Source organism: Eptesicus fuscus, chromosome 16 (genome assembly GCF_027574615.1).
Source record: "Eptesicus fuscus isolate TK198812 chromosome 16, DD_ASM_mEF_20220401, whole genome shotgun sequence".
NCBI classification, from domain to species: Eukaryota; Metazoa; Chordata; class Mammalia; order Chiroptera; family Vespertilionidae; genus Eptesicus; species Eptesicus fuscus.
The window spans coordinates 19,379,491-19,494,098 of NC_072488.1; the positions used below are offsets into that span (position 1 = coordinate 19,379,491).

At 41.1% G+C, this 114,608-nt stretch overlaps 5 protein-coding genes across 11 annotated transcripts; 3 read left to right on the plus strand and 2 right to left on the minus strand.

The window, feature by feature from the left end:
* Positions 1–9,177: 9,177 nt before the first annotated feature.
* On the minus strand, positions 9,178–14,840 carry SRSF7 (serine and arginine rich splicing factor 7). Of its 4 annotated transcripts, none has more exons than XM_028140076.2 (8): positions 14,700–14,839; positions 13,233–13,413; positions 12,795–12,971; positions 11,850–11,924; positions 11,663–11,764; positions 10,874–10,927; positions 10,314–10,349; positions 9,178–9,476 (listed from the first exon to the last, which is right to left on the minus strand). In XM_028140076.2, exons 1-8 carry the CDS (start codon positions 14,725–14,727, stop codon positions 9,422–9,424), a joined length of 708 nt encoding a protein of 235 aa, XP_027995877.1. In that variant the 5' UTR covers positions 14,728–14,839; the 3' UTR covers positions 9,178–9,421. The 4 variants fall into 4 exon arrangements, with proteins under 4 accessions (XP_027995877.1, XP_008160446.1, XP_027995878.1 ...); XM_008162224.3 differs by having other exon boundaries at positions 11,654–11,764; XM_028140077.2 differs by lacking the exon at positions 10,314–10,349 and having other exon boundaries at positions 14,700–14,840.
* Positions 14,841–15,078: 238 nt separating this feature from the next.
* Positions 15,079–22,208, plus strand: LOC103305668 (tetratricopeptide repeat protein 39B-like). Its single transcript, XM_008162471.3, has 2 exons — positions 15,079–15,298; positions 20,087–22,208. Exon 2 carries the CDS (start codon positions 20,244–20,246, stop codon positions 22,011–22,013), a length of 1,770 nt encoding a protein of 589 aa, XP_008160693.1. The 5' UTR covers positions 15,079–15,298; positions 20,087–20,243; the 3' UTR covers positions 22,014–22,208.
* Positions 22,209–29,166: 6,958 nt separating this feature from the next.
* Positions 29,167–33,730, plus strand: GEMIN6 (gem nuclear organelle associated protein 6). 4 transcript variants are annotated; one of them, XM_028140080.2, is made up of 3 exons: positions 29,167–29,439; positions 29,780–29,923; positions 32,783–33,730. In XM_028140080.2, exons 1-3 carry the CDS (start codon positions 29,375–29,377, stop codon positions 33,156–33,158), a joined length of 585 nt encoding a protein of 194 aa, XP_027995881.1. In that variant the 5' UTR covers positions 29,167–29,374; the 3' UTR covers positions 33,159–33,730. The 4 variants fall into 4 exon arrangements, with proteins under 4 accessions (XP_027995881.1, XP_054584400.1, XP_054584402.1 ...); XM_054728425.1 differs by having other exon boundaries at positions 29,382–29,439; positions 29,730–29,923; XM_054728427.1 differs by having other exon boundaries at positions 29,386–29,443.
* Positions 33,731–36,408: 2,678 nt separating this feature from the next.
* DHX57 (DExH-box helicase 57) lies at positions 36,409–83,522 on the minus strand. Its single transcript, XM_054728240.1, has 25 exons — positions 83,490–83,522; positions 81,189–81,394; positions 76,270–76,428; positions 75,077–75,262; positions 73,950–74,788; positions 71,973–72,151; positions 70,112–70,233; positions 68,979–69,174; positions 67,793–67,917; positions 65,472–65,605; positions 64,264–64,318; positions 62,114–62,319; positions 58,139–58,255; positions 55,330–55,426; positions 54,384–54,557; positions 53,562–53,762; positions 51,018–51,294; positions 48,827–48,922; positions 48,656–48,739; positions 46,278–46,412; positions 45,533–45,607; positions 41,709–41,843; positions 40,480–40,680; positions 37,941–38,311; positions 36,409–37,751 (listed from the first exon to the last, which is right to left on the minus strand). Exons 2-24 carry the CDS (start codon positions 81,386–81,388, stop codon positions 38,168–38,170), a joined length of 4,137 nt encoding a protein of 1,378 aa, XP_054584215.1. The 5' UTR covers positions 81,389–81,394; positions 83,490–83,522; the 3' UTR covers positions 36,409–37,751; positions 37,941–38,167.
* On the plus strand, positions 82,103–89,666 carry MORN2 (MORN repeat containing 2). Its single transcript, XM_008162221.3, has 6 exons — positions 82,103–82,161; positions 83,605–83,717; positions 86,016–86,066; positions 86,767–86,873; positions 88,443–88,579; positions 89,435–89,666. The coding sequence occupies exons 1-6, from the start codon at positions 82,103–82,105 to the stop codon at positions 89,535–89,537; spliced, it is 570 nt and encodes a 189-aa protein (XP_008160443.2). The 3' UTR covers positions 89,538–89,666.
* The last annotated feature ends 24,942 nt before the right edge of the window (positions 89,667–114,608 follow it).

Sequence of the window (114,608 nt, forward strand, 5' to 3'; positions counted from 1 at the left end):
ACTGCCATATACACGACCCTCCAGGGCCCTAGGAGTACAAGCCTTCCTTACCACACACCCCTACCCATAAACCACATTAGTGCTTTATTGTTCTGAGTGCTGACCCTTCACAGGTGAGGGAATCATTGAGTCAGCTCAAAGATCTGTGGAATCCTGTTTCAAATTCATAGGACAATAAGTTCTTATCATTAGCTGTGGGATTTTGATTATTCCAATTTCTACTCATTTTGTCTAACAAGAAAAATGTAATATTAAATAATTGTGCAAACACTGCTATAAAGACTAAGATGGCATGATGTAGAGGTTGAACGGTTGTAACTGTTCATTGACCAATGTCAGTCAAACCTGACATTGAAAGTTAGTGTCAATGAATAAATAAATGGATAGTTTGTGAGAAGTAGAACATGAAAAATACAGGACTATCAGAAGACAGGAAGCACAGCATATACCCAGGTCCCATTATCAATCATAACCATTTTAAACAATTGGATCACCAGTTTGCAAGGGGCTATTTGAACAGTTTTGACAGGAATGTAATCCTTTGCCAATCAAGGTATTTATCTTCTCCCTCTAAGTTCCAACTTCTCCAATCCAATTACTCCAATCATAAGTCTCAGGTGCTTTGGGTAGCACTTTAAAATATATTTTTATTGATTTCAGAGAAAAAGGGAGAGGGAGAGATAGAATCATCCATGATGAGAATCATTGATTGGCTGCTTCCTGCATGCTCCCCACTGGGGATCCAGCCTACAACCTGGACATGCCCCCTTGACGGGAATCAAACCCGGGACCCTTCCGTCCATAGGCAGATGCTCTACCCACTGAGCCAAACCAGCTAGGGCTGGGTAGCACTTGAGCTGTAGCCAAGTAAGAGGCTCAGCAAATCCTCACCTCAAAAAAAGCAACTATTATGCTGGGTGGGTGGAAACTGACAGAACAATTTTGCCGCTCTAGAAACTGACCCAAAACACAACCATCTGAGATGTGTTTACGTTTGAAAAACTGAACTTTGGGTAGGAGCCGTGGGAAACTGGTGCTCTTGCCCGGGGCTGCTTCCATTCCCCTTACTTTCCCAGCTCAGTCCTGGGGAGGCTCTGCCAAGGCAGAACAAAACCCGAGAACCAGCAGGTTGCTGTGGTCGAGGAGGAGCTCCCTCACTTTGGAGTGGTGGGTTACACCCATGTCCAAACACTTCATCAGCACAAGGGAAGTAATGACCTCTGCGCTACGGGAGCACGGAGGACCGACGGCTGTTAGCCTGACGTGGCAATCACGACTGCAGCAAGCGCAGTCTGCCTGATCGGGCTGCACATGTGACCAGAAGAGACCAGAGAGGGTCCAAGCTATTCACACACACCCGGCCAACTCTCGGGCTGCATGCGTGTGCAGAGAAAATTAAGAGGGCCTGAGCAAAAAGGAAAAGCCAGGAGGGACTTGAAAACAGCCTAGACACCGAATTCACTCTATCTACTCACAGATCCATCAGGAGAGGGGGGAAATCTGACTGGTTTAGGTGTGTCTGTCCAGTTTAATGGCTGACCACTAACCTAGGTAGACACAGGGCAACCCCCTCGAAAGCTGAGCTTAAAAATAAACACAAGATTTTAAAAAAACGACCAAAATACTAAATAGAGATTATAAAAAGAATCAAGTGAAATCCTGAGGTTGAAACATACAACAAATGAAAAGTTCACGAGAGAGGCTCAGAAGCAGATTCAAGCTGGCAGAAGAAAAAATAAGAACTTGATGATAGATTAATAGAAATTGTTTTCATTTGAAAAGGTGAGAAGAGATCGAAGGAAATGGAAAAGAGCCTCAGACACATGTGGGACTACATCAAGTACATCAGCATATATGTAATGGGAGTCCAAAAAGGAGAGGAGAGAAAGGGACAGAAAATATTTCAAAAAAATAATCTGGGGGGAAAAACCTCCGCAAATTTGATGAAAACCATCAATCTATATATCCAAGATGCTCAACAACCTCCAGAGAAAATTTGAAAGCAACAGAAAAATAACTCATCAGGCCCTAGCCAGTTTGGCTCAGTGGATAGAGCACTGGCCTTCGGGCTGAAGGGTCCCAGGTTTGATTTGGGTCAAGAGCACATGCCTGGGTTGTGGGCTCGATCCCCAGTGGGGGGTGTGGGAGGCAGCCAATCAATGATTCTCTCTTATCATTGATGTTTCTATCTCTCTCTCCCTCTGCCTTCCTCTCTGAAAACAATAAAAATGTATTTTAAAAAATAGAGCACAAGGGAGGAAAGTTCAGAAAAAGAAAATACATTGGAGCAAAATTTCTGTATTTTATTGAAATTTTAATCCAAAATAGACTGATAAATTAAGATGCAGCTAGTAAGGACATAATAAAAATAAAGTAAAAAAAAATCAAAGAGCTAAAATGATACACTAAAAGATATTTATTATAAAAGAAGGCAGTTCAAGGAAGCGAAAAAAAGAAACAGAAAACAAGATGACAACTATAAATCCAACCATATTAAATACCCCCAAAAACATTTTGCTAGACTGAATTAAAAAGCAAGATCTAGTAACTAACTATATACACCTATATTCACCAATAAGCTGAAACGGATGGAAAAGATATACCATACAAGCAGTAATCATCATAGAGTTGGAGTGGCTATTTTAATATCAGACAAAATAGACTTTAAAACAAGAAATATTACTAGTCAGATATTTTATAATGATAAAAGCATCAGCACATCAGATTTAACAGTTGTTAGATATGCACCTAATAGAAGCAATAATTATGACCAGAGGCCATGCTTGGAGTAGCGTTGGTGTTGGGCATAGCCCAATAGTTCTGGTAAATCCTGCTCCAAATATCCTGAACAGAACAGTAACTTTTTTTTACCAGATGACTATTTCTCTGAGCACAGTGACCTCTACTGGTACCAACATAAACTGAAATACAGACTCTGCCTTTTTTCATAGGAAGGTTCCATTCCAGGCTAGGGTTATTTGGTTAGAGAAAGGACCCGAGAAACCTGGAGGACACAGGCATAGAACCCAGCTTTGAATCACATGTGAGGGCTGCTAATGCAGCAGGGGAGGTTTTTGGATCTTAATGCTTAGGCTTCACCCTCAGCAATTTTGGTTTCATTAGGTTTTAAAGCTCCTTGGTTCCTAATATAACTAGGAATGAGAACCACTGCCCTAGAGTAAAAGCTTTCCCCATTATTGTCTCATAACATTCACCAATATTCAAGTGCATAAATGTGTTCAGCTAGAATTTGCTTCCTGGCTTCATGAAGCGCAATGAGTCACAGAGAAACAATCTTCTCAGACTAACAAAAGTATGTCTTGGTAAGGCCCTGCAAACCCTATCAATAATCCTGCAACCGAAGTCTTCAAAGATTATTTTGAAGATTGTAAATAGGTGAAGATACATGTCTAAACCAGGGGTTGGCAAACATCCTATATAATAAAAAGGTAGTATGCAAATTAACCCTCATGCCCTCACAAGATGGCTGCCTATGACCAGGCTGGCAGGGGGGTTAGTGAGGGACGACCAAACAACTGAACAAGCAGGCTGCATGGGGCGACCAGGCCGTGAGGGGGGGCAGTTGGGGATGACCAGGCCAGCAGAGGGGGGCAGCTGGGGGTGACCAGGCTGTGGGGGGGGGGGCAGTTAGGGGTGACCAGGCTGGCGGAGGGGTGCAGTTGGGGACAACCAGGCCAGCAGGAGGGGCAGTTGGGGGCAATTAGGCCAGAGGGGGTGGGCAGTGAGGGGGCAACCAGGCCAGCGGCGGGGGAAACATTTAGGAGTGACCAGACCAGCAAGGAGGGGGCAGTTGGGGGCAAACTGACCAGCAGTGGAGGCAGTTAGGGGCGATCAGGACAGCAGGGGGGTCAGTGAAGGGTGATCAGGCCAGCGGCAGGGGGCTCAGTTAGGGGCAACCAGGCAGGCAAGTGAGTGATTAGGAGCCAGAGGTCCTGGATTGGAGAGGGTGCAGGCTGGGCTGAGGGAACCCCCCCGCCTACATGAATTTCATGCACCAGGCCTCTAGTTTTATATAAAGGGCTAGAGAGTATTTTAAGCTTTGTGAGACTTAAAGTCTATTGTAATTACTCTTGGCATTGTAGCAAAGAGTTATAGACAATAGGTAAATGAATGAGCATGACTGTTCCTATAAAACAGTGGTTCTCAACCTTCCTAATGCCGCAACCCTTTAATACAGTTCCTCATGTTGTGGTGACCCCCAACCATAAAATTATTTTCGTTGCTACTTCATAACTGTAATTTTTATATATATATATATTTTATATTGTATTTTTTATTGATTTTTTACAGAGAGGAAGGGGGAGGGATAGAAAGTTAGAAACACCGATGAGAGAGAAACATCTATCAGCTGCCTCCTGCACACCTCCACCTGGGGATGTGCCCGCAACCAAGGTACATGCCCTTGACCGGAATCAAACCTGGGACCCTTCAGTCTGCAGGCCGAGGCTCTATCCACTGAGCCATACCAGTTAGGGCCATAACTGTAATTTTGCTACTGTTATGAATCGTAATGTAAATATCTGTGTTTTCCGATGGTCTTGGTGACCCTGCTAGCGGGTCTCAACCTGTGGGTCGCAACCCACAGGTTGAGACCCGCTGCTGTAGAGCCTAAGACCATCAGAAAACACAGATATTTACATTACGATTCATTAAGAGTAGCAAAATTACAGTTATGAAGTAGCAATGAAAATAATTTTATGGTTAGGGGTCACCACAACATGAGCAACTGTATTAAAGGGTCGTGGCATTAGAAAGGTTGAGAACCACTGCTATAAAACTTGTGGATGCTGCCATTTGAATTTCCCATAATTCTCATGTCCTGAAGTATTAGTATCCTTTTTTTTTTTTTTTCCAACCACATAAAAATGTCAAGACCATCTTAGCTCATTAGCTGTATGAAAACAGTGTAAGCCAGATCTAGCCTTTGGGCCCTAATTTCCTGAATCCTTGTCTAACAAATAAGCCGGTTCTCTGAAAAAAGGCAGTATTAAAGCATAGCATATTCATTCATAAGCAAGGGAAGCAGTACATTCTTGTTACAGGAGTTCAGGAACTATGGTGATTGCCCTCCTGACCATGACTGAGAAAAACTGGCACATCTGCCTTGACCTCTGCCATATATATTTCCCCTACAGCCAGGTCCTTTTATCCTTGGCAATGAAAGGATTCATTTTCTGGGATCCAGATTTCCTGAAGATATGTTAAAACCCAAAATAAAAACTAACAGTGTGTTGTTGTTTTTTGTATAGGATCACATCCAGCCATCTTCAAGCTTTAGTCACTAAGATTCCCTTTAGTCAGGGAATCTAGAGGTGATATTTGTCTCTCCAGAATTTAAGCTTCATAAGGATACTTTGTTCACTTCTGTATTCCAAGGCTAGCAGTACCTGGCACATTGAAGGGGCACAAAATTTTACTGCATAAATTCTGTAACATCCAGGCAAATAAATAGTATAAAACATTAAAAAAAAAAAAAAAAAGACAAGAGTTCCATTTTACTTATATTTTGTGTTAAAAGAAAAAAGGAAAAAATATGTGTATGGGATCAGGCTACATAATTGGTTAACAATGGTTGCCTTTTGGGAGATAACGGCGTGGCTGAGAGCTAGCATAGGGAACCTTCTCACTGTATACACCTTGAATATATTACCAAGTCTAAAAACGAAAATAGGTTAAGCCAATGGTCTGTAGGAAAAGGAAAAAAAAAAACACCAAGTTTGAGAAGTGGCCTTACATTAACTGACTACTACATTCTAAGTGCTCCAGAATTAACCTTCTATTCATCATCTTTTCCCCACTAGGTCTGGAAAGTTATTAACCAAGTTATTAACAATGGTATAATATACAATGGGTAGGAAGAAGCATTCATTGGTTGTGTATTTTCTTGTTTTTTCCATAACGTGATTTTGTTTTAAAGGAGCAGTAGTGTTTTATTGATTAAAAAGAGCCAAGACTTTAAAACCATAGGTAGGATTAAACTTTTCCTACCTCCTAGCAGGTTAATAGTATTGTTATCAATCACACACGCTGAGCCAAGTTACCAATTTCCTCTTCTGTGAGATGGGGTTAACAGTACTATTTTGTTGCGAGGATTAAGTGACAATGTTCTTTGATATTTTTATTGGAATGGTAACAATAAACCTGTTAAGATGTGGGAAAAAGAACTATCAGGCTTTGAAACTGTCAATCAGTACTTTTTTTTCCTTTATTGAAGACTAGTGACCTGGTGCATGAAATTCATGCATGGGGGTGGGGGGGAATCTCCTCAGCCTGGTCTGCACCCTCTCCAATCTGGGACCCCTCGGTGGATGTCCGACTGCTGGTTTAGGCCCAATCCCACAGGGCCTAAACTGCAGTTGGACATCCCTCTCACAATCTGGGACCGCTGGCTCCTAACCGCTCCCCTGCCGGCCTGATGGACGCCTAACTGCTCCCCTGCTGGCCTGATTGCCCCCAACTGCCCTCCCCTGCTGGCCTGATCACCCCCAAGGCTTTTATTAGTATAGATAATTCTGGACATAACAGCTTTAATACCTAGTCATCTTTCCTTGTCATCAGTTCTCAACACACTCCAAGACCAGCCAGGCCCCTAGTATTTTTTAACTTTGACTTTTGTTTCATGTCTTTCCAATTATGTATACACCTTCCAGGTTACATAGCCCCACCTTCCAAAGGTCTCTAAGCAGCAGTTGCTCACTAAGCCAGATCTAATGAATTCTTTGCTATTATTCTTCATTCATATAACTGCCAACTTATCAGTTTTAGTTTCCTATTCCTACTAGTTTAATGTATCTTGGAAATCAGTGCTCCTTTAGACTTCAAGACATGCTACACAAAGATGACAACCACAATCCTACACCAATCCTACTTAACCAAGTCTCAAATTGATGGCATTTCAAGACCCTCAAATTTATTCTCAGATGGTACACTGCAAGGATAAGACCACACTTTCACTTGATACTTGGCCTAGCTCAAAGCCCACGGGGGAACTACCACTGTGAAGTGCATTACTTACCCCTCTACACATGCGTGAGCAGACTAGATAAGGTACTTTGTGCAAAGCATGTGTTACTACCTAATAATCAAAGCCAGGCTTTAAATTTAGAGCGACTGAGTCTGAATGAGACTTTTCAAGTCAGTCACATAATCTGTTTAGCAGTCCTAACCTCTAAAAGTAGACAAGTGCACTACACCAAAGTGTAACACTTGAAGATGCATTCTAAACACAGGGGTACTGAGTAGTACCCCTGAATAAATTTTGTAACATCCAGGCAAATGTATAGTTGTAGTCAATGGTATGAAAGGTGTTCACCTAGATCCGTGGTCGGCAAACTGCGGCTCGTGAGCCACATGCAGCTCTTTAGCCCCTTGAGTTGGCTCTTCCACAAACTACCACGGCCTGGGCAAGTCTATTTTGAAGAAGTGGCGTTAGAAGAAGTTTAAAACATTTGGCTCTCTTGCCGAAACCAGTTTGGCTCAGTGGATAGAGCCTGCGGACTGAAGGGTCCTGGGTTTGATTCCGGTCCAGGGCATGTACCTCGGTTGCGGGCACATCCCCAGTAGGGGGTGTGCAGGAGGCAGCTGATCGATGTTTTTAACTCTCTATCCCTCTCCCTTCCTCTCTGTAAAAAATCAATAAAATATTTTTTAAAAAAATAAATTTGGCTCTCAAAAGAAACTTCAATCGTTATACTGTTGATATTTGGCTCTGTTGACTAATGAGTTTGGCGACCACCGAGTCCTAGAAAATAGCCATGTTTCCCTTTCCCCTAAGAATGGAACTTTCTGTGCTTGTTTCTTAAAACCACTTTTGCCCCTACCCCTCCTACACTATCTTTTATCCTCATACTAATAAACTTGGACACTGCTAATAATCTGTCCCAAAGCTACAGAAATGATTCCTATTCTTGGCTCAGAACTTCCACTTCCAAAAATTGAGTATGATTATTTGTTTTCTGCACATTTATTTTTGAGTAAATTTATCTTTATATAATACAGAACAATTAAAGCCGACCAAGTGCAACAAATAAGCCTGCCAATTACAGCTTTATACCAACCATAATTCAGCCAGTTTTCAAAATTCCAAAAACAACGTACCCAAACTCCCAACATACTAGTGATCATTCAGACCAAATAATTTGAGGCAGAGCAGTATTTCCACATTGCAATGCTATCCAATAACTTTGTTAAACATAAAGAAATGGACAAGGGCAGATACCTGTGCCACCAGCATTCATCATTGTTTTTGCACTTTTTTTTTTGCACCAAGGCTAGAGAATACCTGGGAAAAGCTTGACCAGGAAACTCAAATAATTGTTACTGTCCTACTCAAGACATTTAGTCTAAATAATCTACTGGCTATAATAGTCTCAGGTCTACCTGATGCTACCAAAAACTACATAAATAAGGTATTGCTAAATATAGGTGAGATTTACAAAACTGTCTCATATGAACATTTCTGATTGACATCCTTAATCACTTTGCACCAGCCTGGCAAAATAAGATAGTTATGTTGGTGGTTGGGAACTGAAAAAAATCTAGCTTAGAATGAACAGATCTCTGCTCAAAATAAGGCAATCCATTTGAAGGGATAGAGAAGGTGTCTGGAAAATTTTGCAAAGCTGGTTTACATGATGTTTTGTCCCAAATTTAGACAATTCCTCAAACATGCAAAAATGCTGTTATAAAATTGTCTCAAGTAACACTGAGAACTTCCTACAATCGAGTTGACATTATCCCGTCAAATAGCCTGAAAACCTGTCACTCTATTTAAAAATAGCTTTCAAAAAATAATCCAGTTCCTCGAGCACTGAGTCCAATTACTTCTTTAATAAGCTCTTGGTTTAGCTGTCACGCTTATAGGCAAATCAGTGGTTTCTCTAGCTTAACAGATCGGTATCATTAGCCTGATAATATATAACTCCAATTAATTCAGGGACTGGTCATGATGCATTCATGCTATTAAGGAGGATTTGAGTTCTTATCTTAACCAAACCTCTATAGGTAAAAGGGAATTTTCCAAGTGTATAAATAACTACAGTTAATGATGTTGAAGACTTCACACCATTAAACTTTGAATGTAGGTCTGTACTTATATGGTTGATATCAAGGTTGACTACTGAAGCTTAAGTATTAATATTGAACACAGATCAAAAATCTAGTTAGAAACATTTTATTTAAATGTGCCAAATAAAAACTCACATTTGCAAACCATAAGATGTTAATACATTCAACAAAAATTTATATTATCTTACTGCTGTGAATTTACAGAGTAATAATCCAGATCCATTTTGATTAGATGGTTGAAATAACCTTCCTAGGTTACATTTTACAAACATCACAAATCCCTTATAATAATGTAAACAAAATAACTTTTCCCTAAAAGGTGAACTTGAGAACTTCAGTCCGCTCTTTCAGGACTTGCACTCCTTCTTGGACTTCCTGATGGGGAACGACTAAAAAGAAAAACATCAGGTTTGGAACCCATTAGTGTCTACTGAGACGTACTCTTTGTACGAACATGTTTCAATAAATTCAAAGGTGGCCAAAAGAACTTAAGTTTCTACAGCAGAGATCTAAAAATCATAAATAGCCCGGCCAGTGTGTTTCAGTGGTTGAGTGGCAACCCATGAACTAGGAGGTCATGTTCCATTCCCTGTTAGGGGGCATGTCCAGGTTGCAGGTATGATCCCCAGTAAGGGGCATGAAGGAGGCAGCTGATCAATGTTTCTCTCTCATTGGTGTTTCTCTCCCTCCCCCTTCCTCTCTCTGAAAAAGATTTATATACAAGTCATTTGTCCCTGTTTAAGATTAGCATCCTTGCTAAAATTGCAAGGTTAAGTTAAAGAGAACTATTTGAATTTTGGGGTTTTTTTTCTTTGTGAGGGTTATTAAATAGCAACTAGACAGATAATAGTTTAGCTTCAAGATTTCAACCTACAAATTTTTCTTCATTTCCTTTTTACCTACTGTCTCCTATGTGTGGGGAAAGCATGTGTCTTAACATGAAATTATACAATTAAGGGTTCACCGGACTAAACACATCTTGATCGTCACTCTAACATTTTATGACTAAATATTTCCAATAAAAGTATACGGTGATAATGAAGCAGGAAAAGCAATACTTTAAGAAACTTAGTATTTAGTATTTTTATATATATTTATATATATATATATAGCACCAATTTTCCAAAGAGCTCAAAATCAAAGCCTGCAAAGTAGGCAGGAAGCAAACAAATCCTGCAGAGGCCACATGTGACAGTTAAAATTTGGCAACAAATTATTTAGCTTACCTTCTTTTTGGAGATGGAGATCTGGACTTTGATCGGCTGTCAAAACATGAGAAATTCTATTAAGAAAAAGTACTAACCAATCCCTTTCTTACAGTCACAATATCATGAAATGAACCCCCAAATTGTCCTGAAATTAAAACGTCAGACTGCAATTAAACTGAAAAAAAAAAATGCCCATCAGCTTTTGCTAACAAAAGCCCATCTTCCAACTAATCATCATAAAATGAACTGCTTTTATGATGATTCATCTGCCTAAAGCTCACCTATCTCAAAATGCTTCCCCATGCACCTATTAGTTCTAACAAGGGCCTGTTAACAGCAAAGTTACAAACTGCTTTCTCACTATACCTTGACATTCCCTTGTCCAGGAAATCATCCAGAAGAGGCCATGTACAAATGAAGTTCTAAAGTGTAGTTCATTGACAAGGTACTGTGTTCCCACTCAACAACACCTAGGCTTAGAGTTAACACTTGAAGCCTCAACAATTCAAAACACTTTGAACTCTTTGGATATTGGTGCCATATAACTACAAGAGTGTTGTTCAACTTTTCACCCTTACCTGCTTCTTGGTCGTGAAATAGACCTGGATCTTGATCTTGACCTTGACCGTGATCTTAAAAAACAAAAATTATACCAATTAGTCCACACTAGTAATTTCCTTAAACACCTTCTGAGCACCTTATTAGGCAGGCTTGGAATAGAGGCTAAAACTGAGCAAGATGCCACTCCTGCCTTATATCAGTCTAATTGTCACATTTTCAACAAGGTCTAATATCAAATAAATAAGGAACTACTATTTTAATTATTTGCTTCTACCATACCCAATGAGCTAGATTGTCAGTTAAGTATCCAAGAGAAAGTATGTAGATGGTTTTCATTTAAGACTGATATGACATCCAACCATCAAATTCATTTGTCTAGAGAGGGGGTCCAGAGCTTTTGCAAATGGACCACAAGTTTTAGAATCTCTGCATTTAAATATTTATAAAACATCTCCCAATGGCATTCCCTACCTAGGAGACTCATCCATCATCTGTAGTATTGTCAACTCCTTATTTTATAGACATTATTCATTTCTATCACCTTTACAGGTCTTCTTCAAAGGGAGTAAAAAGAGGTGAAGTTCTTAGTTTGATTTCTACCTTAATTTCAGTGTCTAAATGTCTGGCTGAACAAGCCATGCTCACCCATATATATGTACACTACTATTTCCCTAAACGACTTTCTAAGGTCTCAAATTCACCCCATCACGCCAAATTATGTCCTTAAGACACTCTACTTTTGTCATTAAGACGTGACAACCCAAATACAAATAAGCGGGGGAAAAAATGGTACATACTGGAAATACCTCGATCCTTTTATAGAACCAGATCTAGATCGTCTGAGTGAAGCGGATCGTGATCTACGAAGAGATACAGATCTTGATCTTCGAGGAGATGCTGATCTCGACCTAAAAATTAAATTAAAGAGGTTTAGGTCCACCTCCAATTAAAGTTTTTTATTGCTTGTTAAAACTTGCATTAAAGATCTCTCACCTCCTGCCCCTGCTCCTGCTCCTTGAGCGAGAATATCGTCTACCTCTGGATCTCGAATGTGATCTAGACCGTGACCTATTTTTCAAGTTGGGAAAATAACAAAATGTTAGATGGCAACTCGTATTTGTAGTTTGTGTCCCTCTGCTGAAATCAAGTCTCAAAACTATTTAAATTTACTATCTCATTTGGAAATAAATTCTGGGCCTATTAGTTGTCCAGTTTTTTTTTTTTTAAACTACCTAAAAAAAGATTTGTTAAAAGCTGAATTACATCTTAGAATTACATAATATAAAACACTGTAATGTGTATTTAAAATAAACCTTGCAAGTCTGCAGGTCGACCCTCTTTGGCCCATGGTCTAGTAGATCTAGACGATCTAGAAGTATCTATAGCCGATCGCTGCATCTAGATGTTTTCTTCAATCTAACGACGATCAAACTGACAGCCAAATGAGCCAGGTGAGGCTTGATTGACGCAAGAAGATTTTTCTAGTTGGAAATGTGGTCAATCTGGTGTTCCTCTTTCTAAACCGGAGGGGGCCCCAATTGTAAGCCAAATTTACTGTTACGGCGATCACCGACTCAAATTTTCTGCCCTTTAAAGAATAAGGTGAAGCTAGGTGTAGATGACTCGAGGGGATCTGGCCTCTTATGCTGATCACCTCAAGGTCTAGGAGGATCTTAATTGTCGGATTTGCAAGGCGCCTCAGCATATCATAAGGCTCGTGACATTCTGAATCAAGGCGACTGACTCAAACGAAGAAACCTGAAAGGTTTTGACCAGGTTGATTATTAATATATTAACATTTGTTTAATTAAACAAAAATTGTAAAAATACACCTGTACAATTAACATTAAAATTTATATAAAAATATTAGTTTCTGCCTTGCTAATAAAAGAATTACTTGATTAACCAGTACACCAACCATTCCTTTAAAATAAATACCTGCTTCTTCTTCGTCGGCTATAGCGATGACAATCATAAGCATAATGTCCCTTTTCACCACACTCATAGCATCTATCATTTGGATCAAAGGGACGTCGGGCAGGTGGTCTATCCAAACGAGATCTCCGAGGCATGCCTGTTGATAGTTCAACCCTCACTCGGGAACCACAAATCACCCTGTAAAACAGAAGCAACAAAATTCTAATGCTAAAAAACACATATATGACCTCGGGATTTAGAACTTTCCATCCCTCTGCTTTCACAGGCATCAGCTATCTTTGTAGCCCTTTGAAGGCCACCTCTACTCCCTTTCTTAAGCAGATAAAATGATTAGCTATTTACATTTTCCTCTGGACTACAGAGCCCAAGCTTAGCACCCACCTCATTACCCAGCCTAGCAGACTATCCAGTAAGTTTCCTAACTGGCATCTTACTTACTTGCCATCCAGGCCTCGAACTGCATCTTCTGCATCTCTAGGATCTTCAAATTCCACAAAGGCGAATCCCGGAGGATTTCTTGCAATCCACACAGTTCTTAAGGGGCCATAATAACTGAAAGCCCTTTCTAACTCTCCTTTGCCAGCACCAGTTCCCAGGTTACCAACATACACCTTGGTTTCTGTTTAAAAATGCAAATAGAAGAACGCACGTTATGCAACATTTGACCCGAGTTTGAATGAATTCTTTGCACATCCTTAAGACTGTGCAAAGCATATTTTGTGCTCTATCAAGAATCGAACGTGGGCCCTACCTGGTTTGGCTCAGTGGATAGAGCGTCGGCCTGTGGACTGAAAGGTCCCGGGTTCGATTCCGGTCAAGGGCACATGCCCGGGTTGCGGGCTCCATCCCCAGTGGGGGACGTGCAGGAGGCAGCCAATCAAGGATTCCCTGTCATCATTGATGTTTCTCTCTCTCTCTCCCTCTCCCTTCCTCTCTGAAATCAACAAAAATGTATTAAAAACTTTAAAAAAATCGAACGTGGTCTTAAAACCAGCAAAGCCGGCAATTTCTGAAGAGCTAGACGTATGACAAAGTTCTTAACGTTCTAATATGGTGGGAAAAACACCTCGAAAACACGGGAACAGATGAGTGTGGCAGGGCATTCCGAGCGCGAGGCGGTCCCGCCCCGGTCCCGCCCCCGAGTCCCGGCAGCCTCGGGGCTGGGAGCGCGCGGACCCGGGCGGCCGGACCCGGGCGGCGGCGGCGGCGGGCGGGCCCCGCCGAGGGCCGGACCTGGAGAGCAGGGCTGCGCCGGCGCCCGTCCTCCGCGGTAACTGCCCCGGGCGCGGGCTCGCCCGGGACTCCAGCTCCCCGCCCCAGTCATACGCCGCGCCCGAAAGAGCTACGGGAGAAGGGAAACCAACCAGCCGGCCGCCAGACGGAAAGAGCGAGTCCCCGTGCCCACTCCGCAGTCCGACCGGCTGCAGGACGACAAAGCGCGGCTCGAGGCTGCCCGTTTTGCTCGGGCTCCAATTCACCCGTGATTTCACGGCTGCGACCAGACTCTCCGCTAAAGTGGCGGGAAAGCGGCAGGGAAATGCGCCACCGTGCACGCTCGTGATTGTGCGCAAAATGGCAGCCGAGGGCGGGGGGGTGGCGTGTGGGGGACGGCCGGCGGCTCGAAGGGCAACAGCGAAGCGGCGGCGGCCGTGCGCCTGACGAGGGCTGGGGCGCGAGACGGAAAGTGCCCCAAGAACTGACAGAGAACTTGACCCAGACCGACACCCGCCCCCCGCGTCTCCCCCTCCACATCCCGCCCCCGCTGCCTCCGGCTTCGTACCGTGTGCGCCCAAGCCGCCATTACGCACGCGGAATAACCGTCTCCCAACCGCCGCGCCAGCCCCAGGGCCTCGCAGTCCTCGCAACACCCACGATAACGTCCCTCCCTGGGCCCTGCCCGCTTACCTCCTCCGTACCGCCCGTAGCGCGACATGACTGGCCCGCGAGCGAGGCTCGTTCGGCTCGCAGTGCCCGGGATACGAGTAACACAAAAAGCTGCACACACCTCGCACGCCAACGGTCCTAGCGGCGCTAAGAGGAAGAGCCTGGGTTCCGGTTTATATATGCGGCGGCTGGGTTCCTTTGCGCATGCGTCATCTCAGCGTTCTGCGCGGCACAAAGGAGCTGGGCGGAAACACCAGAGCAGCGGCGCGGGGGGGGGGCGCGGGGGGAGGAACTGAAGAGCGTAAAGGACCAATCACAAGCGGAGGGATGCGTTTCCATGGGAACGTCAGAATCTCGCCAGTAAACCCTTGGCCTTCCCGGCGGTGTCCCGCCCCATCCTTCCCCCCTTTCCTGTACCCTCCTCATTTCCCCCCTTCCCTTCTCCCTTCCCCCCTCCTATTTCCCCCATTCTAGGGACCCTCAGCGCTAGTGATGTTATTACAGGTGCATTAGACCGGCCTACGAAAGGCTGTCACTGCTGATGTCGCCGCCGTCGCCGCCGTTCTGCTGCGGGACCTGGCCTAGGCTAATGCTCAAATGATCTTTGGGGCTCAGCAGAGGTAATCGGGAGTTTGGCCAGGGCGAGAACTCCTTGAACCCGCTATTCTGAGTAGTGGTCTCTACCTTGTAGGCCTCAAAAGGGATGAAGCCCCTAGGGACATCCCGCCCTGCACCCACCCAAAAAAAAATCCCTTAAGAACCAGCTACCAATTTTCACCAACACGTTCTGACTTCTTGGGGTCTGGGGAACAAAGGAATAGAGTTATCTCTTTTGCGTGTGTGTGTGTGTGTGTGTGTGTGGGGGGGGGTTATAATGAAATTGTGACAAAACCCTAAATCCTTATCTTTTTAGAAAATATTTTTATTGATTTCAGGGAGGAAGGGAAAGAGATAGAAACACCAATGATGGGACTCATTGATTGGTTGCTTCCTGCACGCCCCCTACTGGCGATGGAGCCCTCAACCCTCGCTGGCGCTCTGACGGGAATCCAACGGTGAACCTTCTGGTTCATAGGTCAACACTCAACCACTGAGCCACACTGGTGGGGGCAAAACCCTAAACCCGTAAAGCTGCCAGTTATGTTTGGGCTAGTGGTTTGTGGCAATTCTGAAATTATTTGCATTTGAAACACAATTTATTTGTGCTTCCCCTCTAGTTCTTTTTGTGTTGGGTAACACATCCATTAAAGACTCAGTTCCTAAGGACTTTTTAAAAAATGTTTTTATTGATTTCAGAGAGAGGAAGGGAGAAATAGAAACATCAATGAGAGAGACATCCATGGGCTACCTCCTGCAAGCCCCCTATTGGGGATTGTTCCTGCAACCCAGGCATGGGAATCGAACTGGTGACCTCCTGGTGCATGGGAGGATGCTTAACCAACTGCGCCACACCAGGGCAAGTCTTTCAGTAGCAGCCTCTTGCTGCTTAGCCACTCTATATAGCAAATAAATGGAAACCTTTTCATTTCGTTAGAATCGCTTAAAATCCAGTTTTGATTTTACACATTGCATTTACCAGACACCAACTCTACAAATACAGATTTAACTTTTTTTTTTTTACCATCCACCAAAAAGAGACACTGCACCATAAATACTTGGGATACACAATTTGGAAATGTTCCACATAAAAGAGCAATTCCTTAAGTATTTGTACTTGTTTTTTAATCTGCTATATCTTCACTTGGTGTATATAGATGTTGGATACAGAGTATAGGAGAGAGGCTTAGTTGAATAAGCCTTTATTCAGGTGAATAAAATATGGATTCTCTCCAGGTGATGGCATGAATTTATACATATTTTTTCAGATTTATCAAATTATGGAAAAAATTAGTCTGTCTCAAAGATTCTAGCAAGAAAGTAGAAGTTCTGGTACCAGACACAACAGGCCCATTTCTGCCTCTTGCCACTAAGCCAATAAGCAGAGACAAGGTTGAATTTTTTATGAGTGTTTATTTGAATTGCCAGCAATAGGAGAGAGCAGTGGGCTTGGTACCTGAAAAACTTCTCTAATATCTCCTGCCAGTTGGCTGCTCATATAGGGGTAAGAAAGAAAAGCTAAGTGCAGTGGGGAGGGTATAGCAGGATAAGGGCAGTGGGGAGGGTATAGCAGGATAAGGGCAGTGGGGAGGGTATAGCAGGATAAGGGCAGTGGGGAGGGTATAGCAGGATAAGGGCTGTGGGGTATGTGATCAGTGTATCTGCTTCCAGTATCATAAGAGTCCAATAACAGGGTAGATAATCTTTTTACGAAGTCAAACCAGCTTAGCCCTAGCTGGTTTAGCTCAATGGATAGGGCATCGGCCTGCAGACTGAAGGGTCCCAGGTTCTATTCCGTCAAGGGCACATGCCCAGGGTTACGGGTTCGACCCCCAGTAGGGGGCATGCAGGAGGCAGGTGATCAATGATTCTCTTATCATTGATGTTTCTCTCTCTCTCTCCCTCTCTGAGATAAATAAAAAGAAGATAAATAAAAACATTTTTTTAAAAAAAGAACAAAAACAAAAAACAGCTTAGCCCATTTCCGGAATCGGAGAATAGACAGCATTCCTGAGGCAAACTCCCAGAGGCGGTCAAGCATCTGGACACAGCAACCAGGTCAGGGTCTACTTTCTTTGACCAAGACAGAACAGACTTGATTAATAATATCTATGAGCATTACGGGTGCCCCAGCATTCCCTCTGAGCCCCTATCAGTTCTATGTAGTATGTTATATTTGTTCTCTATTAACCTTATTAATCTTTGTTGTCATCTACTTATCAGGATTCATCTTAAAAGGGTTAAATGATAAAGATATTTTTACATACTCCCAGAAAAATAGAATACAGTATCAGTTTTATAAAGCCTCACTAATTCAACTTCCTCCTATTAAGAATTTATGAAAATTGCTGTTGGACAAAACATAGATAACTTATGGAAAGAGAGTACTTACTAGTCACTGGACATACCACTCTGAATGCCTGAGATCTGGTTTGATCTCAGGAGTTAAGCAGGGTTAGGTCTGGTTAGTGCTTGGATGGAAAAGATAATACTGATTATGTTGTATAGCTCCTAATAGGCCTCAATAAATATTTTTTGGCTCTGAATAAAACGTCTACTGTATAAAAGATCATTTCTAGGCAAATAATAATGCTAACAATATGAAAAGAAGCAATTTTCTAACAGCAAACTGCTTTCAAGCACAAAAGAAGAAAAAGAGGTAAACCCTGACTGGCTTGCCTGCTCCCTCGGAGACAGGCACTTTGATAAGCCAATTACATATTATTTACCTCTATTACAAGAGGGCCTGTTCTAGTCTGGGCTTTGCTAACATAGTTGCCATGAAAAACATAATAGTACTGGCCGGTATGGCTCAGTTGATTGAGAGTCACCCTGTGCACCGAAGGGTCACTGGTTGGATTCCAGGTCAGGGTACATGCCCAGGTTGTAGGCTCCATCCCTGGGGGGGGTGTGGGAGGCAGCTGATCTCTCACATTGAGGTATCTCTCTCTCTCTCTCCCTAAAATCAATTGTATTTTTAAAAATAAATAATAGTACTGTACACTATTTCTGTACACTTTTATACTAAACACTCTTTTTCTAAGAACATGTAACCAACTCTTTTGACTAAATGTCAATCTAAATCAGGGAGGTTTTATTGTAAAGAGTACTTCTATTCCTGCTGATTCTTTTGAAATCGGTTTCACCTACATTTTTGCCTCTAGGATTCTGTGTTCATTAAAATCACATTCCCAGGTTCAATTTGAATGTGAAAGCTACTTAATTCAATTCAACAAATATTCTGATATTTTTAATATGAAATATTAAGTAGCTCTTAACACATTACAGTTGTTAAACATTGATAATATTAGCTTTGGGGGGTTGGGATTTCTTCATCCTTTTATAGCAGTTTTCAAAATTTATCTGCATTTCCTAGATAAGTACTTTCAGGGGAGCATTAAAGAAAAAGTTAATTTTTTATCTTATTTTCTTCTCCATTTTAGTTTCACTTTTAAGTCATTGTCACCATTTTAGCTTGGATGTGAAAACCTTAAAACAGGAAAATATAGTTTAGACCTTTTGCACATGTACTGATTTCAATATAATGAAATAGTCTGTAGTTACAAACACTAGTTTTTTAATATGTATTTATGTATGTGCTGAGTATGGATGTACTGAAGGTCAAGCTATGTTCAGCTACAACTTTCTTCCTTTCTCTCTCTCTCTCTCTCTCTCTCTTCTCTCTCTCTCTTTCTTTCTTTCTTTCTTTCTTTCTTTTTTCCAGCATTTCCTGATTTTCTGTTTCTTCTAGAATGCTGTTAAGAATTCTGGGAAGGAAAAATTATTAGAGGCAAATTTATAATTTTTTTCGTATTGTATAAAGAAATTAACTTCTCATTAGCCAAGTACTGAACCATAATCAGTACTGAAGTGTGGGGTGGGGTGGGGCAACAGTTAAAGAAAGCCAGTGCTTTGTCCAACATCGAAGAGTGAAACTAGGAAGAAGGAAAATGGGATGCAGGAGTGCCCTGCTAATACAAATATCACCCAAGTGGGTGATTTTACAAAAATCAAGGGAATGCCCGATTGCATTCCCTTGTGTTAAGAGCTACTTAATATTTCATATTAAAAAGTGGGAACTTGTAAAACTATCAAGCCTTCAACTAATCATTTATGTTGTTTCTTCTCTGAAGAAAGAATATTCATGAAAGGAACTTGGTCACCTTGGTGTCTTAGCAAGAGGGCTAGCCCGGCCTGCATGGCTCATTGGTTGAGCATCGACCTATGAACCAGGAGGTCACGGTTTGATTCCTGGGGTCATGGCACATGCCTGGGTTGCAGTGTAGGGTGTGCAAGGGGCAGCCAATCAATGATTTTCTCTCATCATTGATGTTTCTATCTCTCCCTCTCCCTCCCTTTCTTTTTTTTTTTTTTCTATAAAATTTCTCTTCTTTTTTTTTTTTTAATATATTTTATTGATTTTTTTACAGAGAGGAAGAGAGAGGGATAGAGAGTTAGAAACATCAATGAGAGCGAAACATCGATCAGCTGCCTCCTGCACACCCCCTACTGGGGATGTGCCCGCAACCAAGGTACATGCCCTTGACCGGAATCGAACCTGGGACCCTTGAGTCTGCAGGCCGATGCTCTATCCACTGAGCCAAACCGGTTTCGGCTCTCCCTCCCTTTCTGAAATCAATTAAAATATATTTTAAAAAATAACTCATCTGTTTACAAAGGATTTACTTCACAATGTTGTTAAAAGACATGTGATTTTTATTTTTAGTACATTTCAAATGATTTGAATTTTTCAGAAATGCATCTTCGAGGTAAATAATATTACCTTTTTTCCCCCCGTTTGTCTGATCTAGATGAGAATATCCTAATGCTACACCTACAGCTCTTAAGTTTGTTTGCCTCCATTATAACACCAACCCGTCAGGTTGTGGAAGAACTGACCCAATCAGGAGAACAGGAGCTACATCACTGCAGCCAAACATTTCCCATCTCTAGAGTGAGGAAGCGAGTATGTCACGTATTCTAAGTAAAAGAGAAAATTATAAGAAAGATGTCATTACATCATTTCCTTTATGGAAGGAAGAAAATGACAAGGAGGACACGTATGAAGACGCCCATGAAATTATCCCTGTGGCAACAACCATGGATCTAGTATCTTCCCTGGAAGAATGCACAACTGGGTTGTATTTGTTTCTAAATAACAGATTCTCAGATGCCATAAATCTCATTTATCCATGGTCAAAAAACAGCATATACCATGCTCTAGTCAATGGTATCCTTATGGTTGTGAAAGCCATCTTGACTTTTGACCCACAGGATATAGACATTGGAATGACGGCTGCGAAAGAAGCGTTGAAAACTTGTAACAGTTTCCGAAGAAAAGGCAGGATGACAAGTTTCTCTCGTCTAGTGAGTAAACAGGGAATAAAGGCGATCAAAGAAGAGGAACTGCATGCCGAAGTCTGCTATGCGGAGTGTCTGATCTTGAAATCTGCGGTGACATTTATACAGGATGACAGTATGCTTGGCTTTCTTAAAAGTGGGATCAACATTGGGTTAAGTTACCAAATATACAAAGACTGTCAACAAATACTAACACAGATACCTACCAACCAAAGCAAAACCTCTAGACACCTGATTGGAGGAGTAAAATTCGGACTTGGAGCATTCAATTTGATATTATCCCTTATGCCACCGAAGACACTTAAGTTACTCAATGTTGTTGGATATCACGGTGATAAACAGGTGGCCTTGACTTTGCTTCACGAGAGTGCCTCCGAATCCCATATAAATAATGTCTTAAGCATTTTGACTCTACTCTTCTATTACAGCTATGTCTGCGTAGCTTTTGGTATTGAAACAAGTCACAGTTATCCCATCGACCATCTCTTCCTAATTTATCTCCAGAAATTTCCAAAGTGTGTCATACTTAAATTTTTTCATGCGCGTTTCAGTATGCTGAAAGGGAAATTTGAGAATGCACAGTTAACATTACAGGAGTGCATTTTTATTCAGAATGAATGGAAGCAACTTGATCACATCTGTTACTGGGAACTCATGTGGTGCCACATCTTTGTGCAGGACTGGAAGGAGGCCTACCGCTATGCTGATCTGCTGCTTCAAGACAGCAAATGGTCCAAGTCAATGTATTCATTCAGTAAAGCCATGCTACTGGCTCTGCTTCCTTCTGGATTTGCTAAATCAGAAAGTAAGGACATGAACTCTCTTTTCTTAAGTGTGGAGAGCCTGAGAATCAGACTTTTAGGCGCTTCTGTGCCAATAGAAAAGTTTGTGGCTGAGAAGGGTCGGCGCTATGGTAGTACTAAAGGCTGGTTTATAGCACAGCCCATTCTGGAATTCACTTATGCCTGGAGTGGTTTCCAAGTCATGAGCAAAAGACTACACCTGATCTCATGCTGGCTTGCAATAATTAACAGAGGAGAAGAACTTTTACGAGAAAAACCCAATAAAGAGTATGGCACAGATGACCTATGTTTGCTAAGTTTACTGAAAGGTCTCTGTCTGAAACACTTGGGCAAATACGTGATGGCCGAGCAGTACTTTAATCGTGTCATTCAAAAGGAGAAATTGTTAAAATATGACCACTATTTGGTGCCGTACACTTACTACGAACTGGGAATTCTATACTACCTGAAGGGAGATTATAGCAGTGCAATGAAAAACCTAGACAACATAAAGAACTACAAAGACTATTCCATGGAAGCCCGATTACAGTTTAAGGCGCATGTAGCTCTTGAACACATAGCTAAAGCAAAGTGATTTAGATACAAAGTGTAGTTTTGTTACTATGAGGGAAGTATCTACAGTCAGCAAGATAATTAACAGGTAGAAAAATAATTTCTTTGTGGAAGAAATCCAAGAAGAGGCAGCTACTAAGAATCTGATGTAACAAGAAATTCCTTTTCCCTCTTTCCTCCTTCATGCCTATAAAATGGAATGTCTTACACTGGCAAATGGAGTGATGTACATTATTGAAAAAGAAAAGGCAAATGATGTACATTATAAAAGACTAGGGGCCCAGTGCACCTTGAAAGGAACGATGGGCCGTGAGGCTGTGGTAGGCACAGGGGCGGGACTTGGCCCATCCTCTGCCCCACCCCCCGCCCGGTCCCTCCTGCTGCAAACCTCAGTCCCCTGCCTGCCAGCAGCCCCACTCCCACCACCACCATTGCTCCCATGAGCTGTCAGCGCCAGCCCCACTTGCACCTGCTGATGGCGAGGAGGGAACGAGTGGAGCCGGCGCCAGCAGCGGGTACAAGCAGCAGCAGCTGCCCCGATCACCCCTTAGGAGCAGGGGGAGGTGAAGAAGCCCTCAGGGGCAATCAGGGCTGGCAGCCGCTGCTCACACCCGCTGATGGCACAAGTGATCGGGACCAACGCTGGGCACCAGCAGCGGGTGCAAGCGGTGGCTCTGGTGCCGGCAGTGGGTTCGAGCAGGGCTGGCACCGGCAGCAGGTGCAGGTGCCGGGTGGGATCACAGCACACGGAAGCAAGGAATTTTCAGTAACCACCAGAGGCTCGCCCCTATGGCAGTGATCAGCACCCCACTTTGGTCTGGTGCCCTCGCTTACCTACTCCACTATCCCACCACAGCCAATGCTTGCCATGTTCCGCACATGCCCCCTGGTGGCCAGCGCATGTCATAGCGACCGGTTGTTTGGTGGTTCTGCTGTTCATTCTATTTGCATATTAGCCTTTTATTATATAGGATACTCTCTTTTTTTAAAGATATATTTTATGGATTTTTTACAGAGAGGAAGGGAGAGGGATAGAGAGTTAGAAACATCGATGAGAGAGAAACACCAATCAGCTGCCTCCTGCATCCCCTCACCCCCCACTGGGGATGTGCCCACAACCAAGGTACATGCCCTTGACCAGAATCAAAACTGGGACCCTTCAGTCTGCAGGCCGACACTCTATTCACTGAGCCAAACCAGCCAGGGCTAGGATACTCTCTTATATTCTTATGAATTTATCAATCATGTTATAGAAAATTTTCAAAAAAACTCAAAAAATATATATATATTTTATCCTCACTTGAGGATATGTTTATTTTAGGGGGAGAGGAAGGGAGAGAGAAACATTGATCAGTTGCCTCCTGTACATGCCCCCACCTAGGTATGTGCCCTGACTGGGAACTGAACCCACACAGGTTGATACTCCAACCAACTGAGCCACCTGGCCAGGTTTCAAAAAATATTTTTTTAACATCTCCTTAGATAACTAGAGGCCTGGTGCATGAATTTGTAGCCCCCGCCCCCCAGGCCTTCACCACCCTATTGTCTATATCCATGGGTTATGCATATATGCACATCAGTTCTTGGTTGATCTCTTCCCATCCACCCACCCATCCACCCCCGCCAGTCCCTAGTTTTTAGACCATTAAGTCTGCCTAAGTGTATCCTCTGTGCAGCCAGCCACCCGTGGAAAAGAAGTTGCTGGGAAAGTTTGCTTTGCCAAAACACCTGAGTAAAACACCTTATCTTAATGCTTTGGGTGTCTAAGCAACCCACTGGGAGCGCATCCTGGGGCTAGTATTTCAGATTTAGAAATGCTTAGGTTGAAACACATGTTCCTCATTAATTAAAAACAACTTTCAGGCACACAATTGTACTTGAGTTATTCATCATTATTTAATTTAGGCCCGGTGCATGAAATTTGCCTGCATTCTCTCCTATCTGGGACCCCTCAAGGAATGTCCGACTGCCCAGTGGGATTGGGCCTAAACGGGCAGTCAGACATCCCTCTCACAATCCAGGACTGCTGGCTCCCAACCACTCACCTGCCTGCCTGCCTGATTGCCCCTAACTGCTTCTGCCTGCCAGGCTGATCACCCCTAACCACTCCCCTGCCAGGCTGATTGACACCAAACTGCTCCCCTGCTGGCCCGATTGCCCCTAACTGCCCTCCCCTGCCAGCCTGTTTGCCCCCAACTGCCCTCCCCTGCAGGCCAGGTCCCCTCCCCCCAACTTCCCTCCCCTGTAGGGCTGGTCCCCCCCAACTGCCCTCCCCTGCTGGCCATCTTGTGTCCACATGGGTGTGACCATCTTTGACCACATGACCACATGAGGGTGGCCATCTTGTGTGTTGGAGTGATGGTCAATTTGCACATTACCTCTTTATTAGATAGGATGATGGGACCATAGAGTGGTTAAGAGGGCAGGCCCTGGTCTGATTGCCTGGATTTGTATCCTAGCAGTGTCACTAACTAGCTGTGTGGCCCTCAGCCTCCTGGGTCTCAGTTTCCTTAGCTGTAAAGTTGGGATAATAATAGTTCCTGTCTCACGGTTTTCTTGTGTTAAGACTGAGTTAATATACATTTATTATCACTAATAAGAATTATAATACATTGTTCTTCAATGAAGAGGATTTAAATTACTTTCTTGGAAAAAGCAAAAGTTCCTTTGTTACCTGCTTTGCCAATCTAAAATTTGATCGGTTCTTTGCTTTTTCTTTTTCCTTTTCATCTTTTGCTTTTTCTGTTCTTATTTTATCTTGGTCACTTATGAAATAAGTAACTCCCTGCCTAAATTATGATTTTGTGTTCTGCCCCAATTTCTAACAATGAATAGAACATTTATTAATTGTTTAAACAAATATCTGTTGAATGCCTACTATATGCAGGCACTGAGCAGAGTACTGAGGACATCAAGATAAAGCATGGTCTCTCTCCTGAGGACCTTACTGGGGAGACAAGTTAGTAAAATATTTTGTTGGGAGTGGGAAACAGTTAAAGCATTTGCTTAAACCGACAGGAGTTTATTCATCCCAAACAAAAGAAACCTGAAATAGGTAGGTCCGGTCTGGTCTGGCTCTTTTTATCTTGTATTTTTCTGCTTGGCACAAGGCCTTCTCTATGCAGGTTTCCTCATGGTGGAAAGAGGTTGCCTCACCTCCAGGCCTTATGTCCAAGCCAGGCAGACTGGAGGAGAAATGGTGAAGGGACAAGAAAGGATCTCTTTTCCTTAGGAGGCTTTGCTTTTTTTTTTTTTTATTTCAGAAGAGACAGCTTTCCTAGGAATGTCCATGTGTATCTCATTGGCCTGAAATAGTTCATGGCCACTTCTCCCTACAAAAGAAACTGAGAATGAGTTTTAGCAGTCAAGCCTCATTAATTAGGAGGTTGTGGGAAAGGACTGTTAAATGAACCCCCCAGAAGTTATTGCCCCAACACATATGTAAATAACCATAGGCTACAAGATAGTATCAGAGGGGCACAGTTGAAAAGGTGACAAGGCAACGATGAGAATAAGGAATCACTTGGAAAAGACTGCAGATCTAACAGGAAATCTTGTGATTGATATTTCCTTGGCGAAATTGCTAGCCACAGCCTAGGTTCTGGCCTTGAACTGGCCCAGGTTTAATATCTGCAGTGTTAAATTTCTTTATAATTTTAGGAACTCAGTAGTGGATACCTTTTTTTTTTTTAAATCCTCACTGAGGACATTTTTCCATTGATTTTTAGAGAGAGTGTAAGAGAGAGGGAAAGAAAAAGGGAAAACATCAAAGTGAGAGAAACACATCAATTGGTTGCCTCCTGCATGGGGCCCCCCTGACCAGGGCCCGGGCCAGGGAGGAGCCTGCAACATGGGTCGGTGCCCTTGACTGGGAATGGAACCTGGGACCCTTTGGTCCGCAGGCTGACACTCTATCCGCTGAGCCAAACTGGCTAGGGCTGGATGTCCTTTTATTATTCCAAGACAATTCCAGGGAAAAATAAAAACGGTTAATCCCCTTTTTAAAAAAAAATCAAAATAAAATTATGTAAAATCTATATTCTTACTACTGAGATTGTTTACCTCATTGAATAAGAGGAAATCAATGAAAAAAGATGGCACTGATTTTTAGCCATAACGATATTATCTGGGCGTATTTGAAGGCAATGTACAAAGTAGCCGTGTCCTAAACTTTCACATGGTACATTTGTTTAGTATATTAGAATTCACAAAGCCTGTTCAAAGCACTGTCATCCTAGGAAAGTCCTACCTTCATTCTACTGACAGGGGAAATAATCTTCCCGCTCTGGGGTTATAAAATCTCCCCTCTGCGCAAGGTTGGGGAGGCCCGATAATGAATTTATTTGGAGATACTGCCTCCTATAAACTGGAATTCCAATTGAAAAGTGGTTCTGGAATCCCCTCCCCCCACACACACACCTAATAATACCACTGCTTTGTTGTGTAGAGAGGCTACATTCTACATAGTTTCATGCTGTATATGCTCTATACTTCCCTATTTTCCCCCACATCCAATTTCTCAGTATCCTTCTAACATACCAATTTCATTATGTCATTGCATCACTCAGATTTTTCACATTCTCTTTGGTTTATTCACTCATAAAATCAGTTCATGTTTTAAGGTTATTAAAATAATGCCTGGCACATATTAGGTGCTATATAACTGATTAAGAAATAAGAATTCAATTCAAACTGGGCACCACCTACTAATACTAGGCAATGCTCTAGAGGTAGGATACATGGTAGTAAACAAAACAAACATGGCCCCTGCCCTTAGAGGGTTTACAGGGCTCACTAAGGACCGTGTGTGTCTTATTCACGAATATTTAGTCATGAAAATTTAGAGCTGAGAGGATATTGGGCCATCTAACCCCACATTTTGCTTATAGATAAGAAATCTAAGACGGCAAATGACTTCCAAAGTCCTAAAGCTGGTATGAGTAGTCAGTGGTGCACAGGAACCAGATTAAACTGCCTCTAAAGAACCCACTGTAGCCCTAGCCGGTTGCTCAGTGGTTAGACCTCTGACTTATCTACCAAAGGGTTGAGGTTCGATTTCCAGTCAAGGACACGTACCTGGGTTGCAGGTTTGATCCCCTGCCTCATGTGGAGGCAACCAATCGATGTGTCTCTCACATTGATGTTTCTCTCTGTCTCTCCCTTTCCCTCTCCCTTCCACTCTCTCTAAAAATCAATGGGAAAAATATCCTCGGGTAAAGATTAACAACAACAACAAACAGACATTTCTAATAGGTTCTACTTGTTGAATAAATGCAAAAGCTAGAACATTAAAAAGTCTTGGGCCAAAATGACTGGGGTTATTTTCTTCTGCCCTTATCTTGCATGAAAAATATGGTAAATTGCCACCCCATTCCCACTTCATTTTTTACCTACTTTTAAGACCACCCAACACTGAATTGAAATTTTTGATAGTTCAGGCCTGGCAGGCCAGGTTTATCTTTGCACCATGATAAAGAACAGTGAACAATAAAGACTATTGACAATTTTTAAACTTATCAAGGCATTTAGGAAACTTTTCTTTAAGAAATATTTCTTTTTTAAATATATATTTTTATTGATTTCAGGAAGGAAGTAAAAGGGAGAGATAGAAACATCAATAATGAGAGAGAATCATTTTCAGCTGCCTCTTGCACAAGCCACACTGGGGATTGAGCAACCTGGGCATATGCTCTGACTGGGAATCGAACCAGTGGTATCTTGGTTCCTGGGTCGAGGCTCAACCGCTGAGCCACACCCGGCTGGGCAAGAAATATTTCTTTTTTTTTTTTTAAGAAATATTTCTTGCTAAAATTAAAATAAATATACTCCAAAATCTAAAATAAGCCATTTTGGTATTGGCAGAGGAAGGGATTAAGTGTGTGTGTGAAGGTTTGAGGGGGAGACAGACCTTAGGAAGGAGATGGAGGGAGAGGGACTGGGAAGAGAAGGAGAATGAGAGAATGAGAGAGAAGGGGCACCAACTGGTATGAGGGACACTTCAGGTGGACCAAGGGGGCAGGGTGGGCTGGAGAAAGGACGTGTACCATCTCATCTCAGTCACTACAGACTACAGAAGAGGGTCCTACTGAGAACTTGGGTTAGGGAGAATTTGCATCAGTGATTTGCATCAGGGATGCTGAGAATGAGCCTTTAGTTAGGAGACTAATGGGATAATGGAAAGAAGGGAAAGAAATTGCTCTGTCTCATCACTTTTAAAGGGGTAACTTAAGCCAAGCTGGTTCATTTTCAATGTTTTCTACACTGTGTGTATTTTTAAAAACATATTCTTATTGATTTCAGAGAGGAAGGGAGAGGGAGAAAGAGATAGAAACATCAATGATGAGAGAGAATAATTGATTAGCTGCCTCCTGCACGCCCCCCTACTGGGGATCCAGTCCACAATCCAGGCATGTGCCCTGATCGGGATCAAACCGTGATCTCCTGGTTCATAAGTCTAGCTCAACGACTGAGACACGTGGCTGGGCTACATAGTGGCTTAATAGTCCTCTAATCCAGCTTTTCTAAGTCTCCTTTAGTGTTCACCTTGTATCATTTTTCAGGAGCCAACTAGGTAGGCGACCAGAAACCTGTGGTTGGAACTAGTCTTTTGCACTTTTCCACTTGTGGGTGGGGGCGTTTATAGCGAGTTTTTGGCCAGGTGGAATTCAACCAAACCCCGTGCTTTTCTTTCCAGCTTCTGCACCTCCTGCAGGACTGGACCCAGGACACATCCCAAAGGAGCAGGCACCTTAATTGCCTTACACAGAGCAAACAAGAAATACCTTGGCTCTGTCGCTTCTGTCCTAGGCACTTTCACCTCACACTTCCAGAGCTTTAGGATTTACCTGGAGGGTCCATGTGCTTTGAATCCATGGCAAAAGTGGAATTCCATTTCTACTATCAACGGGGACCTGGCCCGAGCATTTTCCTCTTTCGCATTTTCTTTTTGAAATGTGCATCGTGGCAGTGGAGAGGGGTGGCCCCAGCGAACAAGAAGGCTTATTATTATTACACAAAAAATATCTCAGCCCCTGCCCACACCCTGCACCCAGCCTCCGGCACTCCGGGGCCGCGGCTCTCAGACCTCTAGGTTTGATGACAGCCAAGGACTACAAAACAGAGAATTCTGGGGGTAGGAAGTGACGACGTGCCGCAAAGCATGCTGGGCCCCGGCGGGCTCCGCTCAGGAAGGGACTCCTTCCTCTTAACGTGGTTGCCGGGTACTGGGCGCTGCCGGCAGTTCCAAGCGGTGTTTTTCTCGTTTTTGGGGATTAAACGTTAAGGACCACCTGGTTTGAGTACCATGCGGCTGCAGGAGAGGCCAAGAAGTCTGAGCTCTGCAGCCTTCGCTGCCGCCGCCTCGTCGATGCCGCCTCCAAACCAATGTTGAGAGGACGTTGGGACCCATCCGGGGCCGGAGAGATCCCGCAGACAGCGCCCAAGAGCGAGTGGGTGCATAGCTGGGTTTTCCTTTTCCGTTTTTGGCTCCGAGTGGTGTGGAGTGAGCGCCTTTGGGGGAAGGAGAGCAGAGTGGAAGGGTTTGAGCACCCACAGACCGGCCTTCGGAGCCCGCGTGGAGGCGGTCTGGACCGGGATGGGGTGGACTAGAAGTGGGCCAGAGGTTACCCCAGACGGGGCCCCGCGGCGGCTTTCAGACCGAATAGTAAATTCTGTATTAACTGTTTTTCTGATATGGAACTTGAGGCAAATGACAGGTTTTCTTTACCTCTAAGATTAGGGATTTGCTGGGGTGGAACGAATATTAACCCGAACTGCTGGTGGTTTTAGATTTAGCCAGATGGCAGCCGCGAATGAATGGACGAAGAGAGGCCCCTTAGAATGGCAAGATTACACTTACAAAGAAGTCAGAGTGACAGCAAGTGAGAAGGACTATAGAGGATGGGTTTTAACCACAGACCCCGTCTCTGCCAAGTGAGTATGGGTCCTGCTTCCCTGAAATCATGACACCCCTTTGTGCTGCCTCTCATACAAACTCAGAGAGCGGACAATGAAAGGCTAATTATTCCCCTGTAAGAATTTTACTGTCGCCCTAACTGGTTTGGCTCAGTGGATAGAGCGTCGGCCTGCGGACTGAAGGGTCCCCAGGTTCGATTCCGGTCAAGGGCATGTACCTTGGTTGTGGGCACATCCCCGGTAGGGGGTGTGCAGGAGGCAGCTGATCGATGTTTCTCTCTCATCAATGTTTCTAACTCTCCATGTTTCTAACTCTCTATCCCTCTCCCTTCCTCTCTGTAAAAAATCAATAAAATATATTTTAAAAAATAGCTGCTTAAAAAAAAAAGAATTTTATTGTCTTTGAATCTAAGTGCAGCTCTACCTATGGTTTACCTTGTCAGACCAACCAAGTTCCTAGAAATGAGACATTTTGAAAAATATACATTTTATTGATTTCAGAGAGGAAGGGAGAGGTATAAAGAGATAGAAACATCAGTGATGAGAGAATCATTAATCATTGCCTCCTGCACGCCCCACACGGGATCGAGCCTGCAACCCCGGCATGTGCCCTGACAGGATCGAACAGCGACCTCCTGGTTCATAGGTGGATGCTCAACCACTGAGCCACGCCAACAGGGCGAGACATTTCTTACTACATTTTATTGTGAAATTTTAAACATAACACAAAATATAAAGAGGATGGTATAACAAACACTAACCTTACACCTCCTTCCATGTATTTTAAAGCCAATTGTAGGCATATAATTTGGTTCATAAATACTTCAATATATCTCTTAATAGATAGGGACTCTTTAATAAACGTAAGCACAATATTATAACACTTAAGAACAGTAATCATAATTTTAATATTAGCTAAATCCTTCTCTGAGTTCAGGTTCACTTGATTGTCTTCAAAGTGTCTTTATATTGGTTTATCAGTTTGGATGATATGTCTCGTAAGTATCTTAATCTATAACTGCAGTTTCTCTTTTTAGTTTTCATATCCCTTATTTGTTGAAGAAAGGGAGTCATTTGATAGAACTGAAAACATTCTGGATTGAGTTTATTGCATTATTAGGATGTAGTTTATTTAATTTTTGCTGATTTGATTTTAGTGAGAGAGGAGGGGAGGAGAGAGAAACGTATTATCAGCTGCCTCCTGCATGCCCCCTACTGGGGATCAAGCCCAAAACCTGGGCATGTGCCCTGACTAGGAATAGAACCTGTGATCTCTGGGTGCATGAGATGATGCTCAACCAACTAAGCCACAAAGGTCAGGCTAAACTAGTTATTTATTTTTTATTTAAAGATTATAGAACTAACACTTTTTTTTTGAGTCAATAGTAGAAACTTAAATTTTCCAGAAAGTTTTCCGTTTTAAGTTCAAAATTATTAGCATAAATTTGTCAATATTTTATAATGCTCTATTCTTTTTTTTTAAATATATTTTATTGATTTTTTACAGAGAGGAAGAGAGAGGGATAGAGAGTTAGAAACATCGATGAGAGAGAAACATCGATCAGCTGCCTCTTGCACACCCCCTACTGGGGATGTGCCCGCAACCAAGGTACATGCCCTTGACCGGAATCAAACCTGGGACCCTTGAGTCCGAAGGCCGACGCTTTATCCACTGAGCCAAACCGGTTTCGGCTATTCTTAATATGATTTATATGTATCTTTAATTTTTTAAAAAAATTTATTGATTGTAGAGAAAGAGAAAGGGAGGAAGAGAGAGAGAAACACCGATTTATTGTTCCACTTATTTATGAATTCATTGATTGCCTGTATGTGCCCTAACCGGAGAGTGAACCCTCAGCCTTGGTGTATCAGGACAACGCTGTAATCAAGTGAGCCACCTGGCCAGGGCCTTCATTTTCTGTTATTAATCTTGCTGAGTTTTGTGAATTTTTTTTCAAAGAACCAATTTTTGGCCGCAGCCGGTTTGGCTTACTGGATAGAACATTGGACTGTGGACTGAAGGGTTCCAGGTTCGATTCCGGTTAAGGGTATGTGCCTTGGTTGCAGGCTTCAACCCCAGTGCAGGAGGCAACCAATCCATGTGTCTCTCTCATTGATGTTTCTCTCTCTCCCTCCCTCCCTCTTCCACTCTCTCTAAAAATCAATGGAAAAATGTCCTCAGGTAAGGGGAAAAAAAGACCCAATTTTTGGCTTTCATCCTCTTACTGACTCTTGTTTTATTATTAATTTTGTGCTTTGATATTTTCTTTGGTCTGCTTTGAAGGGGAGTATTCAGTTTTGTTTTTTTTTTAACTCTAAAAGTTAACTCAGTACCCTTGCTTCTTCTTTTTTTTTTTTTTAGTTTATATTTTACTGATTTTTTACAGAGAGGAAGGGAGAGGGATAGAGAGTTAGAAACATCGATGAGAGACATCGATCAGCTGCCTCCTGCACACCTCCCACTGGGGATGTGCCCGCAACCAAGGTACATGCCCTTGACCGGAATCGAACCTGGGACCTTTCAGTCCGCAGGCTGACGCTCTATCCACTGAGCTAAACCAGTTTCGGCCCCTCGCTTCTTTTTAATATGCATTTAAGGCATTTATAACTCTTTAAGTAATGCTTTCACTGCCTTTCACAATGAGTGCTTCAGGCTGGACAAAAAGTTTACATGTTTAGGACCCTCAGTGAATGCTTACTGAGCAAGTGAAAACATCTGGTGGTGAGAGGAGTAATTTTAAACGGAGAAGAGCATTCCCTATTATTCTAATGACTCGCTGGGGTTGATGCCTCTTATTCCATTGCTTCTTCCAGAGTTTTATGGGCCTTTAGGTTTTTCTTTTGCAAATCTTCTCTGAACTTACTTTTTCTCCAAAGTATTGTCCTCGTGAACTTCCTTGAAAATGGCAGCATGTCTGTGACCGGAATTATGGGACACGCCGTGCAGACTGTTGAAACTGTGAATGAAGGGGACCAAGGGGTAAGAGAGAAGCTGATGCATTTGTTCACATCTGGAGACTGTCAGGCATACAACCTTGAGGATCTGGAAAAGAGAAAGAACAGCCTAAAGAAATGGCTTGAGAAGAACCACATCCCGGTCACTGAACAGGGAGATTCACCAAGGACTCTTTGTGTGGCTGGGGTCCTGACCATAGACCCACCATATGGTCCAGAAAATTGTAGCAGTTCTAATGAGATTATTCTGTCCCGTGTTCAGGATCTTATTCAAGGACATCTTGCAGCTTCCCAATGAGAAGCCAAGAACTATGGGTGCACTGAAATAAGACTATTTTTTCTTCATAAAATGTTTTGAATGTTAAGGCCATCATACTACAGGACTTTAAAGGCACACAGTGTGTGTGTGTGTGTGTGTGTTTTAATTTGTTTTGGTAAAATCAAAGACGTGGATTATGAATGCTAATAAGTGTACTGTTGCAAGGATAACATCACATGCAACAAAATTAGCACAGGGACATTAGGCTTGTAAGTCCTTTCTTCTGATGGAGCTATACCTCCATTTTTATTAGGCAAGAAATGTATTTGGAAAAATGCAACATGTTACATTTAACATAAAATGCATTAAGTCCTTTCACTAACTATGTGTGTCTCTAAATTTTTTTTGGGGTGTGTGTGTGTGTAATAATGAAACTGCTTGAAACTTAAAAGTTTTGACTAGTGGTAAGTATCTTAACACACAAACCATATAACCCTCAAAGCCTTGAAAGTGAGAACAAATTGGTATCTCTGAGGGAAAAGCTAAATATGGCAGGTAGCCTGCAGCTGAATTCAACTCAGTTCCTTCACCCGGGCCCCATTCCTCAGGTTCGGCTTCCCCGAGGGGCGTGCAGGCAGTGCTTCGCCACCCCTGACCTTGGGAGCCAGGCAGCGCCAGGACTAGGTGGGGCTTCGGGCCGAGAAAGGCAGCTCGGGTTATTAGTTTGGGGGTCTTTCCATGGGCATGTCTAGAATGACTGCAGGGTCATATAAGAACTCCAAGGCCCTGACTCCCTAGGACAGGGGTGAACAAAATTTGGGCCCTTGGGACAAATACAGCTTGCTACCTCCATTTGTTAAAAGTTTTTTTGTTTTTTTTTTGTTAAAAGTTTTTAAAAAATATATTTTTATTGATTTCAGAGAGGAAGGGAGAGGGAGAGATAGAAACATCAATGATGAGAGTGACTCATTGATCAGCTGCCTCCTGCAGGCCCCCTACTGGGGATCCAGCCTACAACCCAGGCATGTGCCCTGACCAGGAATTGAACAGTGACCTGGTTCATAGGTTGACACTCAAACCACTGAACCACACTGGCCAGGCAGTACCCTTTTAATTTCAACATATAGTCATTCAGTCTTTTTTTTTTTCATTTCAATAAATCTTTATTATTCAGATTACAATTGTTCCTCTTTTTTTCCCCCCATAGTTCTCCTCCACCCAGTTCCCACCCCACCCTCTGCCCTTACCCGCCCCCCCACTATCCTCATCCATAGGTGTACGATTTTTGTCCAGTCTCTTCCTGCACCCCCCTCTCCCTCCCGCTTGAAAAAGACAGCCACGTACTCAGTTGCCAGCCCTCTCTGTGTGTGCACGCCTCCATACCTCTGCCTTTACTTCCGCAGCTCCTCTGAGTCTCAGTATACTTTTCTATTCCCTTCTAGTTGTAGAATTTCCACTCAGCCAGCCTTCCTGTGGTTCTGGATGATGTCCATTTTGTCTTTTAGTTGTAGTTAAGAAGTTGTGCGAGGCAGCAGTTCAGGTGTTTACCTATGCCGCCATCTTTGTTTTCTCTCCAGTTTTTTTTTTTTTTTTAATCTTTATTGTTGAAAGTATTACATATGTTCCCCTCTCCCCCAAATCAGGCCTTCATCACCCTATTGTCTGGGTTATACATATATGCATACAAATTCTTCGGTTGATCTCTTCCCACCCAGCCACCCTTCCCTTCCTTCCCTCTGAGATTCCGGAGTTGTTCTATGCTTCTGTCTCTGGATTTATTTTGTTCATCAGTTTGTTCACATTAGATTCCACACATCCGGTCTTTTTAGAACCTTCAGAGGCTCTTGCAGGGGGTATATTATGTTCCTGATTGAATTTACTCAAGTACACTTGACTGTTATCCTGTTTTTCCTGTGTCCCTGCTTATCTTTGTATCCTGAGTTCCTAGGGTGACTGGCACATGGCACCTGTTTAAGTTGGTTATAGTGAAACTATTAGCATAAATGTGGGAAGAATTTCTGTGGACCCAATATGGTCTCAAAACTAGACAGGTAGCACACATTAGCTATAAACTGAACTGGCCTCTTGTTAACTAATCAGATTGCATGCTTCAATTAGCCCATCTTAACCAGGCTTACTGTACAAAAGGATGGAATAAAGATTTATGGGCTAGAAATAATGGGGACAGCTGGAGTTTAAATGGGACAGTACACTGAATTTCAGTGTATTTCGGAGACAGAAGGGTGGCATGAACAGAAACGTCTCTAATTGTGCATTGTTTTGTGCTGGGCCTATAATCTGGATTTGTTTCCTCCTCATGCAGCTAGTCCCTTGCTGCCCATTGTACAGCATGGCCCCTGATTTGTAAAGACATCTGTCTCCTAAAGAACGTAACACATCTTTGACATTTAATCTGGTAATCTTACTTATAATGAAGTCCTAAAACAGATTTCCCCAGTTCAAACTATAGAAGGGTTACTAAGCCTAGAAATTATAGTTCCTAATGAGGCTTGATGTTAAATTTAAACATTTTATAGTCATACACCTATAGAACTATATACTCCTTTTTAGCCCTATTTGTGTTTTAGTATATTGGCCAAAGTCTACTAGATTGGACTCTTTTAAGATAACACAAAGATAAGGTAAGGGTGTGTGTGTGTGTGTATTTTAAACATTTTAATGTGGGCCTAAGTGAGAGAACCTGAGTTTCGAAGTGGAAAGTGTTAGCAGTATTAGTGTCACATATGTCATATCTTCAAAAGGCACAATTTAACTTAGTTTCACATTTTCAAAATAAGTGTTTTAAAAATCAAAATTTAATGGTAGGACTTTGTTTTTGTTTTTAGTGGTAGGATATTTTTAAAGATATCTCTATCCATATGTGCATGGCTTTTCTTATTTGTACATAGAATTTTCTCAGATTCTTTTTTGTTGTTATTCTTCACCTGAGGATATTTTCCATTTTGAGAGAGGGAGAGGGAGAGAGAGAGAGGAAGAAAGAGAGGGAAAACACATCAATGTGAGAGAGATACACTGATTGGTTGCCTCCCACATGCGCACCAACTGGGGCCAGGATTGAACCTGCAACCCAGGTATGTGCCCTTGACAGAGAATTGAACGTGCGACCCTCTGGTGCACAGGCCTACGCTCTAACCAGATATGAACTCCAGGAGGAAGACAGCTAATGCTTTGTCAACCTTTGACCACCTCTGTAAGAATGTTTAGCTCTTCTAATTTTCTGAGAACTTCTTAGCTAGACATAGTACAAAACAGTAGTGCAGACTAATTTTGTAGCAAGTATTTTATTAATATGATTCCCTAACTAGAATCCAGTAAAAGTAAAACAAATATTTCAGAAAACATCCACAGAGTTCTTAATAAAATTAACATTACGTGCTGACCATCTTGTTGGGGCTTAGAAATCCAGGCCACAGTGAAATACTCTACTGCATTTTGACCTTCAATCACAAAGGAGTAATCTTATTTCATAGTTCATAATTTTAAGAGTTTTGGGGTGAGGATTTTCTTATTGAAGGTGTCCCAACCTTTCACATCCTGGCACATCTATGAAAGATAGGATTTGTGCATTTGTATGTGGCTGCAAGAAACCAGCCCAAGAATAGCTTCCCAAGGGGAGCAACTTCTCAGCACTTGGAATGGGAAGTTTTGTTGTCAGCTCTCTCCCAGCTGTGTGCTCTGCTTCAAACGTGTTACAAGTCCCCACGGCTCTAGCTAGGGCAGCGTGAGCTCCACTATAGCACCAAGAGTCAAAACGGCTTTAAAAAACTTTTTTAGAGGCTCAGTGCAGTTTTTGCCTTCATTTCTCCTAAGTGTCCAAGCCTAATCATTTCTGTAATCTGAGCCTGGTTTCAATAGCAAGTCAGGGCTTGGATACTATCTGCACTATGCTTACGTGCACTGGTGCTTAAATATACCTCATAACGATCAACTTGGACAGTCTAAGAGGTTTATTTAACCAAAATAAAATCTTAAAAAGGGAACACCCTTCACTGAGGTGGTTTTTCTTGATTAGTTTGAATGTTAGCTATGGTATGTCACTGGTCTAGACAAACATGGGAATATTTTTCCACCCAGTTCTTTGGGATTCTCCTTGGCCACGCTGATAAATGCCCAGGGAAAATATACATGTCTCCTATTTTTTCAAAATGCCAGTGCCCCATTAACCTAAGTGGTGGCTGAAATAAGCAGTCTCATGGAAGGTATTTTTATGGCTGTAAATCTGACACGGGCATGGTAACCTTTTCTCCCTCAACCATGTCAACTTTGCTCTGAGAATACCATTAAAATTCCTTTTGGGGAATGTGAAATGTGGCCATGAGATCCGGGTAGAGTTCAGAAGAGAGTAATTTCTAAATGGAAAACCTACAGGAGAATAGACACCCAGACTGTTCTGCCTTTAAGAATTAGAGTGTTATGGATAAGACCAGCTTGCATTTTAATAACAATTAAGAGCTCATTACGTTTGTTTTTTAAGGCTTACCTTGAATGAGTAAAAATAAAAATCCCTCACAAATCAAGTTTACTCTGTAGCCAATAGCCTAAAATGAAATTTTAATCTTTCTTGCTCACATGATTTTTTTTCTTCTCTGTTCTAACTTCTCTCAGTTGAGCCTGTATGATAGAAATAACAATCAGTATCTCTCCTCATGCCCCTATCTCACCCCAGTAAAAAGCAGGAGAAAAAGAATATGCAGATTAAAACAGAATACACATTCACTTGTGTGTTATCAGGCGCATTTCATTCATTCTAGGACCGTCACAGGGAAAAAGACAGGCGGGCTGGTTTGTAGACTGTCTTACCACGACACTCCAATTGTGCTGGGAGTGCCCACTGCTGTTAGAAATGCTCAGTCTGGACAATTTCCCGAAGGGAATGCGGTGCCTCGGCAGCCTGGGCAGTGCAGGCCCTGGGCTCCTTCGTCAGGGCCAGCCCAGCACAGAGCTTGAGTTCGAGGTAGAGATGCTGCTGCTGTTTCCCAGGTGAACAAGAAGCAGGCGAGTAGCAAGCACTCTCCTAAGACGGGTCTTTATTGTGTGGTGACAAGCTTCACAATGGTGCTGATGATGCGGGACCCTCGAGGACACATGCACAGGTCTATGCTCGGGTTCTTGATCTTATCCTGGAGGAGTTGGTCAAGCTCGCAGCGCAGTTCCTTTACTAATTCAGCCACCTAAAAGGGAGTGCCATGTCAGCAGTGCAGGACCAGCAGGAGAGGGAGATTATCAAAGGAAAAGCCCCAGTTATTATCATTATTCGAGACTCCTGGTATGAATTTAAACTTCACTGGTGGGGTGGGGGTGGAAACTAAACACATTTTCATTCTAAAAGTTCTTGATGCAGCAATAGGAACATTCACTCACTGTGAGCTCTGATATACTAAATGGGCTCCTCTATCACATTTCATTGAAAGAATGGCTTTTACATAGTGTTCTCCACATTAAAGCTTGGCCAACTTTTATAATTTGCTCCAAGAAGAGAAGCCGGAAAACGGAGAATTTTTTAAAAAATCTCTTAGCTTTGGGTTACACTTTATGCTTTTGTGGGGAGAAAAAGCACACTTTTATGTCATTTTGCTTGTGCTGATGTTTCAGTGGCACTGTAGATATCTGCCCAACATCTGCCTTCCCCCTCCCTGTTGTTCGGCAACGTGTAGTATGGATCCTGATCTAAATCAAACAGGCTCATGCCATCCTCACCAAGGTGAATGGCTCAGGTAATCCTGGCCTTAGCGCCCATGACATTCCTTTGGCCACAAGAACTGGTTTAGGAAGAGAAGGTTCAATGGAACTTTTAGGAAAGGATGTGGTCTCCCCTCTGGACAGTATGCTGCATGAGGTCAGGCCTGGTGCCACCGCAGCCATCCTGCTACCCACAGGTCAGCCAGGCTTTATTGCCATTGAGTTGCTGAACTAAATCTCCCCTGCCTGGCCTTTTTTTTTTTTTTTTTAATATATTTTATTGATTTTTTACAGAGAGGAAGGGAGAGGGATAGAGAGTTAGAAACATCGATGAGAGAATCATCGATCAGCTGCCTCCTGCACACACCCCACTGGGGATGTGCCCGCAACCAAGGTACATGCCCTTGACCGGAATTGAACCTGGGACCTTCCAGTCCGCAGGCCGACGCTCTATCCACTGAGCCAAACCGGTTTTGGCATGCCTGGCCTTTTTGACCTGCACTGTCCAATATGGCAGCCAGCAGTCACATGTGGCTAATCTAATGACCACATGAAACGTGGCTGGTCCAAGTGAACTGTCCTGTGAATGTAAAATACACACCAGAGTTCGAAGACTTAGTATGAAAAAAGAATGTAAAAGATCTCAGTAATTTTTTATATTGATTACTAGTGGCCTGGCACACAAAATTCGTGCACATTAAAAGGGAATTATTTAGAGGAAATATTTTAATATTGCTATTTGCCCTTTCTCTATTATAGAAGTGTCAGAGATGAAAGAAAATTAGTAAAATGTATATGAAAATAATATATAAATTGATTAATAAATAAACAATAACAGCCTCACATCCCCTGGCCTTGCCGTGCATGCAGCCTCCTGTTGATGGGTCTTTACAGCGTGAGGATGTCATGACCATTTGCATATTAGCTCTTTATTATATAGGATGTGTTGAAATTAAAATCTCTTAGATGTATTAGGTTACTTAATATATATTAAGAATAATTTTACTTCTCTTTTTTTATTTTTACTTTTTTTAAATGTGGCTACTAGAAAAATTAAAATTACATAATGGCTCACATATTTCTATTGGATTGTGCTGCTTTAGACTTTACAGTTAAATACACCAGTATATCCCCTTTATTTGAGTTGGTGCTTTTGCTTCTGGCAACATAAGATTTCTAACAGATGCAAGTGTTAAACTGAGTTTTTATTCCTTAAACATATGTACTGCCCCTTAAATGTTTTCTGCAGGCTCCACATAGAGCATAACTGAGACCTGAGAATAAAAGAATTCAGATCCAGGACCTGTTTTATTAATGGTAGAGGTAGACTCAGGGTGATTTTTATTTATTTTTGCTCATTTATATTTTCTGAGCACATTATTTGCATATCAATGAGGAAGGTCCAATACCTCACTCAGCTTCCGTCCAGAATCGTCCACACCAGCCCAGCCTGGGCTCCCCCTCATGTGTGCTGCTGGAAGTCTTACTAAGGCTCTGCCCCTGGCGTCACTCCAGCCTCAGCCTTTCTTAGTATCTCACTGCAGACCCATCATTCACTCTTAACCAGCTCTGTTGTCCTTGGTCCCTGAAGGAATGGCCTATACTTCATATTATCAAAGCCCTTCATGGCTTAAGATTCACAGGATGGATCTGTCCTTACCTGATGGGAAGCAGCTGCAAAACGAATCCAACCATCATCCAAGGAGACGACAAACTCTCCCCTTTGAAGCTGCACATTCACTTGGCCTCCTCCGAACAAGACCAGCGGGTACACAGACACCATGCTGCAGTCGCGGATGAACACCCGACTGGTTTTGATCTTCTCGTGGTACAGCAGGTAGGGGCTGTCAAAGTGTCTGACCTGGAGCAGAAAACCTCAGGTGATGACAGCGATGTCACTGGCAACATGAGGGGACCTCCACCCGCCCCATAGATGCAAATACCACCTGTCAGTGACTTACAAAATCATCTCCAGTCTGTACCTTTCCAGACTTGTATGTGCAACTACCTACTTGACATCTCCACTTGGGATCTAATAAGCACATCAAATTTCTTATGTTCAAAAGAAATTCTTGATTTCCCCTCCACGCAGTGTTCGTCATCTAAGTAAATGGCACTCCCCTTCATCCCATTGCTCAAACCCCAAAGAGTCATCCTTGATTGTACTTTTTCCCCTCACTCTATCTACATCATTGCTAAGTCCTGTCAGCTCTATTTTCAAAATACATAATGAACTGACACGTTCTGACCACTTCTATAGCCATCCCCTTGTACGAACCATCATTACCCCATACAGACCACTGCAGTGCTTCCTAAGTACTTGCCCTGCTCCTTTGCACCTTTACAGCTTCTATTCCACACAGCAACCACAGAGATCGTTTAAAAACACAAATCCAGTTAGGGCTCAAAATGCTCCAATGATTTCCCAAAGACAAAATCCCAGATCCTTGCCATGGCTCACAAGGTCCCACATGACCCGACCATTGCCTGCTTGTCCCAATTACCTGCCACCCTCACCCTAGTCATCCCACTGCACGTGCCCTGGCCGCCAGCCTGCACTTCCTGGAACACACCAAACATGCTCCCTCTCATGGTCTTCGCACTTATTTCCTTTGCTGGAATGTTCTCTTTAGATACCTGCATGGCTTGCCCTTCCCTGCCCTTAGGATTTGCTCCATGGTTTGCTCCCCAGAGAGTTCTTCCCTGACCACTCTATGGAAAACAGCCCCTCTCCTATCTCTCAATCTCTCTGACTGATTTCTCTTCATAACATTTGTCACCCAGCTGAGATGATTTTGCTTACCCAGTGATGCTGCTGAACTTAAGAGACTGTTTCCCACCCCACTTGCCATATGTAACTGGGAGTACATATGTATGTGCTATTCTGACCTGATAGTTCACTGATGAAGGGTGAATGTGCACATATCCATCATTCTTGGTGACAAACTTCAGCTCATCTGATTTTGGTTGCATTCTGACAGCTCCAGTACTGGTCTTCTGAAACTTCCCTTCTGGGCTTTTCACCTAAACAATAGGTATTTGTAAAAATAGATATTTAAAATGTACCTTTTCACTACAGGCTGTATTCCTTGGCACAAAACCAGACTTGTTTGAATGCCTTTGCTGTTTCTTCCCTCTCTCACTTAGTTTCCTTCTGAAAGCAATATAAGAATATTTTTTGCTTTTCTGTTCAAACCATCAAAAAGTGTGAATGTGCCAGGTCAGTGTTGCTCAGTGATTGAGCATTGACCTATGAACCAGGAGGTCACGGTTCGATTCCCAGTCAGGGCACATGCTCGGATTACGGGCTCAGTTCCCACTGGGGTTTGTGCAGGAGGTAGCCAATCAATGATTCTCTCTCATCACTGATGTTTCTATCTCTCTCTCCCTCTCTGAAGTATAAAAAAAAAAAAAAAGGTGTGAATGTAGGTACAGTAGCACTGGGTGACTACATCACACAGCAGCCACATGGGGAGAAACTACGTTGATATTTCAGGTCTGTACTAATTATCAGGTGCAGAGATCTGGAATTTACTGACTATCAATCTCAATCCCACATTTCCAAATGAATTCCTTTCAAAACAGCAAGAAAACATTGTATGAACAGAAAAAAAAATCATGAATAAACAGAGTAGTCCATTTGAAAAAGAAATTGAAAAGCTATGTATACATACACATGTATGAATTATATATATATATACATATATATATATAATATAATAATAAAAATAATACATGTTTCCTGTATAAATAACATATTAGGAAAAAAGAAAATAAAGACTTCCTGTAATCATCACATAATTAAGAAATAACTAGCATTATTATTTGATAAATATAATTTTAGTTTGTCTGTTAGATTTATATTATATACTGTATGTAGAAAACTATAAACACAATATAAATACTGATGTACATATGCATTGAAACTAATATAGGATCATTTTCTTTTTTTTTTTTTTAATTTCTTTATTAAGGTGTCACATATTTGTCCTCATCCCCCCATTCCCATCCCCACCTCCCCACGCATGCCCCAACCCCCTGTTGAACTTAACTGTTGGATAGGCTCATATGCATGCACACAAGTCCTTTGGTTGAACTCTCCCCCTCCCCCCACCCTCCCCTATCCTCCCTCTGAGGCCCGATAGTCCCATCGATGCCTCCTTGCTTCTGGTTCTGTTCTTGTTCCTCAGTCTATGTTGTTCATCATTTCCCCTAGATGAGCGAGATCATATGTCACTAGATATATACTTATGAGAACTGAATGTGAGACGAGCAATAATAGTTATGCTGACAGGCAGATGGATCAGTCTGTAGTGAGTTTCTTTCTGGACCAACAGTTCTTTTGAGATCCAATTTCAATGTCCACCAGTTCCTTATCTGTACATGACAGCACTGACCCCTCAGCTCTGGATGGTGGACAAATGGTGGTAACGGAGGTCCGACTCCCTCTGGCCTGGTCTCGGCGAACCCAGGGGCACGGCTTCACCCGGACTAAGGGGCACGTGGCCTCACCTGGATCCAGGGACACAAGGTCTCACCCGGACCCAGGGACGCTTGGCCTCTCCCAGACCCAGGGGCACGTGGCCTCATCCGGGCCTAGGTGTACGAGGCCTCACCCGGATCCAGGGACCCATGGTCTCACCCGGACCCAGGGACGCTTGGCCTCTCCCAGACCCAGGGGCACGTGGCCTCACCCGGGCCTAGGTGCACGAGGCCTCACCCAGATCCAGGGACACATGGTCTCACCCGGACCCAGGGACGCTTGGCCTCTCCCAGCCCCAGGGGCACGTGGCCTCACCCGGGCCTAGGTGCACGAGGCCTCACCCGGATCCAGGGACACATGGTCTCACCCGGACCCAGGGACACTTGGCCTCTCCCAGACCCAGGGGCACGTGGCCTCACCCGGGCGTAGGTGCACGAGGCCTCACCCGGATCCAGGGACACATGGTCTCACCCGGACCCAGGGACGCTTGGCCTCTCCCAGACCCAGGGGCACGTGGCCTCACCCGGGCGTAGGTGCATGAGGCCTCACCCGGATCCAGGGACACATGGTCTCGCCCGGACCCAGGGACGCTTGGCCTCTCCCAGACCCAGGGGCACGTGGCCTCACCCGGGCCTAGGTGTACGAGGCCTGACCCGGATCCAGGGACACATGGTCTCGCCCGGACCCAGGGGTGCGTGGCCTCTCTCAGACCCAGGGGCACGTGGCCTCACCTGGACCTAGGTACACGAGGCCTCACCCAGATCCAGGGACACATGGTCTCACCCGGACCCAGGGACGCTTGGCCTCCCCCAGACCCAGGGGCACAGGATCATTTTCTATAAATATACTTTTTAAACTTAATATATTGAGAACTTTTTCCATGTTTTAAAATAATTTCCTAAAACATAATTCCTTTAAAAAAAAAAAACCCCACATAATTCTTAATGGCAATATAGTACCTCATAATTTAACCAATAAACTCCCCATTATTAGAAGATTAGATTGTTCATTCTAACAGTTTATAATTGCAAACATTTACCTAGATGTATCTTTATGCATATATGCAATTATTTCTTTTTTTTTTTTTTTTTTTAAACACATTCCATTGATCTTCTCACAGAGAGAAAGGGAGAGGGACAGAGAGCCAGAAACATCGATGAGAGAGATACATCGACCAGCTGCCTCCTGCACACCCCCCACCGGGGACGTGCCCGCAACCAAGGCACATGCCCCTGACCGGAATCGAACCCGGGACCCCCCAGTCCGCAGACCGACGCTCCATCCACTGAGCCAAACCGGCTTCGGCTGCAATTATTTCTTAATAAATATGTATCAGTTTTATTCCTACCAAGAGTTTGAGAGTGTTCATTATGGGGGGGGGGGGGCTTATGACAGTAAATTTTGTCACATCATAATTACCCCAAATCCATAGTTTACTTTAGGGTACACTCTTGGTGTTATACATTCTATGGGTTTGGGTAAATGTATAATGACATGTATCCTTCATTATGATATGTAGTAATTTTACTGCCCTAAAATTCACTATGCTCTGTCTATTCATCACCTCCCCAACCCCTGATTTTATTTTTGTCTCCATAGTTTTGTTCCAAATGATTTTTTTAAAAGTAAATTTCAAATGATTTGAAAAACATGCAAGTACTAAGCATAAACAAACCATAAATTAGTGAATGTCAACTGAGAATTTAACAAACAGTTAAGAAAGAAGTGATTCAGCACTCCAACAAACTCAAATTCTAAGGTGACAAGGACTGGATAATGAGAACTCAGGTAAGAGCCCAACAAGGGGTTTCCGGAAGTGGGCTGGCACAGGTGGTCCCTGGCAAACCACTGACTTGTTTGACTTTGTTCTTAATCTAAGGTTAGTCCAGGGAAAAGGCATAAGAAAAAATGTAGTCAAATCAAGTTCCTATCTATCAAAGAAGGATAGTTATTTAGGCACAGGTTGGCCAAGAAAGTGACATACATGTCCATTTTAATTCCTGGAATGTCATGTCAGAAGGATTAAAGAAGCAATCTATTTTATACAATAAATGTTCTTGAACAATGCATCTAAACAGGTTTAAGGAAATGAAGGATTAGAAATGCACACTGAGTTTAAAAGGCTGTGTGTGTATTTGCTGCGTGAGATGATTAACGCTAGGACTTAACTTATATCCTTGGCTGCAAGTGAGACAAGTTGTGGGAGAATCCAGGAAAAGCGTTTTGTTACCTGCACTACATTTGGATACAGAGCAGCACACAGCATTGCTGATATCAGCTTGGGGTTCTCAGCATTTGAATTTGCCTGTGAGAGAAATGCAGCATTAATTTCACAAGTAATGTGGCTACTTTTGTCTGTGCCCTGGAATTTACCATTATATGTCATTTGATTTCTATCTTAAAATAGACAAAAGCATCTAACTTCTATCCCTGTGCTAGAAAAATTGTATTTTCTAAGTGAAAAGTAGATCTATTGGAACACATCCACACAGGACCCACGCCAAGAAGCCCATGGAAACTCCTCCCAGATTTCTGCAAAGCAGCCACAAAGCCCGTGTTCCTAAGGCTCAGGAGAGAGAAAGATTCTGGTTCATGAGATGTTCACACTCTCCAGAAAGTACTAACTTCAGTTGGAACAGAGTGGCATCAGGTTCATCTTGAAGAAGTGTTCCTCCTATAGTGATACAAAAACTATTCTTGGTTGGGAAAAAGGTGGTCTGATTTAAGAAGACATTATTGGAAAGTCGATTCTACCTCTTACGGATTTATCGAGATATCAGTGGAATTTGAAAAACAAAAACCCTTCTGGTTTTATCAGTGTTAGCTGACACTTATTTGTGGAAAGAAGAAAACCAAGATTGCCACAAAACCTCTGCTCATAGGCTTAAGTGAAGGACACCTACATGTGTTCCTGAGTTAAAATACTATTCATGTGCTAATTAAAGAGAAATAAGAGCTAATTATACATTCTTTACCTCTTCTCCTGTGGCTTCCAGGATACCATCTCCTCCCAGGGCCCTTTTCTCAATTTCTCTGGCTCTGAGTCCCTCCTTCACAAAGCCTATATCTGATAACAGTTCAGTAAATTGTCGTTTGAGGCTGGCCATTTCCTGAAAGAAGTGGAAAAAGTGTTTAAGCAGGGACATCAACATATCAAAGGTAAGTGGAGACAGTCACTCATTACTTCAGTGCACAGTAATGAGGCTCATATGGGTTCATCAAACAGGTCATTCCCAAAAAGGCAGTTTACATGCATATTCCAGATGCAAACTGGCAGAGCTAAATAGTTCCAGAGAAATCAATAAGCTACGAAAACCCCAAAGATCATTTATTTACCTCTAGATTACATTTTAAAAACCGTGTTCATTGGGTTTTGGGCAGGTCTGATTTTCCTGGAATCTTTCAGGTCGGCACACAGTGCCGTTAGTTTTGTTTGGGACGCGGCCTCGGTCTTTCCTACCTGCATTCTGCTCAGGTCCTCTCGGTTCTTTCCCTGAGCCTAGAGCGGTTGGTTCTGCACTCACCACTTCCCCTTTCTCTTACCTGGAGGTCTCGCTGGCTCATATCTTTTCCTAGGAATGGGAACATTATTAACTGGTTTAGATTTAGACCCTCCGTTGTGTAGCTGAGCACAAGCATGAGAAAGAAAAAGCCCAAAACTCCTTCTCTTCTGGCTTCTGTTCAAATATAAGCTGCACATCAGACAACAGAAAAGGAGATAAAGACATCCTGGGAACAGAGAGTGAAGCAACACTATCCTATCTCTTGATGACAATGTGTTTTCTAGGAATGTCTCAAGTACATATGGAACATGGCAAAATATAACCCGGAGTTAAATATGCCATAAATAAATACATGGCTTTAATTGACTTCTTGTTAAAGTAAGCTAGAGTTTAGTGAAAAGAGGGAACTCTATTTGATGGACCTCATAGAGCACAGCAAAATCTACATGTATCCTGAAAAAAAAAAAGTAAATTTAGTAAAAAATGTAATTTAAAAGAAATATAATTTTATACTTAAAAAATCTTAATGACCAGAGGAAATATTTATTATTGCATCATACATATAAAAATGTCCTTTAGATTAGTGATTCTAACTCTTGCTGTGTGTTAGAATCACTTGGTCAACAATAGCGACAGTAAACAGATGCTGAGGCCCTACCCCTGGAGATCTGATGAAACTGGCATGGGGTGGAACCTGGGCATTTTTACTTTTTTGTTTTAAGCCTCCTCAGGTGAATCTAATGTGCAGCCATGACTGAAAAATTATTGCTTTCTATGTACTTAGAATACAGCTAGAACCTTCGCTTTCTCAAAATGCCTCACTGGAGTACATCTAAAGGCAGAGGAGAATGAAGGCGAATACTGGATGCATGCATTTATTCAGTGAACCTTTACTGAGCATCAGCTGTGTGCTAAGCATTGTTCTAGGCACTGGGGATAGAGAGTTGGACAAAACAGGTAAGGTCTCTGCTCTGAGGGAGCTTCTGGGATAGAGAGATACAAAAATAATGCAGGTACTGGTTTTGTGTCTTACTCCAGGCCATCTTTTAATATGAAAGTAACGTTCTTCGCCCTTCCAGCCTCAAAACCTTGGAATAAAACATCACCCAAAGATGTGCACCATCAGTATCTGGCTTCTTGTGCCACTTTGGAGGGGGATCTAGAAACACTGTCACAAGAGAGGAAGAGCCCTGCCTGTTACCACACAGAAGGTGATAAACCTGTTTCTTTCCTGTGTACTCATCATTGACATAGTAGCCTCTGATGGGCATGAGGAAAATCTGGTTCAGTATTCATTCTTTGGTTTGAGGGAGAGGATAGAGGTTAAGGATGCTCATACACCACTTTGAGAACCTGCTAAAAGCATGATTCCTTTCTCCCAGAATAAGGCACATATGTATAGGCATATGATTCTGCATACAATTTCAGGCGATATGGATCCAGGTTAAGAATACCTGGTAATATATATATATATATATATATATATATATATATATATATTACATGTAATATTTTAAACAATAAAATTTTTTTTTTTCTAAAAAAGAATACCTGGTAAAATTACTGAAAAAACTGACTTCCAGTAAGCATTAACCTCTGGAGTGCCTATATTTCCCCGTCCTCCCCGTAAGTAAACACACGCTCACTGAAAAAAGGAAAAGGTTTAGCACACGAGGCCGATGTCATGCATAGTTCAGGAGTCTGTCTCACACAGCTGGTGAAGCTGAGCATATTCCAGAAATAACACTTTCAATGTCAAGGCAGGACACACCAGACAAAGTTGCAGCACCCTCTGACACTCTACTATAATAGAAAACGAATGAGAACAAACGGCCACAGAAACGACTCACCTGAAGAACTCTGCCCGACAAGAAGTTCTGTCTGCAGTAATTATAACTTGTTCGCATACCTTCTTTCATACTTAGCTGCCACCCCTAAATGTTGAAGAAAATCAAAATGAACTTTCTCTGTCTTTAGCGCCAGCTCTGGAATAATCCTCAGCTATTAGGTTATATACTTACCTTATATGCTCGTAGAAGGGCCAGATAATCACTGTTTGCGAATGCAAATTCTAACTTTTTCTGGTTAGCTTCCTCTTTTTTATCCCAGGGAGACACCTAAATGAGGAACATCAGATTTGAAGGACACATTTTACTTGTGGTTTCACATGGACTTTCCTACTGCTGAAGCAAGGTGCCTTGGGAAGTGTGTTGTGTGGCACAGAGAGTACTCAGTTTGTGGATGATTATAGGCATTATGGTGATCACGGGCAAGCTACCACTATTTGCCCTTGTAAGTCTGTCTGCCCATCCCAAATAAGCTCTACTAGGTCTTTTAGTTCCTGGTGGCAAGATGCCATCAAAGAGACACTCATTCTGAAAGCTAGATCTGAAATCTAAAATTCTAACTTTTCAAACACCTTCCTTTTTAGGAGGGCCGGTGGGAAAAGGATTATATTTGGGAAATTAACATTATGTTTACAAAACCCAGCAAAGGACAGATGCTGAGTTTAGGCTAAGGATGACATCACTATTTCTAATGAACATCAATATTTCTGTATTCCAATCAAACAAAGCAGCCAGTGAGAGGTTTATTTAGACGATTTGAGACAGAGGTCCTACTCACAACAATACCGGCCCATATGCCCCTGAGTAAGCTATATTACCCACTCAGGTGCTTGGTTTTGTCATTTGTTGTTAAATGAAGGGACTGAACTAAGATCTTTTTTCAGATCTATGTGTTTACAATTTCATGAAGTATAACATTAAAGCTGAATAAAATGGGTATATTAACCTATTCCCCAGTCTCTCTGAGATAAGCCGTGGTGAAAAAGGCCAAGTGACACTCTATCCAACAACAGCAGAATATCCATTCTTAAGTCCACATAAAATACTCTCCAAGATAGACTATATGCTTGGCCATAATTCAAAGCTTAATAACCTTTAAAGGACTGAAATAATACAGAGTATGTTCTCTGACCATAATAGAATGAAATTAGAAATCAATAATGGAAAAAACTGGGAAACTCATAAGTATGTGGAAATTAAAGAACACATGCCTAAATAACCAGAAAAACTAAAATCAGAAATCAGAAAATTTGAGATGGAAACAACCGCAAATGTCAATCAAGTACTGAATGCATAAATAAAATGTGGTATATTCATACAAAGGAATATTATTTGGCCATAAAAAGGATGAAGCATTATACTAAGTGAAGAAGCCTGCCAGAAAAGACCACATATTGTATTATTTCATCAATATGAAATGTCCAGAAGAGGCAAATCTATAGAGACAGAAAGGAGACTGGTGGTTGCCCAGGGCTGAAGTGGATGGGAGGATTAAAGGGAACTGGGGAGTAATAGTTATGGGGTCTCTTTATGCGGTGGTAAAATATTCTAAATCTGACTATGGTGATGATTGCACACAGTACTAAAAACTACTGAGTTGTACACTTTGGATGAATTATCTATAATAATAAAAGCATAATATGCTAATTAGACTAGGACATCCTTCCAAACGACCTTCTGGATAAAGCCACGGCGGTGGGCAGGGGCCGAGGCAGAGGCGGCCGCGAGGGGCCGAGCCCCTTGCACGAATTTTGTGCATTGGACCTCTAGTATTTCAATAAAGCTGTTAAAAAAAAGAAGTGGTCCAATGTATTTACTCCCTGGTAAAATCATGCAGAGGTACCTTTTACTAGTACTTGTTTGTATTTTCTGATTTTCCTATAATGAGCCATATAATAATAAAAAAATTAGATTATTTTAATAAGTTAGATCTCCAGTTCTTAATCTTCATTTGGGGCATGGATTTATTTGAGCATCATATAAAAGTTATAGACATTGTACCCTGAAAAATTCACATACAATGTACAAGAAAATTTTTAGGGGGTTCACATAACCTTGTAGCCCCCATGGTCCCCTTAGAGACCAATGGACTCTATTTTTATTTTATTTTAAGTTCTTAAGTATATTTTTATTGATTTCAGAGAGGAAAGGACAGAGAGAGAGAGAGACAGAAACATCAATGATGAGAAAAAAACATCGATCAGCTGCCTCCTGCATGTCCCCCACTGAGGATAAAGCCTGTAACCTGGGCATGTGCCCCCACTGGGAATTGAACCATGACCTCCTGGTTCATAGGTCGATGCTCAACCACTAAGCCACGCCGGCGGGGCCTGGACTCCAGTTTAGATGAATGTTGTTTACTTACAAATGGAGACTTAAAAGCCAAACTGGCAGCGATGGTGAGAGCAGGATCCAAACAGCGGAAGATAGACCCAAATAGCATCAGTTTGCCAATTCTCACATCCACAGGCAGAGAGGCTAAGTGATACCCAAGGGGGGTCAGTTTTTCATCTGTAGTTAATGCTCCCAAGTCTCGTAATCGTATTTTTGAGGCACGAAGAGAATCGGGGTGTGGTGGTTCAATGAGCCGAGAGAACACCGATTGGAGATTATGAGTGCTAAACATTTCCAAAATTTTAATTCTGGGGAAAAAAAAATAATTTGACAATTTTATTTATGATGGGATCACACCAAGAAATAAGCTTCTTTCTTGAATAAAAATCTATATATAGAAAAGCCTAATATGCAAAGTGTCCCCTTGGGAGTTCGATCGCTTGCTATGACATGCACTGACCACCAGGGGGCAGCATGGAATGAAGGAAGGCCCCGGCAGGCAGCTGGCAGCTGGGGAAGGGAGGCCCTAGCCAGCAGCTGCTAGGGACCCTACCCGTGCACGAATTTCGTGCACTGTGCCTCTAGCAGTTTATAATTTCCTAGATATATGCTTTCATAAACCAGACAATGTTAGTTTAAAATTAAAAAAAAAAAAAAATCTCTTATGTCTCCTCATTCTCCAGCCATAAATTGCAGAAACACGTTCAGATTCTGAAATTTATTGAGATTAAGAAAATTCTCTCTATAAACTTTCAAAATGCTTCTTTCCATAATAGTGGAATCAAATCATGAAATAAAATTGGAATGATCCACTTATTCTCTTTCCCACATCTGAAATTGCATAATATTTGTTTATAAAATCAATCTGCACTGTGTCCTGCCTTTTGACAGCTCTTGAAAAGCTATTGGTTTAAATTATGAATTTAAGCAGTTTTCAGAGGAGAAAAATCTTATATAACACTAGAGGCCCAGTGCATGAAATTCATGCACGAGTAGGTCCCTAGCAGCTGCTGGCCAGGGCCTCCCCTCCCCGGCTGCCGGCTGGGGCCTTCCTTCATTCTGTGCCACCCCCTGATGGTCAGTGCACATCATAGTGAGCGATTGAACTCCTAGTTGGTTGAACGCCCTAGGGGACACTTTGAATATTAGGTTTTTATATATATAGATTTCTTTATTTCACTTATATGCATTTCCTTTTTAACCCTTTGCACTCGCTTGCTTTTTTCTCGATTCCTTTATTCTAATGCTAACCGTGTCGAGTCACACTCGACATCCCAGTGCAAAAGGTTAAGCTGTGAACTGATATTGGTAAACATACAATTTTACATATTTACTAATGGACACATATTTGGGATCTAGCTTTTTTCCACTTAGATCACATAGATGTTTCATTTTAACACATGCATTGATAGTAATCCACTTAAATTTTGATTTAGCAAAAAAAAAAAAGAAAGGAAAAAAAGAATGAACCATGCTGGCTTATATAATATACCTATTTCCCCACTGTTGTATTTGGGTTATTTTTAAATCATATGTGCTACATATATAACATTTCCCCTTCTCTCATCCTCCCTCAAGGGTCAATCAACTTCAAAGCTCTCTCCAATCCCTTCACTGCTCTTCATTTGCATTGTTACTACCTTAATTCAAGGGATCTGCTTGCCCAGTTTCTTAAGACCTAACCATGAACACTTGAGAAAGCAGGGACTGTGTCTTGTATCCTACAGTACCCCTGTGCTTAGCCCACCCCCTGGCAAATGGAAGGCTCTCAAAATAAATTTACTGGATAAAAGAAGAGCTATAACAGCTTTACACAAGTATCTTTTTCCCTTTGCATTACTATTTTATGGGCATACTCCCTCAAAGTGATGAGTGGGTCTAAGGGCATGGACAGTTTTAGAGTTCTTGTATAATGCCAAGCAAATTTTCAGAAAGGTTGAACCATAGATTTCCCAACTGCAATAACATTGAGTTTGATCATTCATTCATTAAATTCCATTTTATGATACTTATTCTTATTTGTTCATCTTGTAAATAATGGAGTTTTCAAGTAGTTTTTGTTCACTTTGCTGTAACTGATAATGAGGTTGTAGATTTTTCCATGTGATGATTTAATATTGGTGGAACCTCTAACTTACTCTCGTTAAGTTAGATTACTTTTCTGACTCACAAAGGTATTCTTAAGGTCTATTATAGGACTATCCTCTCCAATGTAAGAGATCTTTATGTGCAGAAACTTAAAAGGAATGGTATAGGTCAGTGGTCGGCAAACCGTGGCTCGCGAGCCCCATGCGGCTCTTTGGTCCCTTGAATGTTCTAATGCCACTTCTTCAAAATAGACTCGCCCAGGCCGAAAATCGACTTCTGCGCATGGGCCACGAAGTTTCAATCGCACTGTACATGCGCGCCTGCATGTGGTATTTTGTGGAAGAGCCACACTCAAGGGGCCAAAGAGCCGCATGTGGCTCACGAGCCATGGTTTGCTGACCACTGGTATAGGTAACACTGAAGAGCTCTTTCTATGTCCATTCTCAGCAAAGTGTTTCCTACTAAGAAAAGGAAAACATGGATGTACCTTAGACAGAGCTGCTCCAACGGCACTCTTTGTATTTCTGGCAGCTGCTGCTTTAGAAGCTGGTGACTGAAGTGATGGCTAGTGAACAAATGGAAGCAGACCCCAGATGCAACACGACCAGCTCGACCTTTTCTTTGCAGAGCATTGGCTTGAGAGACAAAAGTATCCTCTAGACTTTCCATCCCTTTGCTGGCATCATATCTATAAAGAAAAAGAAAATGTCAGAAAGGGTTATTTTATAAAGACATGGCCAAGACTCGACTCAGCATGGAGAGATTAGATGAACCACCTTCCTTCTGTAGAAGGACACAGTGTCCTCTGTGTTCTGTGATAGTTGAGTCCCTGGCAGGAGATTAGTGCTACTTTAAAGGGTATGGAACGCTACTACATACAATCTATTTAACTCTTCTTTTTTTTAAAAAATTCTTTTTCATCTTTATTTTTGACAAATAAAAATTGTATATATTTAAGGTGTACAATGTGATGTTTTGATATATGTAGACATTGTGAAATGATTCCAATATCAAACTAATTAACACATATCAACTTCCATATCAATGCTTTTTCATTCAAGCACATGTAAAGCATATGAAAAAAGGAGGAAAACTAATTAATTACTTCCAAGATAAAACCTTACACTTTCCATCTCCGTCTGACTTTAAGAATATGATCTGAATATAGCCTCACTCATATATTTATATAGTTTTCATAAAATATTTTTTCAAACACAATCCATGTAGTTTAATAGCATTAACTATTAAGAGCTTTGTCATTCTAATGAGACATCTTTAGCCCCTCCCTTATACTGCCAAAAGAGAATACCTCTTTTCTTTCATTTTCCCAGAATCGATGACATAGACAACATCATCAATGGTTATGGATGTCTCAGCAATGTTGGTGGAAATTATAATCTTAGTTACACCTACAGGAGGTTTTATAAACACAGCTTGCTGCTCTTCACTGGATAAAGATGAATGAAGTGGGTGAACAACACATCTGGAAGGCAATAAAAGCACAGTGAGTGTTCTAGCGTAAAGTGCTGAAATTGGACTACAAGGGGTGGACTTCTATCTAATGATCAGCAGCTTCTCCACCACCACCCACCCTCAGGGCTCAGCTCCTCTGAATGGGAAGGTGCTTTCTGATTCTGACAAAGTATTTACGCATCCTATGAAACTAAAAACCTTGCATCAACTTGGGAAAAACTGGAGTGTAATTCAGTAGTAAATAATCAAGAAGACTAAATAGTTGACATTTTACAAGAGCACATGTTAATTTTTTCCCTACCTTTAAATCCAGAGCAAGAGAGGCAGAGACAGTGACATACACTAAGAAATTTCTTTCTTATATTTCTAGGGAGTTTTCATCTGTCAAGTAGTTGTCTCCTTCGATATGAAGACACACCCAATGTTTCTTTCCACCAGAATAGAAATCACTGAAAATTATTTTTTCTCAAAATGGGATCATTTCTTTGTTGTTACTAACATTGGCTTCTCCCATGCCCCGTATCTAGCAACTGAAATGACATGCAATTTCGCTGAGTCACTATGCTAAGTGAAGAGAAATATTTTTCTTTAATGGCATGGGAGTGACTGATTTTCTGGAACAAACAGGTTTGTCTATTTCCAGCTGGCATAAACAAATGTATTCTTGAGGAGTGACAGCAGAATCTAAAGAAGGTGATGATTGTTAAAAAGACCTTTCTGGTTACTCTTCTTCGCATATAACTGCAATAGATGATTGAGGATACAGAAAGCAATTAACTTACCGATGACTACGTCTGTTGTTGAAAAGAGAATTAGACTGTAGCTGTTCATAAAGCATTTTGATTTCTGCCAATCCCGGTAAAAATACAAGTATAGCACCTGGGTATATAAAGAGAACCAATTGGATAGAGGCAAAAAGGGAAAAATTAACAGATTATAAAGCTACTTTTAATTAAAAAAAAAGTAATAATCTGAGATTTTTCACTTTCCGTTTTCTTTTTAAAGTCCCCAAGAAATTAATAGATAACAAACTTTAAAAATATATTTTCTGACTTAATTACTACAAAATAAATGGGATATTATCTTTCTGCAACAGGAAAAACAAAAGTGTGGGAAAACAGAATGCCTTAACTTATACAAGCATCATTAGCAAAGCTCTTTAAACTTATTTCTTTAGTGCACTGGTCACTGCCATTTCTATAGGAAGATTATCCTTCTAGTATTTTAAGGTAGGAAAACTCTTCTTTCTATTACTAAAAAATATCCATAAACATTTGACTGAAAATGAGACAAGAAAGTATAATTTGCTTACCAGCCTGGTAATCTAAATTGAGACATATGTGGAAATGTAGCCCATTAATTAACCATACCATTTAATGGTTTATGAGCTTAAAAAACAAATCCTCACTCAGGACTATATAGTATTGATTATTTAGAGAGAGGAAGGGAGGGAGGGAGGCAAGGAGGGAAGGAGAAAGAAAGAGCTAGATATTGGTTGCCTCATGTACATGCCCGGACTGAGGACTGAACCCACAACCTAGGTATGTGTCTTGACTGGGAATCCATGCGACGACACCCCAATTAACTGAGCCACACCAGCCAGGGTGGTTTATGGACTTTTAAATTTGACATGAAAGAAAATAAGCAGTGATAACTGATTATATAGTGTATTTCTGTGCCAAGAGCAATCACTCAGTGATAGTTACCTTCTTCCATGCTTTATTTGGAGAGGAAATTAGCACACATCTTCAATCTCACAAATATTTACTGGGTACCTATGTCACCTCTGTGCTAGGTACAATGGGATATAAAACAAAGATCTGTCCATAAGAACTCCTGACCTGTTATTTATTGCAGTTATTCTCCCCACTAAACAAGGAAACTATCCTATATAATAAAAGCATAATATGCTAAGTGTCCAACAGATCGGTAGACCATTCGACCAGTCGCTATGACACGCACCAACCACCAGGGGCCAGACGCTCCGACCAGTAGGTTACCTTGCTGCTGGGGTCTGGCCAATCGGGACTGGGCAAGAAGGCCGGACATGCCCAGGAGCCCTCCCCAGCCAGCTGGCCCCCATCGGGACTGGGTGAGACGGCCCCGATTGCTGGCCAGGCTGAGGGATTCCACCCGTGCACAAATTCGTGCACTGGTCCTCTAGTCTATGTATATAAAAGGCTAATATGCTAAGTGTCCGACTGTCTGACCAGTCACTATGACACACACTGACCACCAGGGGGCAGATACTCAACGCAGGAGCTGCTGAGCTGCAGTGACTTGGCAGTGGCGGTTCTCGGGTGACACACCCGGAGACCAAAGAGGAGGGAGCCCGATTCCTTGCGGGGCCATGTGATTCCACCTTCGGCTGTGGATTATGTTGTTTGCTGGGATACTGTCGGCCCAAATCTGGTTAACTGCACACTTGCATTTGCGTTCCACACCCTGTATGACAGCAACTTTGCAGAATGCCCTCTTGTACTCTGGAACCCCTCGGGGGATGTCGGAGAGCCAGTTTTGGCCCAATCCCCACAGGCCAGGCCGAGGGACCCCACCTGCCAGAGAGTCCCCACTCACTCAGCAGACGCCAGGGAGGGACCGAGGGAGGTTAGCTCCAGGGTGTGTCCGGCCCATCTTGCCCAGCCTACCCCACCAGCCACCTTCTAATTAATTTCCTTTCAATATGCACAAATCCATGCACCGGGTCACTAATATTGTTACAAAAATGAAACTCTGAAGAAGGTTGAAGGTATGTTTCAGGGTTGGTTTTAACACTTCATAGAATACAAAGCATGCTTACAGACATGATTTCAGTTGATCCTCACAACCACCTTAGAGTGACCCTGTAACTTGGCCAGGTCACAGAGTCAGTAAGAGTGGAACATGGACACAAACCTAGGGTTTCTGGTATAAGAACAAATGTTTTTCACATCTCTTTCTCTTTGTGCAGTTAGTTAATCCTTTTTCCTTTTTGAAAAATCTGTTTGGGACCTTGACCCATTCTCTTTCCATTACATACTGCATGCTCCTCCCTACTAAAATACCACACCATTTAAGAGTAGTACGGTAATCTCTATGAATGGAAGAGAATATTTTGTCTATATATTTATGTGTCTTCTGATCTGTTCTGCCCTCATGGCTTGGCCATCTGTTTCAGGGATATCTGTAATATTCACTTTACCCAAGGTTATGGAGTTCCTGAGTAGTAGAGCTGGGATGTTTATCAGACTCTAAAGCTGTTCTCTTAACCCCAGTGCCCTTTGGCCTTGGTGTGCAAAGTCTTCATGAAATTCAAACACTCACTACTAGGCTCCCCTTTAGTCAGGGTCTAAGTGGGTAACAATGGATCATCCAGGCCTTCTTTTCAGTTTTCTTCCTTTGAATTGTTAACATCTTTTTGTTTGGTGAGAACAACAGTGCAGAGCAAAAAAAGTGGGTGAACCTCAAAAGGTAAAAGGTAAAATTTCTCCTTGAAAAGCCTAACCGGGGTGGGGTGAGGGCTCCAGGAAGGGAGGTGGTGCCCATGATCTCAGGAAGTAAGCTCCTTCCCTTTTGCCATCTTACACATAAATGAAGACAAGAAGCAGTTACCTGGGGGGTAGGAGTGCTTTCCATCCACAATCCATTCTAACAAGGCCTCTATTAATTCAAGATTAACCTTTTCAAAATCCATGATGGACATCGTTTTGATGACTGATTTGCTAACCCCTGAAAGAAAGGTAAAAAAAACAGAAGGATAATTATACCTTACTTAAGACAATACGCCTGGGAACTAGGTGAGTGCCTTGATGTGATTTAACAACACAGATGTTAACATTTGTTGTACTAAAATGAATTTTGTTTCTTTCAGTTTCTCAAACATACATGCTTACTCAAAAAACTTTTTGCTTGAACAATGACCCAAAGAGCAAGCTCCTAACCCTGCTGGGAAGGCCCAGATACGCCACTTTTTTTTCTTTTGGTTAATTCTCACCCGAGGATATCTGTCCACTGATTTTAGAGAGTGGAAGGGAAGGGGAAAGGCAGAAATAGAAACACTGATGTGAGAGAGACGATTAGTTGTCTCCTGCACAGGCAGGCCGACGCTCTATCCACTGAGCAAAACGGGCTAGCTCGAGATAGGCCACTTTTTTCCCTCCTTCCTTTCCCTCTTTTATCCATCACACACTTGTTGACAATTTCAGTCCTAGAAATAAAATTCCAAGTCAAATACATTTTAGAAACCTCTTTCAGATTTAACCAAGTCTTGAGTCTGTCCAGGTAACATTAACCCATGGAAATTAATAGACAGAAACCACAACTTTCACCAGCATCTTTACAACAGAGATTCTTAACTTTTTTGGTTCATTTGAGAAAATGATAAAAGTTATGATCAACTCTGAAACATACATGTGATTCCAATGGCTTCACCAATATCTCTGAAGTGTATCCATAGACTTTCAGTTTAAGGGTCTACAATTTCCTTTTAATTTATCTGAGGCCTAATAAAACATACAGGTCTCCAGGTTGTACTATAAGCCCACGGTCTTTGAAAAACAAGTATCGTGGGGAGACTAACTCCCCAAAGACTGCTGCCCTCTTGTCTTGGGTCCTCCTAATGGTCTATCACCCTAAGTACAGCCGAATTGGGACCAAATAACTGCAACTGGTATCGAGGAAGGGAATGCTGGAAAGTTTAAAGAAGCAAAAAAGCAGTTTCTAAACAATGCTTTCCTAGGCTGTTGGTTAAACATGAAAAGGAAGTAAGAAATAGCCTACATAAATAAGGGTGTGGTTGGGTGTGGAAGGCAAAGAAGGAAACATTTCTAATTGTCAAGGTTCCAAACAGATTTTTCAAAAAGGAAAAAGGATTAACTAACTGCACAAAGAGGAAGAGATGTGAAAAACATTTGTTTTTATACTTTGGCACTTTTTACTAATCAATTATATACTTTAAAGGACTGATTTAAAAAAAAACAAACTAGAAAAAGATTTAAAAATTGAGCTCGGGAACATTATTTAACTAGAGGCCCGGTGCATAAAATTCGTGCATGGGGAAGTCCCCTCAGCCCAGCCTGCACCCTCTCCAGTCTGGGACATCCCTCTCATAATCCTGGACCCCTGGCTCCTAATCGCTCACCTGCCTGTCTGCCTGATCGCCCCTAACTGCCCCCCCACACCAGCCTGGTCGCCCCTAACTGCCCCCCACTGCCAGCCAGGTCACCCCCAACTGCTCCCCGCTGCCGGCCAGGTCGCCCTCAACTGCCCCGCCCCCCCCCTGCCAGCCTGGTCGCCCCCAACTGCTCCCCCGCACTGGCCTAGTCGCCCCTCACTGCCCCCCATGCTTACCTGGTCACCTCCAACTGCCCCCCGGCCGGCCTGGTAACCCCAAGCAGCCTGCTGTTCAGTCGTTTGGTCGTCCCTCAGCAACGCCCCCCTGCCGATCTGGTCGCCCCACGCAGCCTCCTGTTCAGTCGTTTGGTCATCCCTTGCTAACCCCCCTGCCGGCCTGGTTGTAAGCAGCCATCTTGTGAGGGCGTGAGGGTCAATTTGCGTATTACCTCTTGATTATATAGGATTTTCTGAAAAGTGAAAGAGCACTGAGATCAACTAGATCAAGTATTTTTTTACAGGGACAGGGAAGCTCAGAGAAACTAAACAACCAGCCCAGCACCCTACAGAAGCTAGTGGCAAAGCTGGGTTTTCTGACCCAAATCTGCCATCCTTCTTTCTTAGAAAGGAATTCTTAGTAGTGCTTTCTGAACTTTGGTAACCTCTGTGTTTGAAATTAGAAAGGCATTGCTTAGATCCAGTAATAACTCTTTCTTTTTCCCTTATTGATTAAGGTATTACATATGTGTCCTTATCCCTCCATTGCCCCCTGCACACCCCCCACTCATGCCCTCACCCCCCTGGTGTCTGTGTCCATTGGTTAGGCTTATATGCATGCAGCATACAAGACCTTTGGTTGATCTCTCCCCCTTACCCTCACCCTCCCCTACTTTTTTTTTTTTAATAAATTTTATTGATTTTCCACAGAGAGGAAGGGAGAGGGATAGAGAGTTAGAAACATCGATGAGAGAGAAACATCAATCAGCTGCCTCCTGCACACCCCCTACTGGGGATGTGCCCGCAGCCAAGGTACATGCCCTTGACCGGAATCGAACCCGGGACCCTTCAGTCTGCAGGCTGACACTCTATCCACCGAGCCAAACCGGTTTCGGCACCCTCCCCTACTTTCCCTCTGAGACTCCAGTTATAACTCTTAAAGAAAATTCTAAAATTTCAAAAGAAAAACCAGCCCGCTGGTGTGGCTCAGTGGTTTACATCACTAACAACAGGACAAATCAACATTGTGTTTCCTGATATGATGTACTGAGAAGGACTCAACATTGTTTCTGTGGTTTTCTAACCAAAAATGCATCACCTAAATTGAATCATGGGGAAATATTAGACAAACCCAAATGGAGGACAGTCGACAAAACTGGCTCAAGCTAAAAGAAAGTGTCAAGTCTGTAAAAGAAAAATAAAAAACATTTTTTCAGATTAAAATAAAAAACAAAAAAAAAAAGCTAAAGGCACATGACAACTAAATACAATATGTAATGCTGTGTTGGATCCTGAACCAGGAAAAAATAACAATAAAGGACACTATTGAGATATTTGGCCAAATTAGAATATGGACTGTGGATTAAATATTAGTATCAGTTAAATGCCTTCATTTTGAGTATGTCCTATGCTTATGTAAGAGAACGTCTTTATTCTTAGGAAATACATACTGAAATACTAGAGGTTAAGCAGCATCATATCTGCAACTTAGTCTCAAAAGGTTCAGGGAAAAAATATGTACATAGAACAATGATAAAACAAATGAAGCAAAATAATAATAATTGATGAAATGGGGTAAAGGATATATGAGTTCATTGTATAGTCTTACAAACTTTAATTTTGAATTTGAAATCATATCAAAATAAAAAATTACAAAATACTCAAGAATTTATATTTTACTACCTCACAATTTTCCTATAATGAACACATTTCTTTTAAAATTAGAAAAAGCCCACTGGTAAGTATAATAATTATAATCTAATATGCATTGCAACTGCTCTTTTTCTAAGTTTAAGGTTGTTCTGATGAATTAAAGACAATGTAACTGTAAAACAAGAGCCCCATCTTTCTCCTTCAGGATCATGGTGCGGGAATAAAACTACAGCTGACCCTTGAACAACATGGGGATTAGGAGGGCCAACCCCCCTGTGCAGTCGAAAATCCATGCAACTGTTGACTCCCCTAGGACTTACCTACTAATAGCCAACTGTTGACCAGAAGCCTACCTGATAACGTAAACAGCTGATAATACATATTTTGTATGTTATATGTATTATATACTGTATTCTCACAATAAAGTAAGTTAGAGGAAAGAAAATGTTATTCAGAAAATCATAATGAAGAGAAAAAATACATTTATCGCATTTATTTAAAAGACATGTATGTAAGTGGCCTCGCATAGTTCACACTGGTGTTTTTCAAGGGCCAACCGTAGCTCTCTTTGGCACAAGTGTCCCATCCCCCCAGGAAGCACGGTACCTTTATAGCGGGCCAGGAGCTGCTTAAAATCCAACTGCTGATCTGGCACTGCATCTCTGACAGAATCCTGATCCTGGAGGTGAAGGGAAAGCCTCAGGTCTTCCTCTACTTCCTCAAAGGCCGTTCTGCTGCGCCTTGCTTTAAGCTTCTCCTTGGACATCTGCTTCATGGAGCGCATATACGGACTCCCATCCGGTAACACGTACCTGAAGGAGAAGACAAAGGAATGTGTCTGTGTATGTGGGTCTGCTGGTGAAGGAAACATTCACCGGTTTCATGCGCTCGTTCAGCAGAATGCTGCTGCTTCTAATTGTTGTGCCATTTTCCCACCAGTCCAGGATTCTGCTGGCTCTGCCCTATTTCTGGTGGGGAACACACTGGAATGCGCTTGGCTCTATTTGAAGATAATTCTGGAGGCAGTGAATTTGAAAAAGTGAGAGAACAATGGCAGGTAAACTAGTTGAAAGATGCTTTGCCCAGAGATTCACATTCAATAGAAGTGGAATAGGGCCCCCAAAACAACAGTTTTTAAGTATGCTTACTGCACACTAAGGTTTGAGAGCCAGTTTTTTGGTTTGAAAATATGGTCCATGAAATAAATAGAGAATTAGGAGGGGGATTTATTAGGAAGGAAAGGAGCAGGGAGAAGGAGAAAAATTCTGAGTGTAAGGTGCCAGACATCAGGGTGTTTTTATTCTGGAGCTCAGGCATTGGGAATAAAGATACTGATCAGGGAGTTCCTGGCATACAGGTGACAACTGGAATCACACAAGTCTAAGAGAGCTGAGGAAGAGTTTAATAGTGAGAAGACACAGTGCCAGGATAAAGCCCTGGGGAATCTTCAGGGTTAAAGAGTAGGAAGAGGATGCAGGGCTTACAAAGGAGAGAAGTCTGTGCCCAATGGACATTACCATTTTCCACCCAGCGCTAACATTATATGGACATCTAAATACTCAAACTATACTGCAACTTCTTGAGGGTAGAACGATGATGATAACAGCTAACATTTACAAAGCACTTGCTATGTACCTACCAGGCACAGTCTAAGCACTTTGCAACTATTAACTCCAAGTATTAATTCATTAATCTTCATTACAACCCTGTGAAGCAGCTACCATTAACACACCCATTTTATATATAATTAAACTGAATTATAGAGAGATTAAGCTACTCACTAATGTTATAGTTAGTAAGTAGAGGGATTTAAATACTGACTGTCTGTATGTTACATTCTCCATACATTTTGGTCCTTCATCATTTTTTAAAAAATATATTCTATTGAATTATTACAAAGAGGAAGGGAGAGGGAGAGAGAGTTAGAAACATTAATGAGAGAAAAACATCGATCAGCTGCCTTCTGCACACCCCCTCCTGGGGATGTGCCCACAACCAAGGTATATGCCCTTGACCGGAATCAAACTTGGGACCCTGGAGTCCGAAGGCGACGCTCTATCCACTGAGCCAAACCGGTTAGGGCAAGTCCTTCATCATTTTTAAAAACAATATTTTTTTAGAGCAGTTTTAGGTTCAGAGCAATATTGAGCAGAAGGCACAGAGATTTCCCATATACCCTGTCTCCCCAAAACATGCACAGCCTCCCCCACTGTTAACATCCCCCACCAGAGTATACATTTGTTACAACTGATGAATCTACATGGACACATCATGATCACCTAAAATCCATAGTCTGCATTAGGGCTCAAGAGTCATTACTCTTAATACACTACCTTCAAATTGCAAATAATTTGTATAATAAATATTTGCTGAAAGAAAGGGAAAAACAAAATCCTCAAATAGAAATATTAGAAGGAAATCTGAACACATTTATTAGTATCTCGATACTCTGAGGTAAAATAATAACTTTGTTTTCAGACTTTCACCAAATCTTTTTTTTTTTTTAAATATATATTTTTATTGATTTCAGAGAGGAAGGGACAGGGAGAGAGAGAGAGAAACATCAACGATGTGAGAGAATCATTGATGGGCTGCCTCCTGCACACCCCCGACTGGGGATCGCACCCGCAACCCAGGCATGTGCCCTTGACCGGAATCAAACCCAGGACCCCTCGGTCCGCAGGCTGACGCTGTATCCACTGAGCCAAACCAGCCAGGGCAGACTTTCACCAAATCTTAATTAATGTCTTCCTTACCTTGTCACAGCAATTGCATCTTCCAGAAAAAACTGATCAACAGGAAAGGTACGACCTTGAAAAACAAAATAGACTATAAAATAGTAAAGCCTCAGAATACCTGTTGAGCTATCCTGAAATAGTTTATATATGCAAAATTCTCTTAAAACAAAGCTTAGCACAATACGGTACTATTTGTTTGTGATCTTAAAAGTACAAAAAAATTTTAAAAAAGTTCTTATTTCTTAATTATTTTTTAAATTTATCTTTATTGTTCAAAGATGTCCCCACCCCCTTGATCCCTCCACCCTGCCCCCAGGCAAAAATAACTTTTGATGATAGAAATTGGAAGGGTTAAGATTCCAGTTTTGTGAAGAAGAAAAAAAGAAGTATATAGGTGAAAAGATGATTATTTGCTAATAAAACCTTTTGCCTTTAAAAAAAAACCCATTTGTTACGCTTTTCCTATCCTCCCCTGCTCCCCCACAGGGGACCTTTACAGATTTAACAACTGTACTCTAGATCAAGCATATAATTTCTCCTTTATTTTTTTAATGATTATAAAGCCAGTGTTTATTTTATTTTTTTAAGTAATTCTTTATTGCTGAAAATATTACATATGTCCCCTTTCTCTCCCATTGGCCCCTGTATATTTTCTTCTTTAAATCTACTGTCAAAATTCTCTATAATTAGAATAAACAGGACTATATTACTCATTAATCAGTGCTTCCCAATTGTTCCTTTGCAATCAACTGCAGAAGGATAGACAGGAGTCTCAGGTGATAAATTAATCCACAATGAAACTATGAAAGCACCAAAAGAAGACACAAGCTACCCAACTTCACTTTCTCTCAGAATGGGCCAAGATCTAGAAATTTAGCAGAACCCAGCAATGAACTAATATGCGCTTCACAGATACAACTTCCTCCTTTCTGACAGAATACCATTATAAATTCACATGTTTAGATTAAACACAATGAAATGCTAGAAACACTAATAACCTGAACTTTTCAAAACAGCACATATAAAATTAAAATCTCCCAGAAAATGAACATAATGTAGCCTCTTTATTAATTTCATTACATGGTTATAATTTTATTTGTTACAAACTAATCACTTCTTCTCTAGAAAGAGGAATAAATACCTATGAAATTATGTCTCAATTTAGCTTTAAAATAATTTCATTTGCTTATTAAAAGAATATATATTTAATGATGTATTTTAGTCACCTGGTATAGTAAGAACTGGGCAGGAACTGAAATATTCTGAAAAGAGCTCAGCATTTAAAGTTGCACTCATCAGAATAACTTGGAGCGTTGGTCTCTGCGACACAATGTCTTTCAAAACTAGCAGCAAGAAGTCACTAGAAGAAATAAAAGAAACACCTGAGGATCAAACAAAGTCAATTAATGAAAATTAATAACTTTTGATATATTTTGAGCAAGGAATGTTTAAGATCTCTGTGAAAACAATTATAACGTTTATACAAAGATGTGTCATGTTCCCAGTTGTGAAGACTTAATATCAAAAAGGTATCAGTCCTAGCGGATTTGCTCAATGTTTAGAGCATCAGCCTCTGGACCGAAGGGTCTCAGGTTCAATTCCTGGTCAAGGGCATGTACCTCAGTTGCAGGTTCGATCCCTAGCCCTGGTTGGGGCGCGTGCAGGAGGCAACCAGTTGATGTGTCCCTCTCATATTGATGTTTTTCTCTCTGTCTCTCCTTCTCCCTTCCACTCTCTAAAAAAAAAAAAAAAAAAGAAAGAAAGAAAAAAAATCAATAGGAAAAATATCCTCTGGTGAGGATTAACAAACAAACAAATAAAAATATATCAATTTCCTGCCAAATAAACTAAATTCAGTGTAGTACCAATTAGAATACCAGTAGGATTTATCATTGCATTTGATAATTCTATTTCTTGATATCTGCATGTACATAAAGAGGCATGCATATACAAAGATGTTCATTATGGCATTCCTTATAGTAGTAAAACAATGGAAACTACCTGAATGTCCACCAACCAAGAAACAGTTAATTATAACAATATCATCTGTTCGGTAGAATAGCCTGTGACAGATAAAAGGAATAAGGTACAGTTCTAGATACTGACATGACAGCATCTATACGGCAGTGTTAGTAAATAAAGCTCAAGTTGTAGAACAGTATTTACTGTAGAACAGCAATATCCTAACTGTTCTCCCTGTTCCAGCCGTTGCCCCTTGAAATCTATTCTCAATACAACAGACCAATAATTCTGTTCAAATGTAAATCCGATTGTGCTACCTTCTGCTCATAACCCTTCAATGCCACTGATGTCCTCACTAACAAGGCCCTACGTGACATGCTCTGTACCCCACCACTCACTTCCTGCTACTTCCCCTCTTATCCGCTACACACCAGCTGCACTGGTTTTCCGCCAGTTTCTGGACTCCACTGAAACCCATCCCACTGAAATCTTTGCAAATGCTGGCCTTGCCCCCATTTGTCACATAGGATTCCTTCTCATACTTTAATTTCAATGTCGTCTCTTCAGACATATGATATCTGGCTATCTTCTTGGTCTGTTCCCAAACACAGCTTCCTGTTTATTCCTTCATAGTACTTATTCCAATTTGTAATTATTTATTTGTTTGTTTGCTTGTTCATTATTTGATTTTCCTACCAGACCATAAGAGATTAAGGAGAGCCACATACATTTGTTCACTGTAATATCTACATGGAAGTCAGGACAGAATGACTGACCTAACGAAGTCCATCAGTTGATGCATGCTTTACATTTGTTATTTCTGCTAAGTACAGTCCTCAGCTCAGCATGACACCAGGAGGGTGTTAAGTTATCGCTTATTACATAACTAGAGGCCCAATGCACGAAATTCGTGCAAGAGTAGGCCTTCCTTTCCCAGGCTGCTGGCACCAGCTTCCCTCTGGCACCCGGGACCTGGGCTTCCCTTGCAGCCCCCAGCTTTGTCTGGAAGATCATCCAGTCTAATTAGCATATTATGCTTTTATTATTATAGATGTCCATGTAACAGGATGATTCTTTTTTTTCCTTTCTAATTTTTAATTGATTTTTTAGAGAAAGAGGAAGGGGGAGAGGGAGAGAGAGAGAGAGAGAGAGAGAGAGAGAGAGAGAGAGAGAGAGAGAGAGAGAGAGAGAAAGAGAGAGAGAGAGATAGAAACATTAACCTGAACATTGGTCAGATGCCTCCTGCACACGCCCTGACTAGGGATCGAGCCCACAACCCGGGCATGTGCCCTGACTGAAAATTGAACTGGCAATCTTTCGGTGCATGGGACAGCGGCCAACCAACTGAGCCATACCGGCCAGGACAACAGGGTGACTCTTTTAGTGATGAACATATGCTCTCCCAGCATTTTTAGTATTATAGACCCTGGGGCCAGAAAAGCAGTTCCTGTTCTATGACTTAGGCCTTCTCTTGACAAGTTACCTTTACTCATGCTGAGAAACTGAATTGGAAGCAGAATAAAATTCTTTCAGCCATGTCTTCATATATTGTGTGTGGGTATTCATTTGGAAAGCCTTTATTTACCTTTCTTCTGTCCTCTCATGGACTTCATCAACAATGATATGGGTGATTCCTTGTAGAGCTGTGTCTCCTTCGAGCCTCCTCAGCAGCACTCCTGTGGTGCAATATAATAGTCTGGTGGCTGAGGACTAGCATGCAAAAGGGCAGAGAAAGCATTCATGAAATTTTTTAAAAAGGAAACACTTTAACTGGCAAAGACATTGTGAATGGATAGAGATGAAAAAATATTGAAAACAATAGCAATTCCATTTAATATGAAAACATACTAAGTGCAGTTTCTTGCTGGTGACAATAAGAACTTTTCTACTTCATATCAAAATTTTAACTTTAGGCTCTGGCTGGTGTGGCTCAGTGGTTAAAAAAAAATCAATGGGAGCCCTAGCCAGTTTGGCTCAGTGGATAGAGTGTCAGCCTGTGGACTAAAGGGGCCTGGGTTCGATTCTGGTCAAGGGCATGTACCTCAGTTGCAGGCTCCTCCCTGGCCTGGGCCCTGGTCAGGGCTTGTGCAGGAGGCAACCAATTGATGTGTTTCTCTCACATCGATATTTCTTCCACTCTAAAAATCAATGGAAAAATATCCTCGGGTGAGGATTAACAACAACAACAAAATAGTTTAAGTTTAGGACTCATAAAAAGCATTCAGAAAATATTAAACATAAAAACAACAGTGAGTGATAAAATAAATTCTGAATTTGTCCATTCCTTATTCAATAAATGGATTAATTCCCTGGTTTGAGAATAAAACAGCACTTACTAGATAATTTCTGCCAATAAAGAATAAAAGGTCTTTGCCCTGCCAGCGTGGCTCAGTGGTTGAGCATTGAGCTATGAACCAGAAGGTCTTAGTTTGATTCCCAATGAGGGTACATGCCTGGGTTTCAGGCTCAATCCCGAGTGTGGGGTGTACAGGAGGCAGCCAATCAATGATTCTCTCTCATCATTGATGTTTCTCTCTCTCTCTCTCCCCCTCCCTTCTTCTCTGAAATCAATAAAGATATATTTTAAAATAACAATAAAACATCTTTATAGAGGAAGTTAAGTATACCCAAATAAGAGTTTTTATACCAAAACATTTCCAAAAGGACTTCTGAAGTATATCCCAAATTTCCCATTAATTTCCAAACACCAAGAATCCTTTATACTTGAAAACTAAATTTCTGTTATCAAGAAATAAGCAGAACATACAAACCTTGACACTCTCCAAGCGGATCTGGTATCCCACGGTCAGACCCACCCTTTCTGCTCGCTCTTTAGCAACACGCTCAGCGACAGAGATGGCAGAGATTCGCCGGGGTTGGGTGCAGATGATGTTAGCCACCTTCTCCGGTGGTCCGTTCAGAGAATCATCCAGTATAAACTGAGGAATCTGTGTGGTTTTCCCACATCTGTACGTCAAAACAAGTAAGTTCTAAAATGAGAGCTTACAAGTGCCAGTTAACCAAAGAAGCAGTCATATGTGAAAATACAGAAAGCTAAGTAGAATAAAAGTAGTTCAGGCTCATCTATCTTCTAAACCTATACTGACTTATTACCTATAACTGATAACTCCTAGAAATTTGCACTCACTAACAGGGCAACCAAAGAATAGTTTAGTATCATGTAAAATTGGGACTACTGAAGAGACATTACTAAGGTCTATAAATGCCTCTAGGACCATGAACTCTACATATGACTCCTAAAGAAACAGGAGTCTTGTCTTAAGATTAGAATACTTTATATTTTTCCCTTTGATGTGTATTGACTTAGCTGCAAGTGAACTGAGGTTAAAAAGATAAGAACTACAAAATACATAGTTACTACTATATCAGTGAGTCTGGGCACAAATGTAATGATTAAATTGAGAACCCTTGAATAGATAAATTATGCCTGTGACTTGTCCCTGCTAAATAGGTTTTGATAACATATAAAGAGTGTGAAAAAGGGAAAATAATGTGCCCTAAGTTGTTCTTAAAAGAACAAATAAAGCTCTAAGGAAAGCAGAATAAATTTAGAAGATAAGTTTTCTGGAGCTATTCTTTACCTTTTAAAATGGGCCTTGTTAAAAGCATTCAGCTAAACCTTTTGCCTTAAAATTATCTCACCGAAGAGGTGTATGATGTCTACAAATTCCTAGATGTATTTCTGAGTTTTATGTTTGTTTTGTGTAATTTGGCTCTGCTGGCTACAGATGCTGTAGTATTAATTCCTATGAAATATTATTTGACAGGAAAGAGAGCAAATAACACCAACTACTGGCTTTTCAAAAATAGAGCTGGCTATGGTAAACAGGGTAATAGTATATTTACAGATGAAAGCTGCATTACAAATAAACTGTATTCTTACCCAGTCATACCACTTATAACAAGTACTTGGTGCTTGCTCAACAATTTAAGAATGGTTTCTCTTTCTTCCCAAGCAGGCAGTGATTGTCTTTCTTGCAGAATTGACTGGAACTGTCTGGAGGTCTAATAAAATAAGATAAGGTATCAGTTGGGTTACTTTGAATCACCTCTCATAAAGCTCTGAATGGGCCCACCCTTTCTGCTCTTTAACAATTTTTCAGAGAAAGAAACTGCAAATTTGTTGGGGTTGGATACTGATGACTTTAGTCAGAAGGCTGCTCAGAGAATCAGCCAGAGTAAGCTGTGGAATCTGTGGTTTTCTCATTGGAATAAACTGAAAGACCTTAGAAGAGAAATAAACCCCCCTTGCTGAGTACTGATCCAATTCTTCCTAGCAGGAGTTTTTACACCAGCACTGTCCAACAGAACTTTATGGTGTGATGGAAATGTTCTCTATTTACGTTGTCTGGTATAGTAACCTTGGGCTACATGTGGCTACTGAACACTTTACTGTGGCCAGTGCTACTGAGGAACTGAATTTTTTATTTTATTTTAGTGAATTTAAATTTAAATAGCCACACATGACTAGAAGCTTCCATACTGGACAGCACAGTTCTACACAATATCAGATTTCTACCAAAATCAGTAATAGTAAGAGTACTGATTAAAGGGTTCTTTTTGGCCAATCATCACATTTATGCAACTCAGCCTGACATCTAATGGCCAATGCTACACGGTACTACACATTAAAACTGGATGTGTTTTTGAATAATGTAAGAAATTTATACCAACATATCATTTTCTGCATATAATTTTATCACATAAACTTATCATTTCTAAACACACTGACCAATTGAACATGCTACTTTTTTGTTTCTATCCTAAGGTGTGATTTTCTACTCATTTTGACATTCTATGGGTATCCTATATAATAAAAGGCTAATATGCAAATTGACCGAACAGCAGGATGACTGGTTGCTATAACACGCACTGACCACCAGGGGGCAGATGCTCAACACAGGAGCTGCCCCCTGGTGGTCAGTGCACTCTCATAGGGGGAGCGCTGCTCAGCCAGAAGCCGGCTCATGGCTGGTGAGTGCAGCAGCAGTGGCGGGAGCCTCTCCCGCCTCTGTGGCAGCACTAAGGATGTTCGACTGCCAGCTTACACCCACTCCTTGCAGAGAGCAGGCCTAAGCTGTCAGTCGGACATCCCCCAAGGGCTCCTGGGCTGCGAGAGGGCACAGGCTGGGCTGAGGGACCCCCCACCCCCGGCAAGTGCATGAATTTTGTGCACCAGGCCTCTAGTCGTACTATATATGGGATAGTTTTATACTGTGTCAAAATCAGAATCACAGAACTTTTGGACTGGAAGGGCCTTTGCACAGCATCTCTAATCCAATCCCCAAATTGGCTAAGCCACTTCCCTTTGTCCCACATCCAACTCTGCCTTCACAGTTCACTGGCAGGTTCTTTTAAAATAATCTTCATGTGAATGGGGTAAAAACAACACAGGTTTTGGAAACAGAATTAGCTTGAACCTCTATGTTGCCACTTACTAGCTATTTGTGTGACTTAGGGCAAGTTATTTATTCTGTGAGCCTTTGAAATGCGTAAAAGTTCCCCCTTACCTGTTTCCTTTTCCTTTTGTAAATCACAGTACAGAATTAATTTTCCTTCCACTCATCAGTTTGTCTGTCATAGTACCAGAGCCACATGATTCTGAGAATACCTGGCATATTGGTGTGTATTTCATTTTCACCAGCCATTGGACTTTCCAAAACTATCTAGATTTTGTGCCCAAGTTTGCTGTGGCATGTAGAAATTGACCACTCAATGCTAGCCATTCTCTCAGAACACCCTACCTGTTTTATTTGGAACTGCTTGCAGATTTTAGCATTTTCAGCATGCACTGATTTTGCCTGCCAGTCATATCTTTTGGAAATCTTTTTCTTAAGGTTCACATAGCTTTCATTCTCCACTACCACTGGTGCAGGGCCTTCATCCTCATCTGTCTCCTCCTCAGGTTCTGATTCTTTTTCAACTTGAAGGGGACAAAAGGAAACATTTTCGATATGGAGCCCTTTTTTTATCAAAGGGGGAACGTCATCGTCTAACAAAGTAACAACAACAAAACCATAAAATAAGAGGAAAAGTTAAAGCTTGAATAAAGCAGGTTCATTCATTTCAATACTACTACTTCTACTGCTAAAGAACTTAAAATGCACCTTCAAACAAACTTTACTCAAGTATAAGTGGCTACTGTTAGAAACAAAATTAAGTTAAAAACAAGAGAAAATCTTGGCATGGCTAAATGTTAATCCAGTAGACTCTTTACATTCAAGGAATTAACTGAAAGTTTAAACTACTGGCAAATGCACCTAAAATTCCGTGACACAAACAACCTATCAAATGATGAATCGATTAAAAAAATGTGGTATGTTCACATAATGGCCTATTATTCAGCAATAAAAGGAATGAAGTACTGATACATGCTACAACATGAATGAACCTTGAAAACATTATGTTAAGTGAAAGAAGCCAGACACAAAAAGCCACATGCTGTATGATTTCATTTCTATGAAGCGCCAAGAATAGGCAAATCCATAGAGAAAGAATATAGGTTCTTGGTCATCAGGGGTTGGGGGAAAAGAGGAGTGACTAATAATAGGTATGGGGTTTCTTTTTTGGGGTGAGGAAAATGTCCTGGAATTAGACTGTTTATGGTTGCACAACTCTGTGAACATATTAAAAACCATTTAATTGTAAACTTCAAACGGGTGAATTTTATGGTATGTAAATTACATCTCAATAAAGCCATAATTTCTAAAAAGTCCACAACCCACAATCTGTCATTTCTTGAGAAATGCATTTGAATCCCAGTGCTAGAAGCTGACATTTGGGAGTGAGTCAAGTGTCGAGTGAGGAAACCCAGACAACTGTTCGGCACCCATAACGCTTCACTGTTCTCTACTTATTGACTCTTGTGAAACAATGAAAACTTATTCCTCTGAAAGAAAGATAGCAACAAATAAGAGATAATTCTTTCATGAACTAGAGGGATTTACGTGTAGTATAAGAATTGTATAGCAAACCTGGATCTGGATAAAGCCAGAAGCCCGTGCAAACATTTCTTTATCTGAGGATTTAGGGATTCATGAAGATAGCCCTACTCCAATGAATTTTGGTGAGCTAGTGCCGTGGTCGGTAAACTGCGGCTCGCGAGCCACATGCGGCTCTTTGGTCCCTTGAGTGTGGCTCTTCCACAAAATACCACGGCTTGGGCGAGTCTATTTTGAAGAAGTGGCGTTAGAAGAAGTTTAAGTTTAAAAAATTTGGCTCTCAAAAGAAATTTCAATCATACTGTTGATATTTGGCTCTGTTGACTAATGAGTTTACCGACCACTGGTCTAGTGTACTAAGATCAAGAGGATAGGAATAGTAGTATAGAAAGAAAACTATCTCTAAAAACTCATTCGAAAGTAATGCCACATAAAGTACCAGAAATAAACAAGTAAAACCAAATGAATTAAATAAAACAGGTTTGCTGGGAAGATGCTATAAGTTTCTTCCCACCCTCAACTGCTAAACTTACAAATCACTTCAAACTTTCAATTCAGGGAGCCTAATCCCAGTGACAAAATTGGGCCTTCCAATTATAGTCAGGCCCTAGTTCAGGGGATTCTCATTCCTTTTTGCCCTTGGCTGAGGAGAATGACTTGCCTAAGATCCCTGGGAGATCTAGACTATCCCTCAGAACCTCTGACTTCTTTAGTTCATCATTCTGAATGCCCTTGCCCCCCACCCCAAAATGCACTCCACATGATTAATGCCTTACATACCTTCTGGAATTCGACTTGAAACAAAAGAATTATTTGGAATCACTGGTTTACGACAGAAAGGATTATTTATTCTGATCCCAGAGGATACTGGCAGCAAGTTCACTGGAGGATCACTGTACTTGTGATGGGTATTTGTTAGTAGATTGACTATTTCTGATTCTTCCTCTAAAAGGGTAATCAAAGAATATACAACAGGTTCTGAAGTTTTTGCAAAAGTCAAGGCCTTGCCATAAAGGAACTCAGAAATATGTAAACGACAAGCCAGAGGTAGATTCTCATTGGTGGAATAAAATGCCACCAGGGGAGCTTCGTAGGGGTATTTGTGGTCTTTAGAAAATCGAATTTCAAGTTCATATAAAAAAGATTCATCTTCATTAGCATTAAGATGAGAATCATCTACACTTCTTTCTACTCTTCCAACAATTTGATTTGGGGGCACTTCATGTTTGAATTTGCATTTTGATCCAAATTTACAGTTTCCTTTGAGGTAAAATTTACAGATATCAAGTGAAGTCTCCTGTATATTTTTGGTACTTTCCTTTTGCTTGGATTTGCGGAATTTACTTGTCAAATACTCCAGTCCTAATCCAATGGTCCAAACTCTGTTCTGTATTCTTTCCACAAATTTTTCTCCACAGATTGACTTGAGAGCAAATGCCTCTTCCTGTCGCGGTTCCACACACTCATCCTCACTCATATGTGCAACTGCCTCAGAGATTTTCATCCTCTCTCCAAATGTCTCGGAGAAACACTGGATGAGTAGATATTCTAGTGATGCCCCCACATCTCCGTCACAAACCCTCAGGGCTGCCTGACAGCGTTCAGTGTTGAAACCATACCTGCCAAGTGTGAAACATGACAAAAAAGGAGTAATAAGAAATCATTTAAATACACTTGTGTGAAATTACAGCTACATCTATGCAGGGTTTGTATTTTGAAAGAGTCCTGATAATACTAATTCCTCCTTAATCTCTCTAACCTAAAAGAGAGAATGTTCGACATATCAGCACTTCTGGAACGCATTCAATAGGAAAACACTCAAAGCGGGGGAGGGTAGTTGGGTTTACGATATGCCTTCTATTTCCCTGAATTCTCTCCCAACTCGTATGAACGTTGAAAGCAATCACCTGGAAAGTTTTTGCACTGCAACTGTTGAGACTGTAAGTTCTGGATTATGAGGCTCCACTGGGCCTGAGCCAGCATAATCCAAAGGATCAGAGTCGGGAACAAGGGAAGCTTCTTGCCCAGCTAACCAGTACTGTGCATCATCACAGTCAGGCTCATCATCTTCCTCCTCCCCAGAGATGCTTCTTCTGGAAAAGGTAACATTTGCATATATTACATATTAATTTCTACTTACTTCAAAGAAAAACTTAGCAAGAGTCTAAGCATTTAATTTAGAAAGCCAAAGGACATAGGATTCTGACCACTATTCAGTCATTGATTTAATCTTTTATTCACCTATTAATTTATATCTTGGCAATTAACATTTATCAGGCATTTATTGAATGCCAGATACTATGTTTATGTACTACCTCTTTTAAAATCTTCCCAATAACCCAACGAGATACTAATAGAATCTCCATTTTCAGATGATCAACTAAAACTTAGAAAGGATTAGTAACTACCAAAGGTTATACAGTTAAGAGCAACTAGAGGCTTTTAACCAAGTCAGTCTAACCCCAGAGCCTGTATTCTTTACTATATGTCTTGGCTATCCTCTCTTTTTTTCTTATCATTCATAAAAATCACCTCTAATTTTTTGCTTTGCTGCATAACCACTTTCCTTAAATCTAAGATAGATATGAGATTTGTAGATAGGATGGAAATTGAGCTGCTCATGACTGACCATTCATTAATTCTGGAAAGTGGAAAAAACTAACTACTGCAATAAAAAAGCCAAATAGTCAAAAGAGTACAAGTTGTTTCTCTTAAGCAGATGGACATGAGTAGTATAAATCTTAAGACTTTATTGGAGCAACTCATTATTTGTTCCTAGAACAATACTTCTACTTGTTCACGACAAGGTTTTATTTGGAAGGTTGTCAATAAGGCAATTATTGAATTCATATTAGCATTGTCCTGGGAGGGAGGGGGGAAGAAATGGCAATCTGTACTAGTGCTCACAGACACTGAAAAACAGATCACTCTAAAACTGTTGCTGAATACTTTTACTCTTGCATTTCTCTTAGTTCACTTTCAACTTACAACAGGATCAGTATTGATACAGTATTCTAAGGACACACAGGATCTTCACTGTATGTGAAAATGCCAATACATCTTCCTTACTATAGTAGTTTATCCAAATAAAATAACTTACTCGGATCCAGCATCCGCATCTTGTTCTTGCAGGTCTCGGAGAAGAGCTTTCACTTTCTCTTGATTCTCAGAAGTCATATGTAGAGTCTGTAAGGGCACTTTGGCTTTGGGCTTCCATTTGGGGCGTGTGTCTCCCTTTCTTGCGTTGCTGTTGCTAGGTCTGCAAAGGACACAATAACAAAATCACACATTTACCTGTAATCAGAATTTTTATACTTCCCTGAGAGTGCCTACATATATGTAACATGAACTAGATTGTCAAGTATCTTACAAAAGATGACATGGAATAGGAAGAGGTTCTGTTTCCTACAATCCTTACTAGACTTCATTAGGCTGGAACTGCTGGAAAAAACACGGATCAGATTCTTAATCATTAAAACTGGTTCACTAACTCAAGAACCCTCTGGAAAAGCAATGCTATCATGAATCCCTCTGCACTGGAGAACTTTTGAAAGAAATATGCTACACAAAGTGTTCATTGTATTCTATGTTAGGTAGCCAATCTGAAAGCAATAAAGAGTTCCATTTAGTTGTCAATACTCATGAGTTAATACTTGGCCTACTTTTGAAATATTTACCTAAATTATCATTATTTCCTGATTATAAAAAAATATATGTTCACTGTAGAAAAGTAAAGAACAACAACAACAAAAAAACAGAGGTTACCCTAATTAACATTATCTTTTTCATATACACCTTTTAAAAATTGTACAGCATATATAATTTTTTATAATTTGCTTTATTTCACTATTAAATTTAAGCTGACATTTCCCTAAAATTAAATATTCTCCTACAAGAAACACCAATCAGAAAGGATATATGCACCCCTATGTTCATAGCAGCACAATTTACAATAGCTAAGATTTGGAAACAGCCTAAGTGCCCATCAGCAGATGAGTGGATTAGAAAACTGGTACATCTACACAATGGAATACTACGCTGCTATAAAAAAGAAGGAATTCTTACCATTTGCAACATCATGGATGGAACTGGAGAACATTATGCTAAGTGAAATAAGCCAGTCAGAGAAAGATAAATATCACATGATCTCACTCATTTGTGGAATATAATGAACAACATAAACTGATGAACAAAAATAGAACCAGAGACATAGAAACATCGAACAGACTGCCCAACCTATGAGGGAAGGGGGGTGGATGGGAGGTGAGGGGGTAAGAGGTCAACCAAAGGACTTGTATGCATGCATATGAGCATAACCAATGGACACAGACAGTAAGGGTGTGAGGGCATGTGCTGGGGGGTGGGAGCGCCCGGGGAGAGGTCAATGGGGGAAAAAGGAGACTCATGTAATACTTTAAACCAGTGGTTGGCAAACTGCGGCTCACGAGCCGCAGTTTGCCGCTCTGTTGACTAATGAGTTTGCTGACCACTGCTTTAAACAATAAAGAATTTAAATTAAAAAAAAAATCTCCTACAACATAATTTTAAATGGTTATTTATAGATATAGATGTACTAGAATTTATTTCACCAATCTTTCATTGTTGGAATTTAGATTTTTTTAAAGGACTCTTTTTAATATTTAAATCGTAAGTTCTAAGGTTTAACTTTATTCACTAAATTTCTTCTCTTTTTTTAGAGGGGTGGGCATGTTTCATTATACATTTTCACAAATCTAGGGAAGTGGAAGAAACGTTCTCTGTATATATTTATTTATTTTTTTAATATATTTTATTGATTTTTTACAGAGAGGAAGAGAGAGGGATAGAGAGTTAGAAACATCGATCAGAGAGAAACATCGATCAGCTGCCTCTTGCACACTCCCTACTGGGGATGTGCCCGCAACCAAGGTACATGCCCTTGACCGGAATCGAACCTGGGACCCTTCAGTCCGCAGGCCGACGCTCTATCCACTGAGCCAAACCGGTTTCGGGTCGTTCTCTGTATTTAAATGCAACATATTACGGAGACTCTGAAAAGAACCACTGGGGAAGCAAAGGAGAAAGTAGAGTTGAATGTGGTTTTAACTACTTAGTTGCAACCTCAGAAAAGAAATGCTACCTCAAATCCATAACTCCCGGTAACATTTTGTTTTGAAAAATTTTAAACCTACAAAGATAAACACCTAGATTCACCAGTTCTTAACACGGCCCCTACAGATATGCACACAGCTCCACTTGGAGAGTACCTCCCAACCGGTCTTCCGAGTTCTAACCCAAGCCCCCTGCAGTCTATTCTCCATATTGACTCAGGGCTACTGAGTGTGACTGCACAGACTGTACACTGTGCAAAGACTCCTGGCAGGCGTGGGAGATGGGTGAGGGAGGAGGGAAAAGCAAGAGTTAAAATCCAGTCCATGCTGTACTCACCAAATCATGCACCCTGAGGCTACAAGTGCCCAAAGAAAGGACACCATTTTCTTTCTTTTCTTTTTTTTTTTTAAATATATCTTACTGATTTTTTACAGAGAGAAGAGAGAGGGATAGACAGTTAGAAACATCGATCAGCTGCCTCCTGCACAACCCCTACTGGGGATGTGCCCGCAACCAAGGTACATGCCCTTGACTGGAATCGAACCCGGGACCTTTCAGTCCGCAGACCGACGCTCTATCCACTGAGCCAAACCGGTTTCGGCAAGGACACCATTTTCTAATTCACATAAAGGCATCTACTGAATAGTAGCAACTCTAATCAGAGTGATTCATGTCACACACCCTTGCCTTAAACCCTGCAATGACTTCCCATCTTACTCAAAGCAAAAGCAAAAGTCCCTATAATGGCCCATAAAGTCCTAAAAAGTGTAGCCTTTCACACCTAACTGCCTATAACTCTCCTTTTTACCCATTCACTCTAGCCACTGGCTTTCCTGCCATTTTCTAAACCTTCCACGCATACTCCTGGCTTAGGGACTTTGTAATTGCTGTTCCCTCTGCCTTGAATGCTCTTCCCTCAGCTAGTATCACAGCTCACTCCTTCACTTCCTTCTTGTCCCTGCTCAAATAACACATTAGAGAAACTTTCTCTGATCACTGTACATAAAATAGCAACTACAGAAAATACCAGCAATCTATTTTGGTATTTTCTATCACCTCTATCCTTCATTTTTCTCCATAGCATGTACCACCTGAAACAGTACATATTTATTTATGCTCTTTATACCTCAAATCTTCTATGAAGACAAGGATAGTATTTTACTCATTGCTGTAATTCTAGTCCCTGAATAGTACCTGGTGCACAGTAGGCACTCAGTCAATATTTGCTGCCTGAATGAACATCTAAGACTGCAAGAACCTGTGATATGTTTTCAAAAAGAATGGCGCTGCACTGAACTCAGAAATTGGGCTCTTAAGTCAGAAGCTAAGGTGAAAATATAGTTTAAATTACTTTGGAAAAGTCCTTAAAATGGTGTCAAGTTTGAGACGGCTAAATTATTTCTCAATATGTCCAAAATGACCATTTGAATACCAGATGAAGTATTTGGTTGTGTTAGGCACTATGTGTGAAAAACATATTTTTTAAATCCTAACATCATATACTCAGCACATCAGAGGCTTAAACTCCAAGAAGCACTTGCAAACTGAGACTGACTGAGGGAAGAGCAGATTCTTCTCCATTTCTTGCTCACTATGGGACTCAGATTCCTTTAGTGGCAAGTTTAAACTACTTAAATGCTGTTTTCCTTTTTTTCCTGAATGCATTTAGCTGAATTCATTTAAGTTAAAAGCATGTATGATACAGTTAAACTCTAGCACTCATCTATATTCCTTCTAATAATATTTAGTTGAGAGTTATTCTCAGAACTATGTATGTATATGTGTGTGTGTGTGTGTGTGTGTGTGTTTGTAGCTTTAAAGAAATCTCCATCTCTAAGAATTCCCATAGAAAGCTCATAGTGCAGTTTGAGAGACAATTACAATTTTACATACATATTGCATAGTATGCAGTAATACATCTTTACTCTCATTAAATATTCATTAGAGTTATCAGACTTTATTCATTATTTAAAAATTGACTATGAGAGAAGCCCATATATCACTGGTTATCAGGTGAAGCACCAGTGAAGATTTGGTCAATCTGGTTGGAAAAGAGATCATTCATCAATTCGAAAGACAGAGTCCAACCAGGTCACATACTGGAACCTTCAAACTATACAACCTAAGACATCCTATATAAGAAAAGGGTAAAATGCAAATTGACCCTAACAGTGGAACAACCAGGAACGACTGGTTGCTATGATGTGCAATGACCACCAGGAGGCAGATGTTCAATGTAGGAGCTGCCCCCTGGTGGTCAGTGCGCTTCCACAAGGGGAGCACCACTCAGCCAGAAGCCGGCTAATGGCTGGCCAGCGCAGCTGTGGTGGCGGGAGCCTCTCCTGCCTCCACAGCAGTGCTAAGGATGTCGGACTAAGGGCTTAGGCCAGCTCCCCACCATTAGTCGGACATCTCCCGAGGGCTCCTGGGCTGCCAGAGGGATGTCTAACTGCCAGCTTAGGCCCGATCCCCCAGAGGAACAGGCCTAAGCCAGCAGGTGGACATCCCCTGAGGGGTCCCAGACTGCGAGAGGGGCAGGCTGGGCTGAGGGACACCCACCGCCCCCCCTGACATGAATTTTCATGCACTGGGCCTCTAGTACTTAAAATAATTTTTATTACTTTCCCCATTTCCAATATTTACTTTCCTTGTAACATTGGTTACAATAATGATATTACACTCAATTCACAGCGTCAAGTGGAAGTTCAAGCTAACTTCACATTTTGAACTTCCAAAAAGAAAAAGCTGTTATTTGCCATCATGCCTTCAGTCTATATTACAAAGAGGGGGACTGCAAAGTTTTAAAATAAGAGGAAGAATTAACTTGAGCAGAATTACTTGGCTTTTCTTCCCCCTTCTCTGAGCAACTGTTGTCCCAGAGAGTAGGAATTGACACTGTTTCCTTATTTGAACATTCAGAGAGCATACCTGGCTGAGGACCTTGATTCACTGAAGATACAAAAGTCATCGCCATCATCCCAAGTCCTACTTGAGGCCTTTCTATTGCCACCACTGCCACCACCACCATGAGATTTACTGGCGTTACTCCTGCCTCCTCTTCCTCCTCTAGAAGACCCTTTCCCGCTTCCTTTGCCTGGCTTGCCTTTTCTTCGTACTGAAGAACTCATTTTCACCTGCAAGAGAAAAGGAACACGGACCTCATGAAACCAGACAATTATAATAATTCTTTGTTTCCAAAGTTACGAATATAGCCTATTTTTTAAAGCAGATCCGGAAACACTGCTTTTATTTTTGTTATTTATTTATTTGAGCTGTTGTTAATCCTCACCTGAGGATATTTTTCCATTGAGGAAAAAGCTGGATAGGACTGACTTACATATTTTGTTTTTGTTTTTTTTTTAAAATATATTTTATTGATTTATTACAGTGAGGAAGAGAGAGGGATAGAAAGCTAGAAACATCGATGAGAGAGAAACATCGACCAGCTGCCTCCTGCACGCCCCCCACTGGGGATGTGCCCGCAACCAAGGTACATGCCCCTGACAGGAATCGAACCCGGGACCCCTCAGTCCGCAGGCCAACGCTCTATCCACTGAGCCAAACCGGCCTCGGCATTTTTTGTTTTTGTTTTAAATATATCTTATTGATTTTTTACAGAGAGGAAGGGAGAGGGATAGAGTGTTAGAAACATCCATCAGCTGCCTCCTGCACACCCCCCACTGGGGATATGCCCGCAACCAAGGTACATGCCCTTGATCGGAATCGAACCTGGGACCCTTTAGCCCAAAGGCCGACGCTCTATCCACTGAGCCAAACGGTTTAGGGCTGACTTATGTTTTAAAACAATTACTTTAGTGCTAGTTGAAGAATAAAATGACTGGATGGTGGTAGTGAGGAGGAGAAACCAGGAGGCCAGTGAGGAAATTACTGCAGTTATTCCGTGGGTGGATGCAGGGAAGCAGGAGCAAAAGAGCCCCACAAGCCCAGAGTCACAGGAGTCCCAAGAGAACGGAGAAATAGAACTCCTCTGTTGAGGGAACTATGTATTCCAAACCTTAGAGCCCAAGCATTGGCCACACCCATTCTGGACAACTATTTCTGTCCCTAGGCATTATTGACAGCAAGCACCTTCCCTCGCCCCCAACTTTAGAGGGCCTACAGCTATCTTCCCTTTGTTGGAGCCCTGGGGAGTGTACAGCTGTAGCTTCCTGGTGAAGCTGTCCAACTGACATGCCTGTAATATCTGGCCTTCCCTTTGCTCCTTTCTATCATTAATAACTAGCTAATTACAATGGTATCAAGAGAACATACAACTGACCAATGAATGCACAAATAAGTGGAACAAATCAGTGTTTCTCTCTCTCTCTCAAATAAATCAATAAACATTAAAAAACATATAAGTAAAGAAGAGTGGCTAGCCACCCAGACCAAGCCACAGCAAGCTTGCCTAAAGAGTGATGCACAACTTGTCTCACACCAACCCCCGAAAGTATTACCTTTACAACTTGACCTGAGATCTGCTCTCAAATTCTACATTTAGACTTGCGGGCTGTATTCAATATGACTTTCTTCAGCCGTTTTCCAGGGAACAGGAATTATGTTGCATAACCCATATAGATAGATTCCACTATTCTATCCCATTTTGCATAGGGCTATTTTAACTATCTTTTTTTCACCATGGACACAGGGGCCTAAGTTTGGCTCCAAGAATATCCTTTGTTTCACACCCAAGTTTGGTTCCCGAGCACAGAATCACTAAGCTGGGCACTCAGCACTGACACACACCACTCCCCTTCCAGGCAAATCTCCGACTGACCCCATATTGCCAGCTCCATGCAGATACCCAGACCTGGTACCTTTCCCCGAGCATGCAACGCCCCCCAAATAGCCATTTGGTTTGAGATGGAGAAGACAGGAAATGAAATCTGACCCTTCCAACCCATCCCTTTACCCTTCCCAGCCCGAATTCAGCTCCCCCGCAGGCGGAGCCAGCTCAGCTGCCCACCCCCACCTGGCCTGGCCCCAGGGCCTGCGATCCTGCCAAACAGCTGGATCCTCAGAACCCGACCGCTTCGGGAGAGGAAGGCGGTAGAAGGGTCTGCACACTGACAACCAGGACGACGCGCAGACCACGCACACGGACACACCCCTTGGCCGCGGAGGGGGAGCCGCAGCCGGCTCGCAGCGCCGCTTCCCGGGCGGCGGTCAGCAGAGAGCGCTCAGGGGGCGAGGAGTCCCGCCGGGTCTCGCCACCCTCGCAGGTCTCACCTGGAGCTGCTCAGCTGCGGCCCAGTTGCAGCGGCACAGCCCTGGCGCCTTCTGATTGGCTCAGACTTGGCCCTCGCACTTTCGCTTCCGGGTGAGAGGTGCTTGGTCGCCCCAGCAACAGAGTCGCACTCTGCGCGCAGCCAGCGCTGGGTTCCCTCTACGCCAAGGAGCTGGCGACTCAGGGGGAATCGCAGAGTCCAGAAAATCTCTCCAGCACCTTTCTGCCAAGTGAGTGGCCCCCTCCCGACGCCCCGAGCGGGGAAGGGCGCCTTAAATTAGAACTCGCCTTGGTCCAGAGCTCAGCCCCTGGTAACCCCGCTACCGGTGTGATACGTTTCCTGAGCTTCCACCCTGGGGGTGGGCGCAGGGCGCGGAGAGCACCTCGCCTGAGAACCGGGAGACGGGGATTCCAGCTCTGATTCGGCGCGGGGTTCGCTGTGGTGCCGACCTCCGGGTTTCAGTTTCCTCTGCGCTGCCAGACGACCTCCGTCTCTTAGGTCCTTCTAGCTCTAACATTCCAAGGTTTCGAATGTGGAACCATTGAAGAGCAATTGAAAACAGTTCGGTTTCTCGTATGATCAAGTTAAATGCTCTGTATTTAAGGATTGCTTTCCAAGTGCCATTCATTCACTGGACATTGAGTTCCTACTAGTAAGTGTAATAACTGAGCTGGACACTAGGGTGAGAAAAGAAATGTGACTAATCCGTGATCCCTGACCTAAACGTCCTGCTATAGTGATGGGGGATGTGGCACAAAAGCGTTGTTTTAATAGGGCCCTGCGTGCTATGGGAGAGCTAGGCCCGGAGTGTTGTGGGGGCTCCTAGAGGAACCTGGGGGTGAGGGGAGGTAAGAAAGGTTTTGCTGTTTTTCTTTGTTCCTCTTTCTGGGGAAATTTTTCAACCTTGTATTCCAGTTCACTAATTTATTTTTCAATTGTATCTTTGCTATTCAGCCCTTCAAAGGAGTTTTATTTAATCAATTATTTATTTTCTAGACTGCTAATTTGTTGTTTTTCATAACCACCAGCTCCTGTCTCAAGGATGTTACAATATTTTAAACTCTTCTACCTATTGTGTTATTAACTTTGTTTCCTCAGAGAGTATGAGCCTCTAGCTTTTCTCAACTGGCACCTAAATTAATTTTTTTTATTATTTTATTTTTTTATATATTTTATTGATTTTTTTACAGAGAGGAAGGGAGAGGGACAGAGAGTTAGAAAAATCGATGAGAGAGAAACATCGATCAGCTGCCTCCAACACTCCCCCTCCCCCCCCACTGGGGATGTGCAACCAAGGTACATGCCCTTGACCCAAATCGAACCTGGGACCCTTCAGTCCGCAGGCCGACGCTATATCCACTGAGCCAAACCAGTTAGGGCTTAATTTTTAAATTAAAAATATCAGTTCTCTTGCCTCACCCATAGAGATTCTGACTTAGTAATATAGGGTAGAGCCTAGGAACTTGCATGATCCATACTTTGAGTAACATTCTAGTAGACTATTGTCCTAGAAGTTTGAGTTTATTTATTTTTAACATATGCTTTCCTAAAAGTTTAATATTTTAGACCACTAAATGTCCCAGTGCTCTGAGGCATAGGTCCACCCCAGCCCTTGGTTTCTTTCTTCCTATTTTACCTGGTCTCCATTCCAATCTCATTCTTTTTGCTCACACCCACACTCACCCATCATTTACTACCTTTATTTTCTTTTTCCTCCTTCTGCCAAGTCAGAGATTCCTTACTTTACCTTACATCTGAGACAATCAATAGGTCATATAGGCAAACCAAGAAAAATAAAAACGTATGTCCGTATAAAAACTTATATGAATGTCCATAGTAGCATTATTTATAGCCGCCAAAACTGGAAATAACCCAGCTGTCCATCAACTGATGAATGATAAACAGAATCTGTTATTTCTGTACATGGACTATTATTCAGCAATAAAAAGAGATGAAATACTAATGCATGCTATAACATGGTTGACCCTTGAAAACATTATGTTAAATAAGTCAATCACAAAGGACTACATATTGTATGATTTCGTACATATATGAAATGTCCACAATACGAAAATCCATAGAGAAAGAAAGTAGATTATTGGTTGCCAGGGGATGGGGGTGGGGTTGGGGGTGGGGTTAGGTGGGAGTGGGGAATTAAGGGAATGGAAAATAGCTGAGAATGGGTAAATGATTCTTTTTGGGGTGATTAAAATATTCTAAAGTTAGATTGTAATAGCTACACAACTCTGAATATTCTAAAAATATTGAATTGTATAAAAGGGTATGTTTTGTGGTATGTAAACTCTATTTTAATAAAGCTGTTAAACAAATAAGTAAAAATAGATCATCTAGACAAAATTATTTCCCCAGGACCCTACACTGGATAATGGAATGTCAAGTTATCATGACATGCTTGTGATCATATGAAGTCAATCTATTTGGTTAGCTCTTAAAGTGCATTTGTTATAGGTCTTATGACATAAAAATATTTAAATTTATGTGACTTTTCCTAAATCTTTTAAAACAGCTGAAGAAGTATATAAGATAAACTTTATATTTCCAAATGGAGACAAGTATGGTAAGCATACATTTCAATTACTTTTTCTATACAGACTAAAATGAAATAGCTTAAGAGTGAAAAAATAAGACTGTCACATTTTATAAAACTACTATTGGAATGTTAACTAAATTTAATAAAATAACGTAGATGAAAAGATTTTAAATCTGAATTCTAATGTTAAGTCTAGGCAGTATGCCTTGGTAACCTATGGGATCCGTTTGTCTTCCTGGTCATTGGGTCTTAATGACTATAAGACCTTGTATGCTCCTTATCTCTGGTCTCATTTGTTTCAGTGCTAGGGAGCCAAAGAGACCCATATGTGCAGTTGTGATTAGGCCTAAAGATAAGTACTTTCTTAAAAAAATTATTTTATTATTTATGTTTGTTTTTGAATATATGTGTATGTGTGTGTGTGTGTGTGTGTGTGTATTTAATACTCACCTGAAGGTATTTTTTCATTGATTTTTAGAGAGAGTAGAAGAGAGAGGGAAAGACAGAGAAATATCAATGTGAGAGAAACATCCATTGGTTGCCTCCTGCACTTGCCCTGGAGCCTGCAACCGAGGTACATGCCCTTGACCAGAATCGAACCCAGGACTCTTCAATCTGCAGGCTGATGCTCTATCCACTGAGCCAAGCTGGCTAGGGCTATAAATACTTTATTACTTAGTCAAACAGGGTTCCCATTTATAATATTCAGTATTTCTCTCTTATTTAGATGGTGATTGTACAAGAACACATTTTGGAATCGTCGAGAGAAATGGAATAGGTATTCATACCACTCCTAATGGGATTGTATACACAGGAAGCTGGAAAGATGACAAGGTATTATTGTTGGTTTGAATACTGACAGTGGATAAGTAAACCTATTAGTTAAGTCAGTGGTCGGCAAACCGTGGCTCACGAGCCACATGCAGCTCACAAGCCGCGGTTTGCCGCTCTGTTGACTAATGAGTTTGCTGACCACTGTCATATACTACCCTTTACCTCTTTGGACACAATATGCCACAATTGCCTAATCCTCACAGCTTCCAACTACATGGTAACATTTAGTCTAGTCCAGTGATTGGCAAACTCATTAGTCAACAGAGTGGCAAACCACGGCGGCTCGCTGACCACTGAGTTAAGTGATTCCAGGCATTTCTCCATTAATCAAAAACACGAGTAGACTACAATAAAAAACCAGATAGTTATCTGTATATATAAAAGGCTAATATGCTAAGTGTCCAACCATTTGACCAGTAGCTATGATGCACACTGACCACCTGGGGGCAGATGCTCAATGCACTGGCATGGAAACATGGAACAGACTGATGAATCTCAGAGGGAAGGGGGCAGGGAGGAGGGTGGGAAGAGATTAACCAAAGATCTTATATGCATACTAGAGGCCCGGTGCACGGATTTGTGCATCGGTGGGGTCGCTTGGCCTGGCCTGCACCCTCTCACAATCCGGGACCACTCAGGGGATGTTGGACTGCCAGTTTTGGCCCGATCCCCGTAGGCCAGGCTGAAGGACCCCACCAGTGCACAAATCTGTGCACTGGGCTGGTTTCAGCCTGATCCCCGCAGGATGGGCCGAGGGACCCCACTGGTACAAAAATCCATGTACTGGGCCTTAGTATTTAATATATATGAATATATGAGTAATATTAAACTTATGCAGAGAGCTAGTTATCATCATCTTTCTCATCTCCTATTCATTGAGTAAACTAAACTCATTACAAAATTTTTTCATTTAATCCTCAAAGCAATCATTAGCACTCCTATTTTACAAATGAGGTAAATCAAGTTCAGGTTTCTTACACCTAATAAGTGATGAAACAAGAATGTGTACCCAGGTCTGCTTGAATATAATTTTTGTTCTTCACAAGTTTTGTACTGTTTCCTAGGTAACTAAACCAGTTGCCCTTTAAGATTTTTGATAACTCAAGGTATCTCAAGGACCCCTATTAACATCATCATGGTGTTCCAACCATGATGTTCAAATGCGCCAGATCAGGAACATTTGACTTGGTGGTGAGGTGGGGGGAGAGAGGGCTTCACAGAAATAAAGGGTAATATAATGATAGATTAAATCAGTGGTTCTCAACCTTTCTAATTCCGCGACCCTTTAATACAGTTCCTCATGTTGTGGTGACCCCCAACCATAAAACTATTTTCGTTGCTACTTCATAACTGTAATTTTGCTACTGTTATGAATCGTAATGTAAATATCTGTGTTTTCCGATGGTCTTAGGCGACCCTGCTAGCAGTTCTCAACCTGGTGATGGAATTAGAAAGGTTGAGAACCACTAGATTAAATAATAAGTGGATGATAGACATATGTGTACATTTTCAAAGTAGTCTAGGGAAACTGAAGGTTAACTACTGAGTTATTTCCTTTGTTACAAACAGATGAATGGTTTTGGAAGACTTGAACATTTTTCAGGAGCAGTATATGAAGGATACTTTAAGGACAATATGTTTCATGGACTGGGGACTTACACATTCCCATCTGGGGCAAAGTACACTGGAAATTTCAATGAAAATAGGTAAGCTTAAAATAAAAAGTCACTATAGTTTTAAAAGATTCTTTTCAGGCATGATTGCTTAAATATTATATTTAGTTAATGTTAAATATTCTTTTATAATATATTTTGTTAAAATGTATTTATAACATATTGAGTAAGAAATGTTGGGCTATTTTTTTAGGAGAAAAAAATCTTATGAGATGCTAAGACCATCATGAGCCTTCAAAAGAAAATCATTCAGCCCAGCCGGTGTGGCTTAGTGGTTGAGCATTGACCTATGAACCAGGAGGTTCGATTCCCAGTCATCGCACATGCCCTGTTTGCGGGCTTGAGCAGTCGATCAATGTTTCTTTCTCATCAATGTTTCCATATCCCTCTCCCTTCTCTCTAAAATCAATAAAACATATTTAAAAAATAAATAAAGGGAGAAAAATCTAACCATGGAATAAAGGTCTGTTTGTTTAAGTGAAATGCATTTTTATCACTCCAAAGAGTCCAAGGAAACACCAACACAGAACACAGCACTCCAAACATAGTTGACAGTAAATGTTTGTTGAATAAATAAATGACCTAATATAAACTTTTCATTTTTTAACTGATTGTTTGGGTTTTTATGTAAACTTAGCATATCCTAAAATCTTGTACACCAAAATTTGTATAATGACAGTATTCATTTGAAATAGTAATATTAATAGTTTGGGGTTTTTTTTGGTAGGATATGAAAAGAGGATGCTGGGTTTTAAATCAAAGTCTCAAAATGGAAAGCTATAATTCTTCAGACATAGTATATAATATGTCACAGTCTAGATAGTCTTAAATCTGGACTGTAAATTATTAGTTTTGATTAATGAACAAACTTATTTTTTACTATTACAGGGTAGAAGGTGAAGGACAATATACTGATATCCAAGGACTAGAATGGTGTGGTACCTTTCATTTCACAGCCGCTCCAGGCCTGAGACTAAAGCTCCACATGTAGATTTTCTGCATTAAAGTTTAATGTGGTAATTGAAGATTTAGTTGTAAGGAAACCAAATCTGTGGAATGAAATAACTTCATACACTATCTCTATATTATAATATTGCCAATAAAGTCATCATTCACTTATGCCTTTTTTATTAACTTTACTTTCATCATCTTATAATTATTACAAATTATGTGATTCAGTTCAGAGTTTTCTCATTTTTTAAAAAAATATATTTTATTGATTTTTACAGAGAAGGAAGGAGAGGGATAGAGAGCTATAAACATCGATGAGAGAGTAACATCGACCAGCTGCCTCCTGCACACCCCCTACTGGGGATGTGCCCGCAACCAATGTACATGCCCTTGACCGGAATCAAACCTGGGACCTTTCAGTCCGCAGGCCGACGCTCTATCCACTGAGCCAAACCGGTTTCGGCAGAGTTTTCTCATTTTAATAAACACAGCAAAACTATCCAAATCTTGGCAAAGTCAACGTCCGATTCTGTGCCTGAATTTTGTCATCTTTAAAAAGTATGTCTGTGTTAAAGGAAATTATTTAGGAAATGAAAAGACAATTCACAGAATGGTAGAAAATATTTGGAAATCACATATCTGGTAAAGGTTTGGTTTCCAGAATGTTAACTCATATAAATATCCTATATTTTAAAAGCATAGTATGCAAATTGTCCCCTCGACTGGAGTTCTTTCAGGAGCTGACCAGGGGGCGGGCCAGCCGGGGGAAGGGAGAGAGGCCCTGGCCAGCAGTGGTGACAGGTAGCCAGGGGAAGGGAGGGAGTACCTGGCCGGCAGCCGGCAGCCAGCAGCTGCTAGCGACCCTACCAGTGCATGAATTTCATGCACTGGGCCTCTAGTCCTATATAATAAAAGGCTAATATGCAAATTGACCAAAAGGTGGAATGACTGGTCACTATGACACACACTAACCACCAGGGGGCAGACGCTCAATGCAGGAGCTGCCCCCTGGTGGTCAGTGTGCTAGCGCTGCTTAGAAGCTCTGAGCCAGGATCATGGCTGGCTAGCACAGCGACAGTGGCGGGAACCTCTCCTGCCTCCATAGCAGCACTAAGGTTGTCCGACTGCTGGCTTAGGCCTGCTCCATGCATGGAGTGAGCCTAAGCCGGCTGTCGGACATTCTCCAAGGGTTCCCGGACTGCGAGAGGGCACAGGCCGGGCTGAGGGATGCCCCCGAGTGCATGAATTTCGTGTACCGGGCCTCTAGTATATAAATAAAAAGACAACCCAATTAAAAATTGGGCAAGGAATTTGAATAGACATTTCTTTAAAGAAAGAAAATAAGTCTAGTAAGCAAATGAAAAGATGCTCAAGATCATTACTTTTTAGAGAAATATAAATTAAACCCACAATAAGATACAACTTCATAATCACTAGGTTGACTATATTTAAAAAAACAGATGATAATAAAAGTTAGCAAGGATGTGGAGAAATTGGAAACCTCAAACATTGCTAGTGGGAATGTAAAATGGTGCAGCTGCTATGGGAAAACAATTTCTCAAGAAGTTAGACATGTAGTTACCATATGAACCAGCAGTTCCTAAGTATGTACCCAATAGAAATGACTTGTACAAGAATATCCATAGCAGCATTATTCATAACAGCCAATACTGGAAACAACCCAAAAGTCCACCAACTGATAAATGGATAAACAAAGATGGTATATCCATAAAATGGAATATTATTCAGCCATAAAAAGGGATGAAGTACTGATACAAGCTACAACATGAATGAACCTTGAAAATACTGTACTATGTGAAAGAATCCGGTCACAAAAGGCCACCTACTGTATGGCTGTTACGTGAAATGTCTAGAGTAGTGGCTGCCAGGGGAGGAAGGAGTTGGGAGGAATGGGGTTTCTTTTTTGGGTGATATAAATGTTCTAGAATTAGTGGTCATAGTTGTGCGACCTTGTGAATACTAAACCATTCAATTCACATTAAAAGGGAAAATTTTGCATATGGTATGTGAATTATAGCTCAATTTTCTAAAAAAGAGATCTTTTTGTCCTCACACATTCTTTACCTTCTACATAAAATTTTTTTCAGTTACCAGAACAGTACATGACAGATACATATTAAAAAAATTACAATAAAGACCTGAGTGTTTTTGCTGAAACTATTATTCTGGAACTGACAAAAAATAGTGCATGCAATAGATAACTTCTGTATCATATTTCTTCATTAAAAATCTTATTAAAATGTCAATTTCTCAATATATTATTGCCAAAATTTTTTTTTAAAATTTTTGTTGTACTATAAATATGTGTTGAATGTATTTTAAGCCCTAGCTGGGTAGCTCAATTGGTTAGCGTATAAGCCCAATACACCAAGGTTGCAGGTTCCATCCCTGGACAGGGCACATATAAGAATCAACCAGTGGCCCTAACCGGTTTGGCTCAGTGGATAGAGCATCGGCCTGTGGACTGAAAGGTCCCAGGTTCGATTCCGGTCAAGGGCATGTACCTGGGTTGCGGCATATCCCCAGTAGGAGATGTGCAGGAGGCAGCTGATCGATGATTCTCTCTCATCGATGTTTCTAACTCTCTATCCCTCTCCCTTTCTCTCTGTAAAAAATCAATAAAATGTATTTAAAAAAAAAAACTTAAAAAAAAAACTTAAAAAAAAAAAAGAATCAACCAGTGAATGAATAAATAAGTAGAACAACAAATTGATCCCTCTCTCTCTCAAATAAATTTTAAAAAATTTAAATGTATTTTCCAATATTGAAATAAAAATGGTAATTTTGTTAGTTTTTATAATAATAGCTTTACATTTAATTTCAAAAGACCCTATATTTAGTGGTATTCAAAGATATAGTTTAAAAATTAGACATTTTTGGATTTGTTGCTTAGCATTAACTGGTATTCTTTTAGAATTAAATATTATTGTACTAGAATTTTTTAACAAGATAAATACTGGATAGGTTAAGATAAGGCAAGAGGATGTCTTTTGGGAGGAGGACATATAATGCAAATTCAAAATTTCTGGAAAATATAAAAATATATCTGCTTTACCGCAAACTAAAATTTCCCAAATATTTTTCTTTGAATTATTTAAAATGGCAAGATACATATTTTTCTTTTAAAATCTTTAACTTCATTGATATATAAATAACTTCTTAATGCTCAAGTTTCCAACTTTCCAAGATACCAAAGTCATCCCTCTTAAACAGTTTTCCTTCTTTAACTCCTTGAAACTAAACACAGTTCAGTTATTTGATTAGCTGATGCTAGAATTTGACCTAGAGCTTATGTAATTAGAAGAGACACTAGTTTTAGCTCATTTAAAAGCCTAGTTAGCATATGACAGTCTCCTTTCTGGGGAAGTCAAGCCTCTCTACTGCTGCTTTTTATAACCTTTAAGTTAATTCAGAATCCAGATAAGCCTTGATCCAAGGATGATATAACCACAGCAAGCACCATGGGGTAAGTGTGCTTTTATGTGCTTTGAGATGGGAAATAGTATAAGACAATAAATTCCATCAATCCTTAGTAATTTCAATTCAAAATATGCTAACATTAAAAAATAAAATTTAAAAATAAATAACTTTTTATTCAAAAGTTATAACAATTTATAAAACATTAATTTTCTTGCTTAGTTGTAAAATTGTCATAATCTGCCTTTGTAGGTTATCAATGAATGATATGTTTGGGGACTGAAGAGTTTTACATCTTTAATGGAAGCTGAGTTAAATTTTGAGAGCAATCTTAAAGAATGACAGGGTTCTTTCTTTTATTGAAAAATAGTTTTTATAATTTTTAAATTTTTATATTTTGTATGTTCTGATTATATTTTTGAAATGTAATTTTATGCCTATTGAATCTAATAAAAATCAGGATTACAAAAATGACAGGGTTCTTGATTTACACTGCAAATAAACCCAACATTTCTTTGGGATTAAGAATAAAAAATGAAAAGATTAGTAATGAAGGGAGGTTGGTTTGTGCCTTTTGTAACACAGAAAGGGACAAAGGAGTTCACTCCTCTATGTACAGAAAAATGTGTACTGATTAATTACACAGAGACATTAGTGAATCTTAATTCTAAACCTTTGCAGGGTCTTAGGAACATGATGAGAAGAATTGGGTTTCACTTGAAAGGTTTCTAAAGTGAGAACAGTATTCCATAATAGTTAGTATTGGAATTTTATGGGTTTTATATGCTAAAGCAATAGTATTCTGAAAATATAGAAATTAATTTTTTATCACCCTTTTGTCTTTGTTAATAGCTCCTTTTAATACAAGATTTTATTGCTGCAAATGACATAGCCATTTCATTGAAGGCACTTCTGTAGGGTTTACCATAAATGAACAGAAATTTATACTAGAGAAATAACTTTGTCATTTTTACTCTAAAATTTCCATGAATTTAATTAACATCTATGTTTTTGTTAATACCCTGGGTTCTGAAAATGCAATTTGAACCAGTCTGAAACCTCAGAAGCTTTTGAAAGGAAGATGATCAAAATACTGTTAACTTTTAATACAAATATAAAGGTTAACAGATAAGTGCCTTGTACAAATTTCATATACCTTTGTTTCTCCCTCTCCCTCCCTTTTTTCTTTAATGCCAGCAGTTCTTAACCTTTTTGGGAGTCAAGTATAATTTTAAGAATCTTTGGATATCAGCCCACCCCCTCTGCAAATCACACAAAATTTCCCATGCAATTTCAGCATATTTACAGATGGTCTGAATCCAACCTATGGACCCCAGTTAAGAACCTTTGATTTTGAGTTTTAGGACTGGAGTATGAATTGCTAAATATTTTTCTTAGTTTCTGTATTTTTATAAAATGTAAAAATGTTTAGGTTAATAATTCCTGATAATTTTCTCTCAGGGATAATGCTGAAGATGCTGATTCTCACACTGATCATCTCTCAGTACACACACACACACACACACACACACACACACACACACACTTTACATGAGAACGAAACACAATTACCAATATCCATAGTTTTGCGATCACATTACTGCTGCTTGTCCCCAATGATTTGATTAATTGTATGTGCTTTCAACAGTGCCAGGAATCACCTTGGGAGTCATGAAGGGAAAAAAAAAAACCCTCATTATTTTATTTGTAAGCTGCTTTCAATGCTCCAAAAAAGGTGAACTAAACCATAAATTGCTAGATATTACACAGGACACTCTTCTAATTGGTAGGTTCACGATTGTTTTGTTGTCTGTTCCTGCCCTTATTGAGAAAAGAGGTTAGTAAGTATTAATACCCACTTAAGGTTTCCTAAAATAATTAGAAAAAGAAAAAGAAAGTGGCAGCTGATCAGATGTTCAAATTTGTATATTTGAGGAAATCTCTAGAATATATCCCCAGAAAATGAGAAAGTAGCTGTTTGGGATTTTTTGGGGAAGGTGCTTGGGGGTACTTATTTCAAAGCTATTTGACAATACAATGCCTTATATGGGTCTATGCCAGCTCTTTTTATTTTTCTTCAGGCTATGTTGGCATGGTTTTAGTGAGCAACGAGAGGCAAACATTAGAAAATTCTTATGCACTCTAGAAAGCCTCCTCTGTCTCTTAAATTTTCACTAGATTACTATCGAGTGTGTAGGTGTGTGGAGTGAGTAGGAATATGAATAAGGGTGGGTAAAGGGATAACTGGAGAAAAGCGGAAGAACCTTACTTGTAAGGTACCCAGATACCTGCTATTTACCATAACACCTGGGCAAAGGATGCACAATGGAAAAGAAGGGATGGATGCATTTCTTTGCTGAGATACGTTTCAATCTTCTTTCCCCATCTAGCAGTTACTCAATGCACTCCTGATTGACATCTTGAGGGGAAAAAAGTTAAGGCTCTGCTAAAATTGTAGAAGTTCATGGTTACAGCATGTTCAGCCTTCTTTTAGTTTCCCAGTTCAAATAACGTAGAAGGATTTAAAAAGTTCTTTAGCAGATATATTCTCCACTTCTGAATCTGAGAATGACAACTCAACTCTTTCCTGGGCAGAGCAGACATGTAACTCATGCAGTGGCCTTTGAAATGTTGATTCTATCTGTGCCTTCCTTTCCTTCCTAATGGTTGTTTCCTTTTTTTATTTTTTTTAATATATTTTATTGATTTTTCACAGAGAGAAAGGGAAAGGGATAGAGAGCTAGAAACATCGATGAGAGAGATACATCGACCAGCTGCCTCCTGCACACCCCCCACCGGAGATGTGCCCGCAACCAATGTACATGCCCTTGACCGGAATCGAACCTGGGACCTTCCAGTCCGCAGGCCGATGTCCACTGAGCCAAACCGGCCTCGGCTGTTTCCTTAATTCAGGTCATGGTTACCGTTTACTTGGATTAAAGGTGCCCTCTCCCTGGCCTCTTTGCGGCTGGTCTTTCTTCTAAAGTGCCACAAGAGGCAGCTTCTTACTGAAGACATGTGATCTAGTTACTCCCTTGCTTAAAAACCGCCCATGACTCCATCTCTCTACTGCAGAGCAGCCTCCGAAGATATTCATGGCCCCAACTTCCCTGTCTAGCCTTACCTCCTAATCTACCCTTGATGCTCCTAGGATCCCTAGATAATGCCTTGTAATTTCCTACCTCTGTTCCTTTGCTGGTCCTCTTTTTATCATATCTACACATTGTTCAAAGCCCAGCTCAAACCCTATCTTCATGAAACGTTCTCTAATCCCCACAACTGAACTCTCTCTTCCTCTGAAAGCTTTAGGCACCTTATACTTTTCTCATTGCACTTGTCACAGTTTATCACACTTGTGTGTCTCATCTTTCCTACCAGATTTCCTACTTGGAGGATCAATGTCATCTTTATAATTGTCCCAGCACCTGACACAGTGCCCTTTACATAGTTATGTGCTTAGTAAATGCTTATTGAACTGAAATGAACTGTTTTTCCTATCATCTACAATGAAAGCTAAAGACTTAATTTTAGCTGAACTTCCTTTTTCTTCCCTGATAGAGTGGCCCCATTTCCCACTATCTGGGAGTTAAAATTCCTATCTGAAGAGGCCAAATGAGTGTAATATCCAAAATATGAGTGATGCAAGGGAGAAAGGGTGGGAACAAGGACTGTAGCGACACATTAGAGCAGTGGTTCTCAACCTTCCTAATGCCGTGACCCATTAATACAGTTCCTCATGTTGTGGTGACCCCCAACCATAAAACTATTTTCGTTGCTACTTCATAACTGTAATTTTGCCACTGTTATGAATCGTAATGTAAATATCTGTGTTTTCCGATGGTCTTAGGCGACTCCTGTGAAAGGGGTCGCGACCCACAGGTTGAGAACCGCTGTCAGGAGTCGCCTAAGACCATCGGAAAACACAGATATTTACATAACGATTCTTAACAGTAGCAAAATTACAGTTATGAAGTAGCAACGAAAATAATTTTATGGTTGGGGGTCACCACAACATGAGGAACTGTATTAAAGGGTCGCGGCATTAGGTTGAGAACCACTGCATTAGAGGCTTCTGAAGAATGAAGAATTTAATAAACAGCACATACATGCTCAAAGGAAGCAAGAGGGAAGCTATAAGAATAAAAAATGCCTCTTGGTTCTAGACAACTTCCTGGAGTGCCAGCCTATAGGGTTGGGATCACCTGTATATAATAGTGGCTTAAATAAGCTAGACATTTATTTCCCTCTTAGATTAAGAAAATAAATAAAAAAGCCAGCCCAGCCCAGAGCTGTTTAAGCAGGTCCTTGTGTGAGGAACGAGGTTCCCACCAGCTTGCTCTTCTGCCATCCTTGTGCATCATGTCCTGATCCACAGAGATGCTAGGACTCCACCTATCTCACTGGCGTTCGGCCAGCAAGAAGGAGAAATGGGGGGAAATATGTACTCTCCCTTTGAAGGAGACTTCCCAGAGGTCGCTCACATTGTTTCTACTCACACCTCATGGGGAGAATCTATTCTGGTGGATACACGTAGCTATGAAGGGGAAGGGGGAATGTTTTGAACTGGGATACTAAAGAAAAGGGGAGAATGGATACTGGATGGCAATTAGCAGTGACTAACAGAACCAAGATCAGGCCTTACACTGCTTCTTGTACTCCTTCAGGACAAAGAACAGCATTATGCACAAAAAAGATTCTCTTAAGAAAAATTATCTGTAAGGGTAAGAGGAAAAAAGAGCAAGTTTAGCTGGGAATAAGCATAGATTTGCTTAGGATAATGGACAGGGACCTTGACAAAAGTGACGTAGGCGATTAAGCCTCTGGTTCCCCTACTATTGTCATTATCAATGGCATTTTATTTTTTATAGACCCTCTAGAGAAATCAGGAAGCCTTCACAAAACCTGGTGTGATGTCTACTGGTGGAGGCAGGCCATGAGGTGAGTGGAAATTGCAAAGAACTTGTTTCTTATAAGAACCCAGACAAACTGAGAGCTTAGTTTAAACCGGTGCACTTGTACTTAGTTTAAACCAGTACTTGTACTTTCTTCTTGAAGTGTAAGCATTATAAATGGCTTTGAAGAATTTTGTAACCCTTCTTCGTTTAAAAACAAATAAGCAAACATATTATGGGATTCCATGATTAGTTAGCAGTCAGGACTAATAGCCACCTTATAAACTAGCTATGTTACCTCAGAGTTTTATTGCATATATGAATGCTTACTCATAGTATCGAGAGAATAACGAACTATGTTTTAACTGAGTTTTATTTTAGATGTTTTTGTGGATTGCAAAAAAATACAAACCTTGTAAAAACAACACAATTTACATTCAATTAATATTTACTGAGTCCCTACTTTATGCTAGGCTTTGTGACTTATCAGCCATGTGGGATAGGTAAGCATTATCCTCATTTTACAGTTGACGAAATGTAGGTTTTTAAAGGTTAAGTAAGGTTCCCAGGATCACAAAAATAAGTAACAAGCTAGGTGTCTCATGCACTTAAGAAAAAAGTCCTATAGTTTAAATCATTATTTTTAAGTTTCAAAACTAAAATGTACACACTGTAAAACAAACAAGCTAAACTAAGACAGAAGAGTATAAGTAAACTTTGAAAGCCCATCCCACCCGTCTCCATCCCTCTTTCCAAGCATAAGCACTGTTAGTAGTTTGGCATGAATTCTTCCGTATCTTTCCTTTTGTCCAATGTGCTCATTACAGTATCACACTTCCTATCTACTTAAAGATTTAATAAATAGAGGAGATTGAATTTACTATGTACTTAATAGTATAAACATCTATCTTTAAAATAATAACTGAATTGTTCATTTAGCTAACATTGGGCATCTAACTATAGAGACTGAAAGAAGAACAAAACTCACTCTATTTTTCCTAGGGATTCATAGGCTAGTGCAGGGTTCTTGATGTTGAGAGAGTGCATATGGACTCATCTGAGAGTATGATGCAAGCTCTGAACCTTCTCCCTAGAAGAAAATGAACCTACATAAAATTTTGCCTATAATTCAGGAACCCTAAGACAATATGGACCCCTGCTCTTGTACAAGTAAGATTGTTAAATTAATAATTTATCATAAATACTAAAATAGAAATGTGAACAAGATACTATAGAAGCAGAGAAAAGCAAGGGTTTTACTGAGACACGTCAAAAAAGACAGGGATGGGTGATACCTGCACAGAATCTTGAAGGACACAAGAAGTTTGACAGCTAGCTTAGGGTAGGGGAAGGATGTCCACTGAGGAACTACATTCATAAAGCCCAGAGGCTAGAAAGGACAGGGATCCACAGAACTTTCTTTGTGGCAGGAGCCTAGTGTGTATGAGAGGACTGAAGACAAGTTTGCAGAACTGAATAGAGGCCAAATCATGAAGGCAGAGGTCTATTGTGTTAGGACAGTGGTCAGCAAACCGCGGCTCATGAGCCACATGCAGTTTGCCGCTCTGTTGACTAATGAGTTTGCCGACCACTGTGTTAGGATGTTTGAACTTTAAGAGTCACTGAAGAATTCTGATCTAGATTTTCATAGGTAGGTAAGAAGTCTAAAATTAATGCAAGACTAACTAAATGATAATGGACATGATACTATGGATGATAGAATAAGAAATAGAACAAAGATAAGACCACTTAATTCAGATTTGTTGGAGAATCATTGATAAAATATGCTAAAAAGATAAGTTGCTAAAAATCAGATGGAATCTATTATAAGGTCACTGCTTTTACAAAGGAGATTGGGAGAATAAAGCTCTGAAACTGTCTTTGTAAGATAAAACTCAAAAATTCAGGTGCATACCCGTCACCCCATGCAGTGTCCCATGCACAATCAGGCCAGTGTCAGTCACTTGGGGTGTATCACTCACTTCTGATCTGCACACCCCATGCCCTCTGCTGTCCTCCAGTAACTCCTGATGGATTGTGTGGTTTCCCAGTGACTATTCTACCTGCAAAGAGTAGGAAGGAGTACGAGGGGGAAATGGGCCAGGTTCTCAATATTTCTACACTGAGCAGGTATTACTTTTATAATTATTTGTGTAAATGAGGTTTTAAAATAATGTAGTTTAAAGGAAGGCATACAAATAATGTCATAGCTGGTTCATTTTTATTTGGCCATACTTAACCTAATATACCTAACTAAAAATCCAGTATTAGTCTCACCCACTTCTTGGCAGTGGCTTCACAACTGAGGCAAGACTATAAAGTCTCAAGGATATTTTACTTGATAATATTTATTATTCATTTAAAAATTGAACGTATCAGGTACTATAAAGGCTTTGAAGACTGAACTTGTACATACAGTGTATATGCAATTTTGTGTGATGTATCATAAAAAAATGAATACAAAGGAGCATTTGGTCTTTGCCAAAGGGTAGTAGTGCTCCAGGTTTCTCAGTCTATATGTTTAGATAGTGAATTTTTATTAAAACAAAATTTAAAATTTAGGGGCAACAGCATTACTTTTTCCTGTTTGCCTTTTCTAGCTCATTAAAAAATGTTAATTAATATGAATAAATAAAGTTCTGTGTTGTCTTCTTTATTCTCCAAATGTATTGAAGCATAACTGACATATGAAGTTGTAAGATATTTAAAGCATGCAATGTGATGATTTGATATACATTGTGAAAGGACCCTCCCCCATCAAATTAATTAACATAACACATCCATCACCTCACATATTTACTTTTATTTTTGAGGGGTGAGAACACTTAAGTTCTACTTAAGAGAGTAGAACTTTCAATTCCAATTATACAATGTAGTCTTATCAACTATAGTCACTATGTTATACATTAGATCCTCAGATCTTAGTCATCTTACAACTAAAAGTTGTACCCTTTTACTATATAGCCTCTCCCTATTGTTTTCTTTAAGGAAATAAATCATTAACCTAAACAATCTTTGGAATTTGATTAAATTAAACTCAAACTTGTGTGTCCACTGCAAAACGTTCTCCAAGTTTTCATGCCTATAATTCCCAGGAGGGAGAGATACCAATGTGTGTGGTTGAGAATGTAGTAGGAAAGGGATGACTAATGATGACTTGGAGGATAGGAAAGGCTTCATAGAGAAGGAGGTGCCTGAACTGAGCCTTGAAGGGTGAGAAATATTTCATTAGGCAAGGAAAGACATCTGAGGCACAGAGGATGGGAGGAACAAATGTAGAGAGGCAAGTGTTTGATGAGATGCATGAACTGTGATCACCTACTTGTCTATACGACATATCCTAGCTATTATAGAGTTTTATTTGGGATACTGTAAAACAGGGAAACAAATTAAGTAATTTCAGCTAGTCCAGCCATTAGCTGTAAGAAAATCATATCACCTAATTTAGAATTTCTAGGTCTTTGGATAAACTACTTACACTGGGAGAATGCTGTTGTTTTACTGGTAAGAGAACATTGCTGACCACGGTCAATGGTGCATAGGCCGTGGACTATTCTTCTGAGGTTATAGATTTGCAGGGTTTGTCTATGATTCCCAACTCCCGGAGTCTTTGTTCACTGGGAGGTAGTGAGAAATTAAAATAATTCTGAAGACTGGGTTTTACTCTCTTCTCCTTTTTAGCAGTTCTGAAGTGCCAAAGGCAGATCCAAATTGGATTCATCTGAACTGTGAAAAAAAATTCTCCCAGGAGAGACAGCAGTAACCTGGTTTCCCCTCTCACCTACAAAAGGCTATGGTGACTAATGATCTATTTCACAGGATACTCCTAACTCAGCCTCATGATTCTGATCTTGTGAGTCCTGCAACTGCCTGTGCTGCAGCAGGAGAAACTCTTCCTGAGGACTAGTTAAGGTTTTACCATGTTGCTGTACCCTCTCTGCAAATTGGGGTCACCCTAGGGGTGCAGGGAGCTTTTTCTGGAGCTCAGGGCTTTTCTCCTTCACAAGTCTCTCGGGAGCCTCTCTTGCCTTTCACTGTCTTCCCTCTTCCACTGAGCGCTGACCTAGTGAAAAGACAGTGACAGGCACGTTTTGGGGAAATAGGTATTTACCTTGTATTGGGGCAACACTGCACGGAGTGTCTCGAGAGGCTCTTACCTTCCACTCAGTTGAATCCAGGGAGAGAACCTAACTGAAAGGCTGAAATTAAAGCAAGTCAAACCAGAATAAGAAGAGATATTGAGCACTTCTCCCTGACCAGACCTATAGCTCACAAAGCATTCAGACTCACAAATCAGGTTCTGACACATTTAGGTATGCACATCAATGCAACAAGTCGGAAGAGCCTCTGGAAGTAATATGGTATGAAACTTTTGATATGTTTTGATGTCTAAAATGAAGAATTGTTAAATTAAAAACAATTATCTCTAGACATTGGATTGTGTGTGTGTTTTTTAAATATATTTTTTATTTATTTTAGGGAGGAAGGGAGAGGGAGAGACGGAAGCATCAATGATGAGAGAGAACCATTGATTTGCTGCCTCCTTCATGCCCCCTACATCGAGCCTGCAACCTGGGCATGTGCCCTTGACCAGAATCGAACCGGGGACCCTTCAGTCCACAGGCCTAGGCTCTATCCCTGAGCCAAACCAGCTAGGGCTGTGTTGTTTTTTATGTGTGATAACATGCTGGTGTTCTTTTTTTTCTGATTGATGTTGACACATAGCAACTCAACCAAATTACTCTATCCTGACTGATATTAGGTGATAAAAAAAAATTAACGTGCCAGTGGAGTGGAGATAGGGGGAGCTCTGGTATTCCATATGTTGACGTAAAGAACTTCGCTGGCTGCTGAGCTATGGAACTGCCACTCTCTGTGCTTTGCCCTCTTCTCACTGGCTCTGGGCACTCAGGTTGTTGGCAATGGTGGCACATCAGTTACAATTAAATTTGGTGTACAATTAAATTCATTAGGAAATCCTGCTCTCTCTAGGTCTTCAAGCATAGTGGTGGGCATAGGGATATATTTCTGCCAGTGAAACTTGACTCGATACAATAAAATAGGATGGTGTTTTTCCCCCTAACAAAAATCATCTCCAGGCTATAAACTGTTTCTATATTTCCCACTCTTTTTTATTTTCTTATGTGAAGCACGTGTGGTAAAAAGTGTGTTTCTTTTGCTGTCTATCAAATGAGAATTCAATTACTTCCACAAATACTTGTTGAACCCATGCCCAGAATGGTCTTAGGAGCTGGGGATACAAAAATGAATAAAAGACCCCTCTGCTCCTGAGTGGCTCACAGTCTGGTGAGGGAACTAGCATTTAGGCAGTTAACTAAGGATGGGATGGAATTGGGATGGTGGCCTTATGACCTGGTTCAGTGGCAGGGGCCAACCATTTTCTAGCAATGATCATATTTGAGAAAAGGACAAGGAAGAGGCTGACCTGAGGACCAAGGTCCATTTTCAAATTAAGAGTACTTATTGTTTATAGTGGTCACCAACCTTTCGGACCGCAGGGACCACCAGTGGTCCTCGGATCACCGGTTGGCGACTGCTGCTCCAAAGGTTTCCTTAAACCAGCGGTCGCCAACCTTTGGACCTCACGGACCATTGGTGGTTGGCGACCGCTGGTAGGATATCTCATGGCACAGACCTTATTTTATTCTTTAATTTATTGCCTTTGCCACTTTTAAATTGTTGTGTATTCAAGGATGACTTGATTGTACATTTATTTGGAAGTGGGTATAAAAAGTTACATTATCATTGAGGAATCCTTATTTTAAACACTTACATACATGCCCATGTATTGTGAAATTTGTTGTTATTTCCTTATCATTTTGCTTCTAAGGGTCACACTGTGCTTTTTGTTTTCCTGAATTATGCTAATTAAGGAATTATATTAATAAATTTATAAGTATCAAGCCATTTTTATATTTTAAAACTCTATTGATCATAGTATTATTTGTGTTTTCTGAGATTCTATTTAGAATATTTACATATTTAGGCTATCTTAGAGTAGATTTGGTACCAGAACCTCATAGAGTGGATTTAGTAAAATTTACATATACCCTATTCTGAGATATGGATCAAATAACAATACAGTCATTGTTATTGATAGAAACTTCCTATTTTATTATCCTGGGTTATTTCATATTTTGGGGGTAGATATTTGACACCTCCCTTTCTATATATTCTATAGTTATTCTAGTTAAATTCCAGTTTTTAAAACAGAATTCAGCAATCTGTGTTACCCTAAAATTTTTTTCCCATTTCATCTAGCTTTAAAAAGTTATTGGCAGCCCTGGCCAATGTGGCTCAGTTGGTTGGAGCTCCTCCCATACACTCCAGTTGGGGAGTATGCAGGAGGCAACTGATCGATGTTTCACTCACACATCGATGTTTCTCTCTCTTTTCCTCTCTCTCTCAAATAAATAAACACATGTCCTCAGGTAAGGAATAAAAAAAAATTATTGGCAATAAGTTATGAGTAGAATTTTTTAAAAATAAAATATCATAGCCTATGAATTTGTGGTTATATCTCTTTTTTTGTACAAATTTGTGCTCTTTCTCTTCCTCTCAATCTCCCTCTCTCTTCAGACTTGCCAGAGTTTTTCTCATTTTATCAATTCACATAACTTGTTTTTTTCAAATAGCTATCAGAGCCAACATAGGAATTTATATATATACTAGAAGCCTGGTATGCAAATTCGTGCACCAGTGGGGCCAAAACTGGCTCTCTGACATCCCCCGAGGGGTCCCAGATTGCAAGAGGGCACAGGCCAGGCCAAGGGACCCCACCAGTGCATGATCAGGGCCGGGGAGGGACACAGGAGGTTGGCCAGCCAGTGAGGGATCACAGGAGGGCCTCAGGGTGTGTCCGGCACGTCTCCCTCAGTCCTGATCAGCCGGACCCCAGCAGCAAGCTAACCTACCGGTCGGAGCATCTGCCCCCTGGTGGTCAGTGCATGTTATAGCGACTGGTCGACTGTCTGCCCCCTGGTGATCAGTACATGTCATAGCAACTGGTCAACTGGTCAAATGTCTGCCCCCTGGTGGTCAGTGCATATCATAGGGAGCCGTTGAGCAGCCTTAGCATATCATTAGCATATTATGCTTTGATTGGTTGAATGGCTGACCGGAAGACCGGACACTTAGCATATTAGGCTTTTATTATATAGGATATTGATTTCAGAGAGGAAGGGAGAGGGAGAGATGGAAACATCAATGATGAGACAGAATCATTGACTGGCTGTCTCCTGCATGCCCCCTACTGGGGATCGAGCCTGCAACCTGGCAATGTGCCCTTGGCCGGAATCGAACCCAGGACCCTTCAATCCATAGGCTGACGCTCTATCCACTGAGCAAAACTATCTAGGGCAGGAATTGATACATTTTTAATGACAACAAAAGTGGTTCCTTATGTGATGGTGCTTTGGAGTCCTATGACATGAAGCAATATATTTAAATAAATAGAATAATAAAAAAATGGTCTTACTTGGAGCTACTTCCTATGTAACTGGGTAAATAACTGTTCAAACTACAGTTTCCTTCCATATAAAGTGAATGGTGCCATGCCCTGCCCATTGGGCAGCACAGCTGCAGTGAACAGGTGAGGTCATGTATACAGGTGTACTTTGAAAACTGTAGCACAGGTATAAACAAGGTCACGAAATATGCTATTTTATGAAATCTATGTTGCTTTTGGTCTGTATAAAAACAACAACCCTTTTAATACATTTTAAAAACATTTTCTATACCATAAGGAACTTATAGACTCTCCACTGTGCAAATATTTGCAGGATTTGTCCTGATGAATTACTTTAGCTTCAGGGGAAAATATTTCATTATCCTCCCCCCAGCATAAAAAGTTCTCATTCTACTAAATTAGAAATGTGCACTGAAGACCCATTCAATAAAGGACACTGAAATGGAAATTAACTCAAGTCTGCTTTCAATTAATTTCAATTCCCCAAAGTGCCAGACTTTCCTTTTCTGTCACAGCAGTAATTGGAAAGTAATAACAATCCTAAGCTCCCATGGTCTTATGCGTGTATGTGTGTGTGCAGTATACATTCTAGGTCAGCATGGGGGAGGGTCAGGAAATTTTCCCATATTCTTTAGGTTTCTATTAACTTTATTATTTGAATTAATTATATAAAAATCTGGTTATAACTTCTTAGGTTAATGTTTCAACATCCCTATTTCTCTATTGCAATAATTTTAGGACCTTTGTTTTTTAAGCAGCAGAAACTTATTTTAAAAGGAAATATTTCCCCAAAAGCTACAGAATGTGAAACAGACAAGAGCAGCAAGTCTCTGGTTGGGTGGGATGGAGAGGGAGGCCCAGAACCCCTCTGGCTTGGTGGCTTTCTCTCTGCTCCCAAGGCAGGCTCAAAAGAGCCTGAGAGCTTTAGAGAGTACAGACTGAAAACCACTGCTCCTTGTAATAATCGGCATAGCTTAGAGACTAACAAGCTTCTTCTAAAAATGTAACAGTATTTTCCCAAGGGTCTGCCCAGGCCCACATGGGTGTTTTTAGAGGCTAGCACAGCTATTGTGGAGTTGGAAAGAAAGGAGGGCTGGGGAAGAAATCGGGGCCATATTAACCTGATGGGAGAAATGTGGTAGCATCTGATGGTTATTTATGCAAAGGTAGGCAGTGACTGAAGGTCTATGAAGGGCAGAGGAAAGAATTACTGGGCTCAGAGAGTGAGGGATTCCCATGAAAATGAAGAGCAGACTACAAGTAAGATCTCACAGGGGATTTCATCATGTAATAAAGCTCTTTTTTTTTTTTTAAATTCTCCCTTTTAAAATGTACCTTTCAGTATATATTACTTATTAATATGATCATACTCTTCAAACAAGTAATTCTTGTCTGGAAACTTAGCCTAAGGAAACAATGTTTTAATATGAGTGGGAAAAGGTATATATCTTTTTATATTCAAAACAGAAGATAGAACCAAAAAACAGAAAACTGTCCTAATATTCAATAATTAGGAAAGAAAAAAATGACAAATTTCTTCAAACCACTATTTTTTCACTATCCTATCTAATAAAAGGGCAATATGCAAATTAACCATCACTCCATCACAATAATGGCGGCACCCATAGCCACAAGATGGCCGCGCCCAGTCCTCTCAGCCCCGCCAGAGTCCCCCAGTCCCAGGGGGGCGACCACTGAGAGCGGGTAGCATGAGTGATCTGGTGGAATGCTTGCTTCGTTGCCACGGCGACGAGGCAAGTGTTCCATGCCCAGCCACGGATGGGCCTCTGGGCCACAGAGAGCCTCTGAGCAGCAGGTGTGGAGTGGCCAGGCCCCGCAGAGAGCTACTGGTGCACGGATTTGTGCACAGGGCTACTAGTTTAAGTATAATAATTGTGTAACTATATGAAGCAAGCCAGGAGTGATAAAAACACCAGTTCTGAAATCACAGAGACCTGAGTTCAATTTTGGCTCCCTCTGCCTTTTCTTATCTGTGATCCTGGGCATATTACTCCCTTGTTTTCCTAAGCCTCAACATTCGCATCTATAAAATGAGGATAACAATACATACTAAACTAAATACATATATGGAGTCAATTAAATGTGACAATATAAATAAAATATGAAGTGCAGCACTAGGCACACAGCAGCTCTTCAGTAAAGGTCAGTTCCCTCTCTACCATTCCTGGTATAGTGCACGGAGAGCTGATTATGCTCTATTAACAGATTTGTAGACAAACTTAAGGAAATACATGGTTTCCTAGGAAAATATAAATCACAAAATTAGAAAAGTTGAGATTATCTTTGAAGAAATTGAAAAGAACTTAGAGAGGAGTCTATCTATTCTAAAGAGACAGCAAGACCAAATGTTTTCATAGCTATGCTCTATTACCTTTTTAAAAAAATATATTTTTTATTGTTGGTAATATTATAGATATCTTCAATCCCTCCACCCCCCCGCTTAACCTCCCTCCTCCCAGCCTCTACCCATTCCCCCAGGTCTTCACTACCCTACTGCCCATGTCCATTGGGTGTGCATATCCTATATAATAAAAGCCCAGTGACTGACTGCCGAAACCGGTTTGGCTCAGTGGATAGAGCGTCGGCCTGCGGACTGAAGGGTCCCGGGTTCGATTCCGGTCAAGGGCATGTACCTTGGTTGCGGGCACATCCCCAGTAGGGGTTGTGCAAGAGGCAGCTGATCGATGTTCCTCTATCATCGATGTTTCTAACTCTCTATCCCTCTCTCTTCCTCTCTGTAAAAAATCAATAAAATATATTAAAAAAAAAAAAAAAAAGCCCAGTGACTGGAATGACTGCGGCCTCATCCCAGCCTGCCCTGCCCCCCAGCGGGGACCCCCACCTGATCCAGGGGCCCCCTTCAGGGCAGGCCGGCTGGCCCCCACCCGTGCACTGAGCCTCTATCCTATATAATAAAAGGGTAATATGCAAATTGACCTAACAGCAGAACGACCAAAACAACTGCTTGACCAGTCACTATGAGGAGCACTGACCACCTCTGGGTCCCTTTTCCTGGCCGGCAGGCTCCGATCGCCCATGGCAAACGGGGAACTGGGAGTGGGTGGCGGGGGATGCGGCACCAGGCCAAGGCCCCTGCTCCACCAGTCGCCCCACACACAGAGGGCAACCCGTGGTGGGGGCAGGGCAGGTGAGCAGTTGGGAATGGCCGACCTCTTGGTCCCTTCCCCCAGCCATCAGGCTCTGATCGCCCGATGATGAACAGGGAACTGGGGTGGGTGGCGGCGGGGGATGGGGCTGGCTGCGGGCAGCCAGGGAAGATGGCCCTAATCACAGGCCAGGCCTAGGGACCGTACCTGCACACAAATTTCGTGCGCCAGGCCTCTAGTAAGTATATAAGTTCTTTGGTTTATCTCTTCTAGTACCCCCAACCCCACATTGAGTATATCAGTCTGTTCCATGCCTCCCTGCTTCAGATCTTATTTTGTCAGTCAATTCATTTTGTTCATTAGATTCCACAAATAAGTGAGATCATGTGATATTTGTCTTTCTGAGTTTGGCTTATTTCACTCAGCATAATATTTTCCATGCTGTCCCAAAGGGTAAGAGATTCTTTTCATGCAGCTGCATAGTATTTCATAGTGTAAATGTCCCACAGCTTTTTTTATCCATTCATCTACTGATGGGCACTTGGGCTGTTTCCAAATCTTAGCTATTGTAAATAATGCTATGAACATAGGGGTGAATATATTCTTTCTGATTGGTGTTTCGGGGTTTGTGGGATCGCTGGGTCAAACAGAAGTTCCATTTTTAATTTTTGGAGGAAACTCCATACTGTTTTCCATAGCAGCTGCACCAATCTGCATTTCCACCAGCTGTTCCCTTTTCTCCACATCCTCACCATTTTGATGATAGCCATTCTGACAGGTATGAGGTGATATCTCATTGTGGTTTTAATTTGCTTTTCTCTGATGATTAGTGACTGAGCATTTTTTCATGTGTCTCTTGGCCATTTGTATGTTGTTTTTGGAGAAATGTCTATTCAGGTCTTCTGCCCATTTTTTAATTGGATTGTCTTCTTTTTGTTGAGTTGTATAAGTACTTTATATATTTTGGATATTAACCCCTTATCAGAAGTGTCATTGGCAAATATGTTCTCCCATTCAGTGGGTTCCCTTTTCAATTTGATGGTGGTTTCCTTTGCTGTGTGAAAGCTTTTTATCTTAATGTAGTCCTATTTGTTTTCTCCTTAGTGTCCTTTGCCCTAGGAGATGTATCCATAAACATATTGCTTTGTGAGATGTCTGAGATTTTACTGCCTATGTTTTCTTCTAAGATTTTTGTGGTTTCATGCCTTACATTAAGTCTTTTATCCACTTTGAGTTTATTCTTGTGTATGGTGTAAACTGATGGTCTAGTTTCATCTTTTTGCATGTGTCTGTCCAGTTTTCCCAGCACTATTTGTTGGAGAGGCTATCTTTACTCCATTGTATGTTCTTGCCTCCTTTGTCAAATATTAATTGACTATAATGGTGTGGGTCAATTTCTGGGGTCTCTATTCTTATCTATTGGTCTATATGCCTGCTCTTGTGCCAGTACCAGGCTGTTTTGGTTATAATGGCTTTCTAGTATAGTTCAATATCTAGTATTGTGATCCATCCTACTTTGTTGTTCTTTTTCAAGATTGCTGAAGCTATTTGGGGTCTTTTATGGCTCCATATAAATTTTTGGAGTACTTGTTCTAGCTCTTTGAAGTATGCCATTGGTATTTTAATAGGGATTGAGTTGAATCTGTAGATTGCTTTGCATAGTATAGACATCTTAATGATGTTAATTCTTCCAATCCATGAACATGGTATATGCGTCCATTTGTTTTTATCTTCTTCTATTTCTTTTTTCAATGTCCTATAGTTTTCCAAGCACAGGTCTTTTACCTCCTTGGTTAAGTGTATTCCTAGGTATCTTATTTTTGTTGTTGTTGTTGTTGTTGTTGTTGTTGTTGCAATGGTAAATGGGATTGTTTTTTTAGTTTCTCTTTCTGAGAGTTCATTATTGGTATATAGAAATGCCATCAATTTGTGGATGTTGATTTTATATCCTGCTACCTTGCCTAAGTTATTTATTAATTCTAGTAGTTTCCTGGTGGAGACTTTAGGGTTCTCTCTCTCTCTTTTAACCTATTTCTCCTTCTCCTTCTCCTTCTCCTTCTTGATTTCAGAGAGGGAGAGAGAGAGGGAGAGAGAGATCAATGATGAAAGAGAATAATTGATTGGCTACCTTCTGCACACCCCCTACTGAGGATCAAGCCTCCAACCCGGGCATGTGCCCTTGATCGGAATTGAACCTGGAACTCTTTAGTCTGCAGGTCGATGCTCTATCTACTGAGCCAAATCGGCTAGGGCTTTAGCATTTTCTATGTGTAATATGTCATCTGTGAATAATGACAGTTTTACTTCCTCCTTTCCAATTTGGATGCCTTTATCTCTTCTTCTTGTCTGATTGCTGTGGCTAGGACTTCCAGTACTATGTTGAATATGAGTGGTGAAAGCAGACGTCCTTGTTTTGTTCCTGTTCTTAAGGAAAACGCTTTTTAGTTTTTTTCTGTATATGTTTGTATGTGATTATATGAAGATAAAGGAATGGAAGGACACTAGCAGATAGTTAACATTGTTTGGGAATAGTGAGGAATACTCGTAACTCTGCTCAAATGGCCACACAAAAAATAACATGAGTAATAATAATCTGATTTTTAAGAAAGTAAATTGCTTATGCTATAATGTAGGTGAAAAAGTAAAAGCAAAATTATAGGTAGGCTTAATCAACAATCATATAAAATATTCAAGGGAAAAAAGACTGGCAGGCAGTACAACAAAATTATCATGACAGTTGTTTTAGAGGGATTATAGTTGTTTTATTCCTCTAGATTTTCCAAATTTTCTCTAATGTAGTTTTCCTCCCTTTTGTAATAAAATAAAAATTCTAATTTTCTGTTAACTATATACTTTTTATTATGTCTTAAAATTAGTGTATACAGACCATCTATCTAATAATAGGGTAATATGCAAATTGGTCAGGACGCTGTCACAGTAACAACTGATCAGCAGGCTGCGCGCACAGCAGGCTTGGGTGGGTGGGGACTTGCAGTATTGGGGAGGAGGCCTGCGGCAGGGGCCTCCGCGAGCATGCGCTGGGGGTCCTGAGGTGCACAGAGGCCCGCAGGTCTCCTCCGCGGCCCAGCCCAGGGGCAGGGCCATGGCAGGGGTCTCCTTGCACCTGTGCTGAGGGTCCACAAGCCTCCGCCACGGCCCAGCCCGGGGGTCCACAGGCCTCCCTCGGCTCTGGCCTACCTCTTTGATGCAATCCATTGAGGAGCCCCGGACGGGTAGGCGGGGCCTACCTCTTTGGGGCGATGGATCACGGGGCTGCCGCACTGTGACAGGGCACAGGTCAGGCTGCGGGACCCCCCCCTACCCCGAGTGCATGAATTTCATGTACTGTGCCACTAGTCTATATATAAAAGCCTAAGTGACCATTATGACCTGATGCCTGGACAACTGGCTGGTAGCAATGATGCACACTGACCACCAGGGGGCAGACGCTCAATGCAGAAGCTGCCCCCTGGTGGTCAGTGCGCTCCCACAGCCACAGCCAACCTCCCACAGCCAGCCAACCTCCCACGGTCCCTACCCCTGGCTGGCTGGCCCCAATTGGGACTGGACAAGTTGGCCCCCATCAGCCCCAATTGCCAGTCAGGCCGAGGGACCCTACCCATGCACAAATTCATGCACCAGGCCTCTAGTATGTATATATAGAGTGTCCCCCCAAAATGTAGATACACACTTTGAATAATTATAAAGATAGTGTTTATTAAATAACATTTCATTTTTAAAATTGAACTATCAGCTCTTAAAGTATGTATACATTTTTTTGGACACCCTGTATGTGAGCTTGATGATGTCCTAGCTCTGAAACTGTGTGGTTACATTTTATCTAATACTAGAGGCCCGGTGCACAAAATTTGTGCACTGGCGGTGGGGTTGGAGGGTCCCTCAGCCAGGCCTGTGCCCTCTCACAGTCCAGGACCCCTCAGGGGATATCTGCTACTGGCTTAAGCCCATTCCCCCCAGGGATCAGGGCCAAGACGGCAGTCGGACATTCCTCTCGTAGTCTGGGACTCCTCGCTCCTTAAAGCCTGCCTGCATGCTACTCCTTACCACTAGGCTCGCTACTCCTTAGTGCTGCCGTGGAGGCAGGAGAGGCTCCCACCACCGCCGCTGCGCTCATGCCATGAGCCCGGCTTCTGGCTGAGTGGCGCTCCCCCTGTGGGAGTGCACTGACCACCAGGGGGCAGCTCCTGTGTTGATCATCTGCCCCCTGGTGGTCAATACACATCATAGCAACCGGTCATTCTGGTCATTCTGCCGTAATGGTCACTTAGGCTTTTATTATATAGTTATGAAGAGATTTTTGGTTTATTTTCAATTAATTTAGATTAAATAACTAAATGTTCACGAAATACTTATCCATAATAATATGGCTTTACATATTTCAAGATTTTTTTTCCTCAAAGAGTAAGTGAAATCATTTTTAACCATAATTTTTGAAGCAGTGTGGCTTTGTAGGCAGGCCATGTTTCTTCCCCCTTCCAGGCCTCAGTTGCTTCACCTATAAATAAAGAAGTTAAGTGAAGTAATTTTCTTAGGGCCTTTGGCACTAACATTCTGTGAATTAATTATATTAATCACGAAATGCATTAGATACAAATAAATGATCAATTGCTAAGGAGAAGAAAGTTTTCATCTTAGTCATGATTATATCAGCTGTGAAAGACATTTATATAGCTAGGGATGATGCCCTAACTTGACATAACTTTCATGCTCACATGAAATGCTCACATTGATTCTTATATGTGCCCTGATGGGGATTGAACTTGCAACCTTGGTATATTAGGACAATGCTCTAACCAACTGAGCTACCCAGCCAGGGTAGCCTTGACTTTCTTTATATCCCTCATCTACAACTATGGAGTTGTTGATCAATGCTTTTTCATCTATGTGCTCCCTCCCACCCTGCCAACTTTAAAGACCTCAATATGTGAATGAAAAGTTTTAATTCTACTTTCTTGAGGTATTAACTTTCATAGGATAAATACACTCAATTAAAATGTACATTTTGATATATTTATGCATCTATATAACCACTACCACAATTAAGTAGAACATTTATATCACCCTAAAAAGTTCCCTGTATCTTTCCCTAGCTAAACCCCCACTTCCTGCCCTATGCAACTACTGATCTACATTTGGCACTAGAGATATATCTTTTCTAGAGTGTGAACAAAGTTTTAATTAGTATTTTTTTTCAGTCTTGGATAGCATTAAAAATGAATTTTCATTGATTTCAGAGAGGAAGGGAGAGGGAGAGATAGAAACATCAATGATGAGAGGGAATCATTGATTGGCTGCCTCTTGCACACCCCTTACTGGGAATTGAGCCTGCAACCTGAGCATGAAATTGAACCTGAAACCCTTCAGTCCGCAGGCTGATGCTCTATCCACTGAGCTGAACCGGCTAGCGCTTGGGTAGTATTCATATATTTTGATGGTTTCAATCAGTTTTCTTAGTTGCAAGTAACAGAAAACAACTCTGGCTGATTTTAGCAGCAAGGGAATTTGTTGGAAGGATATTTAGAATGGCTGGGAGACTGGTGAACCAAGTTTGGGATTACGTGGCCAGCAACGATGCCCCAAATCATATAGTACAGTTATTCTGGTGAGGAAACCACCAAAAGCAGCAGTTTGAGTTACCTAAACTGTATTAGCAACTTTTTAGAAAATAAAAAGTATATCAAGTAAATGTGCCTTAGGAAATCCTGCAACTGTCTGTGTCAATTGGAGTGACATATCCTAAGTCATGTGTCCATCACTCCTTAGCTGCAAGGCAGGCTGGAAAAACCTGGACACTTACAGCCTCTATAGTGGGAGGCATCTGTTCAAACCTCATGAACTTTCAGCTTCATGTCTGGTGGTCACTACAAACAGGCCACATCTGCTGGACATAAAGGAGCCTACAAGATGTTGAATATGTGGATAAGGCCACCAAGGAAGTTATTGTTTAAAGAAAAAGAAACAGATGTTTTGGCCTTCATACTTGCTCAGGTTTTTCTTCTTTAGATAATTTCCCTAAACTATAACCTGCTAATAAAATCAATGGGTCTAAATTAATTGATTTGATCCCAAAAAGAATGCACCATATTAAAAACTAGTATAATATTAACTAATGAATTTCATACTTATTCACAAAAGATTTACCT

Excerpts from the sequence above, each read along its gene's own strand:
- SRSF7 (XM_008162224.3), bottom strand. The coding sequence starts at position 14,727 with ATGTCGCGCTACGGGCGGTACGGAGGAG. Across the intron at positions 10,350-10,873 it reads ATTTCACGACCAAGAAGCAG|CCGATCAAAGTCCAGATCTC; the intron begins GTAAGGGTGAAA and ends ATGTTTTGACAG. Across the intron at positions 9,477-10,313 it reads TCTCCATCTCCAAAAAGAAG|TCGTTCCCCATCAGGAAGTC; the intron begins GTAAGCTAAATA and ends TTTTCTTTTTAG.
- LOC103305668 (XM_008162471.3), top strand. The coding sequence starts at position 20,244 with ATGTCACGTATTCTAAGTAAAAGAGAAAATTATAAGAAAGATGTCATT.
- GEMIN6 (XM_028140080.2), top strand. The coding sequence starts at position 29,375 with ATGTTGAGAGGACGTTGGGACCCATCCGGGGCCGGAGAGATCCCGCAG. Across the intron at positions 29,440-29,779 it reads CAGACAGCGCCCAAGAGCGA|ATTTAGCCAGATGGCAGCCG; the intron begins GTGGGTGCATAG and ends TGGTGGTTTTAG. Across the intron at positions 29,924-32,782 it reads ACAGACCCCGTCTCTGCCAA|TATTGTCCTCGTGAACTTCC; the intron begins GTGAGTATGGGT and ends TTTTCTCCAAAG.
- DHX57 (XM_054728240.1), bottom strand. The coding sequence starts at position 81,388 with ATGAGTTCTTCAGTACGAAGAAAAGGCAAGCCAGGCAAAGGAAGCGGG. Across the intron at positions 72,152-73,949 it reads TTCAAGTCGAATTCCAGAAG|TTGAAAAAGAATCAGAACCT; the intron begins GTATGTAAGGCA and ends GTCCCCTTCAAG. Across the intron at positions 41,844-45,532 it reads TGTATCCAAATGTAGTGCAG|GTGAAAAGCCCAGAAGGGAA; the intron begins GTAACAAAACGC and ends CCTATTGTTTAG.
- MORN2 (XM_008162221.3), top strand. The coding sequence starts at position 82,103 with ATGGTGGTAGTGAGGAGGAGAAACCAGGAGGCCAGTGAGGAAATTACT. Across the intron at positions 86,067-86,766 it reads TCCAAATGGAGACAAGTATG|ATGGTGATTGTACAAGAACA; the intron begins GTAAGCATACAT and ends TCTCTTATTTAG. Across the intron at positions 86,874-88,442 it reads GAAGCTGGAAAGATGACAAG|ATGAATGGTTTTGGAAGACT; the intron begins GTATTATTGTTG and ends TGTTACAAACAG.